General features: G+C 33.0%; 6 protein-coding genes across 7 annotated transcripts; 4 read left to right on the forward strand and 2 right to left on the reverse strand.

The window, feature by feature from the left end:
• Positions 1 to 17,176: 17,176 nt before the first annotated feature.
• LOC134700218 (uncharacterized) lies at positions 17,177 to 33,209 on the reverse strand. Of its 2 annotated transcripts, XM_063561575.1 has the most exons (3): positions 32,863 to 33,209; positions 24,686 to 24,826; positions 17,177 to 17,675 (listed from the first exon to the last, which is right to left on the reverse strand). In XM_063561575.1, the coding sequence occupies exons 1-3, from the start codon at positions 33,101 to 33,103 to the stop codon at positions 17,308 to 17,310; spliced, it is 750 nt and encodes a 249-aa protein (XP_063417645.1). In that variant the 5' UTR covers positions 33,104 to 33,209; the 3' UTR covers positions 17,177 to 17,307. The 2 variants fall into 2 exon arrangements, with proteins under 2 accessions (XP_063417645.1, XP_063417646.1); XM_063561576.1 differs by lacking the exon at positions 24,686 to 24,826.
• A 6,599-nt stretch (positions 33,210 to 39,808) lies between these two features.
• On the reverse strand, positions 39,809 to 64,937 carry LOC134700261 (replication factor C subunit 3-like). Its single transcript, XM_063561621.1, has 8 exons — positions 64,755 to 64,937; positions 59,389 to 59,594; positions 58,154 to 58,251; positions 57,260 to 57,441; positions 56,488 to 56,624; positions 55,569 to 55,667; positions 54,934 to 55,003; positions 39,809 to 40,063 (listed from the first exon to the last, which is right to left on the reverse strand). The coding sequence occupies exons 1-8, from the start codon at positions 64,839 to 64,841 to the stop codon at positions 39,875 to 39,877; spliced, it is 1,068 nt and encodes a 355-aa protein (XP_063417691.1). The 5' UTR covers positions 64,842 to 64,937; the 3' UTR covers positions 39,809 to 39,874.
• A 3,011-nt stretch (positions 64,938 to 67,948) lies between these two features.
• LOC134700210 (cell death-inducing p53-target protein 1 homolog) lies at positions 67,949 to 82,717 on the forward strand. Its single transcript, XM_063561567.1, has 3 exons — positions 67,949 to 68,337; positions 80,886 to 81,081; positions 82,463 to 82,717. Exons 1-3 carry the CDS (start codon positions 68,064 to 68,066, stop codon positions 82,566 to 82,568), a joined length of 576 nt encoding a protein of 191 aa, XP_063417637.1. The 5' UTR covers positions 67,949 to 68,063; the 3' UTR covers positions 82,569 to 82,717.
• A 1,568-nt stretch (positions 82,718 to 84,285) lies between these two features.
• Positions 84,286 to 89,876, forward strand: LOC134700211 (cell death-inducing p53-target protein 1 homolog). Its single transcript, XM_063561568.1, has 3 exons — positions 84,286 to 84,574; positions 86,585 to 86,780; positions 89,631 to 89,876. The coding sequence occupies exons 1-3, from the start codon at positions 84,409 to 84,411 to the stop codon at positions 89,737 to 89,739; spliced, it is 471 nt and encodes a 156-aa protein (XP_063417638.1). The 5' UTR covers positions 84,286 to 84,408; the 3' UTR covers positions 89,740 to 89,876.
• Positions 89,877 to 93,126: 3,250 nt separating this feature from the next.
• LOC134700174 (LITAF domain-containing protein-like) lies at positions 93,127 to 97,365 on the forward strand. The gene is made up of 3 exons (XM_063561540.1): positions 93,127 to 93,341; positions 95,108 to 95,303; positions 96,348 to 97,365. The coding sequence occupies exons 1-3, from the start codon at positions 93,275 to 93,277 to the stop codon at positions 96,457 to 96,459; spliced, it is 375 nt and encodes a 124-aa protein (XP_063417610.1). The 5' UTR covers positions 93,127 to 93,274; the 3' UTR covers positions 96,460 to 97,365.
• Positions 97,366 to 100,634: 3,269 nt separating this feature from the next.
• Positions 100,635 to 106,034, forward strand: LOC134700175 (lipopolysaccharide-induced tumor necrosis factor-alpha factor homolog). Its single transcript, XM_063561541.1, has 3 exons — positions 100,635 to 100,822; positions 104,087 to 104,279; positions 104,876 to 106,034. The coding sequence occupies exons 1-3, from the start codon at positions 100,756 to 100,758 to the stop codon at positions 104,985 to 104,987; spliced, it is 372 nt and encodes a 123-aa protein (XP_063417611.1). The 5' UTR covers positions 100,635 to 100,755; the 3' UTR covers positions 104,988 to 106,034.
• The last annotated feature ends 2,041 nt before the right edge of the window (positions 106,035 to 108,075 follow it).

The raw sequence follows: 108,075 nt of genomic DNA on the forward strand, positions 1-108,075 counted from the left end.
TAGGAGTTATTTCCCCAAACACTGTTTTCCTTGTGTGTTACATTTGAATTAAGGGCGTACATAGATTTTAAACTAATTCCTAAATGTTCAAATTGGTTAAACAACAATACTCTATCTATTGAGTCATATGCTTTTTTTAAATATATAAAGGTCACATAGGTAGATAATTTACATTTTGTTCTTATAAATAAAATACAAGTATTAATTTATATGAACATAAAAAGGCACTACATTTATATAAAATAAACATTTTGAATAAAATACAGCGACTTTCATGGAAAAGAACATTCAAAGTATATACTCATAAATAAAACGCAATAAACATGCAGATGATATCTATACAGGTCCTTGCGATTTGAGAAATCATTGACGGTAAATTTCACCATTTTTGAAATTTAATATATTCCATATAATTTTGTATAAATGTGCGCAAATTTAGTAACTTTTCAACAGGTAAAATTTGCGCAAACGTAATATGTTTTTTCGCGCAAACGTGGATATCTTCCGCGCAAACTTAACGCGCCGATTTGTTTTATATATAACCTTAATTTTTATCTGAGTTTACCTGTGCGTACAAACGTAAAAATCTTAATCCCCGAATGGGCGCTCACGTAATGCGCCTGTCAAGTTAAACATATGTGTGACATAGTGAATGAAGAAACCCAAAACGACAAGCCATTTAGGACAAAATCGAATAACCAGAATAGAATTAAGTTCATAGCCACAAAATAACCATCAAAGGGCGTTTTTTGAGAGACCAGTTGCACATGACCGATTCATAAGGAGTCAATACCAAAATGTTGAAAGGCTTTACGGTATTGACTCAAAATCTGATTTGTTTAAAGATAAATTGAATATCCTAGTCTATGATACATATTTATTTTGATTTATCGCTATATGTAAAAAAAAAATGCAGATATAAAACAGATGTTCTTATTCATGATATATGTATTTAGTTAGAATATTCTATGAAATGCAAAACATAACAGTCGAGTGAGGTAGCATTTGGACGATACCAAGACCATGTTGATAAATATTCCATCTCAACTTCACAAATAATACACGTTGGTCCTGAAGTAAAGATTATAGGTACAGACGTTTTATATCATCGTAATAACGTATTATAGTATTATTTCATTTGTCTTAGTAAATTACTGCTAGTACTTTTACTCTTTTGTCTATTTTAGGTAATATTAATTTGACATGGATCGGTACTTATACATCCCGTCGTTGTTGATTGAGCTATGGGTCATTTTTTGGTTTCTAGTCTTTCGTTTTTCACTAATGTGCGTTTGTCTTCTCCTTTTTTCTTACTCGTTGCTGACATATTTGTTAGTTTCTTTTAGTGAATAAAACTACAACATGTATTAGTTTAACACAATGTTGACTGCTGTATCCATATTTTTAACTATTATTTTTGATTCTTTGATCATACATCGTTGTCAATATTATGGACTTTAAAGTCATCGGATTTTTACGAAAAGGGTTACTTTGAATACGGAAAATATATCGGGGAAATATTTCCTTGAAGGAAGCATTTAAAACAAAGTAAAGTTCTTCTAAATATGAACATATTAAAGAATTTTCTTCAGAAAAAAATATGTGAATATAAGTTTTATAATGAAAACTATCCATTGAGTTATAAAAAAACATATGCATTATTGTTTTTTTTTAATTTGAGGTTTGTTATGACTTTAATGCATTTGTCAAACAAATAAGAAGTAGAAAACTAGGTTTAATATACCATTTTCCATCTAAAAATATCAAAATGCCTTATTCATTCGTTTGATGTGTTTGAGCTCTTGATTTCGTCATTTGCTTAGAGACTTTCGTTTAAAAAAATTCTGAGTAAGGTACATTTATTATTTTACTTAGATACCGAAAGGCTATGGTCAACTTTTTCTGAGGGAGTTAAAATCTTATATGTTTCTTATATATTTTTTGAATTCATCAACGAAGATTTTTTTGTTAAAGTGTGTTTTAAATAATTCCCGTTACGGAGCACAGACTACTGTGATACACTCAGGGTTTATCGATCATATTATCGACTTTACAGTCGATCAGTAGTGTTATGAACCAGTGCTAGTAAATGTAGATAACACTTTATTAGGTCTTTCCACTTTTCTGTGGAAAGACCTATTGTTTTTCTTCTGATTATTTTTTTTCCCTAATTTTGTTCTTGCGATAACTATTTGTTTCGCAATATGTCGCTTCGATATTTGGTAATGATATCGAACAGTTTGTGCGCTTTTGAAATTAACCCTGCGTAACTGAATACTTCTCTTTGTAGGAGTTATTTCCCCCAAACACTGTTTTCCTTGTGTCCACGACTCCTTCGCAACCGAAAAAGATTACGACAATTTTTTTTTTACAAAATTGCTCGTTATATCCTTCGCATGTTTGTCCTATTTTGACCGAAGCGATATGAACGATCCATATCAGAGTTGTTTCCCCTTATGCATTTGATATAAGTGATATGCATTTCTATCTTGTAAACCATAAGAGATAGAGACCTAGGATCTTTTGATTTGAGGTCCTTGGTCCAAAAAATGAAAAATAGGTCAAGGTCAAAGGTCAAGGTCATATTCTAATTTGCATTTGGCTTATTTCCACTCATTTACAGAAACAGTTTAAGATATCGACAAATTATTTTTCTCTAAATTGTTAGTTGCGACATGTCGTAACACGTAAATTTTGATTGAAATGGTACCTGAATGTAAATGTGAGTTTCTGCCCGCTTGTATTTTTAAAATTCGTGTATGGCTTTATACATTAAATGATTAACCATATATAATTAAGACCTATGGTCTTTTGATTTGAGGTCCTTGGTTTATGACCTTGAAATTGATTTCACGGTCATAGCTTAATTTGACGCTTTAGATTTTGACCTTTGCTTTTACCTCACAGGTATACATGATAAAGCCATGAGACTTTTGGCAAAAGGTATCAAACCATTTAACCTGGATAAAAAGAACCGGAAGTGACCTTGTGTTAACCAGAAGTAGCTATTTTTGGTACTTTATTAATATAAATGTATATATAGTACCAGATATTTAAAAATTATTAAGAAACCAGGGATTCAACTCCTATGAAAGAGGGACGAAAGATACCAAAGGGAAAGTCAAACTCGTACATCTAAAACAAACTGACAACGCCATGGCTAAAAATGAAAAAGACAAACAGAAAAACAATAGTACACATGACACAACATAGAAAACTAAAGAATAAACAACACGAACCCCATTCGACCATAGCGGTATTATGTTATAAGCAATTTTTGATCATAGCTCATCAACTGTTCCTGTTCGTATACACCCTCAGTTTAATCATATTCGATTTTGAGCGATCTTGAATTAATAATTTGTTGCTTTTATTTTTTTCACTGAATATGAGAAAAAGAGTAGTGTTTGGAGGGAATAACTGTAAAACGTATTTACTTGTTGTCACATGTCAATCTAAAATAACAGATGAAGAACAAATATCGTGTATTTAATATTTTGTAAACAAAAATGACTTTGTGTCCATATCACACGGATGCTCCTATCGCACTATCACCTTCTATGTTAAGTGGACCGTGACATTGTGGAGACTAAACTCTAATTTGGCATTGTAATTAGAAGGATCATATCATAAGAAACATCTAACTAAGTTTCAAGTTTATATGTGTTTAACTTTATCAAAAACTACCTTGTCCAAATCTTTAAGCTGAAGCCTTACGAGCGAATGGGCGTAGACCGGAAATAGTAGTGCCCATGAATGGGGCATAAAAAAAGTATTTGATAATGGTCAGTGAACCATTTACGTTGGTGATCAACGTGTTTTAACATTAACCATTGTCTTTGCATATGTGTGCACATTCTATGTTATTTTAGTTAAATGTTAACAATTAAGTTAAATGTTAACAATTAAGTTAAATGTTAACAATTAATTTTAATATTAACAATTAATTTTAATATTAATTAGCTACCATTAAAGGGGTGAAATAATTCACCATTTGAAAATTTTACTTAATATTTCATATAGAAATACATTTTTAATAACAATTCTACTAAGTTAGTTTTCGTCCGAATTGAATGATATTTGTCCATAAAGTACAAAATGTCTGCAGGTTAATACATATGAACCATATTACTTTTAATACAAAATTTGAATTCCTGAACCAAAAAATATTATTAAATAGCTATATAGGAAAACATGGCACTTAATACCCATTTTGTATATTTGAATTATGATTTCTAAGCAATGACATATCTTAACAATATTCTACTATAACCATTAATCAACTGTTTGTATTTATGAGGTTATCAGTAAAAAATTATCAAAACAGAAAATCAGAAAAGTTTCTGAAAATGTTTTATATTTATAAGAAATATTTATGGGAATTTCACCAGGATGGAACACGTTAGACGAAATAATTCAGAAAAGGAATGCATGTTACATGTATCAATGCCGGGTTTTAAAGACTTAAAACAGTCTGAAACCACAGCTACCATTACTCGTTTTACAGATAAAAACAAATGTCACCAACAAATCGTGAGCAACCAATATACATTAATGGAACTGGTTTAATCTGAGAGATATGTCATTACACGAGTAAAACATATATTTTAAAAAAACTTGCTAAACTCGACTCTGCTTCTGAGATTACATCAATCTCACACAGGATACACAGAAAACATGAATACAATACACCTAATCGCTATTTATTCCATTCCGGATAAGTTCTAAAATTACACAACTTTTTCATCCAGTTGAAGCTATCTGGGACCCTGTTTAAACAATTCAGCATGCATGATACTTTTTAATGAGACTTGTTTAAACTACCGTAAATACTTCAAACTAAATATTTTTTTACTTCAATTTTAATTTCGTAAAAATGGATCATACTATATCAAAGTTTCTTGATCATCACTTTCTAAAGTTTTTCCTCCCTCAGCTCACTGCTGATGACCTCCATTATCGGCCCGCGTGACCTAAACCGGAAGTTGTATAAATTACTGTGTTTCCAGGAATGGACTAAATAGCGATAAGGTGTATATCGTTGTGCTGAATGCCATAAAAACATGCTGTGGGTTGCTCATTGTTGACTTATAGAGTCTAGTATTCACATAATAACTTTAAACATACATCATCGATATATAACAAAACTTTAAATACAATTTCACAAATAATTCTAACAAAGACGCCATCACATATGATGTAGAAGACATTTGAAAAGGAGATCAATGAAAAATGACATAGTGGTGCTAAATTATGTGTTATACGAAAATCTATACCCTTTTAAAAACCAGTTTCAACAGAAAAACAAGTCAAGATACTCGCCCATAATTAAAAGCAGATACTTGTGAATATGTTACTGTGGATTATACGTTGATGCGACAGGAGTTGTAGTGGAGAAGACAGTAAGCCCAACAAAGAGTGTGCTGTATTACGCATTAGCTTGTAAAAAGAATTTACATTAGCAGAACTTATAAACTTTGATAATTAAGCAACACCAATACTTACTTTTTATCGTTAATAGGTGTAAATACTGATTGGTTAAGTACTTGTAAGAACAGTTCCGACCTCAGCGTATCGAAACTGACTTCAGTTGGGCACTAACACATGTCGTGTTAACGTCTTTAACACCAAATATGTTTCGATAGCATATCCTATTCTACATAAGTACTTCAACAGGGCTTCAACTGTTTCAAAAGATCACTACAGCTTCTGTGATCATTTCGGAAAAATAAGTTCGGACACCGATTTTGAGCAGACACAGAATACTCGATGTTGAACTATCAAAGGTTTTTACGATCCTAGTATAGTGAAATTAATATTGAACTCATTTATACATTTAGTTCAACTCCGGTATTTTCTTGAGCGATATAAACCGTTATGCCACTAACAAGTCTAGCACATTTGATCATCAACTCTCAGATAATACACTTGATACCAATAAACATGTCGGGAACTGGTTTAAATAATTCAGACGGACACCTTACTACAGATCAAAGAAACTCATACCTAGGGCATTTATACTAACGGTTCATCTTATACTCAAGGGAAGACTAAGTGAACATTCAAACAACTGACGTCAAGTTTCTATAAAATCATGAAAGACGAATGATGCAGGAGAAATGTAATCAGACTACCAAACAAGAAACACCAAGAAAAGGTTTTTATTCCACCGAATGCCACATCAACGCGAAGAAAGTTTTACTTTTAAAACAAGCATCTAAACCATTCAATCGACAAGAAGTACAAGATTGAAGGAGGAAATAGAATGTGCCCTCAGCAAATGCGGCCTTATTACATAAAAATAACTATGCAACGACTACATGTTAAATGCCGAAATCTAAATACTACAATGTATCTTGCACAACATTTACAATAACCTTATACTACTTTTAATAACGAAGATACGACAAGATATGTTTCGGGAGCATGGAATATTGAACACCAGAAATGCAGACAGCAGTAATAAACCATTTCACCATTATGCATATATTTGAGCAAGTCATAATAATGATAAGAAGTTATTCAAAACGAAAGAGACTTTAAGATTATACTGTTATGTATTATTTCGCTAAAAGTTCAGATACGCTAAAGTAAATTCTATGATCATTTCGGAAAATAAGGTCAACATCAACTTTGAGCAGAAGAAGAATTCTCTATATTTTAGGATTTTAAGCTAGTTTTTACTATATATATATATTACTAGTATAATGGAATTAATATTCAACTCATTGAAGTATAGTTTTTAGTTTCACTCGGGTATTCCTTTGTGCGAAATAAACCGTTATGCCACTGATATCTCTGTCACAGTTTATCTTCAACTTCCAGATATCACACGTGATAACAAAACAACTGTCGGGAATTGGTTAAAAAATTCCTGAAGGACACATTCATTCAGGAAAAAAATGCTTGAATAATTAACACGAATGGTTCATCTAATACTCAGGGGAAGATTTAAAAAACACTTACAAAACTTAAGGTAATTTTCTTAACTTAGAAAAAGCAAGAAAACAAAATCGAATGTGCAGTATGGTCGCGGGAGGAATGGAATCAGACTACCAAACAACAAACACCAACGAACTACTAAGTTGTCTAGTACTCCGAAAGCAACATCAAACTATGAAGAAAGGGGAACTTTAGAAAAGCTCTAAACTCATTCAACCGACAAGAAGTAAAAGATTGAAAGAGAAAACAGACATTTCCCTGTCTTCAGTAGACTGCGTAATTAACCTTGCCAATACCTTACTCACATCGAACATTACGTAACCATTTACTCATGTAGTCCAAATAAGCAGCTCGAAAGGTCTACAGCAGGTCCGAGATACATGGTGTATTTACAGATACTAATATTGACAGTGAAACTCTAACATCTAACAACATTGCTGTATTTTACAAGCTTAATAACGTATCCAGTACTAACCAAAGAGCAATCGAATACTTTTCACCATTCTACTTACGTGTTAGAGTAAAATACGTTCCTTGTGCTGTTGAAGTTGTGCAATTGCAAATTAAGACAGTTTTAACGTACACCAAATAACCAGAGAATGGTTTCTTGAAGATGAGTTGCTAACTAACTTATTGCCAAAAAATGGAAGACCGCAATCTATCAATTTGAAATAGGCAAATAAAGAGTCGTGGTATAATATAAAAACCAAAAGCCATCATCAAAGCACAATCTTGTATGAAATAAATGTTTACAAAATGGCATCAACGTTTGAGATAGTCAAAATTATCTGGTCTGCAAGGAGTACAAGTGTCCATGTCACAAGCAGGCAGATTGTCCAAGCTTTGGTGTTCAAAAAGAAGAAAGCATCACAATATCTAACAAAAACAAAAGCTCATCTGAAAGTAAAACCGACAATGATGGATCAAACACCGAGTCTATTATACTTCCAGAAGTATTGTAGAAAAACTTGTCACCTTAAAATCAAAAACAACAACCACAAATTTACAAGAGGTATCGCGAGTTCTAGAAAATTACAAAATCAACGAAAACAATAATCATGATGATAATTTCCATGAAGTAAAAGACTTAAAAAGGAAAAAAGGTTTTACGATAAGTTTTAAGTTGTCATAAAACACAGAATTATAAAGTATGAAAATATAAATCAACTTTACTTTAAAACAAAAATTGTCTTAGTTGAGTGATGCCTTTTCTTGTCTTTGGTTAACCATGGTTATTTATAATTTTGACCATGGTCTGTATTTAGTTTTTTTATAATGACCATGGTTTGAGCAACAACAGACTTCAGATTTAAAACACACCCAGCTGGTTGAATCAAGACCATGGCTAATTCTATTTGAATGGTTATAAATAAGTACTACATATAATAATAGGGGACAAAGGAAGAGGGGGTAATTTTATAAACTTTTCTATATATATCCCGATTTGATTTTTTTGTTTAGCAACAAAATGTGGTTTTGAGCTATTGTATTAATGGCATTGATTGCAGAATAAAAGTTCTAAAAATGTGCAATGAATTATTATAATGAACACATGATTATCTGACCAAATTTGAAATCATTTGAAAACAGAATGTCTATTCATATATTTGTTTGATAGTCTACATCTGCACACATACGATACTGGTCATTTAGATTTACTTGTTGTATCCTCGTGCACACTGTCAAATATAATTTGTTTCTTCCATAGAAGATGGTTGGTTATATAGGGGATCACTGAAGCGTGACGGGAGCGGGTCCCCTCTTAGGTATCTAGTGGGCCCCACTCATGAAAATTTCTAGATCCGCCACTAATCGGTACTACTTGCAAGGTATTAGCTGATAGCCGTATGGTATATTTGGAACAGACTGATTATTCCGATTTACCCTTCCCCTTCTCTGAATTACTCAATGCATTACCCAATGCTGTTTTTTAGTGTAGAAATTTGATCAAGTGTTTTTCCGATCAGATTGATTGTTGACGTTTTAACGCACCTGATGAGAGCCACCTTTGGGCTATATCGTGACGGCCGTTTTTATTTTTTTTGGAGAAAGCCAGGGTGCCTGGAGAAAACCACCGACATGCGATAGGCAAACTGACAATCGTAGTTAATAAAGATCGATGTCGAGTGTTGACTGGCTAGTGATTAAGGATTAGGTACCCTCGTGTTGATTCAATGCTTAATTTTATAGAAAATCATCAGCCTTTGGCCTTATACTCTCTTGTTTGACAAAGCGCCGAATGATATATAGAGGATTATTGCATGCAGTGCTGGCATTGATTTTCTTAAAACAAGTTCATCAATGTAGCTATTGGTTTCAACAAATATAAATATGAAACAAATCAAGTACACATATAAGGCTGCGCTCGACTTTAGTGACTCAGCACAAGGTTTTGTGGAAAAAACAGGTTGTTCAGAACTTTTTGTAAAAAATAAACACTAAAATGCAAGCGAGTATAAATATATGTTTAAATTTTTATAAGAAAAATATCTGTGGATTTTCTGCAAATATCTTGGATTTTTTTTGCTTCAAAGTCCCCTTTTACTGTTTTAAAAAAGCAATGAAACAGTAAATAATAATGCTTTGCATCAAGTTTCCCCTTGGTAAAATTTACAAAATAGCCTATCTCGAGCTCTATCATTTATTATATTTGTTGTTTTAATACTTTTGCAGTTTGAAAAGTTCGTACTCAACTGGACATAAAACTAATAAATTTACAGTATAACTTCTAAGACGACTTGTCCACCGAGGCCCCTTCCTCTCCGATACTATAACGAATACTTGTTAAGAACAGTAATATAACAAAAATATCGTACTCCGAGAAATATTCAAAATGAGAAAGTCCTTAATCAAATGGCAAAACCATTTTTTTCAACACATCAAGTGAATGAATAACAATTGGCATATTCCTGACTTGGTTACACAGGCATTTTGTTATGTTGAAAATGGTCGGTTTAACCTGGTTTTACAGCTAGCTGGACCTCACTTGCAGGAGAGTCTCATAAAATTCCATATTACAATGACTGTGAATAAAACCCAGACATAAAGGGTAAAGTGTCATAAATAAGCTGCAGCTGTCAATATTCTTTTTTTTTTATCTTAATTATACTAGTCAACAAAAGAAACGATACACAACTTTAAACTAAAATTTATATTTAAATATAGTAAATAGTAAAAACTGAAAGATTATACAATGTAAAACATTCATATACAAAGCAAATGCATATGATTAAAGCATTGGAGTGAACTTGAAATTAACAAAAAACAGAGTTGTTGAACAAGGGGTCAATTTTATATGGCGGGAAATGATGACAAAAGAGGGACGAAAGATACCATAGGGACAGTCAAACTCGTAAATCTAAAACAAACTGACAACGCCATGGCTAAAAAATGAAAAAGACAAACAGAAAAACAGAAAAACAATAGTACACGTGACACAACATAGAAAACTAAAGAATAAACAACACGAACCCCACCAAAAACTAGGGGTGATCTCAGGTGCTCCGGAAGGGTAAGCAGATCCTGCTCCACATGAGGCACCCGTCGTGTTGCTTATGTGATTACAAATCCGGTAAACAGTCTAATTCGGTAGGTCAAATTCATGAAATGGAAGGGGATTGTAGTTACGACGTAAGGAACATATCCGATATCATTTGTGAAACGGTTATTCCATAACGGTCAACCAACTCGTGATTGCGTCACAAAGTCGGCATTTAATTTTCAGTTGGAGTTGAGAATAAAATACCAAATTCAAAACAGTTTAAGTTTTAGAATCGATTTTTAAATCTTTGGGTGCAATGCGATTAAAAAAAAAATTCCCCAAACAATTTTCGTTTTTGCCTTAAATCAATGGTTTTGATAAGGAAATAACAGTTGTTCATTATAAAAGCCCTTAATACTGATAATGTATTGTCTGTCTCACTTCTACTTGTCAACTAATTACACTGGATACTGTTCAGAAATATGGGCAAATATGTTGGTGAATGTGATATCTTTACTTGAGCCCCAACGATCTCTCCACACTATTTCATCTAGATAGTTTAGAAGAAGGTCTGATGATACACCTTTCATTACTTTGCACTTATATTTAGCCTTAGTCAAGTAGAATTGAATGACTTGCGTGTGCACCCCTGTTTCAGGGTCAACAAAATTCACTGAATGGTTGACGGTTGCAGGTTGTAGTTTCAGTTCTGTTTGTATATTGCAGTATGTTTCCACTGGTCAGAATATATAATGGTACCAGGTTTCACTGCCTTTTCAATTATTGATAATAACGTAGCAGCATCTCTCTTCTCTATTATATCCATGTAAGTAATGACAGATTTGAATGATGTTTCGGCCAGACCGAATACACATAATTCTTTCTTATGTCGTCTACCTCTGTTGTATTTGGACTTGTGATTAAATAGACTCTCGTCAATTTTGACCAACACTCCAGGTCTACCAAGTTCAATAGCTAGGTGTGTTGAGAAGTTTTGTGGAGCAGACATCACGTAGGTACTGATACATTTGTATCACAGTTTTTTCACCTATAATATCAACTTGCTTTGCTACTGTATTTACTTTGCTTTCTTGACTCCATAAGTATATTGAATACAACCATTTATAAAGAGTGACCTTGGATTTCTCAAAAAGGACCCTGTACGGATGGTGCGGTATTTGTGGCGTAAGAGGTAAGAAGATAAAAACTATATAATGTGGAATTATCATAGAAATAAATAAAATAATGTTTATATAAAACATATGAAAAGTATGTGACTTAGATTGTTTTGCTTTTGTTATATATATCTTTTACAGTAAACCATCAAATATAAGCTTAATTATGTTATTAAGGGAATTATTATCTCCCTGAATGTGTAGGTAATCATGGTAATGATAGCCATTTTTAATTAGTTTCCAATTTATTAGATGTTTTTGGTTATTTTTTATTCCAATTAACATGACTAATTAATCCTTCGAATCTGTTAGTCAGACATCTACTTCCTGTTTTATTATACTTTGCATTAAGAGTTGGTGTATGCTTGTTTAGGCCCTGAGAACTTCTATGTATGCCTTATTGTAAGGTATTTTCAAATAAGAAAAAATGTTATTCAGGAAGAATATCTATTGTTTATTTCTACAATAAAGCAACTTCGATTTTGCTGTAACGTTTTATGCAAAGAAACATATTCTGACCAAATCGACGTCTTGCTTCATGCGAATAGTATCTTAACGCCAATTACTATGCTAGTCATCCAAAGTTGAAAAAATGTTTACAGAATCCGATGAGGTTTGATTTTTGGTGTTTTAATGCCACTTTTGGGCACCGTATTTATACTATTTCGTGGAGGTCAGTTTTTATTGGAGAAATCCGGAGTGTCCGCAGACAGCTACCCGTCTTCGATAGGAAAACGGACAATCCTAGTCCATTAAGATTGGAGTCGAGTGTACCCGCACGAACTCGCAACCTCGGTGTTGACTGGCTAGTGATTACAGTGGTTTCTACTTCGGCCACCGAGACCCCTGGAATACGATCGATCTAAATACACTGATTTCATACAAATTAAGTGACGAAGGAGACACTGAATTCATGAACAGGAAGAGCAGAATTTCAGTTGTAAGGTACGAAGCACGTCTAAATATACAGCAAAAGCGGTGATGCTCATCGCTTCAAGCCGTTGCACTTTCGTCAGTCGTAAAAAAAAATATATGTTTGATTTATCCAGATTGTAACAATGGTATATGAGCATTATTGAACGGCAGTATTTTACTTAGAACTGATTCAGTGAGTAATCAAATAGTACACATAGTACGGTCCACAGAAATCTGGACAATACACCAATAGCATAAAAATAACATTGTGGTACTCAAGAAGAAAGTAAAGAACCGTTTGCTACCAGAGTTGAAGAACCGAAACATGAACTAGAATGCAGTGCAGTATAAACATGCTGACATGACATAAGACAGTACAAATAAACACAAGAAGCTTATCAATATAAAAGCACCTCAACTCAGAAGCCAACTGAAAGGAAATCTAGATGACGAAAAAAGTATTCCCTTATTATCGAATTCCGCCACAATCATTCCAGTTCTCAAAACGGAAATACAAAGACAAAACTAAAACAATATGAAACTTAACAAGGTCCTGCCAATATCAGTGGTTCACTCCAGTTGATTTCATTACAATTGATATAATTGGAGATGGATTTTTTTTACTTTTCATGCATTGTATATCCTTGTGAAATTAATAATACCCCAGAAAGCCGTGCAAAGGCACTAATAGAAAACACTTGCACAAATTTGAAAGATGCCGTATGTGACCTTGAACACCATGCGGTGTCCTCTTGTCACAAACCCTAAATCTAAAAATAAATTATTTCTTACGAGAAGCTGAGACTTGGCGTAAAAGAAAGACAGTATTCTGGATATAAAATTAGGAGAGCAAATCGAAAGAAAAAAATACAACCATATAAACTATTATCAGATCAATCAAGTATTATGGGAGACAAGGTCAAGCTTTACGTAAACATCAGAATTATAGTACTAGCTTTGTCATATTAGATGAAAATAAAAAATCCACTCCTCGAAATTTAAAGGAATTATTCAGGTAATGTGCCGACTCAGATTTCAAAAAACCCGTCAGGTGAGAAACACAGGCTCTTGATAGCCTCCAGTTAATGATATCTTAGGACATTCAGGGTACTTCTACAAGGACAAACAGAGGACATATTCTCGGCCTTCCAAAACATGTGTGTGGCCACAATTGAATTGAAAAGAATTCGCGAGTCTTGTGACCAAGCATTTCGAGACTTTTGGGAAATTTGCTAACCAAATTGCAAATCTAGTTGTCAACCAAATATTAATACCAGGAGTATGGGTGTGGACGACAAACAAAAAGAAACAATGTTTCAGCTCACACGCCTCAGCAATACTGGATGACGACACTGTAAATCCCTTTGGAATATCACCTTATTATGGAATTTGAATGCCGTTTTACTCGTGCCAGAAGAACAAGTACTCTATCTCTTATTTTGCTTCCTATTTTATACACTGTTGAGTTGTGAAAAGGTTGAGGCAATCGTATGATTTTTTATCGCTGACATTCCGTCATGTTCATCATTCAAAAATAAAGTTAACTTATAGAAGCGAGATTGGGATGAATCGGTCTTCAAACAAGAAACCACAGGAAACACTTTAAGCAAAAGAGACAACGAATTCTAACCTTACATTGCAATGAGTCTACGAATATACTAGTATCTGCAGCAACAGTGGAATGGTGAAATTCTTCCCTGAAGAAAAAAAGGATCAACAATGGGAGAGGACAGTATGAATGGTTTATTAATTTAGAACATTTATTGCGATATTTAGTTAAGACTATGATGCTATTCTCGACTCAAATACCAGAGTAAATGAGAGAGGAATGAAACTCCCGACTCCGCATTGAGTGTAAACTAGTATAACAAAGGTTTATTCTTACCGTATAAATGCACCATACGTTCCACGGTGATGAATACTAGACGTGTTTTTTTTATACAGTTTTCGGAGTTATAATAATATCGAACTTTTCTGTATCAATCACTAGACTAGTCATAATTTTTGTAGCCCAGTTTATTTTATTGAAAATTATTGAAAGCTTTGAGAAATGAACAATAAGTCTAGACTAAATTAAATTTAGAAAAAGAAAACGAATGTCTTAAGTAATTTCCTTTACTATTATTATGTTGTTTATTGAAATAAATGATAAAGCTAAAGGTAATGGGATGGTTTGAGATCTCACAAAACATGTTTAACCGCGCCGAATTTTTGTGCCTGTCCCAAGTCAGGTGCCTCTGACATTTGTTAGTAGTGATGTTTGATTTTTAATTTAAGTTCATTTATATGTTTTGGAGTGAAGTAAGACGCCCATTTTTACTGACCTAGTACTCATTTTTGTTTAGGGCCTGTTGAAGCATTGTTTTCGCTGTGTTGAATACCCATAAAATTGAGAATGGAAATGGGGAATGTATCAAAGAGACAACAACCCGACCATAGAAAAAAAAACAACAGCAGAATGTCACCAACAGGTCTTCAATGTAACGAGAAATTCCCGCACCCGGAGGCGTCCTTCAGCTGGCCCCTAAACAAATATATACTACCTCAGTGATAATAAACCAAGTATGCATTCAGCTGTTCTCTGCTCTTTGTTCCAGTTGTTGTCTCTTTGATACGTTCCCAATTTTCATTCTTAATTTTATTCTTAGAAACTTAGAAGATAATATTGTGTCCCTGTTGTTTTTCACTTTAGGTCAGATCTTTAAGTTTTAAAGAAACCTGATTTTCTTTTTTTCTTTTTGGTAAAGGCCTATCCACTCTTCATGAAATGGCTGCTGCTGTTGTTCTTCAAGTCTCTAATGATAATGTCAGCGATGAACGGAGATACTTACTTTAGTTTAAATGTCTGTTTTACTGCTATACAACCAGCGGACGAATATTTGACAAAATGTACTTTAATTTTACATTTTTTTTAAAGTGCCCCCCCCCCCCTTTTTAGCTCATCTTTGCCAAAGGGCCAAGTGAGATTTTCTCATCACTTGTCGTCCGTCGTCGTTAAACTTTTACAAAAATCTTCTCCTCTGAAATTACTGAACCAAATTAATCCAAACTTGGCCACAATCATCATCCGGTCACCCGCCAAACCAACCAAGATGGCCGCCATGGCTAAAAATAGAACATAGGGATTAAATGTATAGTTTGGCTATAACTCTGATACCAAATCATTTAGAGCAAATCTGACGGGTCAAAATTGTTTATTAGGTCAAGATCTATTTGCCCTGAAATTTTCAGATGAATCGGACAATGGGTTGTTGGGTTGCTGCCCCTGAATTGGTATATTAAGGAAATTTTGTCCGTTTTTGGTTATTATCTTGAAAAACTATCATAGATAGAGATAAACTGTTAACAGCAATAATGTTCAGCAAATGAAGATCTACAAATAAGTCAACAGGACAAAAATGGTCAGTTGACCCCTTAAGGAATGTTGCCCTTTATAGTAAATTTTTAACAATTTTCATTAATTTGGTAAATTTTGGTAAGTTTTAACAAAATGTTTTCCTCTGTAACTAAAGGGTCAAGTTCATTACAGATAGAGAAAATTGTAAGTAGCAAGAATGATCAGTAGAGTATGATCTACGAACACATCACCAAAACACAATTTTGTCATGAATCCATCTGTTTCCCTTGGTTAGTATGCACATAGACCACGGTGAGCGACACAGGCTCTTAAGGGCCTCACGTTTTTTGAAATCCTGGATCTTCCACTGAGGGAAGTCTTTATAGAGGCACATTTTATATTGCTTGCGCGAACTATCAACGGTTTGACAAACCTATGACATTATAAAAAGAAGAATTTGATTTTTTTAATTACTTTTTTTATGGTACAACTTGACAATAAGACCTTCATCTGGCTTTTGTGCGTCCTTCATGCAATGCTTTAATATTATAAACGACAGCAAGTCCATCAATAACTGTTGTACTTTATATGGAAATGAAAATTCATATTAAAGTGCATTACGATTGTTGTCTGCTTATAAAATTACGGATACTTAAAATGTAATGTTTTATGTTTTTCAAATGAAAGTTAGGGAGCTACCATTTGATTTTTATGGGGGGGCTAGGATGAAATTTGAAAAAAAAAGGCAGGACAGGATTTTGAGTAAAAAAAAGGCAGGATGAGTAACTTGGCAAAAAAAAAAGACAGGATGACAATTGTTGTAAAAAAGTCAGGATAAGCTAAGAAAAAAAAGGCAGGACCGAATAGACTGAAAAATAAAAAGGCAGGACAGAGATTACAAATAAAAAAAAAGGCAGGACACAATTTTTCATCCTAGCCCCCCCATAAAAATCAAATGGTAGCTCCCTTATATTTTTCTCGTCCATAATATACATGAAATAATTGTCACTGGAAATAATGCAAGCTACAACCCATCAATCAGTAAACAACCGTACAGTATTGTTAACTTCGGATTCTTTTAGTTATAGAGACGCTTTATAACTGCACACGACAAAGAAAGTGACAACCTCACATGTATACCGACCAACAGCAACTACATGCAACTTGCGCAAATTGCATGATATTGAAGGAAATACAGAGGCCAACAAACAAATAAAATTGAGAATGGAAATGGGGAATGTGTCAAAGAGACAACAACCCGACCAAATAAAAAAATAAAAAAATAAAAAAAATTAATAAAATGCATTTTTATACCATTTATTTTCTTTTAACTTTACAACATGATGAAATATACATGTGTGCTTTTGAATATCATATATAGAATGTAAATTTAATTTTATTTAATATTTTCATATACAAATTTCATTGATTGGTTGACGCACAAATCATTTTTGTTATTATTCATTATGAGGTATGCTTCCACAATTACCATAGTTCTGTACGCTGCTTTGTTTCTCCTGGTGTTGTTCATATTGCGGTGGCCCTTGTCTATATGGCAGCGGCCCTTCCGTATACGGCTGCGTTTGTGGATATTCGGTCATTGCAACACCAAAATATATCTGCCCCTCTTGGGCTAGTCTAGCAGTGGTGTGCTGGCAGTACATGCGGCTTACATATATCATTAGGATCCCACAAAAAAAGGCTCCAATACCACTCAAAATTAAAGAGTATGGTACGCCCAAGGGTACTATGTTTGAGTACATATAAAAAGATACATGAATCATGCGGGTAACCCAACGCCCGACTGCTAAACATGTAGATATTCCTGAAAAAGAGACGAAACCTTTAAAGATGCACTTGTTTACGGTTAACAATGTTTTCCTGCAATTATACTAATAAGATACAAGAAAAGGAATATTGAAACAAATACGAGTTTTCATAAGTGCATACTTTATTCGTAACATGTTTGGCAAATATTGTATACTGATTTTTACAGTTGTGGCAGTGATCAACTATTCTGATAACTCTCACAAGTCAAAACTCAAGTCATACCAAAAACAAGGGGTGTGGGCATTTCATTAGCTATTATGTAAATTTCTAGGTCATGTTTGTACATAGGTTCGAGATGATGATGATACTTATCCAGTAAATCAAATGTTTAATGTGTAAAACACAAGAAGTGAAATGAGTTGTATTTCATTTGTTTACATTTGTTGTACAGCTGTGTGTAATTTCTCATAGTTTACCTGTTCTGTATGAATTAATACTGAACATATCAAAAATTATTTCTTGAAACCAAACATCTTCTTTTCATGGCTATTGTGCTTTAGAATAAACGGGTGAACACAGACATACGACCTTGTTGATAAATATTCCGTATCAACTTCACAAATAATACATGATGGTCTTGATGTATACATTCTGTGTACTGATGTTGTTTATCATCTTAATAACATGTTATATTGTTCTTTCATTTGTCTTTGTTCTATTATTAATATTACTTTTACTGTTGGATTGTTTAATGTGATATCCATTCAAAGTGGCTCGGTACTTAAACATCCCGTCAATGTGTTTGTATTATCTTTCATATTTTGCTGGTGTGTTTTGTATATGCGACTTTTTTGTGTTTCTTTGGTTCTTATAACTTGACTCTGTACTTTAAAAGATCCCATCAGTATAAAAGTGTTCTGTTATATGTCATTATGATATATTTCTATTATGGATTATAAAATACGTTGAGACACAAACGTCAACATTATTCAATCGCGTAGTGGAATGAACTATTTTTGGATTCTTATAAATTTGATCTAACTTTTGGACTATTTCTGAAATTACTTCTTACATACTTTTGATGTTTAACCCTGTATGCCAATCTTGCCCATGTGAAATTTTAAAATGTTGGTATATACATTGAACGACTAATATATGTGACGTATAAAATTTTCTGACGTCAGACACGAGAATCAATGAATGTGTTTGTAGATAGATGCTTTTGTGTTCTGTTAAATTGTCCCTTTTAAAATTGTTACTCTTATGATGACTGATGTACCCATATTTTGACTATTTTATTTATTATGCCTGTTTAGTTAACACATCATTGTAAATATAACGGCATTTGATAAGACTGTCATCAAAGGGAGAGGTTTAGCGCTATAAACCAGGTTTCATTCACCATTTTCTACATACCAAGTCAGGAAGAAGATAGTTCTGATCAGTTCTTATCCATTCGTTTTTGATGTGTTTTGTCATTTGAATTTGCCATGTGATTATGGACTTTCCGATTAGACTTTCCTCTGGGTTCAGTATTTTTGTGGGTTTTTTTTTCACAAAAAAAAACAGGAATATACATTTACAGTGGTTAAACTACCCTGAGCGCGAGAACGCTTATTCAAAATTGAAAACTATGAAAAGCCGTTAGTAACAAAAGTAGCACATTAACAGTGAAATACAAAGGAAGCCGTTTATTGCACATGTATTAACCGAACAGAGGAACTATATTAAACACCATAATTGAGGTGCTCCTGGAAGCATATACTGCATTGTATGAGTGTTGTAAATTGTCGAGTATAGGACAGGATACTCTCGGTTGGCTTTCGATTCGGTTTCAGTAGTAGTATGCTAAGATTCTAATTAGCATCCAAGATCCGAACTTTGGAATTATCTGTGGCAACCAAACAATGTGGTTAATTAAAACTATAAAACATGAAACAATATATGATAGTAAAATTCTTTATTTTGAATATGGCTGATGTTGGTAGGAACTTCCCAGACCCTGAAATAAATTTACGTATGGAAACAGATTTTGATGACCAAGAAAGGAGGATCAAATATATACTGATGACAATGACGAATCTGAATCTATTTTACAAGGTCATGGTAATGAAGTAGCTAAAGGGCGGTATGAATATTAGAAACATGATTTTGACGATTGGAATGATAGGGTAATCCTAACATGCAACCAATTGGCCAACCAAAGGTAAAACCTAAACTTAAACCGTTAACTGGGAAGAATTGTTGGGAAGAATGCCTATCGCATTTTGAGGACTACGCTGAATTGGAACAATGGAAAAATCGTACAAATAAACTCATCCTAGATACCAGGACTAATTTTTATATTTGCGCAGACGCGCGTTTTGTCTACAAAGAACTCATTAGTGACGCTCGAATCCAAAAAAGTGTATAAGCCAAATAAAGTACTATGTTGAAGAGCATTGAGGACCATAATTCCTAAAGGTTTTGCCAAATACAGCTAAGGTAATCTTTTCCTGATGTAAGAAAGTCTTAGTATTTAAAAAATACAAATGTTATGTGAAAAGTTAATTTATAAATATGACAATATCAACGAAAACTGCTGTTTTTAGCAGCTAGCTTGAGGGGCCAAGCAAGGATATAATACATGAGCTCGTCTCGTCAACAGGCACACATACCAAATGTTAAAACAAAAGTTAAATCAAAGGTTTGAGAGTTTAATAGTTATCAAAGTTTCTAGGCTTATAGTTTGATACGTCAGATACGCCTTTTGTCTTCATAAGACTCATCAGTGACGCTTAGATAAAAAAATCATTCTTGGATACATATAAAAAGAAATATGCATTTACACTGGTAAAAACTCCTCGAGCTAGAAGACGCTCGTTCAAAATTAAAAACGATGGAAAGCCGTTAGTAACAAAAAATAGCACAGTTACAAACAAATACAGTCAGCACTTCTGTGTTGACTTGAGTTATCATTGATATGTTCATAATTGTAAATTAAAGCCTCGGTCACACATTAACGGATAGCTCAAACGGACGCCTAACGGATAACTTTTTTTCAATCTGTTCATGTCCGTTAGACGTCCGTCCATATCTGTTGAGTGTCCGTTAAGCGTACGTTTTATCCGTCAACGTCCGTTCTGTCCGGTGGAAAATGTTGATCATGTTCAAAATTGTGAACGTACGTCCAACGGATAAAATGTTCGGATAGCACGAACGGACACCTAACGGATGAAAATAAAAGTTGTACGTTGACAAAATTGTTATCCGTTGGGCGTCCGTTGATGTACTGACCGAATAAAACAGATGCATAACGGACGCACAGCGAATATGCAACGTACGAGAAACGGAAACGTACCGGACAGAAAGGATGTCGAATGTACATTTAATGGACGAATACCGCTTAAAACGGACAATTAATGGGAGCGTACCGGATAAAACGAATGAACAAGATATACGAAAAAATCAAAGGCGACAATAATAATACATGTAAATCACATAAATATTCAAAATGTTTCTGTGTAACTGGTTTTGGTTTGGTCTTCAAAATTCCACCGTTACACGTTTGTTTTATTCGATCAGTACATGAACGGACTCCCAAAGGATAACAAATTTGTCAACGGACAACTTTTATTTTCATCCGTCCGTTCGTGCTATCCGGTAAGGTGTGACCGAGGCATAACTGTTAACAAAACTATGCATTTTTGAAATACTTAGGCTTTTCTACCTCAGGAATAGATTGCCTAATAAGCTGTATTTGGCAAAACTTTTAGGAATTTTTAATCATCAATGCTCTTCAACTTCGTACTTAATTTGGCATTTTTACATTTTTTTATTCGAGCGTCACTGATGAGTCTTTTGCAGACGAAACGCGCGTCTGGCGTAAATATAAAATTTAAATCCTGGTATCTATTATGAGTTTATATATAAAGGAAGCCGTTTACTACACATATGTTAAAACTTAACAGAGGAACTATATAAAACACAACAACCGAGGTGCTCCAGGGAGCAGATACTCGATTTATGAGTTTTAGTATGTAAACTGCTCAGTATAGGAAATGATACTTTCATGTGGCTTACAATAATTGAAATTGAAACTCGGTCACCACAAAATTTATGACATGCACTTTAAATTATAAAGTTCGATTTGGCGTGTTTTGGATTTACATTAATAGAGTTGTGTCTTCAATTTTCTAAAATTTGGTTTTGTTTTTGATTGATTATAAAAGTTTCACTAGAGAGAATCGCAATTTGAACATTTAATATGTCAATAATCATGAGATACTAGAGATCTGTTTTAAATTGATGCTAAGATTTGGGTATTTACATATTCGTCCTTATCTTTCTATTTGAGGAATGACAACAGATATTTTTTCTATTTTAGAATCCTGCATAATAATCTGCGTACCCGATCTCAGCTGTCTGTAAATTCTGTAACTATCGAATCCGGATTTTTTTAAGCTAAATGCATCATCAATAAGCGCCCAAGAGTTTATTTATATCATTACTCTTATCCAGAATCAGTATTTTTGTTAACTGTTTGATGTGTTCCAATTATCAATGCATGCCTTGATCTATAATAAAGCAATGTAAACCTCAATTCGACAGAATTAGACACTTCCATTCATTTTCACTCCCTATTGTTTTTCATTTAATATCCTTTTTCAACCTATTTAGTTTAGACTTTATAAAATCATTTTATGTATTGGTGTAGAAACGAACGTTTATTAAAAAATGTGTAATTCATAAAGCCCTCAATAAATCTGCATAGTTTGGGTGTAAAAAAGTGTGCATATTCAGACACAAAAAGAAAACAGAAGTTAACACAGTTAGAATCACCCATACTGTATAAAATTGAGAATGGAAATGGAGAATGTGTCACAGAGACAACAACCCGACCATATAAAAAAACAACAGCAGAAGGTCACCAACAGGTCTTCAATATAGCGAGAAATTCCCGCACCCGGAAGCATCCCTCAGCTGGCCCCAAACAAATATATACTAGTTCAGTGATAATGAACTCCATACCAATTTCCAAATTGTACACAAGAAACTAAAATTATAAAAATAAAAGACTAACAAAGGCCAGAGGCTCCTGACTTAGGACAGGCGCAAAAATGCGGCGGGGTTAAACATGTTTATGAGATCTCAACCCTCCCCCTATACCTCTAGCCAATGTAGAAAAGTAAATGCATAACAATAATCACATTTAAAATTCAATTCAAGAGAAGTACGAGTCTGATGTCAGAAGATGTAACCAAAGAAAATAAACAAAATGACAATAATACATAAATAACAACATACTACTAGCAGTTAACTGACATGCTAACTCCAGACTTCAGTTAAACTGATTGAAAGATTATGTCTTCATATGAATATTAGGCACAATCCTTCCTGTTAGGGGTTTAGTATCATACCAGCATAACATATATGAGAAGAACATAACCCGTGTCAAGCCAACAACTGTTTTTTTTTTAATAAATGTGTTTAGTTCCGATGCAAAGTGAATCAAAATTAACGCCAAAATAAGCAATCTTTAATGACCTGACAACAGTGTCGTAACTATATCCCTTTTTGATAAGTCGATTTTAAGGTTTTGTTAGTTTCTGGGGTGAATACTGACATTTTTTGTGCTTTATAAAGAATATTTCCATAAAAAAAATGGATGTGAAATACCTGAACGTATAAGAAGGCTGCATGTTGAGCTATATTTACGAATGATGTCCTTATACCGATGATAAAATTTAGTAAATGTTTTGACTAGTTTGTGATATCGAAAACCCTGGTGTAATAATTTTTCAGTAATACATAAATTTCTCTCGTTTAAATCTAAAACATTGTTACATACACGAGTGAATCGTACAAGTTGAGATATATAAACACCTTAAGATGGTGACAAGGGAACGTCATCATCTAAAAATGGATAATTAACAATAGGAAATGAAAAATCATCTCTTTTATCATAAATTGTAGTATTAAGCTTTCCGTTAGTGATATAGATATCAAGATCGAGGAAAGGGCAGTTGTCATTATTAGTGTTAGCTTTATTTAAAGTAAGTTCAACAGGATAAATTTCTTGAGTATACATACTGAAGTCGTCATTATTGAGAGCCAAAATGTCATCCAAATATCTAAAAGTATTATTAAATTTGTTTACGAGATGTTGTTTCGATGGGTCTTTGGTGACTTTTGTCATAAATTGTAACTCATAGCAATACAAAAGAGGTCTGCAATAAGTGGTGCACAGTTAGTCCCCATTGGAATTCTGATAACCTGACGATATACGGAAACTTCAGTTTTCTCTGCTGTAAAATAGAATGGATTGGTCCCATTTTATTGTCATCAGGCCTTTTAAAAACTGTACATGTACGTCAAGCTTCAATACCTTTGTCATTTTTTTTGTTTTTTTTAAATGGAGAAACCGTCATTATGAATGTGGAAAATTTCGCTATGGAGGAAGTAGAAAATAAACCGACCAAGATAAGTGTTATTGTCCTCTTTATAAAGATTCTTTAAAAGTAACGAGAAAAAAATATAGTACTGAATAAAATTAAAACAGGTGACGCTTCTTAACACAGGTAGCACTTCCTGTTAATTCTTTTAAAACACTTTTAACTAAAACAATTAACCGGTGTGTATTTTACTCACAATATAAAATAGTAAAATTGTAAAATCCAGCTGTAACTTGAATATATATAAATTTAAATCGTCTACTTACAATATTATTGCTGTCGGTAATAAAGGCTGATTTTGAATATTTTGTCATTTTTTTGCACCGTACAGCGCTTACCAAATGACATTTTATGGATTGATTTCTATCCGAAAGTAACGAGCTTTTTTTAATACCAGGAAAATGTGTGTTTGCTTGCCAACGTCTATATACTTTAGGGTTTGACTGACCGAAAGAGAATTCTAACTTTTCTTCTATCGATTCAACCAAACAATATTGATAGTTCTGTCTGACAGAATGATTGTTTGTCTCTCAGACAGAGTTTGGGATACACTGCGTTGAATGAATCACATTCGACACCCGTCACCCCCTCCCCCTCTTTTTTTTTTGTGACAAAACACTTGACTACTGACCTGCTATAATGTACATTATGAAAATAGCAACCACAACTCCATTTGTTCCGTCTTTTTTATAGGTTAAAGTCAGTATGACTGATATTAAACATAATACAACTCCAATGATAACTTCTGCCTGGTATTCAAGCAAACCAATTGCTACAAATTAGAGAAATGTATGTTAATCATAATACAAAGATGATTGTAAATTATTATAAAACGCGCGTGCCTGTGTTTCTATAACTCGTTATAAAGCTAGGTTCACACTGCCGACCAGATCATCTCGATGATCACGATTGTTCAAATTTCCACGACCACGCGATACCAAATTTATCATCGGGCATGTTTACGAAATCTACCCGACTATACACGACCTTAACTCGCTCTTTCACGACCACAAATCGAATATGAATTCCGAACAATTCGCGATATTAATACTATCTTTACTCGACTAGCTAGACAAAATGAACTAAAATCAATCTCAGCCTGATCTCAACTAGACCAGATCGACCTAATCGACATAAATGGGTTGTAGGAATAGTCGGGAATTGATCCGGTATGTACAATTTCATTATAAAACGTCTGATTATTTTTATATGACCCGCTGCACCGGAGAGAGCATTTACAAATGTTGCCCTTGTCTGTCCATAAGTACGTATGTACGTCAACACCATTAGTTTCCGTTCTCTAATCTTATGTTGTCTTATCCAAATTTTATGAAACGTATACACAATGCTTATTATCATAAAACACAGATCGAGTTTGAAGTTGGGTGACGTCACATTCGCCGTTCTTAGGAAATGACTCTAAATAACGTTACATGCAGGCTGGTGCATTATATGTGTCCCATAACACATTACCGTTTATTTGGTTAGATTCAGTACAACAACGAAGTTCTCAGTAAATATCTACATGGACATAAAGCAGTTTGATTAGTGGGCAAGGTGGTTAGAGCTCAGAGATACAGGTAAATAGCTGTAACGGAGCTTGAATTGAGCGTAGCAGGCCAACAAGAAGGCCGCCGAGAAAGTGAGGCTATGGCTGAAACGGGGGCCACTGTTTGGGCAGTATGAAACAAAATCATACAAAAACTGATTTTCGAAAATTCAAACATCAGTCCCTAATCAAATAGCAAAATCAAAAGTATGAGAGACGTGCAGGAGCGCAACAAAGAGGACCAAATAGTTATAACAACTTCCGAAGAATGAACGACGGTAATATGTTATAGTTTTACATGCACCGCTCTTTTCTTGAAAATGACACCAGACAATGAGATTAGTATTAAAGTTAGATAGCAACATACGTAAAGTTTACCGTCCCCTTTTCCTTGCTCTCCAACAAATCAAACCTGCTGTTTGTGTCATATCGTGTGCATATGTATGTAATTAGTTTTTTTGTCTCCATAGAATTGATATCTAGTAGCTGAATGGTAAAATGTTTTTCTTTTTGGTGTATCCATTGCAACAACTGGGTTTTTTTTATAAAAAATATTACAACAATGGTGTAAGTATGTCACATATTTCTCCAAAGTGTGGCTTAAAATAGAATTTCAATTCCCAGGACTGGTGACATATATTTATCAAGAGATCAAATAAAAATATTATGTTTTTCGTCGGGTTTAAAATTCCGTCAAAAAGTTTGTGTAAAGAAAGTCTTTGTAAACATTCGACCGTACGGTGACATATAGTTGTTATTTCTGTGTCATTTTGTGTCCTGTAGAGAGTTGTCCCGTTAGCAATTATACCACATGTTTACTAATAAATTTTAATGCACAATAACTTTCATATATGAAAAAAAAACTCTAGGGCCAAAATGTAGGATCTACTACCTTTCCAGAACCTAAGATCATCCCAGGTTTAATTTTGGTTCATGTTGCTAAGTTTTGAGTTTTCTGTGTTATGTTATGTGGACATTTGTATGTCTTCTCATCAGTTTTCTTTTTTCGCTATGGTTGTGTCGGTTTGTTTTCGACCTTTGAATTTGATTGTTACTTTGGTATTTTTTGTCTCTCTTTTAAAATTTTACTCCTCTTTCGTAATGTACATTGAGGAATCCCTGTACAGTTAAAAATAATAAGAATATTTTTTTTTGCGGAAGAAAATTATGAGGGTTAATCAGATCAGCACACCCGCTTAGAAAATCGTGTAGCTGTCATATGTACTCGTATATGGCCGAGTAGAATTCGAAGTGTGATCGAATGTTGTCGCGTAGATATCGGGTATTGGTCAAGTTGGTCTGGGAAAAGAAAAATATTGAACATGTAAAAGTCGAAGTTATCATGAAGCGATCGGCCATTGGTCTTGTTAATCTGAACCACATATCAAACAGTTTGGCGTTGATCAGGAAATGATCGGATAAAGATCGAGTACTGATCGGTGAAATATTTGTATTCCGACCAAACTCGATCTCCTCACGATCCTTTCCCGATCAATTCAAACGCTACTCGCCGAAGTTTCTATCCTTATTTGAAGATTTCTGACATGTTAAAAACTCTCATCTTGAATTTGTTGCTTATTTGATAAGTCGAATTCTAATTATTTCAATACTTGCAAACATTAAAATGGTTACTTCTATTAGAATGTATTTGATAAATATTTTGAAATATTCTAAAGATTAGGGTATAATTGACCAATGTACCGAAATGATTCATTAATTCGCCAATGAATAAAATCTTTGATTTTGCTTTCAGTTCAAAATTTTAGCTTTTGAACTTTTTTTACGAGGGAACCTGTTTGACGTTCAAAAACTAATCATATCCACAGTGTACAAGCGGACAGTGACACAAAACGGAAGTTGCTGATCTGTCCGACGGCGATCGGCTCGTTGTTTTTCAAAAAAATATAGAATATCAACACAAAGTGTCCCATAATGGATTGTTCAGCAGCTCAAGGTAAGTGAATAACTACAATGATGTATTTTTCACCATTTAAAGCTTATTTTATGCTTTTAGCATCAACCGTCTTTTTAAAATAACTCCTGATCATGAAGAGGGGTCAAAATTTTGCGATTTTTCGAGTCATAAATCTTAACAAAACTCCGAAAATTCAAACATTTTCAAGATTTTTAATCGATACATAGTTGAATAATCATATTCCGCATACACACACAAAAGTTTGGTTCATTTTTTTTTATTATATTGTCACAATTGAATCTTTTCTATTCAAAGTGTACTGTCCGCCTCGTTGCCACCGTATGTTTTCATACTGTCCGATTCGTTGGTCATATTCATGATCGATATCTTAAGCAAAAGTAAGATTGAAACATGCAATTTATCCACATTCATGACCGATTTCCTAGGAAATATCAACATTTATAAAATGTTACTGATTATTATATATAAAAAGCATTGTTAATGCATGCACATGAAAATTTAATATACGTTTCTCTAGTTTGTTTTAGGAAAATGGGGCACGTAGGTGATTTTTATGGTATATTTATTCATACATTCATGTGGAACATTGTTATTTTTATCACTTAAAAACATAAATAGGGGTAATAACTTTTCATGAAAAATACAACCATGCAACAAAAGTTATTTCTAGGCCTTTTATAGCTGACTATGCGGTATGGGCTTTGCTCATTGTTGAAGGACGTACGGTGACCTATAGTTGTTCATTTCTGTGTCATTTAATTTGTTCTCTTGTTTAGAGTTGTCTCATTGGCAATTACACCAAATCTTCTTTTTTATATTTATAAACGTTTGACACAGAAAATCAAAACAATAGTTTTTTACACCCAGTTTGCGTCTTATTTCACCAATAATCAAACAAATCTCATGGCTTGGAATTCAAGTCAAAAAGAATCAATTGAAAAGTTACGGTGTACTTGAATGGTCCATGAGTTTGTTTTCCTATTGCCTTAGTAGAGGTAAGAATACTTATATACACACATTTAACATGAAGTATGCGGTGAAGCCTTTCTTGTTAAATTTTTTATCATAACTTGCATTTATTCTGTATGAGTTATTATTCAATTCTTATATGTACAAATCATCGATTAAATAAATTAATATGAATACATTCACGTTACTTAATACATGTATTTGTAATCGCTTAGGCAGTTGCGGATCCAGGCGGTCGGGGGTCCGGGGTTGGGAACCCTAGTTACTTTTTTTTTTAATCTTTCATCTGGGTCTTAACAATTTCTGGATCCGCTCCTGAATTATATTTTTGTAAGTTTAAAAAACACGAATATCAGTGAAATTAACAAATATGGAAAATATGGGGCAAAAAATACCCGTCCCCATGTACCTACGATTACATCTATGTTATAGTATACATTATGATCGAAATGTTAAAGTCTGATCACGGATGCAAAGTAAGAGCGTATTTTCCTTTTGAAATGTCTGTGAAGAAAAGGACACGATAATTTTAAATTATCATATACTTAGACTAAATAACATATGATTCTTACTGTATGATAATAGCATTAAATTAAACGTAAATTTCATATTTTTCGAATTGGTGCTTAGCGGGCTGATATGAAAAGTTTATCACATGCTTCGATTGTTATCACATGCCTTTCCGTAACGTTATCGCATGGCATTCCGGTGATACTCGGGAAATTCCGGAAAATACACCTCAATGCTACGTTTTCAGTGAAAAACATTACAAAGTCATGTACAAAACAATTATTTAGATACTGGAAAGTATATTGTGTAAAATAATTAAAAAAAAAACAAAAAAAAACCAAACAAACAAATTAATAGATAAATGCTTTTTTAAAAGTTTCAAACACAATGTAGAAAATTACTTTAAAAAATTTACTTTTCGAAACAGTGTTCATTATGAATATTGTTGAATAACTTTTTTTTGTCGGTTTGTACATAATTACTTTGATATTTTTCTCTTCTGTTTGGGTACAATGTATACGATAGAAAGATTTCATATCGAATGTACTAAATTTGGGGTCCGACATCCGTAAACTTTTCACTCTTTGAAGTTCTATTTTAGTACCACGTAAAAGAATCAATATATGAATCTGCTATTTTTCTCCATTGTTGAAGCATATGATAAAAAGATCATAACATATCATTTTTCATATCGCATGTATTATCAGCCCTCGGTCAATATCAGCCCTCGAGCCATGCGGCTCTTGGGCTGATATTGAACCTAGGGCTGATAATACATGCGATATGAAAAATGCCATGTAATAATCTGATATTATTACATGGCATTTTCCATATCGACCCTGGTATCAGCCCTAGACTTCCATATCAAGCCAGAGGGCTTTAGCCCGAGGGCTTGATATGGGTCGAAGGCTGAAACCAGGGCCGATATGTAAAATGACATGTCATGATCTATTTATCACATATTTCCAAGTTTACTGGGGCTGATATGGATTTTCAAAAGCTAATATCGATTCTCAAGGGCTGATATCGATTTTCAAAGGCTGATATCGATTTCAAGGGCTGATATCAATTTTCAGGGGCTGATATGGATTTTCGGGGGCTGATATGGATATTGGAAAATAGCCAACTTTAACTTCCTGCTTTATCTGACCATGCAAAAGCATTTCATGCGAGTTATCATTTTCAATTTCAAAAAGAGTGCTTGCTGTTTCCAAAAGATCACATGTTTTTCCTATATTAAGAGTTTCCTTATAATTGTCACTATGTATGTAATAACCATCCTTTTGTAGTTGGTTTGGTATAACACAAAAGTTTTTCGTCTGAAGAATGCATTTATTTTGAATATAAACCTTTATTTTAAGTGTTTGTTCCGGATGGCGAATTATATTGTGGTCTATTATTTCGGAAAATATTTTGCACGAAAACAAGCATGTTGTACAACTATAAGGATTACTAGTACTCATCATGTATATCTGAAAATATAAGCAAAACATTATTTAATTGATGTTCTTAAGTGCGCTGCTTCACTCACTATCATCTACTGTTGTTTTAAAATAACTTTTAAACAAGAATGTGACCATAGTACACGGATGCCCCACTCGCACTATCGTTTTCTATGTTCATTAGGCCGTAAAATTGGATCAAAACTCTAATTTTGCATTAAATTAGAAAGATCATGTCATAGGGAACATGTGTACTGAATTCACCATGCATTTATTAGAATATTATATCGGTAGAGAATCTAACAACAAGGTCCGCAAACGATGAATACGAGCAGCAGACATGAGTAAAGGTTCTGGAAGAGTGACCAATGTCCCCCTTTAATTGACACGAGATCCAAGCTGAATATATAATCTATAAATATTTTCCATATATAATCATAGACAGTATCTGTGTTGAATAAAGTTTAAATGTGGATAAATTGCATGTTTCAATCTTACTTTTGCTTAAGATATCGATCATGAATATGACCAACGAATCGGACAGTATGAAAACATACGGTGGCAACGAGGCGGACAGTACACTTTGAATAGAAAAGATTCAATTGTGACAATATAATAAAAAAAAATGAACCAAACTTTTGTGTGTGTATGCGGAATATGATTATTCAACTATGTATCGATTAAAAATCTTGAAAATGTTTGAATTTTCGGAGTTTTGTTAAGATTTATGACTCGAAAAATCGCAAAATTTTGACCCCTCTTCATGATCAGGAGTTATTTTAAAAAGACGGTTGATGCTAAAAGCATAAAATAAGCTTTAAATGGTGAAAAATACATCATTGTAGTTATTCACTTACCTTGAGCTGCTGAACAATCCATTATGGGACACTTTGTGTTGATATTCTATATTTTTTTGAAAAACAACGAGCCGATCGCCGTCGGACAGATCAGCAACTTCCGTTTTGTGTCACTGTCCGCTTGTACACTGTGATATCTTAAAGTCATAAGAAACGAGTGACCGGTGAAAAATAATGTTCTTCCAATTTTTGAACCAATGCATACAAACATCATAAACTTAGTCTTCTGTGCACGAATTTATCATTTTTTTCGTGTAAATTTCGTATAATCGTCATTTTTTTTTCAATCGGTCAGTGTTATTGTTAAAATATGGCAGGTAATTAAAGTTTTTGTTTTGAAGCCAAAGTTTAGCGATTGTCACCTGTTTGTCAACAATCGACGAACAATCAACAAAAAGCATGGAAATTGAGCACGTGTTAAACATTTAAATTCAGATGATAGTTTATTTTAAGGATATCCATGCATATTGCGATCACCGGATTGTTACGAGATTGGTCACACTGAGGTCACTTTGCATACGGAAAATATTTCGGGGGAAGGAAGCAATTCATATAAAGTAAACTTCTTCTAAATATGAATAAATTAAAGAATTTTCGTCAGAAAAAAAGTATATGTACATAAGTTTTCTAATGAAAACTATCCAATGAGTTATGAAAAACATATGCATTATTTTTTTTACTTTGAGGTTTCTTATGACTTGAATGAAAAATGGATGACATTAGTTGCAGTTGAGCAATATTTGCGAAAACATTGCTTGCAAATATCTTTTTTCCTCAATATTATTTTGTATGCCAGAAATATTGATTAAGTGTTGGATACCATTTGTCAAGTTCAACAGGCAGGATGTTGGAGTATATGTCATTTGTATCCTATCGAATATAGAAATAAAAAAGAGAGAGCCAGGAATTCTCAACTGTCACAGCTTTGAAGAGGGTATGGATGGGGTTTACAGACTATAGAGTAATGGGTATAAAATATAAAGAGTAGAGAAAGACACAGCGGCAAAAATAAAGAATAGAAAATATTTCGCAATAGTATAAAGAATAAAGAAAAAGAGCCCAACAAATTACAGAATACATAAATGGTTTAAAGTTGCTGTTTCACTTTAAAAATATCATTCTATCATTTTCATCAATGCTAAAAAAAAATTATATTTAATGATAAATTTGAATTTTATATTACGTAAATTATTTGAACTGAACATGTAGGTAGAAATATACTGTTAGGGCGGATCTCTTTGTATATTTATGAACTAACTATTTCTGTACTTCTATATAACACATTTGATGACAAATAACATGAATAAACTCCCAATCAATGTCTGCATAAGGCTTAGCACACTGCGTTTTTCAAGGGGATAAAATTCAAATTCATGAATTCATGTCATGCAAAAAGTCACCTGTAGATGCTTATGATTATTTTGTTTAATTTTCTTGTTTATTTTATGTGTCATTTGTATTCCCCGTACATATTTTTTTCATTTCATAAAATAAATATAGTCATGAATGCTTTTATCAAACCAAAATAAAAACAAAAGTACATACGTATAGTTTTTGATCCAATACACTCTCCATACCCCACAACTTTTCTAAAATCTTCCCCTACAATAACACAATAAAATAATCCCATATGTACTTCAATTCTGTCTGAAGTATAATGGCGTTCTCCACTCATTTTAGCACCTACTTTAGAAGTGTCAAAGGCAAACCACCAGGGAGAGAAAGCTCCAGTACACAATAAAACTAATGTAATTATTCCAAAAATTGCAGGAAACTGTTTTTCCATTTTATTTTACTGTGAATTTATAATGAATTAGCCATCAGCTTTTAACTGTGTTTATTAACACGGTTATTTCATGAGATCAAAAAGGTTTTTTTCTTCCTATTATAAAGTCACCATTCTTCCGGAACTGACGAGTTCATATCAATAGACAAGGAATTGTTTTAAATGGTTTACATTTAATGTAAATAGGTCAAAGTTATATATATCTTTAATGTTGTTTATCCCTTCGAAACAGAAGTTCTATGTACTCCTTGTGATTCATAGAATCCAACTCGGAGATTTCTAGGCATTTGGCAACATTGACTTATCATTTCTGCAAGATGGACTCATGATGGTATGGGTGTCTTTTTGGGCTTCTACCAAAAATGTCTGTATCAAGTCAGGACTTTGACAGTTGTAATCCATTCGTTTGATGTGTTTTAGCTTTTGATTTTGCCGTTTGCCAAGGGACTTTTTATAATTTAACTGGCTGTTCAGTATTTTTGTTATTTTACTTTTTACAATAATAAATTGTTCCCTTTGAGACATCAAAAGTTCAATGAAGGATAAAATAAACTTAATTCACATAGTTTTTTCACTGACCCCCACACCCCTCCTCTTAACTTAATTTGGGGAAAATTGATCGACCAATAGGAATATATGTAAAATCGATTTTAGATTTACAAAACTTGCAGCAATGTTGACTACCCCCCCCCCCCCCCCCCAAAAAAAAAAATCCCAAACTATTTGATTTAAGTTTTTTATCCTACATCGATCTTCTGATGTCGTCCCTAACGGTAATGTTATATTTCATGGAATACAAAGACGAGAGACATTTGATCACGTGGGCTTTTTTAACCCGATAGTCGAATCTGTACAAGTCTCGGTTTCTTTTGACTGTTCAATACTTAAATAAATATAACCTGTCAGAAAGAAGTTTCCAAATTAAATGCTCTTCGATGGATATATCTAATTTTATTAGTAAACTTGTAAAGAAACATTTGCTACAAGATATAAAATAAACCAGTAAAAAACTTTTTTTTATCATAAAATTAAAATAATGTAAAAGTTATTCGCTTTATACAGGCATTTTCATTCAAATTTGTTAATGTTAGTCAGAAAACAACATTTGAGGATTATTTAACTTGTAAGTGAATAATTCTACCTTATTGAATCCTTACTTATTTGAATTAAAGAACCTTAGTGAGCACGCTCACATACCCCACGTCCCAACATTGTCATTGGAGAAATTAAATAAGTGTAAGGAAAAAAAATTGTATAAGAAAAAATATTGAATAATAATTTCCTGTCAATATGCACATCTACATGCATAGTATGTCCTTATTAACTACAAAATTTCATGAAATTCTGTTGTGTGGTTTCAGAGGAGTTGAGATGACAAACAGTTGCAGAATTACATTGAAGCAAATAAGTTCAAAGGGGCATAACTCCTAGAAAAAAAAAATGAATCATAATTTCCTGTCGATATGCACTTTCACGTAGTATGTCCTTATTATCTACAAAGTTTCATGAGATTCTGTTGTTTGGTTTCAGAGGAGTTGAGATGACAACCTGTTGAAGTAGTACCCTACTTTAAAGCATATAAGTTCAAAGAGGCATAACTCCTAGAAAAAAAATTGAATCGCAATTTCCCGTCGATATGCACAATTACATAGTATGTCCTTATTATCTGAAAAGGTTTCGTGAAATTCTGTTCTGTGGTTTGAGAGGAGTTGCGATGACAAACTGTTGCAGTAGTACATTAAAGTAAATAAGTTCAAAGGGGCGTAACTCCTAGAAAAAACATTGAATCGCAATTTCCCGTCGATATGCACAACTACATAGTATGTCCTTATTATCTGAAAAGGTTTCGTGAAATTTTGTTGTGTGGTTTGAGAGGAGTTGCGATGACAAACTGTTGTAGTAGTATATTAAAGTTAACAAGTTTAACTAGAGGCTCCAAAGAGCCTGTGTCGCTCACCTTGGTCTATGTGAATATTAAACAAAGGATGCATTTGAATTCATGACAAAATTGTGTTTAGGTGATGGTGATGTGTTTGTACATCTTACTTTACTGAACATTCTTGCTGCTTACAATTATTTCTATCTATATTGAACTTGGCCTAAAAGTTTTAGTCGAAAATGTTAGTTAAAATTTACAAATTTTATGAAAATTGTTAAAAATGCACTATAAAGGACAATAACTCTTAACTAGGTACCCCAATAATGATTGCGGCCAAGTTTGTTTTAATTTATCCTGGTAGTTTTAGAGGAGAAGATTTTTGTAAAAGATTACTAAGATTTACGTAAAATGGTTAAAAATTGACTGAAAAGAGCAATAACTCATAAAGGGGTCAACTGACCATTTTGATCATGTTGACTTATTTGTAGATCTTACTTTGATGAACATTATTTCTGTTTACAGTTTATCTCTATCTATAATAATATTCAAGATAATAACGAAAAACAGCAAAATTTCCCTAAAATTACCAATTCAGGGGCAGCAACCCAACAACGTGTTGTCCAATTCATCTGAAAATTTCAGGGCAGATAGATCTTGAACTGATAAACAATTTTACTCCCTGTCAGATTTGCTCTAAATGCTTTGGTTTTCGAGTTATAAGCCAAAAACTGCATTTTACCCCTATGTTCTATTTTTAGCCATGGCGGCCATCTTGGTTGATTGGCTGGGTCACGCCACACATTTTTTAAACTAGATACCCAATGATGATTGTGGCCAAGTTGGTTTAATTTAAGATTTAAATTATTTAATTAGCAAAACAGTGAAATTTATATTTTACACTTCAGTAATCACACTGGTTCAAACTAGATTTCATTTAGTATAAACTCTTGCATTAAATTTACTCACTATATTATTTCGCTCTTTTTATTGGATATAAACTTTTCCTTTGTTGTTAATTGTTTATTTATACTATTGCAAAGAGTTTTCTTTACATTTTTGAATTTGATATTACGTTGAAAAAAAAAAAAAAAAAAAAAAAAAAAAAGATAATCAATATTATTAAGCATCAGAGTATATAAGTTGTAATGTGTTACAACTGTGTTTTTTATTTACTTCATACATGTATATTGTTTACTGTAATTATTCTTTTTTCTCTTTTCAGAGAACTTGCATCCTGAATATGATGCTGGTTTTCCTCTAACTACTCAAGATCTACATATATTTTGAGTTGGTTTGCTGTTTTGTCCTTTCATTATCTATACACATTTTGAAAGGATGGAGCTTATTTGAAGTGAGAAAAAAGAGTGATCATAGTATGTCTGGTTTTTATCATCATTATAACTGTTTTGATACTAGTTATTATTTTATCTTTAATTTTTTTTGGCGGCCTTGCAGGCTTGGCGGATGTTTGCCAAAAAAATTTGGTTATATATCTATGTTTATGTATATTCATTTGTGTATTTAATTATTTATGATATATTGTATTTTGTAATATATTGAAAAAATATTTATATCAGGCAATACAAATTATACCTATTGACTCCCTTTTATTTCACCCACTTGATAATTGGTTTAATTTAAGATTTAAATTATTTAATTAGCAAAACAGTGAAATTTATATTTTACACTTCAGTAATCACACTGGTTCAAACTAGATTTCATTAGTATAAACTCTTGCATTAAATTTACTCACTATATTATTTCGCTCTTTTTATTGGATATAAACTTTTCCTTTGTTGTTAATTGTTTATTTATACTATTGCAAAGAGTTTTCTTTACATTTTTGAATTTGATATTACGTTGAAATTACCCACCCTCCCTCCCTTGTTAAATTTTTTTTTTCGTTTATAAATTCATAGTGGCGGATGTTTGCCAAAAAAATTTGGTTATATATCTATGTTTATGTATTTTCATTTGTGTATTTAATTATTTATGATATATTGTATTTTGTAATATATTGAAAAAATATTTATATCAGGCAATACAAATTATACCTATTGACTCCCTTTTATTTCACCCACTTGATAATTTGTTTTAATTTGGCTTGGTAGTTTCAGAGGAGAAGATTTTTGTAAAAGATTACCAAGATTTACCAAAAATAGTTAAAAATTGACTATAAAGGGCAATAACTCCTAAAGGGGTCAATTGACCATTTTGGTTATGTTGACTTATTTGTAGATCTTACTTTGATGAACATTATTGCTGTTTACAGTTTATCTCTATCGATAATAATATTCAAGAAAATAACCAAAAACAGCAAAATTTCCCTAAAATTACCAATTCAGGGGCAGCAACCCAACAACAGGTTGTCCGATTCATCTGAAAATTTCAGGGCAGATAGATCTTGACCTGATAAACAATTTTACCCCTGTCAGATTTGCTCTAAATGCTTTGGTTTTTGAGTTATAAGCCAAAAACTGCATTTTACCCCTATGTTCTATTTTTAGCCATGGCGGCCATCTTGGTTGGTTTGGCGGGTCACGCCACACATTTTTTAAACTAGATACCCCAATGATGATTGTGGCCAAGTTTGGTTTAATTTGGCCCAGTAGTTTCAGAGGAGAAGATTTTTGTAAAAGTTAACGACGACGGACGACGATGGACGACGGACGCCAAGTGAGGAGCTAAAAAGGCGTAACTCCTAGAAAAAAATTAAATTGCAATTTCCCGTCGATATGCACAACTACATAGTATGTCCTTATTATCTGAAAAGGTTTCGTGAAATTCTGTTGTGTGGTTTGAGAGGAGTGATGACAAGAAACAGGACTGACGGACAGACTGACGGACGGATGGACTGACGGACAGACTGACGGATGGACTGACGGACGGACGGACGGACGGGTCAAAAACATTATACCCTCCGCAACTCGTTGCGTGGGGTAAATTAAAATGGTGATACGCACGAACTAGGCGCGTTGAGCTATTTAAAGGAAAAGAATGTCAACATTGAAGGTTTAACATGGGGAAATCATTGGTTGATTATGTGATCCATATAAACTCATTATTATACAGGTTTATAAGTTTATACGAATAATAAACAAGCGAGTGTGTCCTCCTGAATAAGTTCTTTTTGTCTTTGTTGTTGTTGTTGTATATATTGTATATTTATGTTTATGTACTTAATATATTGTATTATACATGCATGTCTTCTCTGTACCTATGTATTTGGTGATGAGAATAAAGATATATACAGGAACATATGTACAAATTATGATTAACACATTTGGTTAACGGATGATTAACAAATTTGCTTAACTTATAATATGAAATCAAACATCAAAGTGTTCACTACCTATGTATATCTATATTTATTCGGAGGTGCAATCGATGGCTAATAAGATGGCATTTAGACTAAATTACACATGAAATACGGATACATATTATCGAGTACATGCATTGTTTAATTTAAATTTTAGACTTTTTGTAAGTTGGGTATACGCTTTAGGAGGTTATAAATCCAATATGAGAATTTGAGTAAAATCGATGTACATACATTTGACAGCTTATGTCCCTTCAAAGGGTCAGAAGAAATCCTTTTATTTTAAAGAATACTCCGATATAGCATTTACTATGTTTTAGTCGTGATATGTATGCCTCATCTTTCATGAGAAAATATGCTCATTCAAAATATTATGATAGGGAAAAGAATATTATCAACAAAAGATTATTAAATAGCTCTTTATGTTAATGCAACCAAAATGAAATTCTTTGTTTACAGTCATCAAAAACACCAAAAACCTAATCACTTATTTTTTTTTAGTTTTAAATACGAAACAACTATCATAGATTTTTTTTACATCTACGACGGTTATAACACTGAGACACAGGCACATCGTATCGATCGACCAATGGAAACAATTTAAGACCAAAGCTATTGGTTTGCGTCATAATTACCCTTTCGTGAATAAGTTTAAGATTGATACAGCCCTTCTTTGATAAATGAAATGCAAGCGCACAAGATACTGTGATATTTTGACGGGCGTATAAAAATTCATTGATATTTTCCACTTGTATTACATGTTTTGAAAATAATTCAAGAACAAGATTTCAACTAGACTGAACGAGACTGAAAAGTCAGAAGAATACATCCTTATTAATATTTTCAGATACTGTAAATTCAGAAATTATTGCGAAGTTTTTATTATTGCGAATAATGCGACTGAGTTGTAAACTCAATAATTAAAACTCGCATTTTGTAATATTTTAATTGAATTAAGCATGACTTTTCTCAAAATCGTAAAAATTAAAATCGCATTCAAGTGTAAAATGACAAAATCGCAATAATAAATGCACGCAATCATTTCTGAATTTACAGTAGACAAAATTAAGCAATTTGAATGAATTTAAAAGATTTCCATGGGTAAACATCTGATTTTGTACATAAATTCAGGGTGTTAGTTTTCTTGTTTAAATTGTTGGACATTTGTCATTTTAAATACTTCAATAGCTGAATATGCAGCATAGGTTTCACACATTGTTGAAGGCTGTACAATATCCAATAGTTATCAATTTCTCTGTCATTTGGCAGAAAAGGTGGAATTGTCTATTGACAATCATACCACATTTTCTTATTTTTACATTAAACCAAAAAAAATTTTTTTTTTTACCCTTTCATCTGCTTTCTGATTTGTTCTTTTCTATTTTCCAAACTTTAAAAAAATCTGTCTAGTATCTGGATTCAGGATTTTTTATATTTACCAACCCACAAAATAAGTTTTAAAACTCAACATCTTGTTTTCATTAAAACTGATCTGAAAACATTTCAATAATTGGGAAAATGTGTTTTATTAAATATCATATAATAGTCAATAGTTTATGTTGTCCCTGATCAGTTAGAATAAATCAGCAATGCCCTCCTCTAAGAATCTCTTATAAATTGCCATAAATTTAGCAACAAAAGCTTCCAGATGATAAATAGCTTTCTGTCCCATCTGTAGTCTGTGTTCATAATACGCTGCAGTCTGGACAACTTCTGTCTTCAACTGGCCATCACAATTAGATATCAACTCTTGTAGTAATCCCTGTAAATAGAAAGTGGACAATGGACCGTTTATACATATAGATATTTATTCTTGTTGCAGTATTCAGATTAATGGTCTTCTTTTATATAAATCAAGTTAGTTTTTGAAGTTTCCTTTTGTTCATATTGCAACTGCTCTCAATTCAGATATTTTTGCTTGCATTTATTATTGTGATATTTGAAAAATGAGGCTCTCAAGAGCCTGAATTGCTCACCTTAATTTTTTTTGTTAAATCTCTCATCAATGATTATTTTGGCTTTTAAATTTATTTAAATGTTCTTTGAATCATCCTATTTTCTTCAAAAGCAATGCTCTGAGGGATACGATTGCCATAGTTTTCATTGACACATGTATAGCAGTTCTGCCAAATTTTCATTAAGCAAATGCATGAGATTTGGCCATAATTGAAAAGATCAAAGAGGGAAAAAAATAGATCCAAGGATACTGCCGCAAAAAAGCATGAACATGCGCGAGTCTCAAGCATTTTTGGCCGGTAACCCTGTTACAGCTGGATAGTATTATTTTCAAAACTAATTCAACTGCACATGCAAAATGTAATAATCTGAATAGTCACTCAACTTTAAGAATAGCCAATCCCGGTTACAAGTGTATGAGCCATGTACTCATTGTGTTTTATCGAATTATAGTTATCCCGTACCATTTTACACTCGTACCACTAAAAAAAACTTCCAATGCAAACTTGTACCACTGCTAACTTGTACCAACTTATTTAAATGCATTTAAATGGTGTTAAATGATGAATATACATGATATACATTACTTTCACTCAATACCTCTTAAGTCTGTAAAATGTACATAATTTGAAAGTACAATGACCAATTTGTAGCAAATGTTCCTTGTCTATTGGATAGAAAATAGTGTGGCAGATGTAGATAATTAAAGTATTAACAGTTTCACCCGAAGGAAATTTTTCATGAATAATTAAATCTTAGCAGTTAGTCAAAATGATTGCCAAAATTATTTTTACGGTCTATAAATAACAATGAAATGTAACTGATTCCTGTTAAGGGGTCCTCTTTTTTCCGACCAAAAAAGCACATGGCTTTCAACAATTGTAAACATAGCATTTAATTTGTGATCATGGATTACAGCTTTAATTTACTTAAATTGGATATATATATATATATTCAATTTAAGGTACAGTGAAAGCAATGTTTTAACTTTCTTCTGGATTAAGTTCTACAGTGGCTGATCCAGAACTTTTCCTAAGTGGGGCCCGCTGACTGACCTAAGAGAGGGCCCGCTCTAGTCATGCTTCAATGATTCCCTTTATAATCAACCAAATTTTTCCCACAAAAAGGGGGGGGGGGGGGCTGGATCCGCCTATGTTTTAGTTTGAAAGATAAGTTAAAACAATAATGCTTAAAAACATTCTTTATTTTTGTCTAAGTTTTCATTAAAATCCTGTATAAAATTCAAGTAATTCAACTTTATTTTTATTAAGTTTACAAACAAAAACCCATAAAACATCATATTTTTTAATATATTTTTCTGAATGGTACGACTTCCCAGTGATACAAGTTAACTTTTTTTGGTACGAGTTGCTGTGGTATGAGTTAACTTGATTCCGTATCTTATCACCGTAATTCTAGGAGGAACCCTAAACTGGGCCCCTGTTGTGTTCACTTATCGCTACACTGACCTTTGATGCAAAGCTATATATAAAACAACAGACCAGTTTAGGAGGAACCCCATTTCTTACTCTTTAAATATTGAAGTTCCTTTGGGTCAGAGAGCATGACTCCTTTCCGTACACACTCCTCTATTTAAATTGAGATCGTTCTTAATATAATACGACGTTTATCAGCATTAACAAGTTAATTTTTCTTGACGAATACTTCCAGAAGGGAGACAACTCGAAACGATTATATGGAAGACCCCATTTCGGCTGAAGGGGTGTTATAGGTAATTTTTACGATGAAGCATTTATTTTAATTTAAGTTATGCATATGATTTAAAGTTGTGCAACAGCAATAACCCTCAATAGCAGACAGACATAGAAAGAATCCCATGAGTTTCAAATTAACCAATGAAGCGGGGAATCACTCAATCTGATACCCCTTGAAATCAGGAAAACTATACGCATGCGGGGTCTCACTAATTAGCGACAAGAAGCTATTTAGTGACAAGAAAACATTTTTTTTTTTTATCAAATACATCAAAATAATTTTTTAGTATTACTATTAGGCCACACCAATTTAATTTCTTGTTCTACGGATTTTTGGACTCTAAAATATGGGGCGAGCGAGCGATTTGAAAATTTTAATAAAAAAATATTTAATTTGCAAATTTTTGAGGTGAAGCTTGAAAAGTAAAGGCGAGCGATTATAATTTTTTTTTGTAAACATTACAAAGTAGATTTGGACGATATTAAAACTTGATTTATCACTTGTACTTTGACATTTCTTTAATTTCTGATGTATTTTTTCCCTGTTCACCACGTAATATTTAAGTCTGGTCTATGTGTGTGTGACTGACAATGAGACAATTCTCCATTCAAGTCATAATCAGTTTGGGGGCAACCCCTTAATGTTATAAATATTCCTTTTACATGTTTTATGAGGGATCAATATAAGTTATAATATATTTGTTTGCATAAAAGAGCTCATATTTTCTAAAAGAACTATATATCTATCTGGTATTAAATGGTCAAAACATGTCCAAGAATTTTGTAAGATTCCTGAACTTTAACCATGTTAATACATTAACTTTAACAGTTTAATATTATTCAAAATAGGTGGACCCCTCTTTTAGAAAAAGTTGTTTAAAATATGATGCAACTCTCCTCTTTTTTAGTACATAATTCTAAGTTTTCAAAGGTTTTGTATAGAAGAACTTTACAAATCCTTGGTATTTCTATTTTCTTTTCTACATCAATAAATAGACCCCTTATCTGAGGGAGGGTTGTTCTCAACCTGATAATAACAAACACAGGTCAAAAAGGCCTTTTACACAGGGCTTTGATACAGATCAAACAGCAAGCTATAAAGGACCCCAAAATTATTAGCGTACACAATTCCAACAGGAAAACCAACGGCCTAATTTATATATATATCCAAACAGGAAAATACCAAATTATGAACAACATCAACAAACCATAACTGCTGAATCAATGAGGACAGGTGCATAAACATGCAGTGGCTATAGATAGTTTTGTTTCGCCAGCATACAATATAATTGCAGTTGAAGGCAAATCCTATTATCACAGATATTTACACCTTGTGGTTGGGTAATTTAATGTTTAAAGTCATTATATACAGGTTAGACTGCGATTTTAAAACAAATGTTGATATCTTTTTATAATATTTACAAAAACAACGGTGCGGGAAATGGACATGATTAAATTTCCGGATGCGGGAAGGGGGAATATAAAAAAATTAAAAAAAATCTGTTTTGAAAAAAATAGGTGCGGGCGGGTCTGTCGAACAAGGAATCAAATTGGTGTGGCCTTATATTGATGGATGAAGAAATTAAAAATTTGCGAATAAGGGATTGTGTAGTTTTATTATCATATTGATAGATGAAGAAATTAAAAAGGAAATGAAAACGCTATAAAATGAAAATAAAAACAAAGATTTGTCACCTTCCCTTTGAAGGATTTATTGAAACAAAAACATGAAATATTATTTCCTTTCTAACTGTACAATTACTTTTTCCTGATAGGACTAACATTAGCTGTGGCTTCATTCTAAAGTAATACACAATTTAGAGCATCAAATGAGATTAACGAGGCGCGTGTCCCTTGATTTATTGCTACAATAACATCCAACAAACTCTTTCAACAATTACATGTGCCAGAATATACAATTATTGTAAATAGTGAACACCTGTTGCAAACTCAAGATTCAAGATTAAAGGTAATTGGTGACAATCAATATGCATAAACATGATAAATATTGTTAAATGAGACAATACACTAAACAAAATGATGAAAAATATTCATATTTTAATTATGTTTTCATCTTGTTTGATTTCAGTTCTTAATTTGTGTTTCATAATTTGTGTATGTATTTTCTGGACAATTATGCACAAATGCACTTTGCAAGTTTATTATATATTTAACAAAATTAATTTTAAAAACCAATTATAAGACAAAATATATTATTGTTCTAAAACACAAGTAAAAGTAATACCATAAAACGACAGGGTAAACGTAATACTTCCTGTGATACCTAATAAAATATCATGTAAATAAATGTAGCAACTGAATTAGATTCTTTTTTTTTCTATCAATATTAACTTTCCTGTCGTTGAAATTGTTTTCTTTTGCATATCAGTCAGAGCTCTGACATAAACAAGTCAGAATAAAATGACTTCCATAGGTCAGATATAATTTGATTTAAGTGTTGTCTCCCTTCTTGCACTCAACAGAATATGACTTGTACAGGTCAGTTTATGTCAGACTTTAATTTATCATAAAATGACTTCCACAGGTCAGCTTTTGCACAAAATATTGTGACTTAATATCGTCATATTCTAATTAGATTTATGTCCCTTTTTGATGCATTTTGACTTAGAGAGGTCATTTTTTGTTCTGACTTGAAGCAGTCATTACTACCACTTTGTTATCAATCTCCATAAAAATATAGTGATTACTTGTTTCCAATCAAAGAGTTTAAAAAGTGGGGCTCATCAAACCTTCTTCTTTCCAGAATCTTAACATAAAATATTTATCTCATTAAATTTAATCATTTCAAAATACAAACAAAAACCAGGGGAGAAAAAATGGATCATACAATTTTCTGTCAATATCAAAAGATTTACAAAATACAATATTGGATACATTTACTAGTACCATGACAATACCTTCAATCTTCCAAGGAAAAAATAAAGGATCTATTCTCATCCACCTTTAGCTAAATTTATCAAGAGCAAAACATTTATTATTTTAATATTTCATTGAGGTAAATACTGCTGTGCTAACTGACTCAAACAAGTCACACTATGTTCTGACTTAAAAAAGTCAGTCAAAACTAAACTTATTTCAACCAAGTCTAGTTCTTTCATATTGATTTAAAAATGTATTGGAAAGCCAGATATAGCACAGAGGAAATAAGGTCCCCGCAAGTCACAATGAGGACTATAAAAAAAATATTTGGTATATTCAATATTTAAATGCATTTTCTTTTAAACAAGTCAAATCATGTTTTGACTTTTAACAGTCAGTCCAAAACTAATTGTATTGCAATTTTTAGAGTGGGGCACTGACATATGATATGAAATGAAAGTATGGGAACGTCAGAATATAGGAAATGTATCTTAAGATCCCCTAAAATAAATAACCATTTGACTAAATTGTTTCTAAACATTTATCAAATAATAAATTCGCAGATTCAGAAGCAGGGCTTAAAGGAACTCATTAATATTGTACACCTATCATTGATTTGAAAATTTGTTCTGCAATCTGACTTTAACAGGTCAAATCATGTTCAGGCAAATTGACTTTAACAGGTCAAATGGGCATGTTCAGACAAATTGACTTAAACAGGTCAAATCATGTTCTTAATTAAAAAAATCAGTCAAAAGCTAAGTTTATGGAAATTTTGATTTTTTTAAGTCAGGCATTGCCATACATGTATGATATTAATGTTATGTATGGAAGAGTCAGATAAAAGACATGTAAACTACATGCAAGATCCTCTAAGATAAATGACCATTTGATTTAATTGTTTCTTAAAAAACTTATTAATAAATAAACTCAACAGTGGCAGATTCAGAAGGGGGGTAAGACTAAGAGGAAGATCACTTCGCTTTGATTTGAAATTTTGTTCTTCAAACTGACTTGAACAGGTCAAATCATGTTCTGACTTAAAAGAGTCCGTCAAAAACTAAATGGTTTGCAAAGTTCTGTAATAGTCGGGTATCATGATTGTGATGTAATAGTTAGAATGTATGGATACAAGTAGGAAAAAAAATCACAAATATTAAGTCACAATTGTAAGAACTATATAAAAGATAATTTGGTATATTTTTGATATCTTAATATTTCATTGAGGTAAATCCTGCAAGTGCAAACTGACTTGAACAAGTCACATTATGTTCTGACTTCAAGGAGTCAGTAAAATACTATACTTTAATTAAGTATTGCAACTTTAAGTCTGGGATTGTCATATGCATTTAAGAATGTATAAGAATTTCAGATAAAAGACACCCAATAATAAAGTCACAAAAATGAGGACTATAAAAAAGTGTATGGTATACTAGTATTTAAAATTCAAATATATTTTGTTAACAAATTTCTTCAAATTATCTTAAAAAAATTATTATATTTCTGTATTTTCATGACTATTTTCTGTTAAATTAATATTTGGAACTTTTGGTTTTAAAAAAAAAACATTATTTTAAAAACCATTTGACTGAATTGTTTCTTAAAAAAAAATCAATCTTATTAAAATAAGTTCTCATCACTTGCTCCTCGATTTTTTATATTTCGCCATGTGCGACATATAAAAAAATCAAGGAGCAAGTAATGAGAACTTATTTTAATAAGATTGAAAAAAATAATGAATTAATTAACTCTACAGTAGCAGATTCAGATATGGAGGGGGCTTAAAGAAAGAAGACCTAGTTTTGATTGGACATTTTTTCCCTGTCAACTGACTCTAACAGGTCAAATCGTGTTCTGACTTCAAAGAGTCAGTCCCAACTAAACTTATTTCAACTTTATAGTCTAGTTTTTTCATATTGATTTAAAAATGTACGGAAAAGCCAGATAATGAGGACTATAAAAAAGTTTATTTTGCATATTCAATATTCAAATATATAATTTGCAAATTATGTTCTGACTTCAAAGAGTCAGTCAAAAACTTCACTGTAGCTTATTAGTACAACTTTTTAGTCTGGCATTGTCATATGCTTTTTAGAATGTATTGGAAAATCAGATAAAAGACACCCAATAATAAAGTCACAATAACAAGGACTATAAAAAAATGTCTTTTATATTATATTATATTTCTGTATTTTCATGACCTTTCTTTTCTGGTAAGTTAACACATGATTTTAAAATGTATGGGAAACCAGATAAAAGACTGACGAAATAAGGTCCCCCAAAGTCACAATAATGAGGACTATAAAAAAATGTATTTGGTATATTTTATATTTAAATGTATTTTGTTAACAAATTATATCAAATTAATATCTTAAAAATGTATTCTATTTCTGCATTTTCATGAATTTTTTACATATAGAAGTTATAGTTGTAAAAAAAATATTCTTAAAACCATTTGACTGAATTGTTTCTTAAAAAAAATTATCAATTAATTAAAATCACCAGTAGCAGATTCAGATAAAGAAAAAGGGGGATGCTAAGATGAAGAAACCTAGTTTAATTGGATTTTCCCACCTGTAAACTGACTTTATCAGGTCAAATCATGTTCTGACTTCAAAGAGTCTGTCAAAACTAAACTAATTTCAACTTTTAAGGCCAGGATTTTCATATTGATTTAAAAATGATGGAACATTTTTATTTGATATATTCAATATTCAAATGCATTTTGATTTCTAAAGATTTTCATCAAATTATTTTTAAAAAAAATATTGTATTATTTCTGTATTTTCATGACTTTTTTCTGTTAAATTAAGATTTGGAACTTTTGGTTTTAAAAAAACATTATTTTAAAAACCATTTGACTGAATTGATTCTTAAAAAAAAATATGAATTAATTAACTCAACAGTAGCAGATTCAGATATGGAGGGGCTTAAAGGAAGAAGACCTAGTTTTGATTGGACATTTTTTCCCTGTCAACTGACTTTAACAGGTCAAATTATGTTCTGACTTCAAAGAGTCAGTCAAAAACTTCACTTTAGCTAATTAGTACGTTTTAGTCTGGCATTGTCATATGCATTTAAGAATGTATTGTAAAATCAGAATATATTAATTTTAAACGATTTGACTGAATTGTTTCTAATAAACCTATCAATTAATTAACCCAACAGTAGCAGATTCAGATAATGGGAAAAAGGGGGGGGGGGGGGGGGGGGGGGGCTTAGAAGAAGAAGACATAGTTTTCATTGGATTTAATTTATCTCTGTAAACTGACTTTAACTGGTCAAATTCATGTTCTGACTTCAAAGAGTCAGTCAAAACTAATCTTATTTCAACTTTTAAGTCTAGGATTTTCATATTGATTTTAAAATGTATGGGAAACCAGATAAAAGACTGACGAAATAAGGTCCCCCAAAGTCACAATAATGAGGACTATAAAAAAATGTATTTGGTATATTTTATATTCAAATGTATTTTGTTAACAAATTTCATCAAATTAATATCTTAAAAATTTATTTTATTTTTGTATTTTCATGACTTTTTTTCTGTTATGTTAACATATAAAACTTTTGATTGTAAAAACATTATTCCAAAAACCATTTGACTGAATTGTTTCTTAAAAAAAAATATCAATTAATTAACTCAACAGTAGAAGATTCAGATAAGGAGAAAAAAGGGGGGGCTAAGATGAAGAAACCTAGTTTGATCAGATTTTTTTCTTCTCCTGTAAACTGACTTAAATAGGTCAAATTATGTTCTGTTTTAAAAAAATGTTGAGGAGAAAATACTTAGAAAATCAGACTAAGTTTGGTGACTTTGTTGTCCTTCAAGAAGCGGTACATATAATACATGATATTTTCACTGTTTTTTAAATACATGTAAAAGTTGAAAGATAACTATCTATTGGGTGTTTTTAAATAGATTTTTTAGCAACATTTATAACTTTGTAATTATGTTCAATCGTACACTTGTTATTTTTAATATATATTTTTTGGGAACAAAATCTTGTCAGGATTTCTTATGGTACTAGCATGGCAAGAGCATTCATATTCTAAAATACTCATAACATTAAAAACAAGTCAGTATCTTCAGATCATTCTGAGTCTTATTGAATTAAAGTCAGAATAGTTATCAAAAGTACCAGGATTGTCATTTAGTATGCCAGACGCGCGTTTCATTCAGACTTTTATAAGTCGGAACATACTGACTTCCAATGTTCTTCTCACTTCTGTAGAAACAAAGACTATCTATATTTTAAATAAAAGGTTAATGCTTTATGTGGCTATGCATCTGGGGTAAGAATTATAGATGCGTACGGTAACTTCATAGGAAAACATATATGCCATGTAATTAATAAGAAGTGATTCATGTGAGAGGAAAATAATACTGAATAGACAATTCTGTTTGCACAAACACTGATCAATATAATATGTAAAGGTGGTCTCTCAGCAAATAAAAATAATTGTAACAGGACGCTGTTAGGAGGTCTCTCAAACAAAGCTCCAATAATTTGTCATTCCCATGGTCGCCTGACATTGAGCAAGTTCAAGTAAAAATTGGTTTGGTCTAGTAAAGTGATATGCATACATGTAGGTAACTTCTAGGGATTGACCCTGTATGTCATTCAAATCTTCTTGAAATGACGAACAGGAATATTATACGGTTAAGGGGTGGTGATCCAGACCATTTCAGAAAGGTGGATGGGGATGACCCCCATGGACTTTCCCTTTATTTTATTTGATTCGTTGTATTGTCCCATATAATAATATATAGGCTTAAGGGGTGGGGATCTCAACCGCTTACAAATTTACAAACATAAGGGAGTGGGGTGACCCCAAGGGACTTTATCTTTATTTCATTTGATTTGTCTTGTTGTCACTTACACTTATATATATGGTACAGTTGTGGGGGTCTTGACCATTTACATGTTTTCACACAGGAGGGGTGGTGTGACCCCCCCCCCCCCCCCCCCCAAGGGACTTCCCCTATATTTCATTGGGTTTGTTTTATTTTCCCATACAAGAATATATATGGTTTATGGGTGGGGATCTCGACCGTTTACAAAATATGAGAACATTCACAAATGGCAAGGGGGGGTTAAACCCAGAGACTAGCCCAGTATATTTCATTCAAATCAATTTGACATTATAAAAAGGAATATATATGGTTTAAAGGGGATCTTATCATTTTCAAGATGTAAGATTTTTCTCAAATGACAAGGGGTGGGGCGACCCATAGAGACTTGCCTGGTATATTTCATGATACTTTACAGAGAGAACAAATTGAGTTTAGGGGGCAGGATTCTCGACTGTTCACAAGTTAAATGACAGGAGTAGGGGTTATCCCTTTGAGACTCACCCTACATTTCATTTGATTTATTTTTAATATCATATTCCATAATCATAACTGAAAACCCGTTTTGTGAATCTTTTAATGTTCTCAAGTTAAAATCCTTTTTTTTTTAAATAAAACTAAAAAAATAATTGGTTCTTTAGTTAAACCCTCCCTTCCTTTTTCCTTTATTTAAATTATTCCGATTTTCATTTCATTTTCATGAATATCAATATTCAAAAGATCGTTTTTCTCATTGGGAGAAACGAAAAAACAAATATATTTAATAAGCCGCAAACTCGGAAAGGTTTAAAAGTCAATTCATGATTGAGTTTAAAAATAGAAAAATCATGTGACGATGTTCATCTTGAAGCAATAATTTCACTTTTAAAATTGCACTGACTGGTTAATAATGTTAATACTGTTTAAGACAACACGAGTTGTCTCCCGAAAATAACAGTTCATTATCATAACAACATTTTCTGACCTGAACAAGTCAGAATTGTCAGACACCAGGTCATCTCAAAGGCCACGCGTCCGTATTTACAGGTCACGCGCCTTCATAAAACAGCAACAAAATCACTTGCAAAGACCTTCTTTACACGTAAAAAATATTAAAATGGCCATGAAAATACGGAGGTAATATGAATTACCATCTGAAAATGACCACATTGACCTAGATTTTCACTAAAAAAACGTAAATAATCACTATATTTTCAATAACTTCTCGTTCGAGAAACTCCCAAAACAACGACTCTCAAACACGTGATCTCTCGCTAAAAACCACGTGATCGTATGTGTCTTAGATCGGCGGCAAATTCAAAATAACATCTGGTTTGAAGGACTCGATGGAAAACTACGCAAAACAAAAATTGACCCGTACAGGTCAGAATTTCAAAACATTTTCTGACTTGAAGAAGTCAGTTTATTCTGACTTGTTTATGTCAGAGCTCTGACTGCATATCCTTTTAATATTTATTTCGAATAAGTCATTTAAAATAAAAAAAAAAATGTTTTCTTGTCGCTTAATAGTTTCTTGTTGCTAATATTATTCTTCTTGACGCTTCTTGTCTCTAAAATTCTTCTTGGCTCTAATTAATGAGACCACACATGCGCACTAATACATAAACAAACGGCGACTTGCGATTTGGAACAAGAATGTTTATTAAATGATAGTATGAATGGTTCTCCATTTCTTTATGAGAGTACAGTATCAAATATCAGTTTCATAAGGCCACTTTTTTTTTATTAGTTGGTTTACGGATCCGCCGACCCTGTTTTGCACGATTTTGAAATAAAAATAAAAACGATTTTGAAGATTTTTTTTAATTCCGCCGACCTTTTCCTGTTTGAAGAAGTACAAATAAAAATAAAAACATGATTTAAAAAGATCGGTCTTTCTTCTTCCAGTCGGAATACCCTCGGAGTCAATTCGGAAATCCCGTGCGGTTCCCTGTTCAGTCAACATTTCATGATGATCTAATGTGGTGAAAAGGAACCAGTTGAAAGGCGGTTCCCTGTTCGGTCAACGTTTCATCATGATTTGATGCGGTGAAAAGGAACCAGTTGAAAATGGAGGCAACTTCCAAGCAAGGACCGAAGCACATAAACTCGGCAATCAATGTTACACGCAGGACTTCGGGAAAGTTCGGAGAGCCGACAACCTTGCTTCAGAAGTTGAAATGGAGGACCAGATACGATTTTAATATTGTTGCCTTGGAGATTTTCGGTGTAAATCTAACGGTTGAACAAAATAAACATCGCAGTCATGAATAATTAAAATGAAAATTATTTTTGAGATGGTTTGGGAAGTTTGGTTTAAAAGGTCGAACAACCGCTAATTTGAAACCCTGTTTTAGACAGTCAGTGAGGTTGACGGCGGGTCAACTTTGGTTCAAGTGTTGATCAGAAAGTCTGAAACCCGTCGAAAGGGGTTGTTTTAGTTTCTTGAGGATAGAGCTCCATTTGTCATTACATATATGAGGTACTAGTCCAAATAATTATGACGTCTGGCAAGGCTTTCTGGCATCCAAAATTTGTTTTAAATAGCCTTGCCAGACGTCACTTAAGGGAAGAATCTTTTAACTTGCTGCCATAGATGGGTGTCTGATTAATTGGCCTTATTATATAAATACCTAAATACCATCCCACCGTACCCATTAAGATTTAATGGAACAGAGATGGGATATGGTGAACAAGATCCCAACACAAAATCAGAACATGTATTACTGTAATAGAATGCCTGCCAATTAAAATCACTTCGACATTTATAAAAAGGGACAATCACAGAACACTTCGAGATATAAGCTATAAATTTACTTTATTAATAGCAGTGTAAAATAGCATAAAAAGCCCAAGAAGGACATGTTTTCATGTACCACATATGAAGGCATATGACAAGCAAAAGCGCATATGGTATTTCCTCAATAAGATTGTATTTTGTTATGAGGAATTTTGTCACTCCCTGATCTAAATTTGATAAATAAATACACAGAACAAAGAGAAATGCAATTGGTAAAGACACTTCCCTTTCATCAGGGACATGCTTTCATCAATCTACATTGACATTGGACTCCTTGTAACACATTAAATTTAAATTAAAACAGCAGGAATCAATACCAAATTATGAAACGATCTGCATACATGTTTAGTTCAAAATGCATAATACTATCATATCTATCTTCCCGTCCAGTAGTGGACTCACTTTTGAGTGTATATACTCCAGCGATTATATTACTATTATATAGAGTAATGTCATTGTTTGTTTCTCTCCATTTTTGGTTAGAAAAAACCAGTATTAATTCCAATTTTTATTTTTATTTATTTTTCGACCTCCTACCCTACATTTTTTCATTGTTTTTATTTTTATTTTTTTTTCGACCTCCTACCCTTCCTTTTTTAAGAAGAATCCCGTAAACCAACTAATAAAAAAAAAGTGGCCTAACGGTAAAATATAGAAATACTCCACTTCAGTTCTTATGACAGAAATAGAATTATCGATCGGAATTCAAAAACTCTCGCAAGTTGTCAAAATTCGGGAATTCCCTCTGACGTGTTTCTAAATTTATAAAACACTAAATATAAATACTGTTTAATTCTGATTTTCCGTGTAGTTAAAAACACGCATATAAGTCAAGCAAAATATCACACATGAAGATTATGAGTAAAACATTACAGGAAAGTTGTTTATGTTCAATCGTTTTGCTTGTTTTTACCTTTTAAAGCAAGACAATCATAAGAATCTTAGATGATGCTGAATGTTTAGAATTAAAAGAATGACGTGAGGGAATGAAGCATGAGTCAACGGTAAAAGTCTACAGATTGCTCAATTGATAGCAATTGTATACCAAAAATCATTTTCTCCTATGTTCTACTTTAGCCATAAAAATTTGGTTGAATTTGGTTGAGTAGTTTTAGAGGAGAAGATTTTTTAAAGTTAGCAAATATGATGAACAAATTGTGAAAAATTGTCATTACAGGACAATAAACCCTTAAGGGGTCAATTGACAATTTTGGTCATATAAAACTTATTTGTAGATCTTACTTTGCTGATAATTTTTGCTGTTTACAGTTTATCTTAATCTATAATAATATTCAAGATAATGACCAAAAACTGCAAAATTTCCTTAAAATTACCAATTAAGTGGCAGCAACCCAACAATGTGTTGGGTGATTCATCCGCAAATTTCAGGGCTGATAGATCTTGACCTAATGAACATTTTTGCCTTGTCAGATTTGCTCTAAATGCTTTCGTTTTTGAGATATAAGCCAACAAGAATGTGTCCATAGTACACGGATGCCCCACTCGCACTATCATTTTCCATGTTCAATAGGCCATGAAATTGGATAAAAAATATAAATAGGCATTAAAATTAGAAAGATAATATCCTAGGGAACATTCATTGTGTAATCGTACGTTTTTTGATTGAGTTAAGTCTGCCAATTGATATTTTATCGTGTTTTTCTATGTTGTGATGTTATGCTATTGTTTCAGAAAAAGGGAGAAGGTTTGGATCCATTAAAACGTTTAATCCCGCTGCAAATGTTTGCACCTGTCCTAAGTCAGGAATCTGATGTACAGTAGTTGTCTTTTGTTTATGTAATATATACGTGTTTCTCGTTTTGTTTATATAGATTGGACCGTTGGTTTTCCCGTTTGAATGGTTTTACACTAGTAATTTTGGGGCCCTTTATAGCTTGTTGTTCGGTGTGAGCCAAGGTTCCATGTTGAAGGCCGTACTTTAACATATAATGGTATACTTTTTAAATTGTTATTTGAATGGAGAGTTGTCTCATTGGCACTCACACCACATCTTCCTATATCTATGTGTACTAAGTTTGAAGTTGATTGGACTTCAACTTCATCAAAAACCAAAAACTTTAACCTGAAACATGCACTTTCATTTTCTATGTTCAGTGGACCGTGAAATTGGGGTCAGAAGTTAATTTGGCTTTAAAATAAGAAAAATCATATCATAAGGAACATGTGTACTAAGTTTCAAGTTGATTGGACTATGATAGTGCGATTGGGGCATCCATCTACTATGGACACATTCTTGTTTGGCTTGAGCTGGAATGGAGAAAGTGAGAAATAATTGAATTGAAACGACCAATGATAATCTGTTTATAGCTATTTTACCTATGACGGCATTGTTAATTTCATTTGACAACTGGCACCTGCCCCTTATTCGTAAATTTCGTAAAAAAAGCCATAAATCCCTATTCTAGATCAAGGGTGTATTAAAGAGTTACCTTTATGATAACATCTGGTGGTATACAATGTGTTAACAGTTCATAAAGTCTTCCTCTTACTTCTAATAACCTGTAACAATATAAAACTTGACATAAAATAAATAAAATAAAAAAATAAGTCCATAAAATCTTATAATATACATATATAGTAGTTATCATAAATGTCACATACAATGGATTCATTATTTTTTGTGAATTGAGGGAATATTGCACTTTTGTCAAAATTCGATTTCATGGTTTGGGGAAAAACTACATTCCAGCTGATAAGACTACTCACACTTTAATAAAAAAAATATTTATAATCACAAAATCCACAATAATTTCCTTGAATAAAATGAATTCACAGAATGGGATACATTTTTCATAAAATCTTAAAACTTTAAGAAATGTTTTACTTTGTTTTATAAATGCCAGTCCATTTCAGAACTCCATCTATTTCTAATCAACTAGCATATGTGACTAATTTAGATTAACATATAAATATTATGGAATGTAGTAACTATTTTTGCATATTTTTTAAAACTATTTACAACAAAAAACATTGCTTTTTGCATTCAGAATTGATAACATAACATATATCAGATGCTAACAAAAACGTAGCAACTTTTATATAAAAGAATACAAGAAATTATAACCTTTTAGGACTTTGTTGCTGAGCTATCAACTGAGCTGTTTCTTTAAGATACAATTCCCAGTCTGGTTCTGTCACTTCCTGATCTGCAGTGAAATTTTGTCTGAAATGAAGCAAGGTTGTAAAATAAATATAAAATCAGAAAATGAAGAAGACTTTTTTCCCCACTTTCTGATTCGTTTTCAGATATTATGATATCTTAAATTAATTTGCTAAACTTCTGACTTTTAAAAGATGTATATTAGTAGTTTAATGATTAATGTTGGTAGAAAAACTTTTATCACTATTTGTGGATCAAAATTTTCTCTCTATCAATCAATTGATAATGTTTCTTGTTATTTAGTTTTGATGCTGAGACCAAAATAACACAATGAAGCATTTACATTATTACAAACAAAAAAAAACTTTTGTTAACTGGCTAAAATTCAAACTTCTGAAATTTATTCCTGAATTACCTCCCCTTGTCCATCACCAATTTTTAGTAGCAGTCATTGATATCAAAATTCATACATACAAGTTACAACTGCAAACTTTTTTATGCAATGTAGGTGGTGGTGGTGGATATTTAAATTTATTCCATATTGGTATTATTTTAGTAGGTTTCTCTATTTGAATTAGATTTTGAATAAAAAAGCATATTCACCTGAGAAAGTGTTATTCACCTCGCTAAACGTCACACGCAACATTATGGTTAAATTTTTCATGTAAAATTTGTTTTGGTATATGTTTGTCATTAAATACATTTTCTTCTCTCGGAATATGGGCCAGGTGAGCTGAAATTGCATGTAGGATTTTTGTTAATTTGGCTATAAATTGATCAGTATTAATCACGTTATCAGGCTAGATGGTCAGTGACATCAAAAACACATAATGATCAATTGAACAAATTGAGCTGAAAACTTAAAATTCTATTTGATAATTACTGTTGTACTCTGCATGCTTCACACATTAGTACTGCACGTCGTAGATTTCTGTTACTCTTCTCTGCTATTCTTCTAGCCAGTTCTGAGGGCAAATTTAATGACTCCTTTTTGCAAATATTTTGAAGAACTTGGCAGATCTAAAATTAGAAAACAATAAATTAATAAATTATATACTACATAGATACACCAATGACTAGGAACTGTTTTGTTTTAAATATGTACATACTTTTTTTACCAGGCCCAATTTGGTAGTGTGACATCTTAGTCTATATGAAACTGTTATTGTATAAACTTGCAGTGTGTTAAGAATTTTTGTTTTTGCTCTGTGACTATAACAATGTATAAGACAAAGAACAGCAATGAAAGCACTGCTCCTTTGCTTTTCATGTTTTTTTGCTGTGTATGTACGGAATTAGAGTTATGGATGGATAATGGATTGGTATAGAGGCTTATCATTTTTGTTGTTATTCATTGTTTCATTGAGGTAAATTTTTAGAAAAAGCCATGGTTGTTTGTTTACGCATACATTGTAGGGAGTTTAAGCTAGAAAATCAGGTTTAAGTTATAACCCTAAATTTTTCTTTGTAAATGTCTGTACTAAGGCAAGAATTGGAAAATTGTTTTCCATTTGTTCTGTTCATTTATATAGGTGAGTGTTTGGTATTGTCAAGTTTAACTGATTCCCCTTTTTGAATTTACCATAGATTTTTATTTCATAATATTTTTTGTGCATTCTCTGACAGGTTAAACCCAGTTTTTAAATAAAATGTACCTCCTCTATTGATGGAGCTGGTACTCTTACTCCCAGACATCTGCTACGGATAGCTGGTATAACTTTACTGGTAGAATTACAACATAGTATCAGACGACAGGTAGCCATGTACTTCTCCATGGTTCGCCGCAATGCATGCTGGGCATCTTTAGTCAACCTGTCAACTTCTGTCAATATAACCACTGTTCAAAATAAAGATTTTAGAAAACATCAGAAAAATAATCAAATATAAAATTTCGTTACCTACAAATACTTGTTCCTGAAGCAGTGAGTTTTTTTAGTCTTTTTTTGTTTTGAAGGATTTTTGATGTAATTAAGATTTAGTTATAAATCAAAGTCCATACATGTATTCACGAAAAGAAACTATTAAATTGCATCAAAAACTAGAAAATAAGCATTAATAAATACTTCCATTAAATACTTTACAAATATTTGTGATTTTTATAGCTTGCTGTGCTGTATGGGTTTTGCTTATTATTGAAGTCGGTATGGTACCAATATTTGCTTACTTCTATGTCATTTGAACCCTGTGTGAATAGTTGTCTCATTGGCAATCATTCCACATCATTTTTATAAAGTAATACAAGTTGATTGTAATATTCAAGCCTTCCATTTAAACTCATTCTAAATGCAAAAAACTCAGACAACTAAATTTATTTTCTTTTTTCAATGTTTACTTGCATTGAGTGTTTTTTTTGTGATTGTTTTTTTAATAACTTTATTTCTGTCGAAATATTTGACCAAAGAGCTCCTTATACTTATCGTCATTCCATACAAAACACACAAATTATCTTAAAATGCTATCTATTGTATCTTGAATGTTTAAATGGTGACATGAAATTGGAAAGGTATAAATTAAAGTAAGAAGTGATTTTTTTCAGCCCTGTTCCAAACCTTTGAAATCTTTTTGTGTTGATGTTTCTAGTTGATTAACTTGGGCAACAGTCTTGATCAATTCCTGTATAACAACTCTGTCTTGGTTTCCAACATCACTAGGATTCAAACAAAATGTCATTAAAAAATGTATAAACAAGTGATATCAATCATTAGAATGAAGTTTTCAAAGAATTATGAGTAAGGCCACAATTAAAAAAAAATTGGTTTGCCCAAACCCTACCCAAAGGTTGAGACAGTGGGTAGGTGACCGTAGGTCATGTAGGTAGGTAGGTAGGCATTTTTTATTTTTTTTTTCAAAAAGAGAAATTGAAGTATCGGGTGTTTATTAGTCTTCATGCCTATCTGATTAAAAAAAAAACTTCTTCAAATCAGGACAATAAAAGAATTTGAGTAGGCAGCTTTTTTCTGGGTAGGTAGCGCTTGGGCAAACAAACCTATTTTTTATTATGGCCTAAAGGATTGATGATTTATACTTCTATTTTCCCTTTATACTTCTATTTTACAGTATTCTGAATTCAATTTTGGTACTTGTTCCGTACTTCTTGTTGTTAGTTTCACACAATAGTGGAAGGTAGCTACTTTTATAAAGTTTTTCTTCAATACTTTTAACTTCACAATGTCAAACCTTGTCCAAGTATGGAGATGTTTTTAGATTTTCATGCTTAAGTGCCTTACCTATCTGTTGAATTTATCATGTATGAAGGGAAAACTGTAAATTTAGAAATTGTTGCAATGTTTTTTTTATTGAGAAAAAGCGACATGGTTAAAATGAATTGTTTTATATGAATAAAACAGGATATTTCTCAATATCGCAAAAATAAAAATCGCCTTTTAGTCAAATATTACAAAATTGCAATAATAAATGCTTGCAATAATTTCTGAATTTACAGTAATAGTTTGTCTACATCTACTTGATATATGACAAAATTAAAAAAAATGCATTTATTTAATATGGAAAATGACACAACATTTCTGCTTTTCTTTGTTCTTTTTTAATTGAAATGTACTGTTGGTTTTCCCGTTTGAATGGTTTTACACTAGTAATTTTGGGGCCCTTTATAGCTTGTTGTTCGGTGTGAGCCAAGGCTCCGTGTTGAAGGCCGTACTTTAACCTATAATAGTTTACTTTTTAAATTGTTACTTGGATGGAGAGTTGTCTCATTGGCACTCACACCACATCTTCCTATTTCTATGTACTTAACAGTTCAGCAGAACTTTTACTGTAATATTACCTAGGGTTGACCTCTATATGGTAGTTACTAGAGATAGTTGATATTTCAATCTTTTTATTTGATGGTGTAGTGAAGGTGTGGTTTTCTATCCTCAGTTTCTCCACCCCAGAGCCATACATCTCTCTCAGGAGACACATGATTCTGGTCTTTTTCCCTGCACCAGATGGTCCATATACCAATAAATGAGGAAAATCTCCTCCTTGTACCTGAAAAAAGAGATAGTATTTGGAATTAAAAACTTCATGTACCAACATTTGAAAGGGAGCTAACATTTGTTTTTTGGTGGGGCGGGATGCTACATGTAGGATGAAGTACATGTAATGTGTCTAGTATTTTTTTTAGTAGTCATCTCTGTATATATTTCACCCTATTCTGCCCTGCCTTTCTTTTATTAGTTTATGCACACTTTTCTTTACATACATTATACATTTGTAAGTTGATCCTACCTGGAAGAGCAAGCATTCTTCTACTAACTTATTGACCATATCAACTTTGTGTTTACATGGATTCAAACTCTGGACCTCTGTGTTACAAGGCAGTATTAAGTGCTGACTAAGTATCTACCACATTTACTAAGGGGAGCAATCAGGTCACACTTCCCTAACCTCAAGAGTAATCATACCATTATGACACTCACAACACTTACATTGTACATGTACCCTACATGTAGCTAGAATTCAGCGCTACCCAGGGGGGGGGGGGGGGGGGGGGGGGGGGGGGGGGGGATATTTCAAACTATTGTTGGGTAAAATAAGTGAGAATTAAAGTTTCAAACAGAAACCTACTAAATTCACCCTGACAACAATCTACATGTACAATTACTAGTGACTGACTGACGGATGTACGGACAAAGGTGAAACAATATGTTCCTGTTCTGCGAAGAACCTTCGAGTTATGATGGCAAGGTCTCCTACAAATTAGGAAAATCCACAACTAACTTTAGTCCGAGATTACTCTGACGTCCGACAGCTGTTTTACCAGACAAGCTGGGGCTGTGGGACGTCAGAGCTTGTCCCATATCAAAAAGTGGATATTTGCCCACCCAAAATAGATTAGATATGGCACAAAATGTGCACCTGAATATAGGTATCTTTTTTTGTTACCCCCATTGAAGCAATGGTTACATTGGTTACACACATGGACCTTAAGTTAATGATATGCAATAGTGGCTCTATCCATTGCACACTGTACATGTTAACAGTCTGCACCAAAAACTTTTTCAACTACTAGTCCGAAGACAAATATTCTGACATTTTTCTTATTGGTCCAAACAAAATTTAGCAAAAACTCACTAGTCCGAATTAAATTTTACTAGTCTGGGGCATCGGACTAGTGGCTAACCGTGCAGACTGCATGTATGGCTGTGCATGGGGAATCCAGTTAAAAATTATAACAAGCCTGGGAAAGTCATGTTACAATGGTTACATACATGGAGAATCAGGTTACAATGGTTACATGCATGGGGAATCAGGTTACAATGGTTACATACAATGTACATGTACATGGGGAATCTGGTTACAATGGTTACACATGTACATACATGGAGAAGTCGGGTTACAATGGTTACATACATGGGGAATCTGGTTACAATGGTTACATACATGGGAGATTACATGTAGGTTACAATGGTTACATACATGGAGAAGTCAGGTTACAATTGTTACGTATACATACATGGGAAATTAGGTTACAATGGTTACATACATGGAGAATCAGGTTACAATGGTTACATACATGGGGAATTAGGTTACAATGGTTACATGCATGGGGAATTAGGTTACAATGGTAAATATATGCACAGCAGTATCTGCGTTATGGATTTCCACTGCAGATCAATAGTATAGATGAAGAGAACATATTTACTAAGTGAAGCAATCCTGTCACAGAAGATAGCTCTCTTCTTTTTCTTCTTCTTTAGTTATGGAAATTATATCCAGGTGTAATGATAAGTCATTATACTAAGGCTATTTTTTCTTATTTTTTCTGTAGACTTAGCTTTCATTTTTTATAACCATGCATTGTCAAGCTTAATAACTCGTAATTGTTTGTCAGTAACTAAATGTACGATGATGTCCCATACTGAACCTTCTGACCTTGTTTGTTTACATTAAAATTTCAATGGCGTCAAAATCACGTGATGTCAATTAGTTATATCCAATCAAATTGCTCTACTGTCAATAAGGGGATTTTTCAGTCTATGGCAATTACGTTATTTCTTTGTGGGATATTGCTTCAAAATAGTTTGCAATAGTTCTGGGTTTTATTCAACAGGAAAACTCTTTTTTTGCCATCTCTTTTGACATCAAGGGAATTTTGTATGAATATTTACCTACAGTCATGATGGTCAGAATATCGCTCTTTTTATAATGAATAAAAAGAAAATTCTATGAAAAATAAATGTAAATTGTTTTTTATTAACCAACTCTATGTGCCTGTACAAAATTATGGCATGGACGTCGTTTTTTCATATAGTTTTCCTTTCATTTTGGTTGGGCTTTTTTCGCGGGAAAATAGCGAAAGACGTAAGGAGCATGTCATTTTTAAATTCCTAAAAATAGGATTTGCTTGACCTGTATTGCCTGCCACAAGATTGATGACGCTGAATGGAATGTACACAAGGCAATGGAGGCCGGAAATGGGATTTTGTAAAGTACAGAATGTTTTTAAACATTCGGAAGTCGGGATTGAAACGGGCATTAGAAAATTGGCATTTTTTGGCAATAATTGAGAACAATAAAATTGAGAATGGAAATGGGGAATGTGTCAAAGAGACAACAACCCGACCAAATGAAAACTTACCTTCAGATATATTTTTATTCAAAAGTGAAGAAAAAACGTATTTTGCACTGTTTTTCTACGCCGGAAGTACCGTAGTGACATTAATGCGGAGTTTCCTGTGTGTCATGTTCAAACACAAATACCTAACGAACTGACAAGATGAACGATTTTAGACTACGGTAGGATACCATCAACTTTATGAGGATTAAGGTTCATCATAACAAATGGACAAATATGGCCGTATTTTCACCTCAAAAACTACTCTGTGTACCTGTGCTGTTTGGAAAGTTTTAATGCCTAGCATCCACTAGATATATAAAAGTTAAATGCATTTTGTGTTTAAGAAAGATAAAATCTTTCTTGGTTTTTGATGGGCATTTTTTTTCCTTTCTGCAGAGGGTGCAAAAATAAACAAACACCTGAATTACTTTGATACTGTCCACTCACTGACTCAGATAAACTCTTTAACTCAGCTGTAGTTGTGAAGATACCTGGTGTCCATGTCAATTAAGGACAGTAAAAACAATACAAACCGTTTTTTTACCTGAGGGAGCATCTCATAGTTGTACCACAACTTAGTCATTTTTCACCCCCTTTTGCATGAAGGAAAAAAAATGCCCATCAAAATCCAAAAGAGATTTTATCTTTCTGAAACACAAATTTCATTTAACTTTATTATATCTAGTGGATGCTCATTTGATGCTAGGCATTAAAGCTGTTCCAACTTTACCACAGGCGCTTGGGTCTATGATACAGATTTTTTTTTTTTTTTTTTTTTTTTTTTTTTTTAAATTTATATTCAATTTTCATTATCTATAATACATATCTATCACTTCTGTGCATGTCTCAACTAGTTTCGAGTGATTTAAACGACCCAGAGAAAATACAAAATTTTACTATCCATACTAAGAAACAAAAAGGCAACTAACTCGACGCCATTTTTCTGCTATCTATAAATAAATAGATTGACCTACCTGGATTCCCCAACGATTTCTCTGGGAAAACGTGCCTTCCTTGCCGTCAGATCGCACACATCGCTGATATTTATCAAATTGGTATTGTCCGTAACATTTTTAGTCCATCTCCAGCATATAATAAAAAGATTTTAACTATTTTAACTAATTTCAAATTTACGTGCCCGGAAGTTGACTGTTTTTCCCGAACTTTAGTTAAAGGGAAGTAATATTTTCCCGGACTTTTTCGGAACATCTCTGCAAGTACGTAGGAAAATAATAAAGTGATACGATGATTTCCGAACTTTTACCAAAAAGGCGCAAATTTCCAATTGCCGGAAAAGAATCTTCATATTCAGTCTGAAGTGACAATTCAACCAAAGGAAGTTACTCATAAAAACGTTGATTCATAATTTATGGATATACAAATACTCACACAAAATTGACTTATGAGAGGAATTAAAAAAAAATAAGCCATTGACCATTTGATCTGATATTTTTATTTATTTGGTAGAAAAGAGGGGGGGGGGGGGGGGGGGGGGGGGGGTGCAAGGAAATTTACTAATATTTTCTTTACACGAAAATGTTATTGACTTTGTTTTAATTATTACAAAACATGGGTCATGTTAACTGAAGTAAAAATAAAAGGGGGGGACAATATTTCCAAATTTTGTAGAACTTTCCCCTTTCTAACAAAAAATCGAAACTCTGTGATTTTTAAAAATTAAAAGATTATGACCACTAACAATCAAATAAGGGGCTTGGTTTTGTTCGTTGTTCATCATATCTGTTTGTTAACATATAGTATTAGTTCGGAAATCATCGTATCACTTTATTATTTTCCTACGTACTTGCAGAGATGTTCCGAAAAAGTCCGGGAAAATATTACTTCCCTTTAACAAAAGTTCGGGAAAAACAGTCAAATTCCGGGCGCGTAAATTTGAAATTAGTTAAAATAGTTAAAATCTTTTTATTATATGCTGGAGATGGACTAAAAATGTTACGGACAATACCTATTTGATAAATATCAACGATGTGTGCGATCTGACGGCAAGGAAGGCACGTTTTCCCAGAGAAATCGTTGGGGAATCCAGGTAGGTCAATCTATTTATTTATAGATAGCAGAAAAATGGCATCGAGTTAGTTGCCTTTTTGTTTCTTAGTATGGATAGTAAAATTTTGTATTTTCTCTGGGTCGTTTAAATCACTCGAAACCAGTTGAGACATGCACAGAAGTGATAGATATGTATTATAAATATAGAAAATTGAATATTTAAAAAAAAAAAAAAAAAAAAAAAAATCTGTATCATAGACCCAAGCGCCTGTGAACTTTACAGGTAAGTATGTACTCAGAGTAGTTGTTGGCATGTAAATACAGCTATATTAGTCCGTTTGTTATGATGAACCTTAATTTCCTGGAATACGATTTATTTATAAATTATTCATTTATGGTTCCGATCATGGAAAGTGAAATAATGCAGGCAATTGTTCCTACCATAGGAAGGACCCTCTATCAACGTATATAACGTAAATATACATTAATAGTGGGTCTTTCCATAGATCTATAGAAACAAGTGACTGGCTGTGTGAAAATTATTATCCAGAAGCAATATTCCATCAATTCATAAATCTTACCAATTTCTTCAAATGTGCAGCTTGCTCTTTGTGAAAGTCAAGCTTATGCAGAGAAGTTGGACGGTGTTTGTCAACCCAAAGACTCATTTTAAACCTCTTAGATTTCTGTTTTCTTTTTCAAGTTTTCCCCGCGCAATATTCTGGGTGTAAAAGGTTAATTTGCGCAAACGTAAGTTGTTTGATTTTAGAAACGCATAAGCGATCTCAAGAAATAACTGTAAACATAAAACAATGTCCGACTAAATATGAAAGTATTCCGGATAATAAGACGATCTCCTGCCAATCTGTATATGTTTAAGCAGGATATACTGTTCCCAGATTTCCCAGGTTTTAGCATTTGTCGAATATTTATATTAAAACAATATAATATTAAATAAATTTGTTAACACAGAAAACAGAGTCATAAAACAGCGAAACGCAATATAATTAAAGATACAAACAAAAATAGTTTGAAGAAAAGGGGGCAAAAATGCCCTATCCCAAAGTGCCTATGCCCTGAGACTATAACAACTGTGTTATAGTAGTCTCAGCTATGCCTATGCCACAAATGAGCATCTACATTCATCGTATGAAAAATAATATGATATGATGGTCTTTGTTCAAATAATTTATTATTCAAAATTAAGAATAAATTGAATGGGATCCGGGAACATCATATGCTGGAATGTGCAAATAAAATAAAAATAATATCTCAAATTATCTATGATCATCTATATTGAATTTCAAAGGTATAAAAATAATTCTACGGAAATACCGGATGCGTTAGGAACTGCTCTGTTGGTCCATTTGACAATAACATGAACATGGGACAACACATAGATGTGCTGATAATGTACTTTGCTAAGGCCTTTGATAAGGTCAACCACAGTTTACTAGTAAACAAACTACATACTTACGGAATAAAAGGCAACACAAACAGGTGGATAAAAAACTGGCTGAGTGGAAGAACACAAACTGTTGTACTAGAAGGATGCAATTCAACATCAGTCCCTGTTGACTTAGAAGTACCACAGGGCTCAGTCCTTGGGCCAAGCCTGTTTCTATACTACATCAACGATCTGCAAGAAGATTTAAATGCTACAGTTCGCCTGTTTGAAGATGATACCATCGCCTACCTGACAATAACATCAAAAGACAGTGGAAAATTTTTACAAGAAGACCTTGATAAATTAGCTGAACGAGAACAATTATGGTGCATGAAATTCCACCCCGACAAATGTAACATATTGAGGATATCAAACAAGAAAACACCAATTCAAACTTCATACAACCTCCATGGTCACAATTTGGAAGAAGTGCAGGCAGTCAAATATTTAGGTCTCACCATTCAAAACAACCTAAAATGGGATCAACACATACAACAGATAACTGACAAAGCAAATAAAACACTCGGATTCCTGAGGAGAAACATCAGAATATCATTAACAAAAGTAAAAAGCCAAGCTTATATTGGACTAGTAAGACCACAATTAGAATATGCCGCATCTGTTTGGGACCCAGCAACAAAAGAATCAATCTACAAAATAGAACAGATACAAAGAAGAGCTGCAAGATACGTGACAAATAAGAACAAACCAACTGCAAGTGTCACAGAAATGATAGACCACCTAAAATGGAAAACACTGCAACAACGAAGAAAGGAAACCAGACTAGCGATGTTCTATAAAATAGAGAATAATATGGTATCAATAGAGAAAGAAGGACGAATCACACCATCAGTAAGAAAAGGGATAAATATACATTCTAAGGCATACCAAGTACCGCACTCACGTATTTATGCACACAAGACATCATACTTACCACAGACTATAAGACAGAAACAGAAACAAATGTATCCGTATCGCATTAGATCCGACTGAATGAAACCAAGCTGTGTTTTCCAATAGTGTCATGTCTATGCGAGTCTGAGACTACTTTAACACTATTTTATAGTAGTCACATTGTGACTCAGTATGCAGTTGCGGTTCCAGGGGTTCAGAGGTTTGAGCCACCTTTTTTTACGATTACTGCTTTTGAATAGGAACATATGGTTGCCCCCTCCCCACAGGCACATTTGTCTCTGAAAAAAACTTATATATACAATAATATAACACTAGGATTTTTTTCTGAGATAAGTGCCTGTGTCCCTCCCCACACACACACACACAGCTATCCCGGATTGGAAGCCGTTTTTTAAAAAATGGCCTGGATCCTCCCCTGTCAGTATTGCATTATACTGTGTCACAGTCTATAACAGACGTATATTTAAAGAAACTATGTTTTAACAATATTATACAAATATAGCCTTTGTATGAGGTCGATACAAGGATATATTGACCTGAAAGAAGTATATTGACTGAGGACGAAGTCCGAGGTCGATATACTTCTTTGGGTCGATATGTATAGATTATAACATGCCTTTTTCCATATTGGCCCTGGTATCATCCCGAGACTCCCATATCGGCATCGAGGCTTTAGCCGAGGGCCGATATGGGTCGAGGGATGATACCCGGGCAAATGTGGAAAAGACATGTTATAATCTTTTTATCACATATTTAAGTTCTGCAGAAAAGAGAAAAAACGTAAATTATAACAATTTTATGATACATAAAAGGTAAAATCTTATGCAAATAATCACAAACGTGTTGTTGAGGATGCAATGACGTCACGTCATTAGGAACAGGGCACAATATTGATATGTCTTTTTTGCCCCGGGCAATTTGGAGGTTATTGCATATGCAAAACCTACGATATTCATAACAAATATGTGATAAATCCTTGTATCGACCTCATACAAAGGCTATATTTGTATAATATTGTTAAAACATATTAATTTCCGACCATATTTGTATCAAAATCGTCATTTAGTTTTGTTGGAATTTTATAGATATTACATTTTCTCCTTGACAATAACAACATATTAGTTGTTATTTCATTTACTACTTTTTTTTATATCTTATATATTCGAAGATTTTTTTCGTCAAATAATCGATCACAGATATTATGTGTTTCAAAACGTTAAACAATATCCTGAAATTCATTACATGACGTCACAAAGTATATCGGTTTTTAGATATTCTAAAAATAACCGTGCGATATGCGTTTTGCAGGTCAATATGTTTTTTTGCTATCCGCCGTTTTCTCTCTACCTTCGAAAATATAGTTTAACATGTGACTATCCTTAAACGAATCAAATTTGTTAAAATATACGAATTAATAATATGATAGTATATAGTCTCGGTTGATAGCATTACAACTTTAAATCATTGGTTTTTAAATCGGACATATATTTCGTTTGACACAATCTATATCTAAACCGACTTAATAAATATGGATAAGGGATCACCAAATCCACAGTCGCAGCCTCAACAACAGTACGGCCAACCTCCACAGCAGTATGGTCAGCCTCCACAACAGTATGGTCAGCCTCCACAACAATCTGGTCAGCCTCCACAGCAGTATGGTCAACCGCCACAGCAGCATGGTCAACCTCCACAGCAGTATGGTCAACCGCCACAGCAGCATGGCCAACCGCCACAGCAGTATGGTCAACAACCCCAACAGCATGTCCAACCTCCAAACCAGTACGGCCAGCCTCCACCAGGTAAACAGTCAGCTTTTATATGTTATTTTTGTTTAATTTTCGAACAATTTTCTACATTAATGTCAATAGAATTGTATATTGGTTCGTTTTCCGTTTTATTAAACGTGTACTACTATAACGACAGTAAATTGTTGAAAGGTGAACAAAGGACATGAATTTAGAATTTTATCTACTAGTATACGCTTTTTTAAAGGTATTAAGTCGGTCGACATGAAGTTTAGTTAAATGTTAAAATTTTAAATTACTGTTCACCCAAGACTTTTATATGAAAATATTATAGTTGACACTGTACACAAAACAATATATCATATGGTTCCAGGTCGTTCTTCCTTCAATAATGACCCAAAACCTGTACCACATAGCCAGCGATACAATGCCCCGAAAAAAACCAAATGCTAAACATTTTAAAAGAGAAAACTAACGGCTTCATTTGTATACAAAACAATGAACAAAAAAAATAATATGATATTAAGAATCAAAGTGAATAAACTGTGTCTCTTTAACGAAAAAAAACCCACACAAAAGCTAAAGCGCGATTGAGATCCACACTGACCGAACTTAAACTTTTGTCTTTACAATATTTTAAGAGAACACAAATGACTGAACAGCGAACGTCATAATGAGTTAAACCTTCAAATTAAGTAAACCACCATTGATAACAATAATTATGATATATGGTTATAAAAGAATGTAAAATTTCTGAATACAAAGAAATGAAATTGTATGAGTTATATTTTTTAAATCCATTACTTTGCATTGGGAAAAAAAGTTTGTCGAACAAGAAGTCAAACAAGAAGCACTAATTGGCTAAACTTAGTACACATGTTCCCTATGATATATGATCTTTCCAATCTAATTAAAATATTGATCTCTGATTACATTATACTGCATGTAATCAGAGATCAATATTTTAATTAGATTGATGATCTTTCTAATTTTAATGCCAAATTAGCGGAGATTTTACCCAAATTTCACGGTTCACTGGACATAGAAAATTATAGTGTGGGTGCATCCGTGTACTTGGGACATATTTTGAATACAGGTATTATATCTGAAAATTGGACTTCTGGTATTATAAAACCAGTTTTCAAAAACAAGGGTTGTAAAATTGATCCTGATAACTATAGAGCAATTACGCTCATCAGTTGCCTTGGGAAACTTTTCACATGCATTTTAAACACTAGACTGAATATTTTTTCTAATGAACTGAATATTATATCTGAGAACCAGACTGGATTCCGTAAGGGATATTCTACACAAGATAATATTTTTGTATTACATGCACTTATTGAACTGTAAAAAGAAGAAACTCTTTTGTACATTTGTGGATTTTAGAAAGGCATTCGATACTGTTTGGCGTACAGGGCTGTGGAAAAAATTACAAAAAAGTGAAATCAAAGGGAAATGTTTTAAAGTTGTGTATAATATGTACAGTGGCATTAAGTCTTGTGTTCAATTTAATGACTCTCAGTCAGAATTCTTTCCATGTCTAACAGGTGTTAGACAGGGGAGAATTTATCGCCTTTTCTCTTCTCGATCTTTTTAAATGATCTTGAAGACTATTTTTGTCAGCTTGATGGACTTCCCTTAGAATTAGTTAAAGAGAAACTTGAAAGTGAATTACATATTTTTTATAAAATTTTCATTGTATTATAATTATGCTGATGACACAGTTATCTTAGCAGAGAGTAAAGATAGTTTACAAAAAGCACTTGATGTATTTCAGTCTTATTGTTCATTGTGGAAACTACAAGTAAATGTAAATAAAACCAAGGTTATCATCTTTTCTAAAAGAAAAGTAAACCACAATTTAAGTTTTACATTACAAGGTCAAATTCTTGATATTGTAGATACATACCCTTACCTAGGTGTTATATTTAAATATAATGGTACATTTATTGAGACCAAAAAAAACCTTGTAGAACAAGCAGAAAAGGCAATGTTTTGTGTTTATAAACTTATCAGAAATGAGTCTATACCTGTTGATATCCAATTAAAGCTTTTTGATTCGATGATAGAACCAATTTTATTGTATGGTTCAGAAATCTGGGGATACGAAAACCTCAAAACTATTGAGCAAATCCATTTGAAGTTTTGTAAAAGAGTACTCAAAGTAAGGAACACTACGCCAAATTTTATGGTTTTAGGTGAGCTTGGGAGATTTCCCCTCGAAATTAAAGTTAAACTTAGAATGGTATCATTCTGGACAAGACTTGTACAAAATGATACTAAACTAAGTAGTATTTTATATCAACTGATGTTATCCTTACAAAGTAAAACTAAATATACCTTCAAATGGATTAAATATGTAGAAACTATTTTTGATGAAGTTGGGATGAGTTACATTTTTAAAAACCAGTATGCATTTTGTGATAAAATTGTTGTGAAGCAAATTTTATGTGATTAGTTTATACAAAAGTGGTATAGTGATATACAAAGTTCCTCCCGTGGCCTCTTTTATTCGATATTCAAAAAACAGTTTTGTTTGGAAAATTACTTATTAGAGAATTCTCGATATCTCACTTTACTAACGTCATACATAAAGTATACGTAAGAAATCAAAATAAAGACTATATTTGAGATTGAATTATCTCCCTTTTTCCGAAATGCATTCAGCCATAATTTCGCCTTTATCTCCATATTTTCCCTTAATCTAATTAGGATATTTGAATTGAGACAACTTTAGTGGACAACGTTTATTTTCAGTTAGGGAATCATAAATACATTGGACAATTAAACAATCTTTTGTTGGTTGATACTGCACGTATAAGTCTTTTGTGTTTGATAGAAACAAAGGCGATCAAAAATCCCGGGCTTTAATATCTCAGATCGTTAAAGAGTTATTTGTTGTGAATTGTTGCAACTGTCTTTTCAAACTGATTTTACCGACTGCTGTTGCATCGCTTTGTAAACTTAGGAGAGAATTTTGAGTCGGTCAACATGTTTGTCCATCGCCATAATTTATGCTCGGTCATATACTACTCAGTGCTTGACTAAGTTGCTGCTTATAATATTTGTGTTTGGTTTGCACCTGTTTGCTTTCTCGTTTTAATTCCCTTTCCAAAAAAGAGATTGATTCTGGTAACTTAAAATTATTGACCATTAAATCGCAAGAAAAATAATCGTAATTAATGGAAGCAAAGGAAGGTATAAAGAGCTGATATCCAGTTTATAATTCAATAACTGGAGACACTGCTATACATCTGTTATACTTTGTTTAAAATGTCAAGGGTTAATGATTAAGTCAAAGTATATTATTATTATAATATTATAATTGATATAAAAAAATCTCAAAATACAAATATCATCTCACTTTGTTGACGATATCCACGATATTCACACCAGAACAAGTTGTATCTTTAATTTAAAGTTGTGTTTGACGTAAAGTTTTGTTTGGCGTATAGTTATCATAACTAGTATTTTGGTCAGATAGACCTTATAGTGAAGTCAGAATCACCATGTGTGAAATCATAAAAAAATCTAAAGATGAATATTTAAGGTTGATACAAAACTTCACGCCAACATATACATGTGTCGTATATCTTATATCAAGATAGTTCTTGTTTGTTTATTGTCGGCAGTACATAATTAAGGCAATCTGAAATTGAGCCCTGGGTCTGGACTAAATCTCAATAATGAAGGTCATACGGTAACCAACATTTGCTTAAAAACAACATTACTCCCCCTCGTAGTTAGCTATCTGATTGTTTATACTGTTAGATATCGACCATTCATCTTTTGTGGTTAAACAAAGGATTTTTTAAAAGTTTTATTCCTTATTGCTTCATATATACTTCATCAAATTGTCTGTACTAAATACAATGCCCCTCCGCACCAAATTTTTGAACAAATAAAAAGATTGTGCGTCCCTTCTATGATGTCAACATTAGAAAGAAAATTAACGGGAATTCTGAGTGGCAATCTCCTGGTTATAGTGTACCAAACATCTCTTTAAACAAGTATCTACAGTAAGGTTGAACACATAAATAACGAAGTTTTTTGGGGGGAAGAACTTCTTGCAAACACGTTTATGAAATATCGAATGAAACAAGTGTGGACACAGGCTAGCGTGGATTGTATCCAGCATATAAAGAATACCACGGTCAAACTCATAAGACCCAAACATATTCGAACTTGATCTGGATTTAATCATTGACATTTGCCAGCCAGACAAAACCACCGGAAAGACAGATATACAGACTGATAAGACCATCAGACCGACAAGAACATCAGAAAGACAGACCGACATAAAAAAAAACGCCACCAGACAGACACACAAACAAGACCACCAAAGAGACACAGACAGCCAGACAAGTTAACCCTTCAGCCAGCCAGCCAGACCATACCAACAGATAGACAGAGAAGACCACTAAACAGACAGACAAACAGACAGACAGACAGACAGACAGACAGACAGACAGACAGACAGACAGACAGACAGACAGACAGACAGACAGACAGACAGACAGACAGACAGACAGACAGACAGACAGACAGACAGACAGACAGACAGACAGACAGACAGACAGACAGACAGACAGACAGACAGACAGACAGACAGACAGACAGACAGACAGACAGACAGACAGACAGACAGACAGACAGACAGACAGACAGACAGACAGACAGACAGACAGACAGACAGACAGACAGACAGACAGACAGACAGACAGACAGACAGACAGACAGACAGACAGACAGACAGACAGACAGACAGACAGACAGACAGACAGACAGACAGACAGACAGACAGACAGACAGTACCAAAGTCTAGAGCCTGTAATTCACTGGTTTTCGTTTGGTGCCGTGTTGCATATTTGTTGTTCGTTCATTTTTTTGTACATTAATTAGGATTTTAATATTTTATTGTTAATCTTTAAAAAATGAGTCTATCACAATTATTGGTCTCTTCACAACTGAGTCGATCCAGAGCTTTACATTTTGTGTAGAAAATGCATAATACTATATTGCAGATAAAAGGCGTAGACTACAATTCATTGACGGTTCATGTAATTATCGTCTTAACTTATATAGCTACGACTGGATTACGAACTTGACAGATAAGAATTTATTGGAAACTAGTGATACGAAGCAAGAATGTAATTTGTTTTTAAACTACAATTTCCTATAAGAAATAGTTTTCTATATGACTTTTTGTTTTATTTATATCCCCCTTTTGACGCTTTTATACCCCTTTGTTGACACAATGTAAACGGATTTGATCAATGAGATTAAAACATTTGTTTCATTAAAGAGCTTAAAACATTTGTTTCATCATTAGATTTTTTTAGATAAGGTTGTACAAGTTCCGGTGAGATGAAATAAAAAAAAAAAGGCAAGACAGAAATTTTGATTTAAAAAATACAGGACATGAGTTTCGATTGAAAAAATGCAGGATGAGCAACTGGGCAAAAAAAACTAGGACCAAATAAAATAAAAATGCAGGACTGAAATACAACTTTAAAAAAAATGCAGGACACAATTTTTTTTATAGTAACCACCCCTCTAAAATCAAATGATAGCTTCCTGAAATATCAGATGTATGACATTAAGTGATGTGAATATGCCCCTTACATTGTGATGCGGCAAGTTGTCTATACCATGTTAGAAATACTAACCGCATCATTTAATTTCAAAAAGTTTTTCGAGAAATCATGCATTGAATTTGCGCTTCAGAATTGTGCAACATTTCGCGAAACTAAATTGAATCTGTAAGAAAAAAATACTTCATCTTATCTGTGAGAAGATATATTTAAACTTCAATGTTGGATTACGTTATACAGCCGAGGTTAGTTTCTTTATCGTCCCCGGAGTGCCGATTGGGAGTCCCAACATCTTTCTGCCTTTTTGGTTCTGAACTTCTCGGGTGGGTAGATTTGTATAGAAATAGTTCTAGGTGTTTTTTTGCTTTTTTTTTTATCTTGGGTTACAATGCAATATCACTGTCAGTTCCAGCTCAGGCCAACTCTTCACTAGAAGATGGAGTAAATTAAAGTAGTTCCGAAACAGAATCGATCAATGTTGGGAGTTTAATTATAACGGTACAACTACGAGACAGGGCTTTACGGGTTGGGTGCTTTCTATTCTATAAAGTCCACGTTCTCAAATTCATATATGGACTTGACTAGGATGTAAAATTGCTCATTGGCACTCACACCACATCTTTTTATTTATATTGATAGGTTAAAATTCTAATTTGGGTGCTTCTGTGACGTTTTCAAGTTGTGTTATTAAATATCGGCCTAGTGTAGTAGTGCTCATTTCACACTTTAAAGTATTGCCGCTGCTGCTGTTGCTTCATGTTGATTCATATACAAGGTGTTTCCATGTAATGCTTTTACTTCCTTTACAGCTCTTGTGCTCACTTCCTTTACAGCTCTTGTGCTCACTTCCTTCTTGTGAGTGTCGTTGCTGCCGCTACTTGAGGAAAGAGTGTTGTTGTTGTTGCTGCTGCTTAAAATGCTCATATTAAGATTTTTTTAATAAACTGTTTTCAATGCTCCTGCAGTTTTTGTCGTTCTCATTTCACTTCCTAAGTGGTTATGCTGCTTTTGCTTGAGGGAAGAACGAACAGAGGGGATTTTTCTTTAAATTCATGATCATAAACATATAAATAAATAAAAGAAATCATTCAATGAGTTTGAATGTGATTTCCTTTATTTGATTCTAAAAAGCAGCAAATTAACAGCAACATCATAACTATCCCTAAGCAACAGCAGAATACAATGAGCATAAGAGCAAGCTATAAAGGGCCCCAAAATGACAATTGTATCACAATTCAAACAGGAAAACCAACGGTCTAATCTATTAACCGAAACGAGAAACATTTATCAAACATATCAAACAAACGACAAGCACTGTTCCTGAATTAAATTCCTGACTTAGGAATATATGCAGCGGATTTGAACGTTTTAACAGGCGCCAACCTTCCCCTAAACCTGATACAGCAGTATATTAACACTTCAAACAGAAAAGACGCACTATAAAATATTAATTGAAAAAGGCTTTACTCAGACTATAAAAAAATGAATGTAATATGAAATCGTGTGTACGTACCAGTGTATGACTAAAATTTCCTGAAATTTACTTTACATATGTTGTAATGGCTCTTGCAATTTCTACATGAAAGAGAATAAACTTTCAGAAAGCAAAAAAAATAAATTTGCAGCCATCAGCTACAATTCCTTTTATCTGTTTTGACTCCTTATAATTTTAAAATCTTGATTTATTTCCTTGCATAAACTTCAAAGTTTGTTCGATTTTTGTACTATGCGCTGCAACGCATTAAAAAAATGGAATTGATGACTGAGGACTCTACAAAGATCTTCTACTAATCTAAATAAGTGTGCATATGTTGATAAATAACATTGCGCATTAACATAACAACTGTAAAGATACAAATGTCGTCTTCACCGAAAACTTTAATAAATCAATTTGGAAAAAAAGGTATCAAATATGACAACTTAAATTAAAAGATACTGATATATTTCATTTCATCTATAAAAATCCTATTTGTTAGCTTACTGTCAAAAAAAATATGAATCTGTAAAAACAATCACGGGCTTACCATCTTACGTATGCAAAGTCAGTGATTGATACATGTACGTTTTCACCTGTTTAACGGTCTAAAAATGATTTGGGGAAAAGAAAGACAATCCAAATTAATAATGTTCACTTACATATGTATAATGTATTTGAAATGACGCTTGGAAGGTATAAATAACATGAAGTTTACGCTTCCTACGTACAAATACCATTGTTAAGTAACATTTAACGTATAAAGTAGATACTTATGTCGCTTGTGTTGTTTTCTCTACTGAGACTTAGTGAGTTTAATCGAACGTGGTTAACCAAACTGCGTACATCTAATTTACATTTACCTATAGAAACTGGTCGTTGGTTCAATATCCCAAGGGAAGAAAGAACATGTAACTTAGGTACAAATGGTATTGGAGATGAATTCCATATTATGTTTATATGTAAAAATGAAAATATTGTTTTATTAAGAAACAAGTACATACCTATGTACTACACAGCTCACCCGAGCATTATCAAGTTTGAAGGTTTACTCTCTTATTGTAATACTGAACGGGTACGTCTAAACACCGCTCAGGACCTCCTGAGTGCACTCAGGACATACAAAGTGCACTCAGGACCCTTTATTGTCATCGCATTTGCACACAGGATATATGTATATATTCGTTACATGCTGCTTATATAAGAAATAAATTTTGGTAGAATTTGAAATCGAACTTAGATAGATATGTTAATTTTTTAATAATATTGTGGGCACGTGTCACTGATTACACAACTACTGAGCCGTGAATTATTCAATCAACAAAATTAATTGGATTATCTTTATTTATGTTTATGAATTGTGTTGTTTGTACAATGTTGCGTTTAAAATAGTTGAGATTGTTTAATGTAGTTTAATTTAAATTATTCACTGTGAAAATAGTGAATTGTATGTTTTGTGGAGAAAAAAAAAGATAACCCATTCGATGTTCTTTTTCAGTTTATTTTTCATTTTGACGGCTAAAAATTTTTTTTTGTATTCTGCAGTTTATGAATAAAGAAAATAAAAAAAATCTGTAACAAGTTCTATTTTTGTTTTTCTTTGTTATTATTTTCTCTCTCCTCATATCAACTTAATAAACAAAAAACAATGTTTACTAAATATCAAATTTTATTCTCAATAAACAATACACATAGTTAAGAGAAGACATTTGCATGTATGTACTATATTTACAATGACAATATTAACAATTTAAGAAGTCTAATATCTTGGCTGTGTGCGTGCTGTCCTTGATCTTTTCCTTTGGTTAGGCTTACGAGCAAGCTTCTGGGGGTTTTGGTACTTCAAAATCTGAGCACGGGGACTTAGTCGTGTTTTGGATGGATTTTGTGTCGATCAACAGTTCTATACTTAAAAACGGGCTCTATATACAAAACTAATTAACTTCATGAAAAGTAAATTTATTTCGTTCAAGGAATTTATTACTGGACAAGAACGAGTTTCAATAGGGGAATAAATCTTTCAAAATGAAATTTTGATTGAATCTAAACGACAATAAAATAGAGAAAAAACACACACACACATACATATATATATAAATATTAAAGTATTAAAAAACACAATGATACCAATTTCAAAAAGAATCAACGCTACTATTCGTAATTGTAACTGTTAGCTTGGAAATAAATTATATATAAAAAGGTGTATCACATATTCTTCTATTCTTTTTTACTACGGAACAGTGCAATTAAAATCTATTGTAGTAGATTCAGATTCAATATTTTATTATAGTCTCACTACATACAAACATAAAATGAGATTCACATACATAGATTTAAAACATTAAAACATTTGCATTGCATGTACCAATCTTAAAAAGATTTATGAGAGACTTTTAAGATATACTATATACATATAAACATATTTTTACACATTTAGAATTAAAAATTCTGACACAATATACATTTTTACTAAATGATATTAAAACATTTGTTTCTTTAAAAACTAGTGAAATAGAATACTATTTCTTCTTAATAAAATGCTGTTGCAGGTTTTGGCAACTATAGCAGCAACATTGTCATTACTAAATAAAAATATAAATTTTTCATTATCTGATAACAGGTTAAAATGTTCATTAAAATGTAAAGCTTCATGTATCATGATTTGTCTAGTATATCTAGAGATATGAAAATACGAAAGAATTATTCATCTTAATCTTTGAACTATTAAAGAATAAAACTAAAACTTTTCCGTATATTGAACGAAATTTGATAAAAAAATAGATAAATGCCACTTATTTTGATTAACTGTAAACTTAAAAGTAAATTATATATTCCTTTTTTTTCACTATGGAACAATACCATTAAAAAGTCTATTGTAATATATCTAGAGATATGAAAATACGAAAGAATTATTCATCTTGATTTTTGAATTAAGAATATAACTTACACTTTTCAGTATTATTTTTTTTTTATGAAATTCGAAAATGTTTACAAAGAAAATGTTTACGATATATTTTTATCTATCAAGTTAAGTTAATATACCTTGCTCAATCTCTGGAAACACTGGGGGACTCGTAGTTGAAACGGGGTTTTGATCCCCAAGGACGCCACATTTTGCAATAAATTTTATCTATATTTTTGAACGTTTTCAAATGAGATGAATTGAATCAAGGATTTGTGGGCATAGGACATTTGAGCGAAAAAGAAAAAAGCACATAGGGTCATTTGAGCGCCGACTTCATAGGACATTTGAGCGCCGGGATATTAACCTTACCTGAGTTTTCAGACAGGACATTTGAGCGAAATTTTCCCTGATAATTTTACACGAATTAAGATTTTTTTTTAAAAGTAAGAAAAAAAAGTAAGATTTAGTTATTAATATTTTTAATATGGCTTAAAGGGATTTTTGGGATAGCCTTTTTAGCTCCAGACGAAGTAGCCGACTGTTTCGTAGAAGATTTTATGGCCGTTGTACCTAACGACAAGCCTTGTATAGAATTTGCAGATTACCTGACTGATACTTATATAACAGATGAATCGTTATTTCCCCCTCATCTATGGGCCGAAGTTCCATCCTCGTTAAAACGTACTGACAATGGGCCCTAATCATTTCATGCCCATTATAACGAGCAGTTCTATCACAGTCATCCATCAATTTATACTTTCCTTGACACTATTATCAAATTGCAATCTGTGACTTACATAAAAATTCGGAGTTTGAACATTGATGCACCGCAGAGCCGAACAGAAAAGGAGAAGGAACAGAATCTCCGGGATTTGCATTCGAAATACTGCCAGCAGGAAATTACGAGGGATTTTTATGTCAGAAGCCTGGGATATAAGTTCCAAGCCCGAACAGACTTGTAAATAATGCCGTTGCCGAGTTTTATGTTTTATGACAGTGCTTTGTTTTTAGTGCTTTGTTTACAATTAAAAGATGTTTTAATCTTTTTGTTGGTAAACTCCTGTTTTATGACTGTGCTTTGTTTTTAGTGCTTTGTTTTTTACAATTAAAATATGTTTTAATCTTTTTGTTGGTAAACTCCTCATTTAATGAACTATATTCGTAAGAAAATGTGGTATGATTGCCAATAAGACAATTCTCTATCCAAGACTTGTTTTCGCTCAAATGTCCTACGCTTATTCTTATTTTCGCTCAAATGTCCTAAAATTTAGGCGCTCAAATGTCCTATACTTTGGCGCTCAAACGTCCTTTTTTTTTCGCTCAAATGTCCTGTCAATGCGCTCAAATGTCCATTGCCGGGATTTGTAAAGTTAACTATACAAATCCTTGATTGAATGAAAATTTCCCAACTTTATGTAGATTTCTCATATTTCTCAACTGGCTTCAATTATTACAAACAAAACGAAAAGTTTATTAAACATTTTCCAAATCAATATATCTTCTTTGTTCTATATTTTTCAAAAGACATCTTGCTTTTGTTTGTTTGCTTACATGTATCAGGTTAGATCCATCACTAACCACTTCTAATTATTAAAGATCAAACGACCTAATCAACATGATAATTGGTATTCAATATAATCATCGGTCATGCCTGACATATTTCATAAATACGGCGAGTGCCGATGGAAACTCAAATAACTTCTTAAATATAAAATTGATTTTATCGAAACCAAAACTATAAGATGAAGAATTAAATTATCTATCGAATGCATACCTTCACCACCCACTAAAACAAAGATTTCATGTCCTGAGTGCACTTTGTATGTCCTGAGTGCACTCAGGAGGTCCTGAGCGGTGTTTAGACGTACCGATACTGAACTATACAAAAAGCTATCATTGTTCATCAGAAAAGTTAATGTATTTCTTTGATTTATGTCATATCGATCCATATATATTGTATATCTTTTTCTTTATAATCATTCACACTGTTTGGTTCTAATGAGCTGTATATATTGATTTAAATATGTTTAATCGTTCTTCTGTCATGTTGTTTGCATATATTGTATTATATATTTGACCTCATGTTACACGTTTATATGTGTCTGAGTGTTTTCTAATAAATCGTTAAATCGTTAAATCGGGACACATTCTTGTTTTAATTAGATGGACATTAAGACTAAAAAATAAAGAACAGTTCACTTTTACTCTGCTCAAATAAGAAAAAGAAAATGCCTACCTACCTACCTACCCAACCACTGTCTTTAACTTTGATAAGGAATTGAGCAAACCTACATAATTTTTAAGTGTGGCCTGGTCACCTTCTTAATTGATATTTTTTACCGAAAAAAAGGTACGAAAATGCATACACTGTATTTCTAAAAAAGAACTAAATATCCCAAATGCCATATACCTCAGAATTGGAAAAACATATCCATATATTCCGTTATAACATTATAGATAAAATATATTTTTAAATAAGGTGCTGGTATAATGGCAAATGAGAAAATAATACCTCATTTCCTTATTTTAATATTGAACTTTCATTCTGTTTCATTACAAGCACACATACAACACAATATTCTAAATATTACAGATTCATGTTTTGTACATTTTAATACATTCACAGCTTATGGTGGTGGGCAGCAGCAACAGACGTCAACAGTTGTGATTGGACAGCCGCAGTCTTTAGTGTTACAACAAACATACAGAGATTCACCAGTACGTACGACGTGTCCATCATGCAATGCAGATGTAATGACAGCCATTTCATTTGAAGTAGGAACGATGGCTTGGATAGTGGCGGGATGTCTCTGTATATTTGGGTATGCTATATTGAATGAATAATAAAACACCATATTCGACTATAGTAAGACAAGTTCAACCAACAAAATGCTTCAGCAGAAAATTTTCAAAGTAAATAGATATAAAAAGATGTGGAATGAGTGCCAATTTTACTCGATCTTCGTCAAAGTCACAATTTGTCAAAAGTATACACGAAGCCTCTTTCAGCTATATATCTGTGATGGTATCGACAATAAAATTCAAAGATCCATTTTGAAAAAAGGGGTCCAGATGAACATGCCAGACTTATATGTACACCATACCATCATTCCAATACACGAAGTATAGTGGACTATTTGTGCCGAATAGTATCCGAGAAACAGAACGTATCATGAAAACTAAACATGTCTGCTCTTTTGTCGGGTTGTTGTCTCTTTGCCACATTCCCCATTTCCATTCTCAATTTTCTTGACAAAGGAACCATCATGATTAATGAGCTCTGTCAGACAAATATTTACATCTTCCAATCATATCATACACTTGGCATATTGAAGTATTGGCCATGGTACATAAGAGTGGACTAGATCTCAAAAATATAGTATTGACAATTGAACCATGAAAATTCGGTCATGATAAAACGCCAAACGAAAACCACTGCCACCGGATTATCATCGCTAAGTCTCGCTTTCTGCGAGTTTGTCTGAAGCGAGAGAGAAACTGAAAAACTAAAAAAAAAAAAAAAAAAAACAACAACAAAACCATGCACTCACATAATAAGAATTAAAATATAATACTGAGATAAGGCGCACACAGTCTGTTTGTGTACCTTGGGTATAGAAAATTATTTGAATTTATATTGATAAATGTTTTGAACTCAGAAATTTAAACCCCCGTTAAATATATATATATATATTATTTATGTCCTTCACTTATATATGAATGGTAGGTGGTTTTAGATCTTAGTATTGAGAAAAAAAAATTTGTCTATAAATTGTTTTCAATCCATTATTAAAATTATTCAATCATTTATTGAAATTATTCAATCAATTATTAAAATCATTGAAATAAATTACTTTGCCGTTCAAGGTACATCGTATCCAATCTATCTAAATACCATTGCATACTTCTAAAGTGCATTTGGTTAAATGTACCCGATTTACCATATATCATGGTTGAACATTAGGGTCTAATCAAGGATTTTAAATTAGGGGACTAAAGCGTATATTTCCGTATATTTCCCCCGAGCGAAGCAAGTAAATACAAAAGTTTTGAAGAAAAATTATAGAAATATTCTTAATTAAGCAAAGAACAACCCATAACCTTTTTCAAAATTAAGGAGGGCACAACGTCACGCTTACCAGGCCCCGTTTTAATCTACCCCTTAACATTGTATAATCAATTATTTACCTGTTTTTTTTGTAGATTTTGGCTTTGTTGTTTTATTCCATTCTGTGTTGACGGCTGTAAGGATGTTGTTCACACTTGTCCAAACTGTAACCATATGGTGGGAAGGTTCAACAGAATGTGATAAAATGACAATATTTTAAAACACAGCACCAGAGCATTTATATTTTATAATATGAATGAACAGTATAAATTAAGAGCGCTAGCAAGCTTTTAGACAATTGTATTAACGTATATGGACATTTCTTTAAATAAAAGCATTATAATTTTGTAGACGTTTTCCTGTACATATATCTCTTGTTTAGAGTTGTCAGTCTATCATGCCACATCTACTCAGTAGTTTATATACAACCTATTGATTTTCTCTGTTAAAACATTTGTATTATGTCTGATGATTACTACCCATAATTTAATTGCTCAAGCACATAAGCAATTTATTTACAATTCATCAGTGACACAAGCAGTTTCAATATAGCACCGAAATTTTATCATATAATAAGATTCCGAGTATAAAAAGAGACTGTAATGAACTTTTTTTAGAAAAACTCGCGTCTTCTGTTTCTGTATTTGTTCTGTTGAGTCACATGTTGATTGGTTGTGCAGCAAACGTTGTCATAGTTGTGATGTTATGCTATTGTTTCAAAAAAAGGGAGAAGTTTGGATCCATTAAAACGTTTAATCCCGCTGCAAATGTTGGCACCTGCCCTAAGTCAGGAATTTGATGTACACTAGTTGTCAATTGTTTATGTAATTAATACGTGTTTCTCGTTTCTCGTTTTTTTTATATAGATTAGACATCTGTTTTGCTGTTTACGAGTACAGTAGCTGCATGTTCAGATAAGAACTTATCGAGTCGACATTTATTGATTAAACTCAGGTGATATTAAAATAATGTTTAACTAGTTCTATTTCAACAAATTATATCACAAATAAGTAAAGAGTGTTTTTTTTCTTTGAATTTCAATTTGGTGTTGCAATACTTTTTTCCATGTGTATATATTTCAAAAATACAATATTATAATAAATAAATTTGTTAAAACAGAAAACAGATCCATAATACAGAGAAATGCAATATAATTAAAATACAAACAAAAACATCGAAAAAAGGAGGGGGTGGGGTAAAAATGTCCTATCTCAAAGTGCCTATGGCACAAATGATCCTCCGCATTCATCGTATGAAAATAATATGATATAATGTGCTTTGTTTGTTAAATTTTTTTATTATTCAAAATCTATAACAAAGAATAAATTGACTGGAATTTATATCATCTCAAATTATCTATACAATTGAATTTCAAGGGTAAAAAAATATAAATCAGTATACGCAAAAAATGGTTGTGTTAGAAACTGCTCTTTTGGTCAATTCTGAGACATCATATATACGGTATGATAGTCCCAGTCTTCACGTCAAATGAATCTGTATTGCAATCAGACTGAATGAAACCATGCATGCTGTGTTTTTTAATATTGTTAGCATGTCTATCCGAAACTAGTATAACACTGTGTTATAGTAGACACATTGTGACTGTTTAATTATGCACAGTTCACCATGCTGCTTTCAATAGTTTTGTCAAATTGTAAAAACTCAGTATGCAGTGGCGGTTCTAGGGTCCAGAGGTTTAAGCCACATTTTAACGACTCGAATTACTGCTTTTGAATAGAAACATATGCATGGTTGCACCCCCCCCCCCAATGAAAATAAAACCGCACACGCACACACAATTATCTTGGGTTGAAAGCCGTTTTTCAAAACTTGCTGGATCCTCCCCTGTCAGTATTGCATATATGTCTATTGCGTAATGCTGTGTCACAGTCTAACAGACTTATATTTATATTCAAATAAACTCTGTTTGAACAATATGATAGTATAGTCTCGGTTGATAGCATTTCAACTTCAAATCATTGGTTTTTAAATCGGACATATTTCCTTTGACCCAATCTATATCTAAACCGGCTTGATAAATATGGATAAGGGATCACCATATCCACAGTCGCAGCCTCAACAACAGTACGGTCAACCTCCACAGCAGTATGGTCAGCCTCCACAACAGTATGGTCAACCACCACAGCAGTATGGTCAACCGCCCCAACAGTATGGTCAACCGCCCCAACAGTATGGCCAGCCACCAGGTAAGAAGTCAGCTTTTATATATTTTTTTTTTTATATTTTGAACCATTTTGTACAGTTATGTTGAATTAGAATTGTATATTGTTTCGTTTTCCGTTTTATTAAACTTGTACTACTATAACAACAGAAAATTGTTGAGAGGTGAAAAATAGGGACATGGATTTATAATTTTATCTACTTGTATACACTTTATTAAAGGTATTATGTCGGTCCGTCGACATGAAATGTATCAAATATTCAAGTTTTAAATTACTGTTCATCCCAACCATTCAGATGAAAATATTAAAGATGACACTGTTTAATGCAATATATTGCACGGAACAATTGTGTTCCTCTTTCAACAAAGAGCAAGACCTTTACCGCATTTATACTCGTCAGCAATCAAATAAATTTTAAACAGTTCAAATGAGAAAACTAACTGCCTGATTTATGCATAAAACAATGAACGAAACACAGATATGATATCAAGCAATAAAGTGTGCCATTGTAAAAATAAAAAGAACTCAAAAGCAAAACTGCGTTTGAGATCCATACCGACCAACTTTAACTTATTCCTTTACAATATTCAATGGGGAAAAAAATAACTGAACAATGTACGTCATATGATAATGAGTTTAAACCTCCAAAATTAACCACCATTGCTGACAGTAATTATGATATAATATGGCTACAAAAGAATTCAAAATTTCTGCGATATAGAAAGGAAATTATATGAAGACTGTGTTATAACTTTAAAATCAATTACTTTACATAATAAAACATTACTTGTTGAACAAGAAGCAATAAATGGTAATTCCCTAGCCCAGGTGGTCGTGTGGTCTAGTGGGACGGCTGAAGTGCAGGCGATTTGGTGTCACGATATCACAGAAGCATGGGTTCGAATCCCGGCGAGGGAAGAACCAAAAATTTGCGAAAGAAAATTAACATATCTAACATTGTTGGGTTGATGTTTAGACGAGTTGTATATATATATATATATATATATATATATATAAGTACGTCTGAGTTAGTGACAACTCTACATCAGATGTATCCATCGGATCGCCATCAATGATGGTGATACATGGCTGTGTACATAATTTATATACAACTCGTCTTAACATCAACCCAACAATGTTAAATCTGTAAATTTGCGAAAATTGCTTTCGCAAATTTTGTTGTTCTTCCCTCGCCGGGATTCGAACCCATGCTACTGTGATATCGTGACACCAAATCGCCTGAACTGCAGCCGTCCCGCTAGACCACACGACCACCTGGGCTCTACAAATAATAGAGCTTTCGCTGGCCGTATGTTACCTTTCCTCGTCAGTTTTAATCTAGCGGCGTACTACAGTACATCATACATAAGGCATGAAGATGTTATATATATATGCATAGTTTTTACCGAAAGAAAAGCATATCTTTAGAATAGAAAAAAATATCCCAAACGGGAAATATTTTAAAATTTGAAAAAAACCACAACATTTTCCGTAATAACATAAGTAAAAAATATATCAATATAAGAAGATGGTATAATTGCTAATGAGAAACAATCCATCAAAACCCAAAGGATTGATAGCTTAATGTATACGGTATAGGGTTTGATCGTTGTCGAAGGCCTCGCTGTGACCTATATGTGTGTACATCATTGCTCATTGTTGAAGACCTAATGGTTACCAATAGCTATGTGCATCCTCGCCATCGTTTTACAACTGTTGGTTATTGTTCATTGTCGAAGAACTCATTGTGACCTATAGTCTGGTACATTCTAACCGTTCTTTGGTAACTGTTGCATAGTTATATTGGTCATTGTCGAAATCCTCATGGTGACCTATAGTTGTGTACACCCTCACCAGCCTTTGGTAACTTTTGATAATTGCTTATTGACAATCAAACCACATCTCCTAATTTTATATTGAGCTTTCATTAAGTGTTATTGGTTAACTTTACACACAAACACACGACACGACACAAAGTTCTAAATATTACAGATTTTTAAGAATCATGTTTTGTACATTTTAATATATTCACAGCTTACGGTGGTGGACAGCAGCAACAGTCATCAACAGTTGTGATTGGACAGCCGCAGACTTTAGTGTTACAACAAACATACAGAGACTCGCCAGTACGTACGACGTGTCCATCATGCAATGCAGATATAATGACAGCCATTTCATTTGAAGTAGGAACGATGGCTTGGGTAGTGGCTGGTTGTCTCTGTATATTTGGGTATGCTATATTGAATGAATAACGCACCATATTCGCATCGGCGGATCCAGGGAAAATGGGGAAATTGGTTGACTATTAGTATATAGGGAATAACTTAGCATGACTGGAACACCTTCCCCCCTTTAGGTCAGTCAGCGCTCCCCCTTTATGAAAAGTTCTGGATACGCCACTGATTCGTCTTGTAAGATATGTTCTGTAATCAAAATACTTCAACAGGAAATTTTCAAAGTAAATAGATATAAGAAGATGTGGTATGATTGCCAATTATAGACAACTCGATCTCCTTCCAGGTCACAATTTTTCAAAAGTACACGGAGCCTATGTGTATTAATATATCACTGGCAATCGTGTTGTATCAGCTATATACTCTGTGATGATCACTGGCAATCGTGTTGTATCAGCTATATATCTGTGATGATATCGACACATTTTGTGGATAAAATCCAAGAAACATAACTTAAAATGAAAACTAAACATGCCTGCTCTTTGGTCGGTTGTTGTCTCTTTGACACATTCCCCATTTCCATTCTCAATTTTATTGACAAATGAACGATAAATGAGCTCTGTCAGACAAATATGTACATCTTCCATTCATTCTATACACCTTGACATATTGAACTATTGGCCATTGAACACAATAGTGGACTAAAATTCAACTACATTCAAGTCCATCCGCTCCACAGAGAGTCATATAGTACATAAACATATCACAACCACATCAAAGCTTCTTGTGAACATTTGAAGGTCCCTACTATGTATTGGTTACCTTAACTACATGTACACAAGCAACCAATTAAATATCGTTTTATTTCGGCTTCTAGTAAGTGTTCTACAACTAATCTTTCAGTGCTTTTAACAAGTTCATTTACTACTATTAAAGAACTTATCATACACTATTGTAATAAAATATATGAACATAGTGGTATATAAACTATATTTGGAGTGTAAGAAATTCTTTGGATGTTTTAGATAAAGTACGTGCTTTTGATGGTCCTTTTGATTCCGTGGACAGTTTTGATTTTTCTACTCTTTACACTACACTTCCACACTATCTTATTAAACAAAGGTTTCCTATTTAATGAAATGCTCGTTTGGTTAGTTAAGCTGAATGCAAATATATTTTCTGCAACTCATTTAAACCCTTCTCCTCTAATGAGAAAGGTAAATACGCTAGATATACTTACTGGAGGTGTGATGAGATCATTTAAGCTGTGAATTTTCTTCTTGATAATATTTATGTACGTTTCGGCAACAAAGTTATTCGACAGGTTGTAGGTATCCCCATGTGCACTAATTGTGCCCTTTAATAGCAGATTTGTTTTTGTACTGTTACGAATCAGTTTGTGACTAAACTCAGTAAAGACTCGTCGAAATTGCATTTAATTGATAAATTCAACAACATTTACCGTTATCTTGATGATATTTTTTCGTTAAATAATCAAGAATTATCTCAATATACTGCTGAAATTTACCCCAAGGAACTTACTTTAAATGAATCAAATTTATACGGTAATAACTGTCCTTTCCTGGATTTAGATATTTAGGTTTTAAACGGGAAACTCCATACTAAAATTTACGACAAAAGGGACGTTTTTTCGTTCCCTATTGTTAATTTTCTATTTTTAGATGGTGAGGTTCCTTTGGCACAATCTTACGGTGTTTATATTTCACAGCGCGTTCGCTATGCCCGTGTCTTGTGACGTTTTTGATTTTAACGAACGCAATCTATGTATTACTGGTAAATTATTAAACCAGGGATATCGTTACCATAGATAACTTAAAACCTTTACGAAATTTTTCCATAGATATAAAGATTTGGTTTTGAAGTTTGGTTGTACCTGTAGAATACTTTTTTCAAACGGGATAGCACATCCTCATTTTTACGGAAATGTTGTTAACCGGGCCCGAAAATTTGTCCATCTGATGAGTTAAGCCTTTTTCAGCTGCTTTTTATAGTTCGATCTTATGTTGTACTGTTATACCACTGTACCAGGTTAGGGGAGGGTTTATATATGTGCCTGTCCCAAGTCAGGCGCCTGTAATTCAGTGGTTGTCGTTTGTTGATGTGTTACATATTTGTTTTTCGTTCAATTTTTATATAAATAAGGCCGTAAGTTTTCTCGTTTAAATTGTTTTACACTGTCATATTGGGGCCTTTTATAGCTGACTATGCGGTTTTGGATTTGCTCATTGTTGAAGGCCGTACGGTTACCTATAGTTGTTAATGTATGTGTCATTTTGATCTCTTGTAGACAGTTGCCTCATTGGGAATCATACCACATCTTCTTTTGTTATAAATCACAAAAATATAGTATTGACAATTGAACCATGACAATTAGGTGACGATAAAACGCCAGACGAAATTTACCGCCACCGGATTATCATCGCTATGTCTTACACTCTGCGATTTTGTCTGAAGCGAGAGAAAAACTGAAAAAAAAAAAAAAAAAAAAAAAAACAACAAAAAAAAACAACAACAAAAAAAAACCCCAACAATACTCACATAATGAGAATTAAAATATTAAACTGAGATTGGCCGCACACAGTCTGTTTGTGTACCTTAGGTATGGAAATTATTTCAATTTACATTAATAATTGTTTTGAAATTTATCAATATAGACTAAGTTTTATATATGTAATACCTTAACAATAGCAAGTTAGGGGATGCAAACTTATATTTTCGCCGAGTTGAGCGAGTCAAAAACAAAATTTGAAGTAAATTTATAGAATGGTCTTTATTAATCAGAGGACAACATATGTATTGCAAATTTAAGGAAGGCGGATAGCTGCCACGCCCCCACCTGAACCCGAACCTTGTACAATCAATTATTTTTCTGTCTTTTCTTGTAGGTTATGGCTCGGATGTTGTCTGATTCCATTCTGTGTTGACGGCTGTAAGGATGTTGTTCACACTTGTCCAAACTGTAATCATATGGTGGGAAGGTTCAGCAGAATGTGATAAAAAAGACATTTTTTTCAAAAATAAGACCAGAGCATTTATATAAAATATGAATGAACAGCATAGATTAAGACCGCTAACAAGCTTTTATATTAACGTATATGGACATTTCTTTAAATAAAAACATTATAATTTTGTAGACGTTTTTCTATCAGATATACCGGTATCTATTGTGGAGAGTTGTCTCAGTGGCGACAATACCACATCTTCTTATTTTTATATGTACCTATTGATTTTCTCTGTAATACTATTTGCATTAGGTCTAATGATTACTATCCATAATTTAATTGCTCAAGCACATATTAAGCAATATATTTACAATTCATCAGTGACACAAGCAGTTTAAATATAGCACCGAAATTTATCATATGATAAGATACCGAGTATAAAAAGAGACTGCAATGACCTTTTTTAGATGCACTCTCGTCTTCTGTTTCTGTATTTGTTCTGTTGAGTCACATGTTGATTAGTTGTGAAGCAAAAGCAGACATAGAAGCAGTGGCGGATCCAGCCATTTTAAAAAGGGGGGTTCCAACCATATGCTCCCATTCAAATTCATTGATCGTCCAAAAAAGGGGAAAGCCCCCCCCCCCCCCCCGGATCCGCCACTGAGAAGTAAAGTAGCTCTATTACTGACAATGTGAAGGAGTTGTTAAAAATAATGGCAATGCAGTTTCTGATATTTAATGTAATGATGAACATGCAATGGTACATTCAGTTTATACTGTCTTTACACTAACTTAGTAAGACTACCATATTGAAAGTGGAAGAAAAAAAATAACGCTATAGAGAGTGTAAAACCCGTTCATATCATTTTAATAATATTTCATATCAACGTTGAAAAAATATTTTTCTTTTTGCTGAATTTACAAATCAAAGTGTATTGTTTTGTGTGTTAATATAATACATATGCTGCACATCAAGCCTTATAAATGGCTCTTAATTGGATCACTAAATGTTCTTTTTCTTATTCAATCATCATGTGATAAAATGCCGCATGTCATGTCAGAGTAAACGGTTTTTTAAGTTCAAATCTACATTTAGTTATTTTTGTTCATCAGAGGTTGAGATAAGACGAAGAGATATCATTGACAAAATATAACTTTAAATAACTGGGCAATTTTCCATGATTATAAGGTTGACGACAAAGGTATTTGTTCAACCAATTCAAAAATTATCAACTTTAAAATGTAAATGAATATTTAAATTAAGACGTATTGATTAAATACATGGTATCCTTACGTCCATAGTTAATGTAATTTTTAAGCATAATTTTACCCCTTTTTGTTTCTATCTCCTTTTATTTCTTTATGTACTTCTTTATTGTGTGTTATTATTTGGTATACAATGATATTTTGTTGATTTTAATATTATTTATTTTCTAATTATAATTTTGTTATGATTAGGTATAAAATAACCCCTATATAAAAGGCTATTTGGTTCATCATAAACTTGTATCATATAAAACCAGAAAACTAAAAATTTTGTAAGCTGTACGCTAGACGCGCACTTCGTCTAAAGAAGACTTATCAGGAACGCTAACACCAACAACGTTAAAATTGCCATTTAAAGTACGAAGTTGATGAAGAACATTGCAAACTTGTCATCTAACGTAGATATTTGACAAAACATGTTCACTGCATAATATAGTCTGAAGATGAATGCAAACAAATTTGAAACTATCATATACAAACTTATCCATGCAGACCAGTTTATTTAACAATTTTAATTTTGACTTCATGTCACCTTTCATTTTGATAAAATTTAACCTTTTCCTTTTTTTTTGTATCTTAATCTTTTCCTATTTTAATTTTTGTATCTTAACATTTTCCTATTTTTTTGTATCTTAACCGTTTCCTATTTTTTTTGTATCTGTAAAACAATACACGAATGAACGACTTTATTTGCTTAAACACCCAGTGGCCAATATTTAAAGCCTTTTCGGAACGAAGTTAAACATTTCAATGCTATATTTGTCAGTATAAACATAACCAAACATTATTATAGACAGAACCATCAGTTAGTATATAGAAATAACCAGTGGTCAGTACATAGACATAACAAACAGTCTTTATAGAGATAGAACCAACTATCAGTATAAAGACAGAACCAACTATCAGTACAAAGACAGAACAAACAATCAGTACATAGACAGAACCAACAGTCAGTATAGATAGAATCTACTGTCAGTATAAAGACAGAACTAGCAGTATAAGTATATAGACAGAACCAACTGTCAGTATAAAGACAGAACCAACAGTCAGTATATAGACAGAACCAACAGTCAGTATAAAGACAGAACCAACAGTCAATATATAGACAGAACTAACAGTCAGTATATAGACAGAACCAACAGTCTGTATATAGACAGAACCAACTATCAGTATAAAGACAGAACCAACAGTCAGTATAAAGACAGAACCAACAGTCAGTATAAAGACAGAACCAACAGTCAGTATATAGACAGAACCAACTGCCAGTATATAGACAGAACCAACAGACAGTATATAGACAGAACCAACAGTCAGTATATAGACAGAACCAATAGTCAGTATATAGACAGAACCAACAGTCAGTATATAGACAGAACCAACTATCAACATATAGACAGAACCAACTATCAGCATATAGACAGAACCAACAGTCAGTATATAGACAGAACCAACTGTCAGTATATAGACAGAACCAACAGTCAGTATATAGACAGAACCAACCGTCAGTATATAGATAGAACCAACATCAATACTAGTATATAGATAGAACCAACATCAATATTAGTATATAGATAGAACCAACAGTCAGTATATAGACAGAACCAACAGTCAGTATATAGACAGAACCAACTGTCAGTATATAGACAGAACCAATAATCAGCTTATATAGAACCAACCGTCAGTATATAGATAGAACCAACATACAGTATATAGACAGAACCAACTATCAGCATATAGACAGAACCAACATACAGTATATAGAAATAACCAACTATTATTATATAGATAGAACCAACAGTCAATATATAAACAGAACCAACCGACAAAACAGATAAAATGAACCGTCAGTATACCTTGGTCTTTTGAACGGTAATTTTTTTACAAAAAGGAAATAAAAGGTACTTTGTTTCCACTGAAAACTAAATAATTCCTACATTTGAATTTCGAAATGTTCCTGCATTTGATAAAAATAGATGTTTGTAAATAAAAGTAATATAGAAATGTGTGTTCCGAGACAAAACCTATATGCCCCCACAACAAATGAATAGTCAACTCTAAAAATGGTGTTTATAATAAACACAAAAAATAAATATTGAATTTAAATGTTTACAAATGAAAGTATTTGCAAGGGACATCATGTGATATTCATATCAACTGAATCACTCAAACATTTCAAAACATTTAATACGTGAACTTTAAACAGACCTTTACTGTAGCACCTACGTAACCATCTAACTCGGTCGAGATAAGATAAGCTTTATTGTTAAAACTAAAAGGACGTAAAAAAAAAGGGAATCACAGTTAGGGTTAAAGCTTCAAATATGGAGAAAGGATCACCGTACCCACAACAGCAGCCACAACCCCAACAGTACAATCAACCTCCACCAGGTAAGGTGCTAATAATACATAGAAAAATATAAATATATATAGATCAAACTGTCATATTTTGAAGTGATGTCTTTAACACCCGTATAATGTAATTTTTTTAAAGGGTCCGTGGCTAGGCATTCGTACCCGTCTTAAAAGAATTTTAACTTCAAAGTTGAGTGACATGTGTTTTTAAAAAATTAATTATAGTATTACGTAGCTCATAGAAAAGTATAAATATATATTGATCAAACTGTCATATTTGGAGGCGATATCGTTAACACCCGTACAATGGTTAATTTAAAAATGGTCCGGGGCTATGCATGTCACTTAATACATTTGTACATGCCTTTGTCTGAATAAGACGAAATTGAATGATATTTGTTTTTTTCTGTAAAAAAATCGTATTTCAAAAACAAGTATCAATTTCATGGTTATTTCTGGATGTATTGAAAATCTATTTTAATTTTACAAGGTGTGACTGTTTTTCTGTCACTTCTTTAAAGCCGTTTATTGATTCTGTTTTTTTTGGTCCTTGAAACTTTGTATCTATTAAACTTTTAAGCAAAAGTGAATAAATTGTAAATGGTAGAATATTGATCATACACAATTACGAAAAACTGAAAGTAGCAATGTACTATTACTTGGAATGTAGTTATTTTGTAATGGTTGTTTGCGTACGACCTCGTGTTACCTGTTATGTTATGTGTCAGTAGAGTTAAAAAGTAGAATCAAGAAATAATGAGTAACACATATTAATAGTAACCTGGACACTTTAGTATACATTTTAAAAGAATTTATGAATAAGATGGTTTATCTTTAATATTCTGTTCTCACACTCAAACCAGATTAAAAAAAACACAAAAATAGTGAATCCTTGGGCTTATTCTTATTGATATTTTTTTGTTTGTTTTTAAAGTAAATTCTTCTATAAAGCCTGAAGACCGAAATTGAAAAAAAAAATACTGTTCGAAATAGTTCTGTTGACTGATTTTCTCAAATCATATACTTCAACTCGTATGTTAATAAGCATAATAAGGCTTTAACGAGATCCTTAATACTTTCAATAAACAAAATTACAATAGTAGTCCAGAAGTAAAATGTGTTTCTAGGTATAGTAAGCAAGTCCATATACTCATAAATGTACTAGAACAATCACAAACAATCTCCTGTGGAACAAGTACAATGTATGTCTCGGGGAAATAAATCCTTTGAAATTGAGTTTATATATAAAATGAAAAATTCTTTGGAATTTGTTTAAACAGAAACGTCATTCCTTGCTAAATATAAAACATGGTATAAATGTGAAGCAAAATCCAAGGAACTGTTAACTTAAAAGAAGCAAAAAATAAATACTATATATAGGAACGCTGTTTACTGTTTGAAATAAGGTTTCTTGGTTACAAAAGTCACAATAGAGTTTCGAGATGGATCATTGGTGCGAAACTTAGTATGTCACTGTAAAATTAGGGTAAATTGGTGAGGGACAAAAAAATACCCTTACAACGGGCCATCATAGACCCCAAACAGTGTTTTTAATGGTCCTCTGATGTAACTTTCCCATTCCAACCGGACATGACTGCAAGATTTTGCAGTCAGACGGATGAATAATTTGGGCGAAGGTTTGTTTTCCGATTAGAAGTGATGATTAAATTTCTATATACCCCAATCAACCCTTGGAGTCTTATGTGTTAATGTTTATAAATAACTTTACATGTATAAAATTTGTGTAGTAGAACGTAATCAGAGATCAATAATTTAATTAGATTGAATAATTTTGCTTTCAGCCTATGCACCGCCTGGCCAGCAGTCTCAAGCCACAGTCGTGGTTACACAGCAGCCAAATGTTTTGCTCCGGCAGAACTTCCGTGAGGTACCAGTGCGTGTGACTTGTCCATCATGTAGCGCTGATATCATGACCGCAACGCAATTTGAAATCGGAATGCTGACCTGGTTAGCGGCTGGTATGATATGCCTGTTCGGGTAAGAACACTGTATTTTACAGTCAATTATTCATATAAATTAGGGGTCGATTAGGGTTGATGTTTTCTTGTTATGTCTATTGATTTTTAATTATTTTTATTTTTGTTTGGGGGTTATTATTTCTCTTATTTTGGGCTCTATTTACCGTAATTTAATTCAGAATTGAATGCTTCTTTTTGTAACTTTATTGGGGTGTAAAAAGCGTTGATTGAAGTAAATTTTGTATGAATCGTTTATCTTCCAAAGAAATCTCAGTACAAATAGTCAACTTTGCATGCGGGTTTTTTTTATATTAACCTTTTTTATATCAAACTATAGTAAATGACTCATACATGTTCAGAGACTACGGTATATCCAATGCAATAGAATCGTACATATATTGACCAGCCAAACGCAATGATGTTCCTGCAGGAACATTTATACCAGTTTTCTGTTGACTTATTTATAGCAGACAATGAAAAAAATCTGTTAATTATGTGTCAAATGATTTAAGGTAGATCACCAGTATATATTTTTTGAGACAGAATTTTTTTATAATTTGCCAAAATGAAGATTTTACTATGCTCTTTTCAAAAATTTAATAAAAAGTATGGGTCACCGTGCTATTTTTCAAGCTATGAGTCGTTGAAAATTGCCAAAATTTGGTTAGTTTGTTCATGAAAATAAAAATAAAAAATGGTGTCACCGAACTTGTTTTCTTGATACAAATAAATATAAAAAATTTCCCTATTAGCCCAGTATAAATTTTGTACTAAAAGAGTTTTCTCCCCTTTAATGGCTCATTTGAAAAAAATGATTTTAAACCCAAAGAAAATGATATTTTGTTAAAATATTTTGTATAATACAATTAATTAACAAGTTTTCTTTAAATAGAAAAAACTTCTAACAATTAAATTGCAAATCTGTCTCCAAATTTGCAGATTTAGGCAAATAACTAGACCGATTTTGTACTGTGATTGTACAATCCAAGATGGCGGTATACCATCAATCTACCTTAAATGTATGAACAAATGATGACGTCAAATTTCTCTTTTTTTCTTTTAGGTTATGGCTTGGATGTTGTCTGATTCCATTTTGTTTAGACGCCTGTAAAGATGTCGTCCACACATGTCCAAACTGTAACCACGTGGTTGGAAAATATAGCAAATTGTCATGAGACATACAAAGTTCAAATAACGGTGTTGGAGGTTCGATACCTCGTCATTACATATCACATATATATAACTTTATGTAAATATTTATTTTGTAGCCCTCTCAAGTGTGTATTGACCATGACCATTAACGAAATTGTTAGAAAGGCTTTTAACCCATGGTCTTCCATGGCTTTTTTATATTGTGTATATACTTTATATAACATGGAATGTAACGTTTATATAAGTTGCTTAATGTTATTCTCAGTTCTCTTTTATATGAGAGGGTGGTATAGAGACAGGATTAAGCCGGAATGTTGAATAAAACATATCACATCAGTTTAGAATATTTGATTTGTAGGTATTTGCCGAACAGACCCTTTTGTGATTAATTTTCAAACATTCCGAGAACTTCTACAATTAATATTTTTTATTTTCTCGTAAATATTTTTATGAAAATTTCTCTATTTGTTCTTTCAAATCGACGTGTTCAAATCATGAAATATATTTTCATTTTCATTTCTTAAATGATTTCGATACAAACTCGTAATATGATAATGTGCATGTGAAATGTAAGAACTTTGCTGCCCTTTTTTAAAACTTATTTACATTTTTGTATACAATTGTATCTTATATTATGTGTTGCAAGTATTTCTTTTTTTTTTCTTGAGTGGGGAAACATATTCCATTTCAGCTCTAACCAGGCCAGAGCATTCATTTTCACCCCTCCTGAAAAATCAAACGAAAGTCCTGTATGTGCCTTACCCAATTAAACATGATTTATTTTTACAAAATTGTATGTTCAGATTTGTATTTAAAAATTCAAGTGTCAAATAACAATGAATGATTTTTTTCATATATATTACCAGGCTTATGCTTGTATTATTTGTTCTAGAGGCACTAGAAATGGAAATAAAAAATCATTGACAGAATTGGATTTTTTCAACACCAAAATGCTTTTATAAAATGACCGCAGATCTAATAAGGTTTCGACAAGTGAATTCAGTGGCTGATCAAACCATTTGAAGGGGGGGGGGGGTCCCAACCCAAGACAAAAGGGGGATCCCAACAGGCGCGGATCCAGAAGGGGGGGGTCGAACCCCCCTTTTTTTTGGACGATTAATGCATTTGAATGGGAACATGTAATTGGAACCCCCCTTTTGTCCTGGGTTAGGAACCCCCCTTTTTAAAATGACTAGATCCGCCCTTGTCCAACTATATGTCCCCATTCAAATGCATTGATCGTCCCCAAAAAAGGGGTTCCAACCCCTGAAACCCTCCCCCTGGATCCGCCACTGGAAACATACACAAATACAAACATAATTAACATAATACCATTCTTTTAACGAACAAAGTGAACGTATAAATGCAAATGGACGTCAAGTTGGTTACTTATTCCCTATTCCCTATTCGGTATCTATTCCTTATTCCGTATTCGTTACCTATTCCCTATTCCCTATTCGTTACCTATTCCCTATTCCCTATTCGTTACCTATTCGTTACTTATTCCCTTTTCCCTATCGTTACCTATTCGTTACGTATTCCCTATTCCTTATTCGATTTTAAATATCCTTCCCCCTTTTTAATTGTTTATACTCTTATGTCTGGTAATAGTTCCAAATTTGTTGAGGTAAAATGATCTTTTTATGACCTATTTATATGTGTTTGTGCTCAACCGATCCTTCTACTTTATGTTCGATACTCATTTGTTCCTTATTTGATTTTTATACGTTCTACCTTTTAACTGCTTTATGTCCGTATGTTTGAAGATGGATCTTGGTTCGAAGGGATAAAATCACCGTGTTAGCGCTTGTATAAAAAAGAAGATGTGGTATGATTGCCAATGAGACAACACCCCACAATAGACCAAAATCACACAGAAATTACCAACTATAGGTCACTGTACGGCCTTCAACAATGAGATGACATGACAATCTCAAACAATTCAAACAAAACTAACGGCCGTATTTCATATACAAAAAAATAAACGGAAAACAAATATGTAACACAAAAACAAACGATAACTACTTAATTAGCGAATTATAAACGAGTGATGGAACGAATTAAACAAGGTAATAGTTAACATGCTCCGAAACGATGTACACCCTGCTAACATGTTTAACCCCACCACATTATGTTAGTATGTGCCTGTCCCTAGACAACAGCCTGAAATTAAGTAGTTATCGTTTGTTTTTGTGTTACATATTTGTTTTCCGTTTATTTTTATGCCGCACCTACGATAGTAGCGGGGCATTATGTTTTCTGGTCTGTGCCTCCGTTCGTCCGTCCGTCTGTGCGTCCGTCCGTCTGTGCGTCCGTCCGTCTGTGCGTCCGTCCGTCTGTCCCGCTTCAGGTTAAAGTTTTTGGTCGAGGTAGTTTTTGATGAAGTTGAAGTCCAATCAACTTGAAACATAGTATACATGTGCCCTATGATATGATCTTTCTAATTTAAATGCTATATTAGTCTAAGAGTTTTTACCCCAATTTTACGGTTCACTGAACATAGAAAATGATAGTGCAAATTTCAGGTTAAAGTTTTTGGTCAAGGTAGTTTTTGATAAAGTAGAAGTCCAATCAACTTGAAACTTAGTGTACTTGTTCCCTTTGATAACATCATTCTAATTTTAATGCCAAATAAGATAATTTATTCCAATTTTACGGTCCACTAAACATAGAAAATGAAAGTGCGAGTGGGACATCCGTGTACTGTGGACACATTCTTGTTTTGTATATGAAATACGGCCGTTAGTTCTGTTGTTTGAATTGTTTGAGATTGTCATGTCATCTCATTTTTGAAGGCCATACAGTGACCTATAGTTGGTAATTTCTGTGTCATTTTGGTCTCTGTGGGGTGTTGTCTCATTGGCAATCATACCACATCTTCTTTTTTTATACAAGCGCTAACACGGTGATTTCATCCCTTCGAACCAAGATCCATCTTCAAACATACGGACATAAAGCAGTTAAAAGGTAGAACGTATAAAAATCAAATAAGGAACAAATGAGTATCGAACATAAAGTAAAAGGATCGGTTGAGCACAAACACATATAAATAGGTCATAAAAAGATCATTTTACCTCAACAAATTTAGAACTATTACCAGATATAAGAGTATAAACAATTAAAAAGGGGGAAGGATATTAAAAATCGAATAAGTAACGAATAAGGAATAGGGAATGAATAAGTAACGAATAGGTAACAATAGGGAATAGGGAATAAGTAATCAACTTGACGTCCATTAAATGCATTTGACTTCTCGCAACATATTAGTTAAAACGATAAAATTGAAAATCTGTCCGGTCTTGCACATCTCTGGAACGATTAAGTGCAATAAAGCACTGATCGACGTCCATTTTCATTGACTGTGCTAGTACACATTTTGATAATAGAGTCTGACTGAAGCCCCATGCATGTGTTTCTCATTGTGTTGAAGACTCATTGGTGACCTTGGACTGCTTTTTATTCTATGGTCGGGTTGTTGTCTTTTTGACACATTCTTAATTTCCGTTCTCAATTTTATTGCATGTAAATTTTGTCGAATTCCACTCCGGCCTTTGTTCAGTTCAATAGTCTGATGTTACTCAACAGAATCGCATACATAAAAGTACAGATTGGCAAATTGTTGTCTGTTCAATGTTCAGTGACAGATATTCCAGGTCTGTTGATCCAAAATATATAGGGGACTGAGGTGTCAGCAACATTTATGGCTAATCCAGGTTTTTACTTGTTCTACTCCCCTCTAGTGCTAGAATGTCTTGTATGTGGACCCTCTCCGTTTCAAAATCCTGGCTTCTCAGAGCCTGACTCCGCATTGTGAATCACTGAACTATTGTTGCATGATCGAATAGGGTTGATATGATCATTTGGCTTTGCAATAGACCATCGGACCACGAACCTTTGAAGAGTCTTTGCAAGGTTTTTTCATGTTTGGTATTCCTTTAAATGTGTTCACAGGTCCAGTCCAATTAGACGTGGCTACGTACTTATACATCCCGCATTGCCATACTGATCGTAAAATAAAAAGGAAGAGAAATTCAACATCAAATATTTCACAGAGTAAATATCCATAAATAAACACACATGTATGAAGCCTCCTAGAGGAAGCCTCAGTGTACTATTCATAAGCTCACCACACAAAATTCAAGACACAAAACGTTAATGTTAACACGCGCCAAGGATGCAGTAACAACAGGTCTCAACTGTAGCGACCTAGTTCTTGACTCCAGGTAATCGACATATTGTTTTTACGTTACAGTTACAGTGTTGCGAAACACCCGTTTATTTACATTTTGAAATATTTAAAGAGCGGATTAGAAGAAGATATGGAGAAAGGATCACCATACCCTGCACAACAACCCCCACCCCCTCAGTACAATCAACCTCCACCAGGTAAGTCTCACGATAACTGAATACTTTTCTGTATTTGTTTACATTTAAAAGATATATGGATCGATTACTGCCCTTGGTTCTTTGTGTAAACACACTGATAAAGGAATTCGAAGTGTGTTTGTTTGGAACATTTAAACTTTTATATAGACCTGCATAAAATATTATGTAAAGAACCACACCAACCTCCTGTGGCTGTAGACAAGTTGTCAATTTGTGTGTACGTCTCGGTCGAGGTCCCGGTACATGTAGTATCTTTATGGACCCTTTCATGCCTTTATATACTGATTTTATTATACTTTTATTTATGTGGAATTGTTCCAAATTAAGGAATTTCTTTTTTAATAAATACAAATATACGTGTATAGGCCTAAATGTCAACTATTTTGGTAAAATGTGAAATTAAATCACCTATAAATGTCCAATTTGGCACACTAAACATAAACATAATAATTTTAAAAATGAAAAAAATAAATAAAAAATCATTAGACCGTGTCTATCACCTAAGTCAGGAAGTAAGAAACAAACAAAATAATGAAGTCACACAGTTTTACACGTAGTTTCATCATTATTATAGTGCAAACTAAATTAAGCTCTTCGACTCGCAATAATTTGAGGGGTTAATTGATGAGGATGTAAACGTTATGGGGTTTATAGAAACTTGAAAGATAAAGTTACCAAGATTGGAGAAATGCATAAATGAGCCAAATATATTAATAAGAGATATAAATTGGGTGCTGAGATATATATTATATAAAGAATACTATAAAAAGTAATGTGCATCAATAATAAGGCTAGAGAAAAGTGCCCCCGAAAATTTAAAATACAACCAATGAAAACCCTGGAGTGGTGTAGCTGACATTTTGATCATGTTGATATAGGCATAACACACCAAAATGAAGGAAATCAACAGCCGGAGGTCATGCTTTTCGGTGCGGAATTTTTCTCGCTGAGTTGAAGACCTATTAGCCATGTTGCGGGAAGGTGGGGTGGGTGGCTTTGACTGATTTCTGTTTTTTTTGCATGAACAGGTTGTTTCTTTGTAATATTCCCCATTTACATTCCAAATTTTATTCTCGGATATACTGTTTATGACGTCTTAACGCAAAATCGGTTTGATGTGTATAGAAACATGTAAGATCATGTAATAGTCTGGAAAAATCATGATTCATTTATTAGTTGAAAATTGGTCTTTTTTTGGTGTTTTCATGTCTTTATGCTAGTTTTTTGCGTGTTTACTGGCCATCTAAAGAGGTCAGTCTTTGCCAACTCATTTTTGTCTTGCACAGAGGGCACGGTGACTTAGTACAGATCGTTGACGAGGGCCAAATTTTGACTCCGGTGATTGCAAATTTAGGACTTTCTACGCCAAGTTTATCCGAGAGGCTAAAATGTCACTGCTCAATGAAGAGCATAGGGAAGATATTAAATTTAATTTGTCGAAGTTGAGTTTTATCATCGGAATGAATTTACATTACAGAATGACTGTTGGACTCTTTATTTGACGTTTATTCCATGTGAGTTCCAACTACGAAATTGTATATATATGCAACTTCAGAATTAAGTTGGTGTTATGTTAACCTGGACCAATACATGCAAAATGTGATTGAAAAGTAGTTTGCACACAGGCCTCTGGGAATATATTTGAATAGCTTTGATATTGCCTCCGTTGTCCGCCGTCTATGCTCAATGGTGTCATTGGAACTATGTTCCTTTATTTTGCTGTCGTTTATTTGCTTCAACAAGATATTAATAAAGATGGGAAAGTGAAGATGGGTTAACACTGCACGGCGTCTCAAATAAAACAAAACGCCACGATCTTGCTCTGGCCCCAATAGCTAAAATTGACCGTCCAAACGGGTCACCGGACTAGAAATTGACCATGCCTTTAGTGGAAGTAGGGCTAGTCCGAGATTACTCTGACGTCCGACGGCTGTTAAGCCAGACAAGCTGGGGCCGTGGGACGTCAGAGCTTGTCCCATATCAAAAAGTGGATATTTGCCCACCCAAAATAGATGCGCTACTTCCTCGCTTCTGGAGCCGACTGAGGGCCTTGGAATGATATAAATCGGGCATCAATCTCTTCAGTTTTCATTTATCTCTTCATTATTGTAAGTTTCACCTACCTGCCAAACCTTTAATTTTCTATATTTTAACATTTTTCACAGAGACCTATGATTTCTCCATTTTTGACTTTCACTTTCAAATGGATGTCAAATTACGAGAGATTTCGTGGCCTCGAGACTCAAATATGCAAATATTTATATTATGTTACCTCCTTTATAGGAGATTGATGAATAACGTTTAGAAGCAACCACGTTTTTTCACCTCCTTTTACAGGAGATCGGTAACTAGCATTTAGTACCGACCACGATAACAATCGGTAGCTCTCGGACATTTAGGTAACTTACAGCGTAAATGAACGAGGTGTTACATTATGGTCATTTGCACTGTTTTCTCGTGGTCACGTGATAATCTTTGAAAATGAAAGGCAACATGGAGAAATCATGGGTCTCTTTGAAAATTGTTAAAATATAGAAAATTAAAGGTTTGGCAGGTAGGTGAAACTTACATAAATGAAGAGATAAATGAAAAATGAAGAGATTGATGCCCGATTTATATAATTCCAAGGCCCTCAGTCGGCTCCAGAAGCGAGGAAGTAGCGCATCTATTTTGGGTGGGCAAATATCCACTTTTTGATATTGGACAAGCTCTGACGTCCCACGGCCCCAGCTTGTCTGGCTAAACAGCCGCCGGACGTCAGAGTAATCTCGGACTAAAGTAGGGCATACTCAAATGCATTCTTTTTAGTAGAGTTTTAAGCACTTGAAAAACACAATGACTATCATACTGTTTCAATAATCACTGATGTATCAGATTCCTTGAATACACTTCAAATCATTACCGAAATATAAACTGTAAGAATTCTGCACTTGAGTCCTCTAGCTATATAGGCTCTATATATAGCTTTATAACATCCCATTGATGAGGGTCTGGATGGAAGGGGGGTGGGGTTGTTATTCTGTAAACATTTAATTTTCACCCCTTTTCTCTCTAATCTTCAAAAAATTAACCCCTTTGTTCGCTAATCTTCAAAAAATAAGACCACGCATTTCTATAATCTTCATTTTTTTACCGTTATTCTCTAGTCTTCATTTTTAAGGGCATTATTCTTTAACCATTTAACCCCATCCAAACCCTCATTGATCTTGCAGATTTTGATGGAAGCCCTGTGTAATGAATCAAATCTATCTCTTATTGTTTTAGCCTATGCACCTCCCGGTCAACAGACCGCAGCCACCGTTGTAATACAACAACCACATGTATTGCTTCGCCAGACATTCCGGGAAGTACCAGTACGACTGAATTGTCAGTCATGTCAAGCGGACATCATGACAGCAACCAATTATGAAACTGGAATGTTAACCTGGATGGCGGTCGGCATTATCTGCCTGTTTGGGTAAGTTATTGTCTTTTCTTTAGGTAAGTTTCATAAATCAACTGCATTCGATCTGTAATGCAGTCTTATGCGCAATACCAGCAAGAGTGGTTTTATTTTTGCACCTGCTCCGAAAGTGGAGGAAGCGGCGAGAGTATGACATACTGTATCTAGCGTTAGTGAAAGGGGCGAGCAATTGTAAGCAAAAAGTGATTAGGTCCAGTAGCAAATTAAAGTAATAGATTGCGTAAACAGGATACTTGCTAAAATTGTTGGATTTTAGAATAATTTTCTTTCCCACAATCAATAATAGATCTCTGTACAAACTGAGCACCACTTAAAACTGTGTCACCATCTGATCGAAGTATATTTGTAATTTTGACATGTTTGACATTTATAAATAAATATTATGTAGCATATATTGATTGTTGATTGTTTAACGTCCAGTGGCAAATATTTCATGCATGTTATTAACGAAATATGTAACATAACAGTTCCTGTATCTGCACCTGAAATATCAATTCAGGCAGTATATTTTTTTAGTACATGTATATACAAGTCTCTTTATATGTGTGTGGTAAGTTGGCAACTTTTAAATTTGTTATTGATCTTTACAGAGGGTGGCTCGGATGTTGTCTGATTCCATTTTGTATTGACGCCTGCAAGGATGTCGTCCATACTTGTCCAAACTGTAAACAAATGGTGGGGAAGTACAACAGATTGTCGTAGAGACAGTAGAACCGGAAGTGGCTGGAGAAAGTTTTAATGAAAGTTTCAACAATGTTTTAACAATGTTTCGTATTGATGTTAGTTTAAACCTACATATGCAATTATTTTATTAACACATTTTATTTTAAGGGCATAAAGATGATTATGGAAATACTGCAAGACAGTCTGAAAATTTCAACTTTGAGAATATAAACTAGACGAATTAGTTTAACCATCAACATACAGACATATGAAAAATATCACTCCTTATTGTTCTTTGAACTAAGTTTTTCATTCTATTAGTTGTAAACTTTTCATACTTTGGAAAAATATCCTTGACAAGTTGAAGTAACTCCAGCAAAACGGCAAGATTTTTTGGAAGTTATACTCGGACGCCTATTTTTTTAACATTTGTTGTTAACCTTTTTTGCCTTATAACTAATGTGCAATTAAATGTTATATACATTATATAATTCATTGTTCACTTTAATCTCATTTTGAATGTCCCATTCTATTCAATGATCCAGAAATATTACTAGAACGCCATAAGGATGAGGTTTTGTGTTGATGTACTGAAACCAGATAAACGTTCAATAAAATGATACCAGTATTTGTGTGGTTCAAATTGCTTGAAATTTTCAAATTTTTGTTAACATCTCAAGGAAAATATTTCTCGAAATTTGATTTATATACTATCTGAGCAAAATCTGTTTTAGTAAAAAAAAATATTATTTTAGTCAAAACGGGGATCTGGTGAATTATAACTGAAACAGAAATGAAAAATTTCATTTTCAAATTCTCTTCCCATTTTATAAATATAATTTCTTATAACCTACTTTTAATCAAATTTATAATTCTATTTTTAAATTATACAATGGTTGGATGTTGAAATATACTATAGTAAGTGCCTTGAAACTATATTTGTTTTGTTGTCAAGCCTTTTATCATTTATTTTTATCTTTCATTTTCTTTTATTATTGTGTAAGTTATCTGATTAGTTTTATTGTTTTATGTTTTTACTGTTTATTAAAAAATATATGTGATTATAATAAAGTATTTTATCATCTTCTCATTATTTATTCTTCAGTTAGTGTGTTTTCATTAATTCTGCTTCTGCCAAGTAATGGCCACAATCAACGGACTGATTATACTGCCATGGTTTGGTGCGCATAATCAGGACACAGCACCTAGTAATATCTTTTACACTGGGATTTTTAAAAATACTTCAACATTTGGCTTTTCTAGCCTGCATAAACATAGTTAGGGTTTATTAAAACATTTTATTTTCTGATTAAAAAGGTTGTGCATGGGTTATATGTCAATTAGACAGCAATATGACCATCCTTAGCCAATTTAATTAAAATATAGTTCATTATTATGAGATTATTAGATATGAATTTAAATTAGATTGAATCATAACAATTGAAAAAAGACCTCAAGGTCGAGATAGATTGATTGTTCGTATCTTAACTTCCATTGAGAATTGTTTCATCATATTCAGGAACAGAAAAAAAACTAATAAAAAATACAATACATAGGACCTGCAGTAGGGGATGTCTGGGTTGAAGGTCGGTGAAATTTGACGTACGTTCATTTTGACTGTGTTGGATGTACAAATACGCAGCCACGCGCTCTCAGAATAGGGACGTTAAATCTGATGTCTTGTGCAGAAAGGTTCCACGCTGTCTGCATGTCAAGAATACCAACAACAACACTTGGATGGTTGAGGATGAGGTACAATTTTGGCCTGTTGAAAGGCAAAATTTCGGTCCAAAATTGAAATCCGAATTACATGGGTTTAACTGCCGGTCGGAAGAAGACCTGTAATGACAACATGTTTCTATTCCTCTTTTATTGTGAAAAAATAGGGAGGGGTGTGGATACATACACACAACACAGCTGGTATACTAACTCACCCCAATTTAAAAAAAAATCCCATACCATAATTTGTAAATTCTTGTCAACGAGGTAGTACTATAGTATATGGAATTTCTTTGTAATTTCTTCATATAAGCACATCTCGCAGTGAAAAAAAAACTTTATACTAAGAGGGACATTTTCGCGTCTTATCTGCCCAACTTGTGTCTTCATGCTTTCAAAAATGTTTGCACTGTTTTGTTGAGAGTGACATTTATATATTGGCCAGTGAAAGACGTTGGACACAGTGAATTGAAATTTAAATGACAACGTACGGCATATTTTATTTCAAAATGATAAATAAGGTTTAAACGGAATATAACAATGTTTCCTTCGATGAAGACCAGCATTCGTCTCGTATTGAAAATTTACAAATTCTGTAAATGGATTTTAATCTTAAATTAGTCATGATGATCCATATGTTTAATGACAACAAGTTTTCTGTTGTCTTTTTTTCACGAATTTATGAAAAAAGTATGTTCACCCGTTTAACATCTACGCTAGCCAAGGGTTACGATCCACTTCCCTCTGTTGTCTTTGCAACTATGTACACAGTTGAGTAGTTTGAAATCACAGTCATACCTCGACCCTGAGACTCAGGTCGATCACAGTTATTCAAATCATTGCCGGAGAACTTTTTATATCAGGATCTAGATTGTCTGAAACGTTCTTCATAAACGTACTTCTGAAAATGAAAACTATTTGATTTAAAGAAATATTTGGTTATCAAAATTAGAAATCGACAGATCATGAAAAGGGGTGTTAACACAAGATAAATACTTGTTTGAAAAGTCAGACAACTTGAAAACACCTACAATGTAAATAAAGTAAAGATAATGTGTAAAGGACGTTTTTGTAGAAAGGGAGATAACCATGAAGAAAATTACATATCTATTAAAGTCACAATTTGTAACCTCCCTTGTAATTAAATACTTGAAATATTGCAAAATTTTATTAAATTAAAAGTGGCTACAAATCAAACAAAAAGGAAGTGTGTGTTAATGAACATTTAACAAAGAGGACGGTAATTTTGATGTCAACATTAATAGTAAACAATGTTCCAAGGTGATTATATTGTTGCCGTTTGATTAGGCGTTCAGTGGCAAGTATTTCATGCATATTTTAAGAACAATTCAATCAATCAATCAATTAGGAAGGTTCTGCAGAATTTGTTTCTTTTCAGTGGAGGGAA

This window comes from Mytilus trossulus, unplaced genomic scaffold (assembly GCF_036588685.1).
Source record: "Mytilus trossulus isolate FHL-02 unplaced genomic scaffold, PNRI_Mtr1.1.1.hap1 h1tg000128l__unscaffolded, whole genome shotgun sequence".
Taxonomy (NCBI): domain Eukaryota; kingdom Metazoa; phylum Mollusca; class Bivalvia; order Mytilida; family Mytilidae; genus Mytilus; species Mytilus trossulus.

What these genes read in the sequence shown, in the direction of transcription:
- LOC134700218 (XM_063561575.1), bottom strand. Translation starts at nt 33,103, where the DNA reads ATGGAAAAACAGTTTCCTGCAATTTTTGGAATAATTACATTAGTTTTA. An exon ending in TATTGGATCAAAAACTATAC is followed by an intron (nt 24,827 to 32,862) that starts GTATGTACTTTT and finishes TCTAATTTGTAG; the next exon opens with CAATTGGTTTGCTTGAATAC. An exon ending in CATAATGTACATTATAGCAG is followed by an intron (nt 17,676 to 24,685) that starts GTCAGTAGTCAA and finishes TCTCTTTTTCAG; the next exon opens with GAATATCTACATGTTTAGCA.
- LOC134700261 (XM_063561621.1), bottom strand. Translation starts at nt 64,841, where the DNA reads ATGAGTCTTTGGGTTGACAAACACCGTCCAACTTCTCTGCATAAGCTT. An exon ending in CTGCACATTTGAAGAAATTG is followed by an intron (nt 59,595 to 64,754) that starts GTAAGATTTATG and finishes CTCTTTTTTCAG; the next exon opens with GTACAAGGAGGAGATTTTCC. An exon ending in CAGCAACAAAGTCCTAAAAG is followed by an intron (nt 55,004 to 55,568) that starts GTTATAATTTCT and finishes ATATTGTTACAG; the next exon opens with GTTATTAGAAGTAAGAGGAA.
- LOC134700210 (XM_063561567.1), top strand. Translation starts at nt 68,064, where the DNA reads ATGGATAAGGGATCACCAAATCCACAGTCGCAGCCTCAACAACAGTAC. An exon ending in GTACGGCCAGCCTCCACCAG is followed by an intron (nt 68,338 to 80,885) that starts GTAAACAGTCAG and finishes ATACATTCACAG; the next exon opens with CTTATGGTGGTGGGCAGCAG. An exon ending in GGATGTCTCTGTATATTTGG is followed by an intron (nt 81,082 to 82,462) that starts GTATGCTATATT and finishes TTTTTTTTGTAG; the next exon opens with ATTTTGGCTTTGTTGTTTTA.
- LOC134700211 (XM_063561568.1), top strand. Translation starts at nt 84,409, where the DNA reads ATGGATAAGGGATCACCATATCCACAGTCGCAGCCTCAACAACAGTAC. An exon ending in ACAGTATGGCCAGCCACCAG is followed by an intron (nt 84,575 to 86,584) that starts GTAAGAAGTCAG and finishes ATATATTCACAG; the next exon opens with CTTACGGTGGTGGACAGCAG. An exon ending in GGTTGTCTCTGTATATTTGG is followed by an intron (nt 86,781 to 89,630) that starts GTATGCTATATT and finishes CTTTTCTTGTAG; the next exon opens with GTTATGGCTCGGATGTTGTC.
- LOC134700174 (XM_063561540.1), top strand. Translation starts at nt 93,275, where the DNA reads ATGGAGAAAGGATCACCGTACCCACAACAGCAGCCACAACCCCAACAG. An exon ending in GTACAATCAACCTCCACCAG is followed by an intron (nt 93,342 to 95,107) that starts GTAAGGTGCTAA and finishes TTTTGCTTTCAG; the next exon opens with CCTATGCACCGCCTGGCCAG. An exon ending in GGTATGATATGCCTGTTCGG is followed by an intron (nt 95,304 to 96,347) that starts GTAAGAACACTG and finishes TTTTTCTTTTAG; the next exon opens with GTTATGGCTTGGATGTTGTC.
- LOC134700175 (XM_063561541.1), top strand. Translation starts at nt 100,756, where the DNA reads ATGGAGAAAGGATCACCATACCCTGCACAACAACCCCCACCCCCTCAG. An exon ending in GTACAATCAACCTCCACCAG is followed by an intron (nt 100,823 to 104,086) that starts GTAAGTCTCACG and finishes TTATTGTTTTAG; the next exon opens with CCTATGCACCTCCCGGTCAA. An exon ending in GGCATTATCTGCCTGTTTGG is followed by an intron (nt 104,280 to 104,875) that starts GTAAGTTATTGT and finishes TGATCTTTACAG; the next exon opens with AGGGTGGCTCGGATGTTGTC.